The sequence below is a fragment of the Equus caballus genome, chromosome 4, assembly GCF_041296265.1.
Source record: "Equus caballus isolate H_3958 breed thoroughbred chromosome 4, TB-T2T, whole genome shotgun sequence".
NCBI classification, from domain to species: domain Eukaryota; kingdom Metazoa; phylum Chordata; class Mammalia; order Perissodactyla; family Equidae; genus Equus; species Equus caballus.
The window spans coordinates 15865705-16009883 of record NC_091687.1 but is presented as its reverse complement, the minus strand read 5'-3'; the positions used below and the strand labels follow the sequence as shown (position 1 = coordinate 16009883).

Sequence of the window (144179 nt, the reverse complement as noted above, 5' to 3'; positions counted from 1 at the left end):
GGGGCATGCTCTCAGCTGCACAGGCAGCCGCGTCCTCTCCTGAAGCTTGTCCAGCAGCGCAGCCCCATTCCCACGCCCCAGCCCTTGCACCGCAATGACGGCTCCCGCGGGCTCAGCAGACACTCCTCTCGCTCCCCAAGACCCAGGCCTGCCCGCCTTGCTCTGGTCCCATCGGAGGCACAGCTAGCAGAAATTCCAGGCAGGGGTGGCACACGGCCCCTCTTCTCCAGTTTAGGGGCTGCGAAGGTCCCCCTGCTTTTCTTTCCCTCGTGTCATTTGTATGGCATCAGAGACAGGGATCAAGAGCTGGGCTCACGTCCCCCTTGGACGTCGCTATGCTTCTTTCAGGCACGTCCCCCTGGCCCTGGTGTTTCCGATGCTGGAGGATTGGTGAGAAATTGGATGGCAAAGGTTGAGTTCTGGGTCATAACCAGCAGCCTGATGGGAATCTGGTCCCACAGGCTTGGCTCATATTTCACGAGGCCTGGAAGCTTGTTTGTGATTCAGTGAGCCACAGAAATTTGGACTTTGCTTTAAATTCTGCCTAACTGACTAAAATTTCTAAATGTGGAAAATTAGCGTGAAAATCTTCAGAGAGCAAAGTCGCCCTATAAGATCAGCAATTCTTTCAGTTTCTTTAGAAAAGAACCCCAAAATATCCCTGCTCCTCACGTTTTGTTGCATCGCCCCTTGTCAGCCTGCCTTCAGAGCCTTACACCAGCGGAAAAACAGACGAGGGAGATGCTGTCCGGCCATCCAGGCAGGTCCAGGCTGAGAGGCCAGGGGCACCCGGTTCTCAGATCCCTCTCCCGGGCCGGGGTCCATGGTCAGAACCTCTCCTCCCATCGCTGTGGGACTCAGCAGCCAGCTCTTTCACCTGGCCCCTCTTTCTTCATTTCCACACCAGGGTGCAGGGACGGGAACACGGGAACTCTAGGCATAGACTGAACAGGATTTGACATACAGTAGTTAATTCTCGCAACAACCCGAGAGCACGTTGGCATGCTCCTCGGTTGACTGACAAGGAAGCTGAGCGTCAGGAGGGTTTGGTGGCCTGTGAATGCCCCCCCTGGAGCTCAGCACACACTGCTGCCGTTGCCCACACACCAGCACCGCTCGCTGCTGGGGAAGTGTAATTGACAACAAAAGCTTCTCCCAACCCGGAGAACCTCTTCACAGAGGTAGTAAAGAAAACCGTTTTATTACTGAAGAAGTAATAAAACAGAATGCGACTCACATCCCAGGCAGCCTGCTAAGGGATCGCAGAGACAGAAAGAAACCTCACCTCTTAGACAGCCCAGCAGAACAGTCCATTGCACACACATTCTCATCATAAGTGATAACCAGTCCTCAGGGAGGAGACTTGACGGCGCCATTTGTCACACATGGTTCATCCTAGATTCGCCTGGTAGTTAGGGTGACCACCTGTGCTAGCTAACGGGTTTTATACAAAAGAAAAATAAACGTCTCCTCTCTTTGTGACAGCTTGGAGCCAGGCGCCAACAAGGCTAGGCTGCTGCCCTCCCTCAGACACTGGGTGACGGGGCGCTGTTCACGTTCCAAAGAGATGGCTCCAGGTCTTTGAGAAAGACACTCCTGGGTTGTAAAGCTGGCGAAAGGTTTATTTTGCTTTTAAACAGATTTCCATACATTTCCAAGGGGCAGAGAAAGAACTGGCAATTGCAAGTTTTCTCAAGTAGAGGCTCTAAAGGAAGGGAGAGGGCATCTCTCCCTTATTTTTATGGAGAAGATTAGGCGTCTTCATTAAATTAGTATTTGCCCTTGCAGTGCCCCCCAGACAGCATCCTCCAGGACTGAGATGACAGCTCTGAGCCCACAGCACGGCCCTGTTCCGGACTTTCTGGGCACCTATCAGGTGCTGCCCCTCTGCGCTTTGCTTCCAATGGTGCAAGCGAGTGGACGATGGGCACGGCAGTCTAGGTGTGCACTAGCTTTCGTGTAAGCATTGAGGATTTACCCATTTCCTTCTTTCTACCTCTTAAAAAAACCTGAACTGGCTTGAAAGAATCAAAGATGCTTTAATTTGTACATTATGAAATCCTAATGACCAATGCATCAGATGATTGTATACTCTTTGTATTTCTCTTTTAGAGAAAGGTGAAGGAGAAAGAATTTAAATAGAAAGACAAATAGGGAAAGGACAATTTTGTATATTCAAATCCTTTTCGCCTCTATCTGTGGAGCTATCATTTTTTCTTATAAAAATGTCATTGGGTGCTCTATGTATCATGGACACCATGTGTGGTAGTAATAAAATTATCATTTTAGCATCTATGTGCCAGATGCTTTATATCCATTTTCAGTGTTCATTCCTCTACAATTCTAAGAAAGTAGGATTATTCTTCCTCTCACACAGACAGATAAACTCGGCCTTGGAGGACTCCCAAGGCAGAGATTCTCACCCTGTCCTGCTGGACCTGAGCTCCTGGCTCTCACTCCTGCAGACGTTTTCAACAATCAGTTTTCGTCCCTTTGACTTTAAATGTTTATATGGCATCATAATTTAACATTTTTATGTTAGAGAAATCTAACTTTTCCTCTGTGATTTCTCCCATTGCTTCAAAGCTGAGGAAATTCATTGTCTTCCATGATAACATAATTTTATGTTTTCTGTTGGTTTATTAAATCTTGTTTTTTCCATGTAATTCTTTAATTGAGCTGAATTTAATTTTAGCACATGATAGAAGGTATGGATCGAATACGTTCCCTCTCAAGATTGCTATCCACTTGTTCCAGGAACATTCACTAACAAATCCTTCCACTCCCTTCCACGGAAACTCCACCCTACAAGTTTCAGACACTGGTGGGTTTTCATTCTTCCCGTTTGATGTGTGTGTCTACATTTGTGTAGATACCCTCTCTTGTAGATTTCAACTTGGCAGCACTGTCTTAAAGAACTCAAATTCCTCATCATTTTGGTTTTGTTTCGGAAGCTCTGATAATCTTGTACATATGTTTTTCCTTTATCTTTAGGGTTTTTTTCTCAAATGTTTCATTCACTCCCAAATCCTTTTAAGACGTTTAGAGAGTTGGATTTGCATTAAACCCACAGATTAATCAGAGAGAGGGACCACATTTTGCAATATTCTGCCTGCTCGTCCGTGACCACGTGGCTCAGCCCCTCCGCTCGGCTTTCTTTCCTCTGACACATTCCGGGAGGTCCCTGGAGCTCCTGCAGCTCTCATTAATCTCGCTCGCACACACACTGTGTGTTTTTTGTTTCTCTTCCCAAGTGAATGCCTGTTCTCATCACACTCTGACAGGTATTCCTGAGCAAGTGAAGGCTTTTTATTTAGCATATTCGCCAGGAAGCTATTCTTTTCACTAAACTCCTTTACAAAGTCTAATTGTCTTTGCAGAAACTATGGGGAATGCCTGCCCATCACCTGCTGCCACAAAGCATCCTCTGACAAGTGCCAGTGCTCCCAGGGCACAGACGGGAGTCCAGAGTGGCCCTGGCCGCCCTGACCGCGTCCGTGCCGGTCCAGGGGTGTGGCTGAGACCTGATGGCGTGCAGCTGGGGAAAGGAGCCCCCAAGTGGGGCTTCATAGCCTCAGTCCCCTCCCCTCCCCTTCAGCAGGCTCAACAAAGTCCCCACCATCTAGTCGGTGACACCAAGCCATCCCATCACGTCTGACAAGAGGTCAAGGATCTGAAGCGGGGCCTGCCTCATTGCTAAACCTCATGTTTATTCTAAAATAGCAAGGGGAAAAATTAAAAAGCTATGACCCACTTTCACTCCAGAGAATCCTAAATTAGGGTAGCCAGGCATCCTGCGTCTACAAGATACGTCCTGAATTTCATGGTTGTGCACTGCATCCTGTGGTGACTTTGTCATGACAGCCTAAATGTACCATATTCAGCCTTTTTCAATAAATTACAAAGCTTCAGCAGTTAGAGCTAATTCACCAAACAGTAGTTGAAGCCTGACTCATGTGGCCCCACAGCAGACAGCCAGACGTCCACAGGTGAGGGGCTCCTCAGGGCAAGACCGAGGCGATGCTGAGGATTGAAAGCAGTTGTTTTTCGTATTCCAGATAGTAAGACTGCGGTTCACCCAAAGTCCCACATCACGAGCAGGTCACCCCCACGAACTAGAGCTAACTTCAGACCAATCCACGTCTCTGACAGCCGCCAGCCAGCCCTGCCCTGCTGACTCCAGGCTTCTAAAGGAAGCAGGCCAGCGATGCCCAAGCTTCTGAGATGCAGCCGAGGACGAACGGCAGCCCTGACAGTCAACCCAGCCATGAGTGACAGCCAGCCCTGTCCCGGGACCAATTCTGAGCACTGGGGCTTCTCACGGCCACCAGCCACGAGCGCCAGGCCCCCAGGACCTCAGTCAGATCAGCTGGGCTTCAACAAGAGAGCCTGCGGCCTGGAAACACGGTTCACCTGGGGGGCACTGCTTTGCACCCAATATCGAGTTTGATTTATTTCTAACGCACAAGTCTGTAATCATGGAGTGGGTTCAGCCCCTGCTCATGGTCAATGCTGAGTCTGGTCTGTGGGGGGCAGGTGTGTCAGGCAGCTGTGAGAGCACCTGACTATTTTTTTGATTCTTGCCTCGGTTCCCATTATTTATGTTTTTGTGTGTGTATTTCAGCCCCAAATGCCAAAACGCAAGTGCAAATTTTGCAATGAGTTTTTTGAACAATGGACATTTGCCAAGCAGAAAAAAGTTCTCTTGAAGCTCTTCATTCAGGACACAGTTGTCCACTCAATATGGAAAATGCTGGAAAGTCAGACATAAACAGCATGGGCTGGCAGCTAAGCATAGAGAGGTATAATGGCCTCAACCCATCAAAGACAGGGATAAAATAAGGTGAGTTTTTTTTGCTTAACAGAAATTCACATGAAGAAGATCAAATGATTTCACTGGAAGTTGTGGTGGCTTCCACACTGTGTCACCATCCGCCTTTCAGCTCAAATGATGGCCTTAACGTGCTGCCGCCAGAAGTATGTTCTGAGTCCAACACTGAAGCAAATTCTCAGGTGCCAGCCAGTCCCTCCTGCCACAGCAAACACGTGACCACACCGTTAATATCACAGAGATTATCAGAGCTCCCGGCACCTCACCTTTTTGCAGCATAGCCTCAGGAGCACATAATCGCAATAAAGAAAAACCTCCCTTTGTTTGTGCAATATTTTTCTACTGAAAAAGGCTTGCTTACAGGGCGATTGTGAGTAAAAGCTTTTCCGGAGGAGCCTGAGTGACAACAGCCAATTTTTGCAGAGATTCTCCTGTTGAAGTAGGAGTCGATAACAACGCTCTCCTGGTTTTGGAGGAGATGATACAAATCCACATTTGGTGGATGTTTGCATAAAGGTGCAATGTTTATTCAAAGTTGAAGCAAGGCATGAAGGATTCCGTGGAAGGGGTTTCCCCATCCTGCCCGAATTCTGCCTACCACTGCTCAGACAGCCTCTGACGTTCTTCCTACTGACGTCAAAGTGACTGTCTCGAGGGGCTGGGCCCGTGGCCAAGTGGTTAAGGTCGCGCACTCAGCTGCAGGTGGCCCAGTGTTTCGTTGGTTCAAATCCTGGGCGCAGACACGGCACTGCTCGTCAAACCACGCTGAGGCAGCGTCCCACATGCCACAACTAGAAGGACCCACAACAAAGAATATACAACTATGTACCAGGAGGCTTTGGGGAGAAAAAGGAAAAAAATCTTAAAAAAAATTTAAAAAAAGAAAAAGTGACTGTCTCGAAATCAATCTCTAACCTCAGCATTTATACTGCTGGAACTGAGCAATTAAAGGACTTTTGTGATTTTCTTGGCAGCAAGTGTTCAGTTCCCTCACATTCAAATGGCTCTTCTCTTTGACAAATGCCATTGAGAGAATCCTCAGTTTATGTGAAGCACTGAAATCATCCTTTAATTCTGAAGAAAACCCCAAAATTTTTGTTGATTTTGTAAATAATTTATTGAGTGAAGTCTCCTGATTTCTTGTTCAGAGTTTTCAGTATCCTTTTAGCAACGGGTTTACACAAATTGACAGAGGAGCCAACAGTGCTCTTGAAGCAGTACTGTTGCTTGAAGGAACTCGTTAAATCTGAATAATTGAAGAAATATTTATCCCTTCAAGTGTCAAGGCTGTTCTTCAAAGGGACGACATTAATTATGAGCAGAAAAGGAAATTCCAACTCAAAATGGATCATCATGGGCACTTGCCGTGCCAATGTTTGAACTGGATTTCACCCCTTCAAGGATTCTTCTCTTTCACATGGATGTTACTAAATACCCCCACCCCCAACAGGGACAAGCAGAGCATCACTGTAGTGCCGAAGAGGAAGGAACAAAAGTGGACAGCGACGCTCTTTTGTGTGTGTGTCAGTGAACAACATTTTAAAGTCATTGAGCAAAAGATGCAATGGAATCCGGCCAAACGGAAAAGCAAGCCACACCAGAGAAGGCGGTGTATGCACCTCCAGAAACCCAATCCGACCGGCAGATCTCAGAGCCGACCACTCTTTGCCCGGGTGTGGTCAGTAGACCAGCTCATGATGCTAACGCTGAGCGTGTGTTATCAATGCCTGGTCAGCGGGCACAGGGATGAAGTAGGGGCCTGTGGCCGCTGTACAAGATGCATTCCAACAGAAATGAAAGATGGCTGTGACTACAAGGACTTTTATAGTCATAAAAACAAAGGACAGCTACGAAGAGCCAAGTCATCGGGGAAAAAGAATTAAAGTAACTGAGATGTGTATCATTTACTTCAGATAAGCAGTGAATAATTTTAGTATGAGTATGTCCCATGCAATATTCCTCTTTGATCTCAGTGAACACATGCATAGGACACTAGAAATAACTTAAATGGGCATCAGGATTTCCGTGTGCTACTCTGGCAGCATGGAAGGACAGGCTGCCTTGAGCAGCCTCAGTGGGTGTGAAATGGGCCTGAGAATCCTGCCTAGGGTCCTCCCAAAAGCTGCAGGAGCCGTCGTCCAGGCTGGGTGAGGACCCAAGGGCAGGCAGCGTGGCCGGAACAGAGGGTGGAATGCAAGTCTTCTGCTCTTTAAACTTCCAGAGAGAGCAGAGACTCCCCCACCTGCGCCCGTGGGTGCCCGTGGGGAACAGGGCAGAGTGGAGCACCATGGGCCTCAGAATCAGGCTGGACTGGGTTTCTCTTTCTTTCTCTTTAAATTTTAATTTTAAAATGAGCTCCACCCTGTAAACAAGCATTTGTGTATACAGCTCGGTATTGTTGGCTGCAGGCACAATGGGGTCCAGCAGGTCTGGGGAGCTCCCTTAGCTTGCTTAACTGAGACTCCATGTCCCTTGATGCGTAACCCCCATCCCCCTCCCCCAGCCCCTGGCGACCTCTGACCTGCTCTCTGTTTCAATGAGTTTGACTCTAAGCCCCTCACATGAGTAGATTCATGCAGTATTTTTCCTTTTCTTATTTCACTGAGCATGATGTCCTCCAAGTTCATCCACACTGGAGCACATGTCAGAATCTCCTTCCTTTTTAGGGCTGAATAATATTCCACTGTATGGATGGACCACACTTTCCAGTTCAGAGTATGTCCTTGGGCACTTACCTACCCTGCGTGAGCCGAGATTCCTGTCCCTACAGTGGCATCCTGACCCTAGTCAGAAGCTGGTGCTGCCACTTGACCCATACAAAGCTGTTACTAAGTGAAATCTTCATGGCCTATTACTTCCCAGATTTTACTCAAAAAGTGGTCATCTCTTTCCTGTTCTATTCGTGTGTTTTCCAGGAAGCCCTGCCTCACTGAAGTCCTCAGGATGTGTGCAAGGAGCATGAGAACCTTCCAGGTCTTTCCTCCCAGGTTAGCAATTACGTGTTAGAGGCCCTGGAGGCCCCTGGGTGCAGGTTGCCGTGTCTGCTCTCTCTTGAGCTCACCTCCCCAACACGGCATTTCCTGGAGGCAAGGATGGCCTTGATATAGAAAAAAACGGTAGCCCAAATCTGCTCCTAAGCATGACTGGTAATCATATGAATTTTACCAACGTCCTAAAACGTGAGCAGAAATTATTCTTAAAGTCTCTGATTTACAAAAAACTGATAAAAAATTTGACAGTCAGACAGCTTCCCAAGATTTATATGAGAGATTTTTCCTTCTCCAATCTTTTCCTTTAGAATATTTCAAAAGAGTTTGGGAAATCTTATATATATTATTTGTATATAAATTTTTTTCAAAACAGTTGAAAAATTGAATGGCTCAGCTACCTTTTCCTAACCCCTTCCTACTGTGAGGGTCAGTTGACAGTGTCCAGAAAACACGGAGAGGTAAACAGAAGTCATTCATGTGTTCCTGCCTGAAAGGTGATGTAATGGCTGGAGCCACAGTGTCCACCCTGTGGGTATGAGGAACAGGACAGAATAATTGCTGAGACAACTGCCCTGACTGCTGAGCTGCTGAGCCAAGCTCCAACTTCTTCTTCTATTTGAGCCATGAGAGCTGCTCTGCTGTAACTTACAGCTGAAAATAGTCCAGAGTCTAAACACCGATCACGGACATTGCAGGTACAGGAAATGACAGCGTGTGGCAAATGGCATGTTCCATGTGGAGGACATAGACCAGGGTGTGACGTAAGTGGCCAGAGGTGAAAACCCTAAAGAGCTCTGGCTAAGTTCTGCCGGGGACTGGGGTCCTGGAATATGCGCACCCCTTTTATTTTAAAAAGCATATTCAGTCTGAAAAGGAAACCGTTAACCTTATTTCAAAATATACCTGACAACATATTGTGTTCAATTTTCAAAATCTGAGACTGACATGACACTGCATTTAAAAATAAAGCCTGAATGAAAGCTGTATAACTGTGTCTGGAAAGGCGAACACGGAGAATGTGCTCCAGCCTATGATTTAGATCACAAATATTGTGATGTTTATAAATGCAGCCCGTGGGTCAACGTGTGTGTTTTCTCCTCTCAATTCACTGAATTTAATGGGCATATTTGGGCACATCGAGCAAAATAACAAACTTCCTAATTCTCTTTGTGACAGCCGTTCAGACTGTTAACAGGGAAAATTCTGTTTTACAACCTATAATTAGGGGAACCAGCTTGCACCAGGATTCGGGACTACGGTCTTCACAGAAAGAAAGAATACTCGTGAAACCTACACAGGCTGCAATGGATTCGGCGCCACCAGCAGAGCGGGTGCTTCAGGACCCCCAAGGTGGATGGGGGCAGGTGGCTGACCGCGCAGCTTTCTTACAAAATTGCTGAGCCGGTGGCATATAGGTGACAGGGTGAGCTGGTAGACTTCAACATCGATGTGTGTGGGTTTAACTGACAGAAATCCTGTTTTCCTTTGGATTTCCCGTCCATCTAACCTGTCACTTCCCAGGAAACGCTGGCGTGACTCTTGTGTGACAAACGAGGCTGTGTAATCCTGGTGGTCAGGATCCACCTGGATCCCATCGCTGTGGCTTGTCCCCTTGTGCTGGCCAGGTGGTAAATGCTGCAGGCCTCAGGGAACTCACAGTTCTCATGAGCCTGAGGGCAAGCTGCACCATTGAATTTGTGATGCAGAATTTGAATGAACTTACTTGTCTTTCCTTGTCCTCATGGGGCTGCTTTGAAATAGCTTATCAAGCTTGCAGATGCAGTTAGCTGGATGGCCTGGGAGGATGGGCACCAGCTCTGGGTCCAAAATGACTCCTTAACAGTCAGCAACAGGCGATCATACAGGATTGGAACAAATGCAAAGTCTTGAGATTTGCTCCAAAAACGTGCCTAACAGGACACATCCTAAACAAAGAGAAAGGGTGCCAGAGCGAGTGGGAGTCAGGGCTCCCACTGGCCAAAGCTGAGACAGTTAGAGCGTCAGAAGAAAAATGACGATAGTTGACTGAAACATGTTCAATCTGCAAAAATCCGTGAGCCACAATAATTCTCAAAGAGAGCAAAAAAGCTGCCTTCATTTGTCTGGAACCAGGACTTACGCCAACTCTTTCCTCTGAAAATCCACAGTTAGGCGGGAAGAACGAAGCCCTCATCCCACCTTTCCCATGGAATCTGTATTTGGGTCACTATTTAGCCCCAGCTGATGAGAAAAAATCCTTTTCAGAATAAGACCAGCCGATAACCAAAGGTGGTAGGATGAGAAAATCCCCTGTCACAGCCCCTGATGAGATCACAGACAAGGCTCATCCAGGGGTACTGAGGCAGAGGGCCGCACCAGATACCCTCGGGGCTCCAGAAGGGCACCCCACAAGATGTCAGCTCCCACACCCAGAGAGCAGCTCCAGCATCAACAACAGCCGGGCAGCCCGGGCCTCCCTGACGTGGCTTTTCTGCTTAGACTGCTCAGCCAGAACCACATCCAGGTTTTGGGACCTCACTTCCAGTTTATAAGACACAGGGAGCCAGTTAAACACGCAGGACAGTCAGCCGCCTGAGCGGGCGGACAGTCAGCCCCTGAGCAGATGCACGTCCCGCAGGACCACTGACCCGGCCTTTTCAGCAAGTCAATATAATGAGAAAGGGAGGCGGAGGAGGAGTCAAGTTAGCTTAAAAGCAATATAAGAAATAAAGAATCAAAAATTCTGCCCCTTGATTTGCACCAACCGTGTTTTAAAGATGTCTTGGAGACATTTGATTTTCGAATGGGTATTAGATAATATTAAAGAATGATTGCCAATTTTCTTATTGTGAAGAATGGGCTTGGGACTATATAGGAAAATGTCAATTTTTAGAACAGAAAATTAAAGTGATTAGAGTTAAATGCCACACTGTGTGTAATTTACTTTAAAATACTCAAGCTAAGCACCGTAGTTGTAGCAATACAGCAAAATGTTAACAACGAAATCTAGGCGATGGCTACATGGATATTCATTTTAATATTCACTCGACTTTCTGTATGCTTGAAAAATTCCATAATGAAAAGTGAAAAAAAAAGAGAGAGAGAAAGATACATGGCTTAACAGTAGCTCCTTAAGCAAAAGACGTGGGTGGCTCTGTGTTTGACAAGATGATAAGAGCTGGTGTGCCACCAGCCAGGCAGCAGTGACCCCAGGGCACATCCCTGGAAACAAGGTGTGCAGCCATGGGACCATTACCTCTGGGAGTGACTCTGCTGTGGAGGACAGGAAGGAGCATTTGGAGAAGGTGCTTGAAACCATGTCCTGCAGCAGACATGGCAAATAGATGTCCCGCAGTGGCTGCCACTCTGAGCATCTTCCCAGACCGTCCTGCAGGTCAGCAGGAAGTGCTCTGAGCAATGGCGGAAAGGTGACCCCTTTTGCCTTTCTGAAATCCTAGCCTTTACTGACCCTCACTCACATTCCACTGGGGGAGAAGTTAGGGAGGCAAGATTAGAATCTGTACGAAGTGAGTTTGGACGCAATGTGCAAAATACTATTAGTGACATGCAGTGGCCCAAGAGGAAGTGGACAGGTTGTCCTGCACATCAAGGGCCCAGCCCGGAGGACACAGACAGTCCTTCCAGTTCCTGGAGGACAGAGAATTCCAGCGCTGTCCATCCAGGCAGAACCTCTCTGTGGTGGGAAGGGGAGATGCCAGCCTGCTCCTGGAGAGGCAGAGAGCAAGACGTTCAGAGGTGTGTGTGCATGTGCACGTGCGTGTGTGTGCATCTATCTTCCTATTGCTTTTATGTTCTTAATTTCATTGATTCCTGCTCTTATCTTTTTTATCTCCTTCCCTCTATCTTGGGTTTATTCTGCTCTTCCTTATCTAGGTTCTTGAAGGTGTATCTTAGATTACTGATTTGAGACTTTCCTTCTCCTCTAATGCAAGTATGAAAAATTTCCCTGTAAGCACTCCTTTCACTGCCTCCAAGAAACTGGTCATTTTCATTTTCATTTGGTTCAACATATTCTGAAGTTTCTCTGGAGTCTTCTGTGATTCACAGATTATTTAGAAGTGTGTTCTTTATTCTCTGTATATTTGGGGATTTTTGACTTCTCTTCCTGCTGTTTACTTCTAGTTTAATTCCTGTGTTGTCTGAGAACATACTTTGTGTCATTTATATTATTCTAAATGGGTGAAGATGCATTTTATGGCCCAGAATGTGCTCTGTATTTGTGAACGTTCCACGTGAGCTTGAGAAGAGTGATGTTCTGCTGTCGGATGGAGAGATCTATCAGTTTCAATCAGATTAAGCTGATTTACAGCGTACCATGGGTCATCTGCCTCTGAACGGGTTTCCTGCTTGCTTGATCTATCAACTGACAGAGGGATGTCATCTCCACCTGCAAACGGGGATTGGACACTCCCCTTTCATCTCCATTAGTTTTTGCCTGATGTGTTTTGATGTCTTTTTAAGGTATTGTTAGATGCACCCACGCTTAGCATTGCTGGTTTCTCAGCGAATCCACGCTTTCTCATTGTGTTCCTCTTCGTCCCTGATAGTCTTTCGTGTTCTGAAGTCTGTATTGTCTGAAATTAATACAGCCGCTCCAGCTTTTGCTTTGCTTTCTGTCCTTTTGATTAGTCTTCTCATTAGTAGCATGTTCTTCCTTCTCTGTTTCTTTAGGAAGATTTTCTATCTGAATATTTATATTTAAGGGGGTTTATTGCAGACAACGTAGTTGGGTTTTGTGGTTTTTTTTGGTCCACTCTGCAAGTGTTTGTCTTTGAATCAGTGTACTTAGACCACAAATATTTAAAGTGATTGTTGACAGAGTTGGATCGATTTCTACTATCTTTGTAACTTTTGTATTCATTTCGTTTGCTCTTTGTTCCCCTTCTTTTGGTGCATTTTGTGGTTTTAAGTGAGCATTCTATATGACTGGATTTTTATATTTTCTTAGCATGTCATTTATACTTCATTTTTAAATGTTTTGCCCTAGAGATCTTACTGTAAGTTTTTAACTAATCTTAGTGCACCTTCAAAATACGACTCTACTGGGGCCGGCCCAGTGGCGTGCCAGTTAAGTTCACACATTCCACTTCTGTGGCCTGGGGTTCACCAGTTTGGATCCTGGGTTCGGATCCCGGGTGTGGACCTATGCACCAGTTGTCAAGCCATGCTGTGGCAGGCATCCCACATATAAAGTAGAGGAAGATGGGCACGGATGTTAGCTCAGGGCCAGTCTTCCTCAGCAAAAAGAGGAAGATTGGCAGCAGATGTTAGCTCAGAGCTAATCTTCCTCAAAAAAAAAAAAAATATATATATATATATATATTACTCTACTGCTCCTCAGGTACTGTGGGTACTGCCTATTCCCGATTTCCCTCTTGTCTCTTTTATCATTGTCATCATTCATCGCATTTAGTCACCCAGTACATTATTGTTATTGTTGGTTTAAAAAAACAACTATTTTTAGATCAACTAAGAATAAGAAAAATGAAATATTTTATTTGACCTTCAGCTATTCCTTCTCCAGCAATCTTCCTTTCTTTGTGCAGATCCGAGCTTCCGATCTATGCCATTTCTCTCCTACCTGAAGAACTTTTGACATTTCTTGTGTGGCATGTCTGGTAGCAAATGAGTTCCTTCAGTTTTGTCTTAGAAATTATTTATTTCCCATTTTTTTAAAGGATAATTTTTCTAGGCATAGAATTCTAGTGAAGGTTTTTTTAGATGTTTTTAGACACTTTAGAGCTGTCAGTCCACACTCTTCTTGCTTGCGTAGTCCCGATAGGACTTTTTTCAGGGTTCTCTAGAGAAACTGAACTGAAAGGATGGAGAGAGAGAGATTTTAGGGGATTTGGCTCACACGGTCGTGGGGCAACTCTGAAATCTGCAGAGCAGAAACTCAAGCAGGGTTTCTGTGTTTCAGTCTTGAAGCAGAGTTCCTTCTTCTTAGGAAACTCAATCTTTGCTTTAAGGCCTTCTCCTGACTGGACAAGGCCCACCCACATTATGAGGGGTTAGTCGCTTTAGAGTCTAAGTGATTTAAATATTAATCACATCTGAAAAATACCTTTGCAGAAACATTTAGACTAGTGTTTCACCAAAAGAATGGCCACCATAGGCTAGCCAAGTTGACCTAAAATTAGCTATCACAGCACCTCCCTTTGTCAACTTGGCAACCCTACACATCTTCTTAAATCCAAATAAAGATGATAACAGTTATACTTCAGCCTCACATGACACAACTATTTGTGAATAACCAAAACCACACCAACTCTGTAATGGTTAATTTTGTGTCAACTTGACTGGACCCCAGGGGACCCAGATATTTGGTAAAACGTTATTTTGGGGTGTTTCTGTGAGGTTGTTTCTGGATGAGATTAACATTTGAATCCACAGAGCGAGTAAAGCAGATGGTCCTGCCCAACGTGGGTGGGCCTCATGGAGTCTGCTGCAGCCGTGGGTCAGGCTGTGAATGTGGCAGTGTCCAGCGCCCAGGCAAGAAGACTCAGGGTCCCCAAGGCCTGGGGAGGCAGAGAGATTGTCTCAAGGACCCCACCCCTGCCCACCACCCTCCCCACATATCTCCAAGCCTCTTAGGGTGAGAAGCAGGATGGGCAGCCACTCTCAAGCGTTCAATCACGAATGAGGAGTTTTGCCTCTTTTCATTTTACTTGCGTAGAATCATATGCTCAATATTTTGTCAGTGATAGTCATCTGCTATGGCCTGTAACAGTAGTTTGTTCTTTTCCATTGCCCCTCAGTGTTCCACTGTGTGAATATACCATAATTTGTTTATGCATTCTACATTGCTGGACATCTGGGTGTTTCCATTTTGGATATTATGAATCAAATGGCACAGACAGGCTCACACAAGTCTCTTGATGAGATAAGCACTCATTTCTGTGGGGTTTATTCCATAAGCATCAGTTTAAGCCGGGTTTTGTCAACGGAAATTCCCTCCAAGAATGGAGCATCTGAGCTGATCCCTGGATCAAGTGAAGGAGGTGGGCTTTGACAGTCTCGTGGCAGAGCATCCAGAGGGAGCATCACCCGATCACACGCAAGGGAGTTTAGGCAGGGAAGATGGGGCAGCGTGGCTGGGACGGGGCGGGATGGCTGTGGTGGAGAGTCAGGGCACGGGCATGTCTTACAGAGTCCTGTCGGCCACAGTAAGGATTTTGGAATTCATTATATCTGCCATGGGAAGACTTCAGAGATTTTTCAGTAGAAAGAGAGATGATCTAACATTTTTTCTTGACAAATGCTTCATTTATGCTTTTTCTTTTTTTCTTGGATACATTGGGCATACAAATTGCATACTGTAAAATCTACCCTTCGTTAGGTGAATTTTGGCAAGCTTATACCAACACGTAGCCACATCGCCAAGATACAGAATATTTCCATCACCCCAAGAAGTTTTCCCTGTTGTAGTCAACCCCACCCCTCCACCCCCAGCCCTAGGAACTATTGATGTGGTTTCTCCCTTCATATTTTTGCCTTCTCTAGCATGTCATATAAATGGAATCACAGATTTCTGGTTTCCATCCCAGGATGTTGAGATCTGGAAAGAACATTTCTCCCACCCTTAGAAATCAGAAGAGCCAAACTAACTTCAAATCACAACATTTTCTATCCTTTTTTCCTAAGAGAAGAGCTATGGTCACAGAGAAATCAAGTAGCCCCAGACCTAGGGAGAGATAGTGCCTGCAGGAAGAGACGGGATGTGAACATGTGTCACCTGGGGCAGACACAGTGGAACTGTGGGACAATTACAGAGGGTGTAACATGTGCATAGTGAGAATATCAGAAACAGAGAAAAGAACAGAAAAAATATTTGAACTCATAATGGCTGAGAATTTTGCAAAATTAATGACAGACACCAAATTAGACCCAGAAGCTCAGAGAACAACAAACAGGATGTATATCAAAAAACCTACTGACTGAAATAGAAAAATAATTTTACGGATAAAAGCAGAGGGCAAGAAGTTAGAGCCAATATAGGCAGATTCCAGAATGATCAGTTGAGGAAATTAACTTCTCCCTTCTTAGCAGGGAAAGGCCAGTGAAAGTTTCTCAGCAAAAAAGTGACCTAAGTTTTTTAAGATTATGATCAGTTGTGTACTAGTAAAAGTTTAACAATCACCGCTCAGAAAAACAATAACAAAAAGAAATACACATAGAGTACCATTATATAGTACTTCCACTGTACAGATACGATAGATGTAAAAATGGGATTTTTCCCCAGGACCAAGACTTGCGGGGATGGACCCTCAGTGAAACCAGGGTATCACCCCCTTGCCCCACTTCTGTCTGCTGGGGTGAGAGAGGGATGTGGTAGGATTGTGAGACCAAAGCTGATGGCTGTTGACTGGGACATCCCACAGGAGGTCCTCTCTTCTGAGACAGGAAATCCCAAAGCTCTCAGAGGCCAACATCCCCTTGTTCCAGATGGGAATACCAAGGCTCACCCTGGGAAGGGTCTTCCCTAAGATTACACAGCAAGTCAGTCTAGAATCAAGACCGGAATTCACTCCTGAGCTCGACCATAATCTGATGCTCACTGGGGCCAATGCAGCAGGAATTTTCCATGACAAAGAAAAACCAGTTGCGCATGGCTGCGAGGAGCTGAAGTGATGAGCTGAATAAGCCAAGATGCCACACTTCCATCTAAGTTTTCTGGACATGTTCATTCACTCAACATTTACTGATCACCTTCTATCTCAAGCAAAGTCCCACCACTGAAGATCTTTCAGTCCTGAGGGTTTTAGAGGCCTTCAGGTTATAAAATTTCACAAGTCAGTGACATCTTCTCCGGTTTTCTCCAGCCTGCCGCCATTTTAGGAAAGACTGGGGAATTCTGTTTCAAAACACACCATAGCTGCCTTGATGATTAATCACCAACAAATATCCATGCCAAGCATTACATGTGGGAAATCCCATCCCCAAACCCCACAGGCATGGGTCCTCTGCAGTGAGTAAACCATGACAGCCAGCGTTGCTCTAGGGGCTGTGACATACTAGTTCTTCAGAGAAGGACTTGGGTAATCTGTGTCCCTCACATCATCCCTTTCAGAAGACTTCCTAAATATTTGCAGGCATTTAGGGTGCACATACCACACACCAAATCCCACTGGGCATTTATACAGGTGTTATGGGCTGGATTGTGTCTTCTCAAAATTCATATGTTACAGTCCTAACCCTCAGGATCTCGGAATGTGACTGTATTTGGAGACAGGGTCTTTAAAGAGGTGGCTAAGTTAAAATAAAGTAACCAGGGTGGGCCATAATCCAACATTCCTGGTGTCCTTATAAGAAGAGGATATTAGGACATAGATGCACACAGAGGGAAGACCGTGTGAGGACACAGGGAGAAGAGGCCGTCTATACTCCACGGAGAGAGGCCTCGGGAGAAACCAGCCCTGCTGACACCTTGGTCTCTGACTTCCAGCCTCCAGAACTGTGAGAAGGTAAATCTCTGTTGTTTAAGCTGCCCGGTCTGTGGCACTTAGTTATGGCAGCCCAAGCAGATTAATAGAGGCCACTTCACTCAATCCATCTGGTGACTCTGGGCGGGAGAGAGTGCAAACCCCACCCGACAGGACGTTGAGGCTCCAGAGGTGGCCTCTTGGGTCAGAAAGCCAGGCTGTCATGATGTGGTGACCTCTTAAATATTTTAGGCAGTTTAGCTTTCCGGGCATAATTCTATTTGCTTGTGGGGAACAATTGAAGGAGTTAGAATGGTTTTCAAAGCTCAACTTGGAACACAAATAGCTGATTTCTGTAATTAGCCCATGTGCAATGACACGGAATGCCATCAAGTGGCTTTTTCATGAACCAGATTGGCACCACCTGATCCTTATAAACACAAATAGATCAAGTTGTTAAGTAACAAGTGGTTACAGGGAACACGTGATACTCTCTCTGGGCCATTCAGTCTGCCCACGTTTAATATGGCTTCCATCCTGCTCTGGGGAATCAGAAAGAGGCAGAGTGAGGCTATCAAATGATGTGCTGAAGCAGTTTGGGTTGCTTTCAAGGGGCCATATGAACGACTTTGTGGTCCTATCTAGATGCAATTAAGGCAGTGAGTGGTAGGAACGCGTTTTTCACCGTGGGTTTACTCACCTTCAGAGGAATCCATTTTTCTTAAGTTACACTGTGAAAACCATTTGCAGCGAATATCATAACAGGGGTGAACAACCTTGTATATATAAACAGCTCATGCAAATTAAGGAAAGTAGGAAGACCCAAATATGTAAATTGTCAAGGACGTGAAGATCATGAAGAAGAGTCGAGAAGTGCAAATGATGGTGCACATGTGACAAAATTAGAGCGGTCCTGAGGCATGTGGAAGACTTGAGGCAGCCAAAGCACTGGACCAGTGCGAGTGGACAACGTCACAGGCAGGAGCACCCCGGAAGTCTGCCCAGAGACTGTGGGCCCAAGGTCGTGGGAATAATGGAGGCCAGGTGTTGGGGTAACACAGATACCCAGCACTGAGTCGAGGCCTGTGTGTGGAGCAGCTGCAGCTTGGGCCCCCAGGCATCTCCCAACCCCGTCGAGACAGGCACTTGTGCGAGCCAGTCGCCCACAGCAAACCAGAGGGTTCTTCCCTGAAAAAATCACGCTTTCTGGTGCAGTCCAAGATTTCCAGAGTGGCTCTGGCACCCAGAATCAGCCCCAGCCCTTCTGGAATGGGGCCCACGATGAGACCTGCGTGCTGCCCTGCCCACTGACACAGGGAGGTCAGGGAGGCGCCTCGGCACTCCAGGCCCGGGGCAGGGAACCCAGGAGGAAAGTCCATGGCAGGGAGGTGAAGAGGAGAGAAATCAACAGGAAAACTGACCCGAAGACTGGATTATTCCCCAACAGAAGAGCTCCTTTAAAAAGTCCTTGAGAGGGTGTTTTCAGTTATTCAAGGAGATACAACAAACATATAAAAATAGGATGTTATGACAAAGGATCACTCGGAGAACAAGGAAGACCTTTTAGAAATGAAATCAACTGTTTTAGTAAAACATGGAGCTGAAAGACGAAGCAGAAAATATGAGAGAAAAGGTTAAAGAGAGACAGAAGATCAGCCAGGACGGCCATATGTGACTAAAAGGGGGGGTCTGGTTGACCCCCGAACTGACAGGAAGTCTTCAGTCTCAAAGGCCACCAAGAGTTCACCACAGTGATTGCAGCAGACCTGCAGCTAGCCTTAATAGGCTGTGAGAACATCAAGGATAAAGAGAAGATTCTAGGAGCTTCCCTAGAGAAAAGCAGATCACCTGCCAAGAGCCAGAGCCCAGTGGGCATCAGAATGTTCACGAGCAATTCCAGACTCCGGGTGAGTTTCCACCTGGAGCTCCGTACCCAAACCATTAGTCACGCGTGAGGGCCCACGGCAGGGTTTCCAGACACGCTGAGCTTCAAAAGGCATGTGTTTCTGCGCCGTTTCTTGGAAAGATGCTTGAAACAGTGCTGCAGCCGTGGAGGAAAAGCCAGACTGCGCTAGTCTGCTCGGGCTGCTGTGACAAGTACCACAGACCCGGGGACGAAAACAGCAGACATTTGTTCCCTCGCAGCTCTGGAGGCCGGAAGTCCGAGACCAAGGTGTCCCAGAGCAGCTTCCTTCTGAGGCCTCTCCCCTGGGCGTGCCGACGGCCGTCTTCATGTTCACATGACGTTTTCCCTTTATGAACACCTCTGTCCCAATTTCCCTTTTATATGAGGACACAGTCCTACTGGATTACGGCCTGCCCCAATGACCGCATTTTACGTTCCTCACCTCTTCAAAGACCCCATCCCCAAATACAGTCACACTCTGAGGTCCTGGGGGTTGGGACTTGAACATAGGAATTTGGGGGGGACACAATTCAGCCTGTAACATGTACTAAAATACTATACTCTAGAAATAACGGAAGGTAGAAAGCAAATTGTGACATGGCCTCATTTGGCACAAGCAATAGCATGTAAGAAAAGAGAGTCCACTCGGCCACCACACACCCTCAACGTCTGCTTTAGAGCACTTGCCCACTGCATCTGTGAGCCACGGTCCCTTCGAATGGTCTGGAGTTTGGTTTCCTCTGGGCTCAGGTGGAAAGGGCAGGTTTTCGTTTCTCTCCTATGAACACCCGCCCTCGGCCCTCTCCACCAGCCCTGGCTAGAATTTTGTGGCTCTGGCTGTCAGCGGGTCCCCTCACTCGCCCACAGCCCACCGTTTCTGGTAATCACGTGGCTCTCCAGCTGGCAGGCGGTGCTGCCGAGCCCCCTGCCGCAGCCCCTGGGAGCTTGTCGCAGCCGTTCTTGCCCGGAGCATGACCAGAGGGAGGCCAAGCCCCACCCAGCACGGCTTCTGCCCGACCAGAGCCGTGCGACCCAGGGACTCAGCAGGCACGAGAAATCGCACTGTGTTCTTTTCTTGTCAACTGAAATACACGCATCTCGTGCTTAAGGCTTGTTCTGTCTTACTGTCCCTCTTCCAGTCTCTATTTTTTCTGTCACGGGAGCAGAGAGGATTTTAAAGTTGAACTTGCTTACCCATGTTGATCTACAGGTACTTGCTCATTGGTTTTTAAATTTCATAATCAGTTGGAAATAATGCACAGAGCATTCGACTCAGTTACAGAAAAGACTTCCATAAGTGACGATGTGGCTGAGTTAAAATCCAGAGATGGAGGGGAAGAGGGGGCCGACGAGGTGCCCACCCAAGTTAGTGATCAAGACCAGGTGACTAATACTAACTAAACTAGGCTACGGCTGTCAAACACGAGGAGGAGAAAAAGGATGCAGCAATGGGATACATTCTGAGAGATGTAAGTCCTAATCTTTTATATCAATGTCATGACTGTCAACAGTGATTGTCTACGTGTGATGAACTGGGGGAGAGAAGGCAAGGCATATTTTTAGAGGTGGGATGTGACCACAACACAAAAAGGATACAGTCAACAGGGTCTCCGGAGAGCTGGGGCCATTCCTCTTCACAAGAAAATTTTTCTGCAATTCATTTTTTCCTACCATGTCCATTCTTTACTAAGATTAAACACACAGACACACTCACACACTCACACATAAGTGTTAATGTTCAACATTGGTGATTGCGAAGAGATGAGTTCTCCCTGTGCCTATTTGGAGGAACAATTCAGCATATTCTTCATGGAAAGCAATGCAACGATATGTAAAAATAGCTTTAACATGATTATAAGCTTTGATCAATTATCCCACTTTGGGGGATCTATTTGAGGAAATATGAAGAGTATGGGAAAACGTTTTCATATGGGGAAGTTCTTACAAGTGTGAGTTATAGGAATAAAAAGCCAAAACAATTTGCATGTCCAGTGCAAGCACATTATGGCAGAGCCACTCTGTATCCCACACAATTGTTACATTTTAGTGTGAGTAATTTAATATGCGAAAGTTCTGCACTGTTATATTAAATTGTTAAGAGCAGGAAACATACAAAAATGGTAACTATGGTTATGTCTGAGTAGTGACATACTTTGACAACTTAAATTTTATTCCCGAGATTTTTTTCCTCTACTTTCTAATCTTATAATCAGCAATATATATGCATTTCATTTTTTAAAATGTAGACTCTGCCTTGTGGCTTATCAAACCTAGCCCAGAAATGTTCTGGAAGTGCCAAGAATTGCATTTGGTCCCTTGCAGCTAGGATGCTTCTCTTCACTCTTATATTCTGTTATTTCCACGTGTTTCCACTGCATGTGAGTTTGGACCTGTCCCCATCACCCTGACTCCTTATCTGTACACAAGTGTTCATTGTTGTCTTTAGGTTAAGACCAGCCATTTAATGGTCATTAAATAAGAAACTTGTAACACAATCGTTAATCTCTTGAGATCAGTAACCACATCTTACTTACCTACGCAGCTCCCACTATTCCTCACAAGTCATTTAGATACCAAGGAACCTCCATAAATTTTCATGTATTTTGACTTGATTTAAATATGTTTAGAATTTATTATCAACCAAGAAAAAGCTGATCAAGCACTCTCCGAGTTCTGCCTGGAGTGAGTTTCTGAGATGTTTATCACCTGCCAATCAAAAGCCTTGGCACCAGAAGGGAAATCACTCACTATGCTGCTTGCACGTGACCCATTTCAATCACAGGAACTGGGACCTGCCAAGACTGACTGTCGGGACAGCAAGCAAGAGGGAGCAGAAGTGGGACAAGGTGTGGTGAAGGGCTTTGGCGGTCCAGTCTGCTCTGTACCTGGTTACAGTTCTAGGATTTATGGGAGGAAATGCCACGTGGAGGGAAACAGGAAAGGAGCAGGGACACAGGCTGCCTGCTGGGAGGACAGGGATGAAGGTTGGGCGGAAGCGCCCCAGACTGTGGCCTAAGGAAGGATGCGCACAGCCCAAAGTCATCGACGACAGACGCTCAAGATGGCTTCCCTCATGCCTGGCACCCAGTCATTGTGGGTGCAGAGTAACAGGGGCCCTCAGTCCCTTCACTCCCAGTGACAGGGGATCCACATGGCCTCACCAAGAACTTGGGCCAGGTTCCTTGACTTCTACGGGTTTGGGCTCATCGCCCAAAAACGAAATTGTCTATGACGCGGGAGAGAACACCTGCCGTGCAGAGCTGCGGTGAAGGTGGATGGACTGCTCTGTGAAGAGTGCTCCCCGACAGTATGGCTCCTGGTCATCATGGCAGCAGCGACAGCAGCAGCTCTGGGCTGGGAGCCGTTCCCTCTGGTGCCTTGGCTGGAGGGATGATGGAGCCAGGGCACAGTGCTCTGACTGGAAGCTTTGAGGAGATGCTAAGGCCATGTCCCAGGGTGCCCTGGGGAGGGAGGACGTGAAGCTCGCTCGGGTATTCCTCCCACAGCTGGGTGGGTGGGGGAGGAATTTAATGAGGGACCACCTTAGGCTCTCCCTGCCTCAAGCAGCCATGTTTTCCTACCACAGCACGGCAAGACGATTCTAGAACACACAGATCTGTGAGGGCAGAGGATTTTGTTTGATTCACCAATATATGCCCATAGAAGGGGACGCTGCCTGGCACACTGTGAGCACTCAATAAATGTTTATTGAATGAATCAATAAATCAACCATTGGAATGAAACAATTGTCAGAAGCTTCCTTTTGGTAACATGTACATGAGCGTCATTTGCTTCTGGGCTCATTCGTTCACTGCTTCAGCTCAGGGCCCTGGAGGTGTGGGAGGAGGGACCCCTGCGTCCTGGAGCTCAGGGTCTCATGGAGGAGCAGGCACAGAAACACCCATGGAAGCAGGCATGGGGGCCCAGGGTCGGCTCACCAGGGCTCCTCGCTGTGTTCTGTTCTGCAATGCTGTTTTCCGAGATATTGATGGGAAAGTGGGAACCTTCTGGGCTTTAGATGTTGGCTCCTGGTTTGGGGCTATGAAGGATGCGAAGTGCTATCAAGATCCAGGTCGTGCTTGAGCTCTGCAGATGAAGTAACACCAGTATTAGCGGCATGAGGAATGGGATGCAAAACTGAACTAATCCCAGAGTTTGGGTTGAAATGTGGAAACATGCTGACTTGGGTCCCATCCCACGTGTAAAGAATGCGGAGTCTGCTCTTGGATGCTGGACAGGTCAGTGGGTGGGTGAAGCTGCTGCTGCAGCAAAGACACCCCCGACATTAGGCTTTGAGCAAGGGAAAGTTTATTCCTCACTCCTGCAAGAGGTGATCCAGGGCCACCCTGTCGACCTTCCACAAGGTCAACAGTGGCTCCCCAGGACCACCTGCCTTCCCACTGCAGCCTAGGGTCAGCAAACTGCAGCCCCTGGCCCACTTCTGCCCGCCACCTGTGTTTATACAGCCTGTAAACAAAGAGAGTTTTTACTTTTTTAAATAGTTTAAGAAAATCCAGAGAGAATACTGTTTTATGGCATGTGAAAATCAGATGCAATTTAAATTTCGGTGAACATGAAACAAGTTTCATTGGTACTCAGAGACACTCACACTTTCCTGCACAGTAGAGTGGTTGCGGCAGAGACCATATGGCCCACAAAGCCTAAAATACTCTCTGACCCTTTACAGCGAAGTTTGCTGACCCCTGCTCATGGGAAGGGGAGAGACAGGAGGGGTGCACAGTCAGTTCTTTCAGCAGCAAGACCTGAGAGTTGCACACGTCACTGCCTCCCTCATCTCACTGGCAGGAACTCAGTCCTAAGAACTGGTTGCAAGGGCAGCCGGGAAATGCTGTCTCCGTCTGGATGGCCGTCTACTTCACAGGCTGATCGGGGGACTCTGTCACTACAAGGAAGCAGGAACTGATGGGCCACACGTGATTAACCGTCTCTGCCTCACCCCTCTCTTGGGCTCTCCCTGGAGTCATGCATACAGCGCTCAATAAATGCATGTGTAATTGGACTGAGGAAAGATCTATGCAGGCCAGGTGTTGGGGTGCCAAAGTGAAGGGGGAGGACATTCGGAGGCCAGGTTCATACTGGGACCAAGCCAGGGGGTGACTAAGCTGGGGAGCAGGTCATGGAAACCAAAAGGAGTTTCTCCAATGTGATGAAGCCGTGCAGGTCGGTGTGGGAGGGAGGAGGAGGCCTGGAAGGGAGAGTCCTGGGGCAAGCTGGGCATAATTCTAGATTTGGGAAGGGATTAGCCACATCTGGCCTACATATTGGCTGCAAGGAGGTGAAGAGCATGTCCCGGGGCTTAAGGTCCTGGCCAGGAATGGACTTAATCCTCTCCTGGAATCCAAATGGGAGGAAGAAGATCCGACCAGGCTGGGGACAGTAGGCTCGGCAGCTTCAGGGCACGGCCTGGGAATTCTGCTCGGGCACCCAGGGCCCTGGGTTCACTCCCAGCCAGGGGCTCAGGCAGCAATGGTCCTGGGTGAACTGCCTCTCCTCCGGGAGCCCACCATCATCTCCTCTGTGAAATGCGGCTTCCCGTGATTCCGTGAGCTTCCACGCAAGGTGAGGATGGCTGGTAGTCTGAAGAGCAGCTCATTTGTAACAGGAGGGAAAACCTCTCTCTCTCTCACCAACACCCCCACCCCCAGCCTTCTCTGAGTTTGGACATTTGCCCTGGGAAGTGCCTGAGGTCGGGGGTGAGCGCCTGCCCCCCAACGCCACCCTGCGAGCTGAAGTTTTCCCGGGAGGAAGATCTGCGCTGTTCCACCTGAGGCTGGGGAAGGGGATGCTTTCCTCTTGGAGTGGAGAGAGGGCAACAGCAGGAGGAAGAAAAGGGAGGAAGGAGCTGGAGGCCTGGCCTGGAGGGCGAGGCCAGCAGGAGGCCAGACCTCTGGGCACCACAGAGTGTGGAGGAGGGCCTTTCCCCGCCCCAGCCAGCTCCCCCTGAAAGCTTGTTTTGTTTCCAGAGTCACGGCTTGTTTGAGTCAGTTCGTTGGTTAGGGAACTCAGAGACTTGGTGAGTTTTATGTCCAGGTCAATACGATGGGCACAGGGATGCCCAGGACAGGGGCCCGGGAGGAGGAGGCGGGGAAGGCCCAGCCCTGGCTTCCTCTGGAGCTGTCCTTTCCGTAGGAGCAAAATTCCAGATAAAAATAATGCAGTGATAGCTTTGAAGCCTGACATCGCTGGGCGCACAGGGAGCATTGTGGCCCTGCCCACACTCCCTGATGGCTTGGATGTGCAACAATAGGGCTCCTGTCACCAGCCCTCCTGGAAAGAGGTGACCTGGAGCCAGGGCTGGTCCTGCTGCTTCCCCACTCATCCTACTGAGTGCAACAGAGAGGTGGCCTGGGCCCTCAGAGGGCTGTGCTGGCTCCGTTAGAGGGCTGTGCAGATCCGGGCCTCCTCAGAGGGCTGTGCTGACCTGGACCCCCTCGGAGGGCCATACTGGCCTGGGCTCCCTCCTGAAGCCTCTTCAGGCTCCCTGTCTGCTCATGCTCAACAAACATTGAAGAACACCCCTTCATTTCCAAAATTTCACTCAGGTATATTTCATTTTTGATCACAGGCAAAATTAATAATCTCATCCACATCTCTTGAGCAGAACCTGAAAATACCAGGTTCCATTTGTTTGTTTCCATCTCCCCTCACCCATTGTCCAAGCCACTACCATCAGCAATAGGACCTCCCCTCATGTCACCTCAAATGAGCAATGTCCTGGTGCGGGTCAGAGCCAGCTGCCCCGTATATGACGCCATCATGAGGTCCATGAGTTCACGTATGTGAGGGGGTCCCCATTAGCATCCTCACATTCACCCTAGTCAGTCAGTTAGGAGCCTGGCACAGAGGCCTCAGGAGTAAATGAGGGATCCTCAAAATTAAGAAATAACCATTGTCCAGTCTAGACTAGGCTCCATACTGGGCAGCCACAAGGCCTTGGGTTAATTCTCATCTTTAGGGGAGCACTGGGGCCTCTCTGCAAAATGGGTGACTAGCGAATGTCTGGCTATCGCACAGGAGGCTATGAAAGTTGAGTGTCTGTTAACGCTGTGATTCAAGCACTAAGGTTGGATCTGTGTACCATTGAATTACTTCAAAACTCCTAGAGTAATGAAGACGATGTTTAGTGAGTCTGGATTTTCAAAATCTGATTTTAGTATTGTTATCTTTCTTTTCTGTTTCCTACAAGAATACAAGATAGAATATTTATTGCCAATAAAATTTATAGTAAAACCCTAGCTGTGTGCACAATATTGATTTTGTCTGATTCTGTGGCATATCGCAATGTTTACCATCACTTATATTTTATCAACTAAACAACTGAGGCAATTTTCTTCTCATTTCTGTGATGAGATTGTTATTATTCAGAATTACAACACAGAAACTGGGATGTTTATTTTGAATGAGATGCAATTTCTCCTTCCAGAATTTATTTAGAATGTTTCGTAATGCATTTTAAGTTCTAAATTGAAAAGTAATTTCTATGCCAGCAACTACCCTGCAGAGACACCCAAATTGGCTATTGGCATAAAAAGAAAAAATAGATATAACCACCAGTTAGAGAAATGTGAATGATAAAATTGTCATTCTTTTTCAGAAAGCAGCACATGTAAATTTTTTAAGAATAAAAGTAGCCATACTTATGTGACGAATTTTGAAATATATGGAAAAAGGATAAAGGAAAATAAGTTACTCTACTCCTACCAGCCAGAGAGAACCATTCTTAACATTTTGGTGTATTTCCTTCCAGTGTTTCTTGTATGAAATAAACCTATATTATTACTATCTGTGCGATATTGCCACATATGAATATATCATACTTTAGTAACTTCTCCCCAGAGTTGAAAATTTAGGTTGTTTTAAATATTTTGCTATTAAAAGGTGGCACACCTTTTTGTGGGTAGGCAAAGGTATCACACTGTGATTTTAATTTGCATTTCCCAGAGATCTAGTGAAATGGGCACATGTCATGTGGATATTGGCCATTTTGAGGTCCTTGTCTGTAAAGTGTCTGCTCAAATCTTTTGCTATGTTTTCTATTGTGTTGTTGTCTTCTTATTGAATAGTGGGAGTTCTTTGTATATTGTGGATACAAGTCCTTTGTCAGGTCCGGTCATGTCTCATTATTCATGGTGTTACATTCTACAAAGTCTCCTTGAACACTGAATTAGTGAATGCTGAACTATGGCTCCTGGGGAAATCTAGGGTTAGGTTCCTGCGAGCCTCTGGTCAAAACACGTTTATCAGCCAAAATGCTATTTGCATTATCTAGGTTCATTTGCCCACATCCTTGTAAAGCAGGCCAGTCTCATCACCTTTTAAAACCCTTTCCCTCTAGAACACATAGCGGGTATTTTAAACAATCTTCCACAGGCTCCTGAGCTGCAGAACCTGCCTGGTGCAAGTTTAGCCTGTTTCATGCCGTCCCCTTTTGAAACCCGCAAGCCAGCCGCTCTAGTGAGAAGGGTTTCATGTGTCCCTGACCCTGGGTAACATGACTGTACATGTCTTTGGCTTCTGTTCTCACAACCATGAGGTCACCACACTTTTTTTTTAATCACTCTCATGAACCCACAAATTTAGCTGCTTTTCTGCCTCTCCCACAGCTTCATCACACACTGCAGATGGTACGTTAGCGCTTTCCGATGGCCTCGCGTACAGGTCTGTGAATTTCCTCTCCCTTTTTCTGGATGTGACGCACTGTCTGTTGGTTCATTGATACTGAACTCAGCCACGGCACTGAGACTCAGGCCTGAACCGGCTCACCCAACAACACTCGTGTTTTCTCCCGAGGCACCTCCAGGCCTTCTTGCTCAGGAACACCAGAGGGCACTATGCTTGGGGGCCATTTTAAAAAGTGGAATCATCAACAAAAACCACGAAAATGCGAAAAACATGGTACTAACTAGACCACACAAAGGCCACTTGTTTACAGTATGAGCTGAAATAAGAGGGTAGAGGGTCGCCCTGGGCAACCTCAGCTGGGAGCTTGTCCGTTGGGTGGCTCACACTTGTCCTGCTCTTCACACGTCCACAAAGGACCAGGAGAGGGCCGTGAGTGTTGATTTGGGGTTACCACTAAATTTTAGTAAGTAGGCAAATTCACAAACTGGAATCTGCAAATCACGAGGGTCTAGTCTTTTGTATTGTATCTTCTCCACTCTAGGGGTTACATTTTTTACTATCTTAATGGTGGCTTTTACTAAGCATAAGTTCTTAATTTTAATATAGTTAAATTTATTAAGTTTGTTAATGGTCAGATTTTTCATTGCCTACTCCAAGGTCATGAAATTGTTCTTTATTTTCCTTTAAATTTTTATTGTTTACCCTTCACATTTAAATCTGCTCTGCATCTGGAATCAATTTTTGCATATGACATGAACTGGATATCCATGTGGATATCGTATTGATCCAGCGTAATTTGTTGAAAATAAGATCCTTTTCTCTTTATGACCCACTTTCATCATAGATCAAGTGATCCTATATGTACACACTGGTCTCTGTTTAGACTACTTATTTTTATTCTATTTATCCTTGTGTCAATACCAACTGCCTTAATTAATACAATTTTTAATAGTTCTTGATATGTTAGCTTAAGTCCTCCAGCTTTGTTCAGCTTCTTCCAGAGCGTCTTGGTTATTTTTGACCCCTTGAATTTCTATATCAAGTTTAGAATCAGCAGTTTTCCATAAAAAATAACTGCTGATGTTTTAACTGGGATTACATTGAATTGATAGACTCCTTGGGAGGGTACTGGCATTTAAAAAATACCATTGACCTCCAGGGGCTGGCCCAGTGGTGTAGTGGTTAAGTTGACACGTTCTGCTTCAGCGGCCCAGGGTTCACTGGTTTGGATCCCGGGTGTGGGCCTACACACTGCTTGCCATGCCATGCTGTGGCAGGCGTCCCATGTATAAAGTAGAGGAAGATAGGCATGGATGTTAGCTCAGGGCCAGTCTTCCTCAGGAAAAAGAGGAGGATTGGTGGCAGATGTTAGCTCAGGGCTAATCTATACCCATTGAACAGCAGCTCCCCTTTTTCCCCCTCCCCGACCTCTGGCAACCACCGTTCTACTCTCTGCTTCTATGAGTTTGACTATTTTAGATTCTGCATGTAAGTGAGATCATGCAGTATTTCTCTTTCTATGTCTGACATTTCACTTAGCATAATGTCCTCAAGGTTCGTTCATGCTGTAGCATGTGACAGAATTTCCTTCTTTCTTAAGGCTGATACGTATATTATACGTGTCATATTTTTTAATCCATTCCTCCATCAATGGATATTTATGTTGCTACCACTTCTTGGCTATTGTGAATAAAATCACAAAGGATGTGAGCGTGCAAATATCTCTTGCAGATCCTGCTTTCAATTCTTTTAATATATACCCCAAAGTGAAATTACTGTATCATATGGTAATTCTATCTTTAACTTTTTGAGGAATCTTCATACTGTTTTTCACAGCAGCTGCACCACTTCACATTCCTGCCAATAGTGCACCAAGGTTCCAATTTATCCACATCCTCACCAATACTTATTATTTTCTGTTTATTGTCTCATAATGTCCCTCCTAACAGATGTGAGGTGATATTTCGTTGTGGTTTTGATTTGCATTTCCCTGATGGTTAGTGACAGTAAGCATCTTTTCATGTCCTTATTGGCCATTTGTATATCTTCCTTAGAAAAACATGTATTTAAGTCCTTTGCCCATTTTTTTTTAAGATTTCATTATTTTTTTCCTTTTTCTCCCCAAAGCCCCCCAGTACATAGCTGTATATTCTTTGTTGTGGGTCCTTCTAGTTGTGCCATGTGGGACGCTGCCCCAGCGTGGTTTGATGAGCAGTGCCATGTCCGCGCCCAGGATTCGAACCAATGAAACACTGGGCCGCCTGCAGCGGAGCGCGCAAACTTAACCACTAGGCCACGGGGCCAGCTCCCGTTTGCCCATTTTTTAATCAGATCATTTAGGTTTTTGCTGTTGAGTTATAGGAGTTCCTTATGCATTTAGATATTAACCTCTCATCAGATTTGTGGTTTGCACATACTTTCTCCCATTCCATAGGCTGCCTTTTCACTCTGTTAACTGTTTCCTTTGCTGTGCTGAAGCCTTTTGGTTTGATGTAGTCCCATTTGCCTATTTGTGCTTTTGTTGCCTGTGCTTTGGTATCATATCCGAGAAATTCTTGCCAAATCCAATGTCATGAAGCTTCTCCCCTATGTTTTATTCTAGGAGTTTTATAGTTTCAGGTCTCACATTTAGATGTTCTCCATTTCTAGTCAATTTTTGTATATGCTGTTAGCTACGTGTCCAACTTCATTCTTCTGCATGTAGATTTTCAGTTTTCCCAGCACCATTTATGGGAGAGAGTGTCTTTTCCCTATTGCATAGCCTCAGCAGCCTTGTCAACGATCACTTGACCGTATATGTGAGAGTGTATTTCTGGGCTCTCTATTCCGTTCCACTGGTCTATGCGTGTCTCTTTATGCCGGTATCACATTGTTTCCATTGCTGTAGCAATCAGAAAGTGTGAGGCCTCCAGCCTTATTCTTCTTTCTCAAGATTATTTTGGCTATTCAAGGTCCATTGAGATTCAATATAAACTTCAAGATGTTTTATATTTCTCAAAAAATGCCATTGGAATTTTGATAAGAACCTAATGGAATCTTTAGATCTCTTTGGGTAGTCGGAATGTTTTAACAGTTAAGCCTTCCACTCTAAGAACACAGGATGTCTTTCCATTTGTTTGTGTCGTCTTTAACTTGTTTTAGCAATGTCTTGCAGTTTTCAGTGTGCAAGTTCCTCACCTCCTTGGGTAAGTTTATTTCCAAGAATTTTCTTGTTTTTGATGCTATTACAAATGGGATGGTTTTCTAAACTTTATTTTCAGTTTGTATATTGTTCGCATATAGTAATGCAACTGATTTTTTTGCATGTTAATTTTGTATCCTGCAACTTCGCTGAGTTTGTTGATTGGTTCTAGTAGGGTGTTTTTGTGTGGAATCTTTAGGATTTTCTAACATTTAAGATCATGCCATCCATGAGCAGAGATAATTTTACTTTTTTCTTTCCAATTTAGATATCTTTGATTTCTTTTTCTTGCCCACTCCTCTGGCTAAGACTTCCAGTGCTACGTTGAATAGACTTGGTGAGAGTAGGCACTCTTGCTCCTGATCTTAGAGGAAAGCTTTCAGTTTTTTACCATTCACTGTGATGTTTCCTGTGGGATTTTCATATGTGGCCTTAATTGTGTTGAAGTAATTTCCTTCTATTCCTAGTTTGTGAGGTGTTTTTATCATGAAAGAATGTTGAATTTTGTCGAATGCTTTGTCTGCATCAACTGAGATGATCATGTGACATTTATCCTTCATTCCGTGAATGTGGTGTATTATATTGATTGATTTTCATTTGAACCATCTTTCCATTCCAGGAATAAATCCCACCTGGTCATGGAATATAATCATTTTAATGTATTTTTCAATTGAGTTTGCTATCATTTTGTTGAGGATTTTTGCATCTATATTCATCCAGGATATTTGCCTGTAATTTTCTTTCTCTGTAGATCCCTGTCTAGCTTTGGTATCAGGGTAATGCTGGCCTTATAAAATGAGTTTAGGAATATTCTCTACTCTTCAACTTTTTGGAAGAATTTGAGAAAGATTGAGATTAATTTTTCTTTAAATGTTTGGTAGAATTTACCAGTGAAAGCTTCAATTCCTGGGCTTTTCTTTGTTCGGAGATTTTTTTTGATTACTAATTCAATCTCCTTGCTAGTTATAAATCTATTCATATTTTCTATTTCTTCTTGATTCATTCTTGATAGGTTGTATGTTTCTAGAAAGTTATTAACCCATTTCTTCTAAGTTATCCAATTTGTAGGGAGAGAATTGTTCATAGTTTTCTCTTATGATCCTTTTTGTTTCTGTGGTATCAGTTGTAATGTTTCCTCTTTCACTTCTGATTTTATTTGAGTCCTCTCTCCTTTTTCCCTCATCTAGCTAAAGTTTTGTCAATTTTGTTTATCTTTTAAAAAAACTGACTCTTAGTTTTGTTGATTTTCTTCTATTGTCTTTCCAGTCACTGTTATATTTATTTGCGCTATGATCTTTGTTATTTCCTTCCTTCTGCTAACTTTTGGCTTAGTTTGCTCTTCTTTTTCTGGTTCCTTGAGGTGTAAAATTAGGTTGTTTATTTAAGTTCTCTCCTTTTCCTTTACATAGACATTTATCACTATAAACTTCCCTCTTAGAACTGCTTTTTCTGCATCCTCTACAAAACTGCTTTTGTATATTGTGTCTCTATTTTCATTTTTCTCAAAATATTATTTGATTTCCCTTTTGATTTCTTCTTTGATCCATTGACTGTTTTGGAATGAGTTGTGAATTTTCTGGCTTTCCTTCTGTTAGTGATATCTAGTTTCATACCATTGTGGTCAGAATAGACACTTGATATGACTTCAGTCTTTCTAAATTTGTTAAGACTTGTTTTGTGACCTAACACATGATCTACCCTGGAGAATGTTCCTCGTGGACTTGACAAAAATGTGTACACTGCTGCCGTTGGATGGAATGTTCTGTATAGATCTGTTAGGTCCAGTTGGTCTAAAGTATAGTTTAAGCCCAATAGTTCCTTATTGATTTTCTGTCTGAATGATGAAGAAATTGTTGAAAGTGGGGTATTGAAGTCCCCCACTACTATATGTTGCTGTCCATTTTGGCCTTCAGATCTGCTATTTGCTTTACATATTTATGTTCTCTGACGTTAGGTGTATATATATTTACAACTGTTATATTTTCTTAATGGATTTATCCCTTTATCATTATATAATGACCTTTTTAGTCTCTTATTACAGTTTTTAATCTAAAGTCTATTTTGTCTGCTATAAGTATAGCTACTCCTACTCTCTTTTGGTTTCCACTTGCATGGAAAACCTTTCTCCATTTTTTCTCTTTGAGCCTATGTGTGCCCTTAAAGCTGAAGTGAATCTCTTGTAGGCAGCATATAGTTGGATCTTGTTTTTCAGTCCATTCAACCACTCTATGTCTTTTGATTGGAGAATTTAATCCATTTACATTTAAAGTAATTATTGGTACATAAAGACTTACTAATGCCATCTTGTTACTTATTTTCCATCTGTTTTATATTTCTTTTGTTTCTTTCTTCCTCTTTTGCTGTCTTCCTTTGTGATTTGATGATTTCCCATGGTCATATGCTTAGATTCCTTTCTCTTTATCTTTTGTGTATCTACTATAAGTTTTTGCTTTGTGGTTACCCTGAGGCTTACATAAAACGTCTCATGGTTATAATGGTCTATTTTAAGCTGATAATTCTCATTTTATACAAAACTCTACCCTTACTTCCTCTCCCCAACATTTTATGTTTTTGATGTCACAGTTTGCAGCTTTTTATATTGTGTGCCCATTAACAAATTATCATATCTACAGTTATTTTTAATGCTTTTGTTTTTTAACTTTTATACTAGATTTATGTCATTTACGTGTGACCACTACAGTGTATTGGCGTATTCTGAATTTGGCAACATACTTACCTTAAACAGTGAGTTTTATACTTTCATATGTTTTCATGTTACTAACTAGCATCCTTTCATATCATCTTGAAGAACTCCTTTCAGCATTTCTTGTAAGGCAGGTTTAGTCGTGATGAACTCCCTAAGCTTTTGTTTGTCTGGAAACGTCTTTATCTCTCCTTCATTCCTAAAGGATGGCTTTGCTGGGTAAAATATTTTGGGTTGGTAGTTTTTTTCTTTCAGCACTTTGAATGAATATAACATCCCATTCTCTCCTGCACTGCAAGGTTTCTTCTGAGAAATCTACTGATAGTCTTGTGGGGGTTCCCTTGTATGAGATGAGATTTTTCCTCCTGCTGCTTTCAAAATTCTCTCTTTGTCTTTCATTTCTGATGGTTTTATTATAATGTGTTTCAATTAAGTCCTCTTTGTGTTAAATCTGTATGGGGACCTATGAACTTCATTAACCTGGATGTCCACATCTCTCCTCAGATTTGGGGAGTTCTCAGCTATTATGTCTTTAAATAAGCTTTCTGTCCCCTTCTCTCTCTTCTCCTTCTTCTGGGACTCCATTATGGAAATATTGTTTCACTTAATGGTGCCCCATAATTCACACTGGCTTTCTTCACTCTTTTTCATTCTTTTTTCTTTTTTCTCTTCTGACTGGATACAGTCATGCATCACATAACAATGGGGATACATTCAGAGAAATGCATTCTTAGGCAATTTTGTTATTGTGTGAATATCATAGCGTGTACTACACAAACTTAGATAGTATAGCCTACAACAGACCTAGGCTATATGGTATAGCCTATTGCTCCTAGGCTACAAACCTATATGGCATGTTACTGTACTCAATATTGTAGGCAATTGTAACACAATGGTAAGTATTTGTGTATCTAAACATATCTAAACATAGAAAAGGTACAATAAAAATATGGTATAAAAGATAAAAAATGGTAAACCTGCATAGGGCACTTAGCAGGAATATAGCTTGCAGGACTGGAAGATTCTCTGGGTGAGTCAGTGAGTGAGTGGTGAGTGAATGTGAAAGCCTAGGACATTATTGTACACTGCTGTAGACTTTATGTAAACACTGTACACTTAGGCTGCACTAAATTAATAAAAAATCTTTTTCTTTCTTCAATCATAATCTTAACCTATTGTAACTTTTTTACTTTATAAACTAAATTTTTTTACTCTTTTGTAATAACATAGCTTAAAACACAAACACATTGTAGAGCTGCACAAAAACCTTTTCTTTCTTTGTATCCTTATTCTATAAACTTTTTTCTATTTTCAAATTTTTTTAGCTTTTGTGCTTGTTAAACTTTTTCATTAAAAACTAGTACACAAACACACACATTAACCTAGGCCTACATAGGGTCAGGATCATCAGTTTCACTGCCTTCCACATCTACATCTTGTCCCACTGGAAGATCTTCAGGGGCAATAACACACATGGAGCTGTCATCTTCTATGATAACCATGCTTCTTCTGGAATAGCTCCTGAAGGACCTACCTGAGGCTCTTCTTGAGGAAGCAATACTCTCTTCAGAAATATGTCTATGGTGGTTTGCTTGGTGTGTTTCTTTCTTTCATCATAGATTTGTTTGTGAGCACGTAATGCACCAGGAACATTCCTCTTTATTAATGAAAACATTTTGGTGTTGGGGATCCATATTTTAAAACTTTTTAATGAAGTCATTGACATCTGAAAAAGGTTCTACTAAGCCCTTCAATGTGAATTTTCTTGCAGGTTCTTCTTTTTCTTCTCCTGCAGTTTCTTTTGCTCTTGTCTCTTCTTCAGCTGTGAGTTCTTGTTCCAGCTTCAATAATTCCTCATTAGTCAATTCCTCAGGGGCCACCTCTAGGAGCTCCTCAATATTATCCTCATCCACACCCATGTTAAAGTTGTTTGCCATCTCAACCACAACCTTGTTGATTTTTGCAACCACTTCATCCTTGGCAAATCCTTTGATGTCATGAACACACCTCTTGAATGTCTTCTTCCAGATATCATTCATACAGTCCTTGGTGACATCACCCTAAGCCCAAGCAAGATTCTTGATGCAGTCACAGATGTTTTGATCCTTCCAGAATTGCATCAGTATCTTCTCAGTGTCTTCCTCAGTTGCAGCAATAGCCTGGGCAAAAATAGCCTTCCTCAAGTGGTAGGCCTTAAAAGCTGCTATAACTCCTTGATCCATTGGTCTGTCAGCTGAGGTCAGTATCAATGAATATTGCAGGGATCCTCAGTGGCCAAGGCTGTGGGTGTATGGAGTGGCAGCAAGGGCTGTTAGAGTCATTGGTGGCAAAGGCTGCTGGGGACTACCTGATCTCTTCCTCCCTCAGGGGATGTTGTAGCCATCGGTATCCTTCTTGGCATGGGATCCAGCTTGAGGGCACCCTAGTGGTGGTGGTGACACTGGTATCTGATGTCCAGGACCCCATGATGCAGCCACAGAGCCAGGGACTGGAGTGCAGTCACTCATGGAGCAACAGCGGTTCTGGGGTCCAGGACACTCACAAGGTTGGGGGGTAGTGGTCACAATCCCAGGTGATACAACAGTCACTGCTTTGGGGTAGGGGAACACAACAGCATCTCTCTTCCCAGGGAATCCACAGCAGCAATGGTTGTTGATTACCTCAGCAGCAAAGGCTGCCAGTGTCCTCTGCAGAGCAGATGGCTGGGGACCATGATGGCACCTGCTATGTGGCTGACAGTGGTCGCCCCCACCCTTATTCTTTGCTCCTAGCCCTCTCCAGACTCCTCAGCCTCAGTCTCCCCAGTGATCCTTTCTGTGCAGTTATTCTCCATTTTTTGTTCCACTTTTCTGTTGCTATAGATTCTTAATTGGACCCCTGAGCCCTCCTGAGGCTGTTTTTACTTATGGATAGCCGTCTAATTGTTTTTTGTAGGGGAAGAAGGTTGGTATTTCCTACTCCACTATCATGCCGACATTACTCCTCTTGTGTTGATTCTTGAAACATTTTTGGATAGCTGCTTTCAATAATTTTCAGTTTATTTTAAAAACTGATTCATCTCAGTGTTGCCATCAGTTGATTATCTTTTCTCTCTCAAGTTGTGATTTTCCTGGTTCTTGTTCTGGTGAGCGATTTTTTTTACTGTAACCTGGACATTCTGGATATTATGTTATGAGACTCTTGGTCCTATATAAATCCATTTTTGTAGGCAGTCATCCTGTTTAGGTTTAGTATGTAGGTTCTGACCTACTTGTGTGGGCTTCACTTTTCTGAGTGCTTGCCTTCCTATTCTGGACTCTTTCTCCCTCCTGGTTCTGTTTGAGCTTCTGCTGGCTCTCTCCTAATGCTGCCCACTGGGGTGGGAGGGTGCCTCCTTGTACCACCCATGTCCATAGTGTGGGTTGGATGCTGGACCTGTAGGATGGGCTGTTTCTGTTGGTCTGTTCTCTGGTCACCCAGCACCAGTGAGCTGATGACTCTATCTCTGCCAGTGGCACTGGGTGAGGGAAGCATCTACCTGGTCCCCCTTCTTTCCTAGGGAGAAGGTTCAGGGGCTGCTACTGCTGTAGGAAGACCCAGCCACAGCTGTCAGCTGGTGAGAGAAGGGGATGGGCTGCACCTTCCACCCCCAAGTTCTGCTGGAGCTGCTGCTGTGGGAAGATCTGGCCACCACAGTCACCAGGTATGAGTCTTCCCCTTACAGCCCCGCTGGGCTCCTCCTTTCCTGGTTTGTTTTTGTTTTCCTTTCAGCCTGAGAGAACAGGCTTTTCTCACTCCCCCTCCCTTTCTTCCCTCCACACCTGCTGACAGGTCTGGTTGCAGGTCTCTCCAGCACTCAGTCCGCAATATCTGTGAGATAAAAGTACAAACCAAGGAACTCACTGAAGGGTCATTCTTCAAGTCCTGGTGTCCCTAGCCAGTCCATCAAGCCCAGTATTCCAATTTTCTGAGCGCTTTTATGATTGTTGAATCGTTTCCTGGATACTCAGTTGTATTTAGAGAGGAGGAACAGGGGAAAATGAGTACGTGCCATCTTGTCCCAGAATCAGACCCGAGTTTTATTTTAAATCATACATAAACGTTGATTCAAAATTTCTATCAAAAGCTTTTTCACCATTTAATAAGACAATCCTATAATATATTTCTTTAATATATTAACTTGGTGAATTATAAGGATTGCTGTCAAGTGTCAAACCACCATGAGTTATGAAATAAACTCAATATTCTGTTTATACTCTGTTTGCCACCTCTCTCAGACTCATTCTCTGCACTTCCTCACCCCTTTCTGGGTCCCAAAAGGTGAACCTATCTGTTCTGCATTGCCCAGGCTCCTTGCCCTCTGAGATAGGGTCAATTATGTTGGGATAATGGAAGGAGTGGCCAGAACCTTAAAAAGTGTGAATGGAGAGGGAGGGCAGAGTATCTCCTTCTTCTGCCCACTTGCTGTGTGGAGACAGACACTGAAAAATAAATGTATTAAGTGAGAAAAGTGTACTGTATTAAGAAAGCAGTAAGGGCTTTGCAAAAAGTTAAAGCTCACAGAGTACAGGAATGGAGGGGGCAGATGGTGATTTCACAGAGAACTTCAGGCCAGGCCTTACTAAGAAGGTAACGTTTGAGAAAGGACTAGTGAGGGCTGGCCCAGTGGCGCAGCGGTTAAGTTGGCACATTCCACTTCTCAGCGGCCTGGGGTTTGCCACTTCGGATCCCGGGTGTGGACATGGCACCTCTTGGCAAAAGCCATGCTGTGGTAGGTGTTCCACATATAAAGTAGAGGAAGATGGGCATGGATGTTAGCTCAGGGCCAGTCTTCCTCAGCAAAAAGGGGAGGATTGGCAGTCGTTAGCTCAGGGCTAATCTTCCTCAAAAAGAAAAAGAAAGAAAGGACTAGTGAGAGGTAAGGAAGCAACCATTTTAAGGACTTTGGATTTTGCTATGAGTGAAACGGGGTGGCATGGAAGGGCTTCAAGCAGAAGAATAACATAATCTGGCATATTTTACAAAGACCTTACAGTAATAAAAATCCCCTGACAAATAGAAATGCATGAATACTTCCTTAATGTGATGGAATATATACTTCAGTCCTAAAGCTATCATCTTACTTGCAGAAATATTAGAGACGTTCCCACTGAGGTCAGTGTCAATGCGAGGGTAACCGATTTCCCTATACCTTTTGACATTGTTCTAGAGGTATTAGCCAATGCAATTGGACAAGAAAAAACAATTAGAGGCACAAGAATTAGAAATAAAGAAATAAAACTATGCCTACAAATGCTATATTAGTTTAACTGGAAAACCCTATATAATCAATGATAATAAAATAATTCAGCAAAGTAGCAGGATATAAAATGAAACTGAAAAAAAATAACCTAAACCTCATACCTCACACAAATTCATTTAAACAGGTTAACCCAAAACAGATCACAGACTTAAAATGCAAAATGTAAAACTATAAAACTTTTACAAGAAAACATAGGAGAAACCTAGTGACCTGTGGTAAGGTGAAAGTGAAGAGTTTTTATACATAACATCAAAAGCATTGGGGCCAGCCCGGTGGCACAGCAGTTAAGTTTGCACTTTCCACTGTGGTGGCCCATGGTTCGCCCACTCGGATCCTGGGTGTGGATGTGGCACAACTTGGCCCACCATGCTGTGGCAGGCGTCCCACGTATAAAGTAGAGGAAGATAGGCATGGATGTTAGCTCAGGGCCAGTCTTCCTCAGCAAAAATGAAGAGGACTGTCAATAGTTAGCTCAGGGCTAATCTTCCTCTAGTAAAAAAAAAAAAAGCATGATCCATCAAAGAAAAAAGAAATCAATAATCTGGACTTTGTCAAAATTAAAAACTTTTGCTCTGCAAAATACCCTGTTAGGAGGATAAAAAGACAAACTACAGATTTGGAGAAAATACTTGAAAACCAAATATCTGAAAAAGGACTTATGTCAAGAATACATACATTTCAAAATATAACAGTAAAACCCAGCCATCCCACTACTGGGTATCTATCCAAAGAACTTGAAATCAGCAATTCCAAAAGTCCCATGCACCCCTATGTTCACTGCAGCATTATTTACAATAGCCAAGACGTGGAAGCAACCTAAATGCCCATCAACTGATGATTGGATAAAGAAGATACGGTATATATATATACAATGGAACACTACTCAGCCGTAAAAAAAGACAAAATTCTCCCATTCACAACAACATGGATGGACCTTGAAGGTATTATGTTAAGTGAAATAAGCCGGATAGAGAAAGACAAACTCTGTATGACTCCACTCATAGGTGGAAGTTAAACATAGAGACAAAGAGAATTGATTAGTGGTTACCACGGGAAAGGGGGGTTGGGGGAAGGGCACAAAGGGTGAAGTGGTGCACCTACAACATGACTAACAATAATGTACAACTGAAATTTCACAAGTTTGTAAACTATCATAATCTTAATAAAAAGTTAAAAAAAATCTAACAGTGAAAAAATGGGCAAACATTTCACCAAAGAGGATATGCAGTTGGCAAAAATGCACATGAAAATGTGTTCAATATTGTTAGCCACTAGAGCAATGCATGCTAACACCATGATGAGCTATGACTATATACTTATTAGAAGGCCTAAAATAAAGAATAATAACAATACCAAATGCTGGTGAGGATTCAAAGAAACTGGACCCATCACACATCAATAGTGGGAATGTAAAAGGTATAGCCATTCTGGAAATTCATCAAACTGGTTTTTTTTTTTTCAGATTGTTTTAAAACTAGGCATACAATTACCATACAACCCAGCAATCACACTTCTGGGTATTTATCTGCTATGGTGTGAGTGTGTGTGTTCCCCCAAATTCATAGGTTGACATCCTAGCTCCCAATGTGATGGCATTAGGGTAGAGCCCTCATAATGGGATTAGTGTCTTTGTAAAGAGAGCTCCCTCACCCCGTCTACCATGTGAGGACACAATGAGAAGACAGTTGTCTACAAACCAGGAAACAGGCCCTCATGAGACATCAAATCTGCTGCCTCCCTGATCTTGGACTTCCGGCCTCCAGAACTGTGAGAAATACATTTCTGTTCTTTGTGAGTCACCCAGTCTGTGGTATTTTGTTATAGCAGCCTGAATGGACCAAGACGTTATCCCAAAGAGGTGGAAACAAGTCCACGCAAAAACCTGTGCAGAGATGTTCAGAACAGCTCTTTGTAATACCCAGAATTGGAAACAACCCAATATCTTTCAAAGGAGGAATAGTTCAACAAACTATGCTACATCTGCACCATGGAATATTCCTTTCCAGGGTAGTCAGTGAACTATTGATTCCTGCAGCAGCCTGGATGGATCTCAAGGGGATTACGCTGAGTGGAAAAGCCAATCTCAAAAAGTCACATACTGTATGATTGCATTTATGTAACAGTCTTAAAGGACAAATGCATAGAGGTTAGTGGTTTCCTAACCTCTAATGCGTAGAGGCATAAGGGGTGGGGAGTAGGGAGGTGAGCTTGACTACAAAGGGTAGCACAAGCGAGCTTTGTGGTGATGGACCAGTTCTGCATCTTGGTTGTGACGGTGGTTACACAAATCTACACATGACAAAACTGCATAAAGCTGTACATGCACACATACACATTCAATGAGTGCGTGTAAAACTGTGAAATCTGGCTAAGGTCTGTGGATAGTACCGTTAGCTGCCTGGTTTTGATGTTATGACTTACTTGGGTAAGATGTGACAATTGGGGAAACCAGGTAAAGGGTATATGGGGCCTATCACGAGGAAACATCAGACCAATCCTGCAAATAAGGAACTTTTATTGAAAAGATAGTAAGTGTTACAGCTCTTTTAGAATTTGTCTAGCAGGTTTTCCGGTCCTCACTGCAAGACCTCCCACGAAAAAAAAAAAAAAGAGAGAGAGAGAGATTATAGATGAGAGGGAGATGGAGACAGAGAGAGAGAGAGAGAAAATGCTCTAAAAATGTTAATGTCAGGAAAGTTAAAAAAAAAAGAAAAAGTTCAAAGAAATGTTCTAGGTTAAAGAAGACTAGAGAGACATGACAACTAAAGACAATGCTGATCCCAGACTGGAATTATGCTGGAGAGGAAATTCCACAAAGAACATTATTGAGGCTATTGATGAAATTGGCTGAGGGATAGTGTATTAAATTTACTGAAATTGACAACCGTACACTTGGCATTCTTCCGTAAAGCAGAGCCCCCCCTCCTCTCCCCTTTGTTTACCTAGTTATCTATTTTTCACCAGTATGGACTCACGACTCCTGCTTCCTGATGGCTTTTTACATATTTAAATTTTTCGGTCACTACCATCATTCTCCTTTTGATCATCAAATTGTCACAAATGTAGCTTATGAGAATTCCTTTTAGACTGGCTCTTGTGTCCCTTAATCTTTAATTAATTTTAATTTTTAATCTTTATTTTTTCCTTGCTTTCTTGCACAAAAACATCTTCCAGGCAAACTTGTCCCTTCCTGCCTTCCATTGGAGAAGGGGATTGGGGACCATTTTCTGGATGCCATTTTCTGGATTTTATATAGGGAGGTGACATTGCTGCAAGGCCATTTCAGCAGACAGAGCAGGAGAAGATCACTCTGTTAAAAGCACAAAATTATATTACTGATATTTCCTTCAGTTCTGATATAACAGGAAATAGTCCCAGATCCACAGTCTGTCTTTCGCTTGCTTAAATTACAAATTTGCTTAACAACTTCTCATTTAAAATAATTTTTTTTGAAGAAGAAGATTAGCGCTGAACTAACATCTGCCGCCAATCCTCCTCTTTTTGCTGAGGAAGACTGGCCCTGAGCTAACATCCATGCCCATTGTCCTCTACTTTATATGTTGGATGCCTGCCACAGCATGGCTTGACAAGCAGCTGTGCATAGGTCCACACCTGGGATCCAAACCGGTGAACTCCAGGCCGCCAAGGTGGAATGTTCGAACTTAACCACTGTGCCACCAGGCCAGCCCCTAAAAAAATTTTTTTAAAAACCTTCACTTAATATATGGCAAAAAATTAAAATTCTTACGTGTCCACATTCGTCATCTCAATATACCCTTGGGACCGATCATAAGGAAATTATTAGAAATGTAAGCAAATCTTTGTGCATTTCATGATTGCTTTCTTGTCACTTGTATGTATCACATAACCATATCATTTATATGCCAGCCCAAGAACCTTTAAGGATGAAGGGAAGGTGCTAAACTAATGCAATTCCATAATTTCTTGAAATATTTCTTTTTGAATGACAAATTTGTTTTAACATGGTGGATTTATAAGAGAGTTCTAGTCACAAAGTACTCTAAAAAAATAAAATTATGTAGATATTCCAGCTATATCTCTTTGTATCATGTTTTAGAGGTTACTTTACAGAATACAGTATACATCCATAACTTCTCACAATATACCTTGAATTAATGGTACCTCACTTCATGCATAACATAACCTTACAACAATATAATCCTACCTGAAACCCTCCTGTCCTTTCTGCTACTGTGGGCATATATTTTATTTTAAAATGTTATAATCCCTAAATTCATTATTATTAATTTTTCTTAAAATATTAAATTGAGTTTAAAAGCATCTTTTAAAAGACAGGAAAATAGTCTTGTATTTATCAACATATTTATCGTTTACAGCGATCTTCCTCCTGTTGATCTGACTTTCCATCTGGTATCTGTTCCCTTCAGCCTGAAATTCTTTTATCATTTCTTTTTTTTTCAAAAGATTAGCACCTGAGCTAACCACTGTTGCCAATCTTTTTTTTTTCTGCTTTATCTCCCCCAAACCCCCCAGTACATAGTTGTATATTTTAGCTATGGGTCCTTCTAGTTGTGGCATGTGGGATGCCACCTCAGCATGGCCTGATGAGCAGTGCCACGTCCGTGCCCAGGATCTGAACTGGCAAAACCCTGGGCTGCCGCAGGGGAGTGCACGAGCTTAGCCACTCGGCCACAGGGCCGGCCCCTCTTATATCATTTCTTGTAGTTCAGGGCTGCTGATGGAACATTTTCTCAGCTTTGGCATACTGAAAGTGACTTTATTTTGTTTTCATTTCCAAAAATCTCTGCATATAGAATTCTAGGCTGTCATTGTTTTTCTTTCTGCACTTTAAAGATGTTCCATTTCTTCTGGCCTCTATATTTCTGAGGAGAAGTGAGCTGTCTTTATTCCCCAGTACATAATGTGTCTTTTTTCTCTGGCTTTTTTAAGATTTTTTTATCTTTAGTCTTCAGGAGTTCACATTTGGTGTGCCTTGGTGTGGTTTTTTTGCGGGGGGTGGGAAGGGGAAGTAGTTATACTACTTGAGGTTTGTAGTGGTTCTTGAATTAGTGAGTTGATGAACTTGATCAAATTTGCAAAACTGTGTCATATACATGCATTTTTGTCGGATATATTATATCCCATTTCCTCCCTCTTCTACCTGGGACTCCATTTGTAAGCATGTTGGACCACTTAGCACTGTTCATCAAAGTTCATTGAGGTCGTTGAAGCCTGGCTCATTTTTGCAGTCTTCTTGATCTCCATGCTTTGGTTGGAATGGTTTCTATTGATTTTCTTCAAGATCATTGATCCTTTCTTCTGCTGCATCCAATCTTCTGTTAAGCCCGTTCAGTGAATTTTTGACTTGAGATACTGTATTTTTCAGTTCTAGGATTTCCATTGGGTTCTTTTCTAGTTTTCAAATCTCTCCTGAAATCCCCCTGTCTTCTCTCTTTATATCGTTTGTCCTGTGGACTTCGTAAGCGTGAGTATTGCAGGCATTTCAAATCTTTGATGCTGATCCCAGCATCTGCGTCCTTTCTCAGTCTACGTCAAATGACTAAGTTTGCTTGACTGTGGGTCACGTTTTCCTGATTCTTCACATAGCTAGTGAGTACATTCTTCTGTCAAGGTTTTTTAATTTAGTAAGAACATTGGTTGTATTCCACTGAAGTTAGTGTTCATACTGTCACCACAAAAAGATTTACTTTATCTTCAATATTAAGTTTTAACCTAAATTTACAATAACATGCACAATTATGTCAAATGTTTGGTTTTCTGTGAAATAAACTTTTTAAAGCTTTGTGTTGATTCCATGAATTGGATCAAAAATTAAAACAATTTGTATTAACTAATTTTCTATTTAGAGGGCATAATGACTCCAACAAAAACTGACATTATTTAACTGATTTTGAAGTTCTTTTTCTACAAGTAGAGGTCACATATTAAGAGATTTGGCTTCACTTTTCAAACTTGCAGAAAATCTAGATATAAAAGTGAAAAAGTTAATTTAGAATGACAGCTATTTGGTCTAAGAATTCATCTTTTCAAAGTGATGTCTAAATGTGGCTTCTGTCATTGTATGTCTTAATTTTTCACCTTTGAGCACCATGTTCTTAAAATAACTACCAACTTTTGAAGCTAAAGATAATGCTTTCTCAGCGTATTTTTTTCTTCTGGGGCCTGTGGCCTGGCGCTTTTGTGTGTCTCAGAGGCCATGCCCTGCTGCCCTGCCTTCAATTTATAAAATCCTGAGTTACTCAGAACTCTGTTCACTGCACATTCATTTCACACACCATGGACAAGCCCACGGCAGCCACTGGAGGTACAGAGGGCGTTCTACTGAGCTCATTCCAGCACATTTTAATGTGATTATTTATAATAAGGCAATTAAAAATGTAAAACCCAAGATAAATAATAAGCTACATGGGACTCCAGGACAATAGGATTGTCCTGGGAAAATTGCGACGTACAGTCGCTCTGTTCATACGTACGCTTTGTAGTTATTTTGGAGATATGGCTAGTGAGCTTTTGCTCATGCTTCACAGTTGCATCCTCTCCCATTTGTTGGTCTGCCTTTTCATCCTCTTTTAAGGTCCATGCCTTGAGCAACTGATGCTTTGAGTACCCCAAGTCGTGGATCTGGCCATTGTTTTCTGCGACACTAACTATATTGAGACAACAGCTTCTTGTGTCTTTCCAGGTGTGTGGGGGTAGTCCCGGTGTTAAGATGAGAGCAAAGTGGCCCGTTCTGTGACTTTCAAGGTGCACTGCCATTTCCTTGCATCTCTCTCTTCTGTCAAAACAGATTGCACCCGCGGAACTCAGTCGTTCCATAATTGATTATGTACACTACTGTTCATAATAGGCCACTGCAGCTTGTCACTGGGCATGAGTGCTCACAGGGGCGGGGTGGCCCATATGTGTGAATCATGCACCATGTGCGCATGTGCACTCGGAACAGAATGCATCCCCGTGGCGGCAGATGTCACCTTGCTCAGCGGGAACCTCCGTCTCCAAGAGGCTTTTACAAGTAGACATACATCTTTAATGGAGACGTTAATACTTCATGAGCTTGGAAACGTTGCTTGAGAGCAGAGTTTTAGTTGCTTTCCAGTACCCATTAAAATTCATGTGCAAATTATTTGGGGGAGTTTTTTAGTAACTACTCCATTAGTAACTAGTGAAACAGCTGTTCCCCACATATGGTGGGAAAGTGCTGCACAACCAGCCCGACCTGGTGTAAATCATATCACTCTGTCTAAGTTTTGCAGGGCGGTAGTTGATTATTACAAAGTTGGTAAAATTTGGAACAAACATGCTTCAGAAGGACAAATGTAACTAGTAAATGATTCTCTGGCTTTAGGAGAGCTCGGGCTGATGCTCACAGGAGCTGGTAAAGCCCCATTTTGACAGCTGAGTGTCATGATAAGAGGCTGCCATTGACACTTTCTTTAGGAGTTCACTTCCTCCTGACAGACTGCACAAATGCCAGCCCTGCCTAAATGTGCTTGTCAGAATAGAAATGTCAAAATCATCCATGCCTGTTACAGGGGCAATAATTCAAATTCAAGAAAACTAAACAAATATTACTGAGCATTTACTGTGACGGACCCAGTGCTGGGGCTGGGGACTCATGTGGGTCAGATATCTCCTGGCCCTGAAGAAGCTCACAGTCTTGTAGGATCCAAGGAAGCAAAGAAATTACAACACAGTGGTGTAGAGTGTGTGCGAGTAGAGCAGTGAGGCAGAGGTGGGGAAGGCATGAGCAGGAGAAGCTTCTAGAAAACGGGCGGGCTGCTCCACAAAAGGAAGAATGAAGAGAAGCCTGCAGGCGCACTCGGTGGGTGGGCATTCCAGAGAATGAGAACAATATTTGCAATCTCAGATATCTTAAGCCTGTTTGTGAATTAGGGAGGCCCTAGATGAATATGGGAAGGGAGAAGGACATAAACAGAGCATGATCTGATCAAGGAAATAGAAGATGCGAGAAACTCTAAAAGAATTTTTATCAGTTATTTTGAGGGTACATAAGTAAAACAGTTTGAAGACCATTGTTTTAATTACCCAAGTGATGTCTCTGTCAGTCTCAAGCTAGCGACATTTGTCAAAGTAATGGTCCCATGGGGGCTCCTGGGGTACTAGCGCCTGTGGGACCTGAGGTCCCAATCCCAAGTCCAGGCAGTATGGTTGAACACGCCTGCCCTTGTCCCAAGTCCTTCCCCAAGACCAGGCTCTGTCTTGAATTTTGTGAAAGCGTGGTCTGAATCTGGTTTGCCACCAATGGTGCGATAAGCATCAATTTTCCCATATCTCATAGGCTACAGGGCAGACACCAGGGATTTGCACACGTACACGTGTCTTGGTCTTGGTGTGATGAACATGGACACACACTCGCCTGTTGAGTGTAAGCTCAGATCTGGTTGGGAAGGGTTGCCATCCCAGCAAGCACAGCAAATTGCCTCGTCCTCTGTCACACTGTTATCACGTGTGGATCCAGAATTGGACCTGAGTCACTAGATGTGCATCTTCTGTGTGTCCTTTCTCCCACCAGAGGCTCTAACGTAATTGGGATCAACAACCCAATGGCCCCCACCCCTTCCATTCCCACTTTCATGTAAAGAAAGATTTGAGTAAAAAGTGTGTCACTGCACAGATGAAAATTTGAGGGGACTTATTTGTTACCTACATTTTATCGATGAGAGCAGAGACGATTTGTAGTTGATCTGTGTATAAGTCTTAAGTCTACTTATTGGAAAATTATAAACCAAAATGACATTGATACAATAATGCGCCACTCTATACGGTAAGGTTAACCAAATAAATTTAAATGAATTGCATTAATAGTCATGTAGCAATATTTTCAGTAGTTTAAATGTAAAAAATAAGAACATCACCAAGTGAAATTCATGACCAACTTAAAACCGCAGTTACCATAAATCATTCCTTCCTCGCCCGTTAGTCATTTCCGCCATGCGCGTGCACAGGAGCAGACCTGCGTCTACGCAGGAGAGTCACAGCAAGTGGTCACTAAGAGAAACGCAAGTTTGTAGAATTTCATGTAATTTTTCTATCAAAACCAAAGAAAGTCCCTGGAAGTAGGGATTAAAGAGGAGTTTGAACTCTGATTCAGGTGGAATGGTGGATTAAGGAGCCCAAATGACCTTCCTAACTGAATCAACTAATACGCTGGATAAAATATAACAATGAAAAATAAAAATTGCAAACAACATTACTTGTACATTGTGAGGGATGCTAAGTGATAAAGCATTCTAAAGTCCTTGAATTATTGGGGTGAAGCTACAGGTATCGACTAATGTTGCACTGTAACGTTAAGTACGCCTGTTAATGTATCTAGCATAAGCAGGAAAAGAAGGGGCAGAGCAAAGAACTTCCAAACAGGAGCTAAGAAAAAAAATGGAATCAGGAAAAGACAAAAGAAAATCAATGAGTCAGATGGCCGGAAAGAGTAGGCAAAAAAAATACCAAGTGTAATAATAAAATTACATACAAATATATGAGTAATCAGAATAAATGCAACTGGATAAGCTGTGCAGTTACAAGACAGAAATATCAGACTACATCTTCATAAAATCAGCCTAACAACTGTTGACTTTATGAAGAGACGCAAAAAAACTCAGGGACACAGAGGTGGTCCTTACGCTTGAGGATGCAAAAATGTGCACCAGACAAATGCTAAGCAGAAGAAAGCTGATAAGAGTTATTTAATTACCAGACAAATTAGTTTTTGATAAAAGGTTCAAGTTAGTAAAAAGATGTAACATCTCTAAGCTGTAAGTGCCTGTTAAAATAGCCTTAAATTGTAGAAGGCAAAAATGGTAACAAAACTGGGAACGTCTGACAAAGGCACCATCATAAAGAGGGATTTAAACACTTCCTTTGTTAATAGGTAGATCAAGCAGGCCAAAAAGTCAGTAGGAATGTTGGCGATTTGAACAACAAAATAAACAACTGGCTTTATGAATATTTATAGAACACTGCGCCCAACAATTAGACGATACACATTCTTGTTAAGCGTTTGCTAGCGTCAGTGGATTTCAAGTGGTAAACCCCATTCTCTCACCACACGCCCATTAAGTTCAATCAACGGCAAAAAGAAAATGAGAAAAACACCACACATTTGGAAATAAAACCTCACACACATCTGAAGACTTCATGGATAAACGTAGAAATCACAATGGAAATGAGAAAATACTTAGCACCAAAGGATGATGAGCAAGCCTCTTCTCCCAATTTGTGGGCTGCGGTTACCATATTACTGAAGTGGAGTTTATAGCCTCCGGCGCTGAGTGAGTAGAGGTGAAAGTGCACATAGCTCAAAACAGAGTCAATCTCATCCCAGTCTGTCTAGATCCCCGTGAAACTCCCACATTTGCTGCACCAGAAATTGTAGGTAAGAAGGCAGTGGAGGCCGGTGTCTCACAGCAAATGCGTAGTAGGTAAACGTGGTCTATGGAGCAATGATGGGCAAAATACTTACCAACTTGCATGGTACAATGTGGTAATACATAAACAGAAGTTCACTTATGTTTTTTAGATAAAACAATATTACAGTACTTAAGTGCTTACCAAGCAATGTAAATTGGAGTGTAAACTTTTTACTCACTCACTCTAATAATTTCTAATTTTTTAAAAATTTTGTGATAAAAATAGACACAAAATTTGCCGTCTTGACCATGTTCAAGTGCACAGCTACGTGGTATTAAGTACACTCATGTGCAACCGTTACCATCATCTACCTCCAGAACTCTTTCCAACGTTCCAAACCGGAACTCTGTTTAATCACCCATTAAGTAGCAACTGTCTTACCCCCTCCCCCAGCTCCTGGTACCCACCATTCAACTTTCTGTCTTTATGAATTTGACTGCTCTAGGCACCACATATGAGTGGAATCATGTAGTATTTGTCTTTTTGTGATGGACTTATTTCACTGAGCATTATGTCCTCAATGTCCATCCATGTTGTAGCATGTGTTATAATTTCCTTCCTTTTTTTTTTTTTTTTTTTGGTGAGGAAGATTGGCCATGAGCTAACATCTGTTGCCAATCTTCCCCTTTTTCTTGAGGAAGACTGTCACTAAACTAACATCGATCTTCCTCTATTTTATATGTGGGATGCCGCCATAGCATGGCCTGACGAGCAGTATGTAGGTCTGTGCCTGGGATATGAACCCATGAACCCCAGGCCACCAAAGCAGAGCATGAAAAGTTAATTACTACACCACTGGGCCAGCCCCAGAATTTCCTTCCTTTTTAAGGCTGAATAGTATTCCACTGTGTATATGGACCACATTTTGTTTATCCACTCATCCATCAGTGGACATTTGGGTTGCTCCTATCTTTTGGCTGTTGTGAATAACGCTGCTGTGAACACAGGTGTACAAATCTCTCTTTGAGTTCCTGCTTTCAGTACTTTGGGGTATAAACCCAGAAGCAGGATTGCTGGATCATAGGGCAGTTCTATTTTCAGCTTTTTGAGGACCCACCATACCATTTCCCACAGCTGCCACTCCACTTTCCATCCCGCCAACAGTGCACTGTTTCTTTGATAGGCGCCATCCTAATGGGTGTGAGGTGGTATCTCATTGTGGTTTCTAATTTTTTTAAGAAATTATTTGTTTGAGATTTTGTTCGATGTAGCTGTTATGAGCTAAATGAAGCTATGATTTGACACAGACACCTTTATCCAGCTTTCATCAATTTCCCCATTAACCTACCTGATAGTCATTTGGTGACTTATAGTCACAAACAGGAGAAAATTTCGCAAGATATCATGAAATTGTTCATGATGCTGAATCATTTCTCCATCTCTGTTGCAGGATAATGACCTTTAAAAATAGTCTCATCCCTATAAAACTGTCTGTGATTTTGCATGTTAATATTTCTTTTATCAGCTAAGTCTTGAATATCATTATCGAAACATATTTAATTCCCTTATTTTTGTTAGTTTTTATTAACTTTTAAACTCCTGGTTGTGGCAAACATCATTTAGACACGTCTTAGAATACGTTCAATTTAAATGCCTTGAATATTTATTGAATTTATCCTTTTTCTCATCAAGCAAAAAAATGCATTTTTCTGTAATTTATTAGATAATCATGTTATTATTTTGCATTTGACACTTTTTTGTTTCAGTTGTTCTTCTATATGTAATTAGTTGGTTTAAGCTGGTTGGGATACGCAGCAGCAGAAGTCCGTGGCTGAGGACAAGGCTTGCCTCTCACCCCGCCATGTCTCCTGTGACCTGGGTGCTGCTGGCTCAAGGTCTCACTCACCCTGGAACCAGTGGCCTGTCTTCCTGCACAGACACTGTTCTGCAGGGAAACCCAACACACAGCTGCTACCAGCACCAGCTTGGAGGGTGCAAGAAGCACAAGGTGCGTGAGAGAAGCAAGTTGCACGATAATAAGGCGGCATGAGTCCATTCACGGAAGGATAGAAGCAGACACAACTGCACAACACGCGGCCAAGGAATCAAATATGAGTGGTGAGCTACGCAGCACAGAGAGGAGGGACTAAGACACAAGCCAGGATGCTGGCGACTTCCGTGGGGAGAGGTGACACAACGGGGAGAGCCTGGAGAGGTGATGAGGGCACACGCACATCATGACATCAGAGAACTTGCGGGTCACCAGCATGAGCGGTCCACACTCGAATGTCCACTGCCCTCCCCATTTCAGAGTTAGCCCCAAAGGGGACTCATTTCATCACCCAACTTGGAATTCTGGGCTGCTCCTGATTACCTCCAACAAAAGGCAGGATTAATTAGGTTGTTTGGGATTCTCGTGACTCTCTCAGCCCGTGTCACCAGCCTAGGTAATTAAGGACCTGCCAGGAAAAACAAACAAAGAGAAATAAAAACATACCTCAAGCCGTGGAATGGCTTCACCCACGAGGTTGGATTACGATGTTTAATTTTTTGGAGCTGTTTCTGTTGCAATAGAAATAAATAATGAAATTAATGAGACACATGACTGTGGCCTTTGAAAGCAGCCCAGCCCCCAGTCCCACTCTGCAGTCAGCATCTCTGTGGGGTCTCCAGGGCACCAGCTCCCGGATCCGCCCTGGGACAACCCAGGGCCACGGGCAGAACACCCCAATGAGGCTGAGGCCTGTGGTTTGTCTCCGTGCTCCTGGGCTGTGCCCGCTGTCTGGGCAGTGGTCAGGGCCAGCAGCCTGCACCTGGTTTAGGAAGACCACCAGGGCTTAACTCACGTCTTCCTCTTCCTGGGTGGCCTGGCAGGACCCTAGGTTCCTATCTCTGCAAGGCAGCCGTGACGTCCTCCTCGCCTGGTGGTGAGGCCTGGATGAAGGACAGATGTGGAGCCCTAATGGGGTCTTCGTGGGCCTCCCATAGCCTGTGATGAGCCCCCATGACCCATGCCCCCAAATCCACACCCCAGCCAGCCACATGCACTTTGCCCTGTCCAAGGTCCTGGATGCGCCTCACACCCACACAATCTGCCTGGAACACATGTGCCCCGAGCCCACGCCTTGTTCCAGGGACCAGAGCGTGTGTCTGCCCTTCCGCATCAAACACTAACAGCCAACACCTGCTGCAGAGGGTCGGCAGTGTTTTGCATGTATTTTTTCTTCTGCTGGGAGATATGAAGGAAGGGACTTAGAGTGGGGTAAGCTGTACTCAGCCCCAGGGCGGGCTCCGGGACTCCCCTCGGCTGCTGCCCCTCCGCCTGGTCTCTGGGGACAGCACCCTCCTGGCCTTAACCAGCCTTCCTTCTGGCAACACTTGGACCACACTGACAGCGAGTGGCCCCTGTGCCAGGATGCAACAATGTGCACGGGGTCTGTGGAGCAGTGGGGGCAGCGGGCACAGGGGTGCACACTTGAGCATGAAGGAGTGTGGAGAGGAGGCTTCAGGGGGTGCACAAGGCTACAAGCCCCACGGGGTGTAGACGTGGGAAGCCCCAGGCACAAGAAGCAGGAGCTGTGGCCCTGAGATGGGAGGGCCTCACACACCCCACGGAGGAGCCTGTGTGCCTTCTGCATCCAGGAGTCTCCTGTAAAGGTCGTGACCTGGTCCATTTTGATGTGTCAGAATTTGTTTAAAATGGAATGTCAAACAAGTCAGCATGACAAGGTGTTAACAGTGTGGTTTATGAAATGACCCCTACCTCAGAGACCATAGGTACAGCCCTTCAGCAGAGGACCCCAGCACGAGGGCCACTGGGAAGTCTGGAGTGTGTGTGCACTTGTGTATAAGTGTGTTCATGTGTGCATGCATGTGTGTGCATTTACACGTGTGTCTCGTGTGTGTGTCGTGCATGTGCGTGTGCATGTGCCTGTGCACACGAGGACAGGGCATCTGCATGTTCCATCTGCAGCCACGTCAGCACCTCCTAACACACGCCCGACAAGCATTAGCTCACGACAGCTGCTCCCTGCTCCCACACCAGGGCTTAGTTCTCCTTTTTTGGTGGTTTCCATGACCAGAAATGAAAGGACACCTTCTTTCTCTGTGGGAAGTTCTCTTAGGAGAGAAAGGTAGAGGCTGAGCCAAGGTTATTTTGAACATCAGAGACACACGCTGAGACGCCCCCATGCTCTGTGCGTGCCGAGAAATGACGGGAGAGACGTGACCAAGGGGCTGCGGTGGGACGTCATCCATCCATCCCACAGACAAGCAAACCTTAACTACACACACTTTCCTAACTTTGTGAACTTCTCCCGAGTCTGAGAGAGAGGAGGTGACCCCAGGCCTTGTTTCTTCCTTGTCTCATGACATCACTACGCATGTCTGCTTGGGGCGTCAGAGGTGGCAGGACCGGCCACTGCACAGTGAGGGTGCAAGTGGCCCAGCCCCTCTCTCTGGGCCATGGCCCCAGTGTATTGTCATTCTCAGGTATGCCTGTCTCTGGCCCAGCTTTCCTGGTCCCCAAGCCCGGCTTCCTGGCGTGCCCCCTGACATGCCCCAGCAGGGACAGCCGACATGGCTCTCAGATAGCAGTCTAGCTCCCAGCCCTGGGTGCTGGCTCTGCCTGCTCCATATCCCCATCGGCCCCTCCTCGGCACCCACCATCAGGCTCCACTCATGGCCATGGCCTCCCTGCCACCAAGGTTACCAGGGGAGGTCTCAATCCCCTGCTACCACAGCGGGGTGGCAGAGCTGCCAGGACATTAGCAGCTGCAAGCTACACAACCCACTCCAACCGCCTGGAAGAAGGACAAGGACAGGCTCACAGCCTAGATGTCTTGGGCATGGGGCTCCCAGCGACACCATAAGGAGCCACTGTCACTGTCACTCTCACCACCGCAGGCCCTGGGTGGGCTCCTCCCAAGGCCAGCTGACAGCACAGCAGGGCTTTCTCGCTGCCCTTGTCCTGCAGGGGACACGTGTGCTATTCTTGCTGCTGTCCCTTAGGAACAAGAAAACGTCCTTACTTCTCCTCACACTCTTTGGCCCCGACCATGTCATGAGGTCGCTGCTGACCAATCACTGTTTCTGGGAGGTGGCGCACAGGCCTGACCATCTTAGGCCTGGGGATTCTTGAGGGGCCCCCATGGGGGTGGGGTGACCATGACAGACAGAGACCTGGGCTCACCCTGGAGCTGAGGCAGCTCCCCTGAGCTGCACGAGGAGGGCAGCGGGGAGGCCCGACCCGGGAGAAGGGAGACTGTGGCCACAGGGGTGGCTCCTAGCGGCCGTCATCTCACTTGGTTCTCCTGAAAACCCTGAGGGACGTATATGTGGGTTGTATCCCACTTTATATGCATGTTAATCATTTAAGGCAGACTTATTTTAGTATCCCCAGCGGGTCACAGCATCTGCTGTGCCTTTGTGTGAGGCCCTCCCACGCTGACTCTGTGCTGGGCCGTGTGTCTTAGTCAACTCAGGCCACTGTGACAAGATGCCATGGGCTGGGAGGCTCAGACAGCATTTATTCCTCACAATTCTGGAGGCTGGAAGTCTGAGATCGAGGTGTTGCAGGCCTGGTTCCTCCTGAGGCCTCTCTCTGTGGCATGTAGGCAGCCATCTTCCCCCGGTGTCCTCACGTGGTTATCCCTCTGTGCGTGTCTGTGTCCTGATCTGCTCATCTTATAAGGACACAGTCATGTCGGATCAGGGCCCACCCCAGTGACCTCATTTTACCTTAATTACCTCTTTAAAGATTCCATCTGCAAATACAGTCCCATCCCAAGGTGCTGGGGATTAGAACTCCAACATATGAATCTGGGGGACACAATTCGACCCACACCATTGCCATTAGCCTACCTGACCCTCACAAGCAGCCAGGGCACATGTAGGGCAGGCGTTATTTCCCCATTTTGTAGGTGAAGGAATGGGGGTTCAAGAAGTGGGGCTGCTTGTCCACGGGCACAGAGGCAGGAGGGCCAGCCAGGAGCTGTCGGCCCCTTCGTCTCCTTTCCAGAGTGTCACCAAATATCAGGACTGACAGGAACATGGACCAGTCGCCTCCGCCACAGCTAGCTGGACTCCGACCCGCCCCTGAGGGTCTGGCGGTCAGGGGCAGGGGGCGGAGAGGGGCTGGGAAAGGCGTGGTTGGAAGGTCCTGGGAGAGGGGAGGCTTTGCCCAGTGACCCCAGCTCTAAGCACCCTGGGCCTCGGCCTGGACGTTTCCAGAAGCACTTGCTCCCAAGAGGACTGTCCTCGCAGCCCTGTGCCCGTCGCACCTGCAGTCTTGTAGCACTTGACTCTCCTCTCGCCGATGTCCCTGCCCCTTCTCCGGCCACCCTCCTCTGTTTCCATTACAGACTTCCCTGCCTCATATGCGAAGATGGAGGTGCCGGAAGGAACCGCAGGCTCTTCTCTTTGGCAGCCGGGACGCAGGCGGCAGGAGGTATTTGCCTATGAGGCCAATATGGCACATCAGGAAGTTCTGTTGGTTCTGCCTCCCTCCTTCCTCCCCTCCAGGACTTCACTCCTTTATCGACAGATATTTACCAAGCTCCCACCGTGTGTCACTTGCACCCTCGTGGCGCTATCCTGAGAGCAAGGGAAATGGACAGCAGGCACGATGCCTAAGTCAGTCAGAGTGCACCAGACATCGCAAGTGCTGAGGAGCGAGAGCAAGGGGGCAGAGGAGGCTTGGAGTGTGAGAGTGAGGCGGCCTCCGGGCTTGGATGCAATTTCAGAAGGGAGCCAGTGACACGGAGAAAGTGGTATTCAAGAAAAGACTTGAAGGGGTCAGACGCCCATCATTCCTTCTGAGATCCCTGTGGCAAATTCCCACAGGCCCCCAAACCTGCAGCTGTGCTCAGAGAGGGTGGGTCACCAGCTTAGGGCCACGTGACCAGTATGGCTGTGTGGCAGATGAAGCAGAGTCACTGAGCAAGAAGTAGGAACCGAAGAAGGATAGGTAATTCTGGAGCTCTCTTCCTCTCTCTCATTGCCACGTGTCTGACATGCTAATGACGATTCAGCAAAGATCTGTATTGTCCATTGTCACTTTCAAAGTGATCCCACACGCCATCTCATTAGGTCTGGACTTTTGAAATAAACCCAAACTATGCCCATTTCAGGGACAAACTACAGATGACTCGTTCAATATCGCAACTCTCCTAAGCACTTTCCAAAAAATAGAAGGTGAGCCACAAACAATTCAAATTTCCTGGGACCTACACTTAACAAACACAAATAAAAAATATTTAATAATATATTCAAACTCAATAGATTTAAAATATTATCATTTCAACGTGTAACCAATATAAAATTATTGATGAGATACTTTACATTCTGCGTCATACTAAGGCTTTGAAACCCAGTGCGTATTTTACACAGACAGCACGTGGCGGTGCACCAGCCACGTGTCCAATGGTCACTGGTGACCTTGGCCACGGCCACTGCATTAGGGAGAGCAGAATGGAGGATGATTCCCCGCTGCGTCAGGCTCGTTGGCTGGCACCGCCCTCGTCCAGCACAAGTTCTAGAGGTGAGGACAAGCCCAAACAAGGGCAGATCCGCTGGGACCCCCCACATGTGATAAGGGGAATGCTGAGACACTGCAGAGGCCACTGAGATGTGAGGGAAAGACGATAGTTTGGACAACAGGACACCTGAATTTGTGTCCTGGTTTTGTCACTCACTGACTGAGCAGCCATTTGTTTTCTGAATCTCATTTTCCTGCTTTGGAAATTGACATAAGCATCCCTTCCTCTCCCACCTCCCAGGGCTGTTGTGAAGATTAGGTGAGGTCATGGGCATTCTGGTGACAGGGAAGCATCCCGATAGGGAAAGGCCAAATGGCACATTTCACTGTTCATCTCGTTGCAGCGAACTCATGTCCACACACGTGTATTCGTCCACACGCACCTGCACACATATGCACACATACGTGCTCTCACTCACGCACATGTGCACTCAACTGCACACACATGTACTTGCCCATGTACACGTGCTGCTGACCACACCCCCGCACACACGTGCTCACATTACCAGGCCCACACACACACACGGCAGAATATGACTGAGCATTTAAAGTGGTTACTTGGAATGAGAATCAACACAGAAATATGTTAAAATGTTAAGTGAAAAGTGCAGAGTCCCAAGTTGTATCAAAAGTATGATCAAATTTATGCAAACATATATGTTATGGGTAAGTTGTGTCCCCTAAAAAGATATGCTGAAGTCCTAATCCCTGGGCCTGTGAATGTGCCTTATTTGGGTGCATGTAATAGGGTCTTTGCAGATGTGACCAAGTTAAGATGAAGTCATGCTGGGTTATGGTGGGCCGTAGCCAATGACTGATGTCCTTATGAGGAGAGACAGAGTTGGAGACACACAGAGGCATGAACACACAGACAGAAGGCCGTGTGATGACAGAGGTAGAGATTTGGAGCAATGCACCTACAAGCCAAGGAGTGCCAAGAGTGCTGGTAACTGCTGGAAGCTGGAGGAGGCAGGAAGGCTCCTCCCCAGAGCCTCCAGAGGGAGCATGGCCCTGCTCACACCTTGACTTCGGACTTCCTGCCTCCAGAACAGGAGATAAATTTCTGTTGTGTTAAACCACCTGGTTTGTGGTAAATTCTTACAGCAGCCACAGGAAACAGACAACAAACAAGGAGAAAATAGTCTGGAAAAGAATTTTCAGATAAGAAATAAGACAAGAGAGTTTAACTAGGCGACATCTCATGTTCTTTCCATTTCTGCACTTCTATAACCATAACGATCTGAAACACCAATAGACCGCTCCTTCCACTACTTAAACGTTTTCCAAAATCAGCCAAATCACACTGCCGGGCATTCTCTGAGGGCTTCTCCCTGCCAAGAGAGGTGCCGTGAAGCCCATCAGATGTGCAAGCCATGGTCTGAGTTTCCAAGCAACTTAGCAAAGATCTTTACAAATAAAAACATGGACCTTCGTGTATTTAATCAGTCCCATTTGGGAAGGCGCAGGAGGTAACTGAGTGTGGAGGAAAAACACAGAGAATCTCAGAGGGGTTACCCGACCCGGCCCACACGGCCTGGGAGGAGGCAAACACCAGCCTCTGCTGGTCCTCCGGATGCCCCTTCCTTAGCCATGAGCCCCAGGACCCTCCAGGGCTCACATGGTTCAGTGAGCGGTCTACCCACATTCACAAGCATCTCCCTGTTTTCTGACCCTCTGGACAATTTTACCAAGTGAAGATGACACCAAGGGAGATGAGAAGCCATAAGACAGGGTGGCCAAGTATAAACCCGAGCCGTGGATACTAAATCAGAAGCAAACTGAGAAATTTGAGGCTTAAAAATTTTGTGTGGCAAGTTGAAGGCCCAGTCTTTGAGGCTCAGACCTCGTGCGAATCCATTTGTGACGCTGGAGCAGTGTGCTGGTCTTTCTACGGGGTTGCTCTGTGTGGACCATGCTGTTCCTCATCTTACCTGACATGAGGCAGCAGCCCATCCTGTAGGCTTGTACCGAGCGATGCGTGGTGATGATCCTTTCAGAAGGTCTTACCCAAGAAATGGCTTTGCTTTTTCATTGTCTTTTCAACTTATTTCTGCCTCTTCCCTGCATGGTTTCTTTTGTTCCAGAAACAGTCTCTACACAGACTAGAAAGGTGCAAACGCAGCCATTGAGTTCAAGTTCCAGGCTGTGTTCAGATCCTCTGAGCTTCTGTTATTTCATTGTGAAGAGTGACAGGGAAAATGGTGCCTATTTTGATAAATTGTAAGAATTGCGGGAGGAGATGCACGCAGACCAGAATGCCCACACATGTTTGTCTAGGTACCCCTGTCCTAGTCTTCCTGTCTTAGCATTTTTAAACAGGAGATGGCTACCCTCATCTCCTCTCACACCAGACAAAAATGACGATGGGAGCCAATCAGGAGTAAAGAGTAAACGAAATAGGAACGGGGAGGCCATGGTTGGCGACGGGGCCTAGGAAGCCCCTCTGGCTGCAGGAAGAAGGGCCGGGAGATGGAGACGTTAAGCCATGTCGGTGTGCTGAGGGCAGAGGCCAGGTGGGAAGGGAGGCCGCCGGGGCAGGGTGGCACAGCCTGCTGGCTGCGTGCACCAGTCTGCATCGCAGTGAGCTGGGAAGGATGGGAGGTTTGGAGAAGAGGATGGAGGACGCCAAGCCGAAGCACCAGCCATCTGGAGCGGCAGCTATTCTGGGCCCCAAGCTGCAGAACGGAGCAGGGTGTCCCCACAGCCATGGAAGAGAAGGTGCTGGAGGGGAAGGAGCAGAGAGGGTGTCAGGCGGAGGCTTCCCAGAGCTGGGAAACAGATGGATGCTGCAGGAAGGCAACCAGCATTTGTTCGCTCCTGTGATGTGTCCTGATGCAACACCAACCAAGCTCGCAGAGCCAAGTGGAACCCACTGCCGCTGAGCCCAGAGTCTCAGCATCCCCACAGAGAAAGAGCAGAGTGCAGCCTCTTCCTGCATGTCCCCAGTGGGAGGGGTGCCCACTCCACCTTCCACCCTCCGAGGAGGATGGAATTTTATTCTTTACTGAGAAGCTCGCAATGCTGCTCTGTCTTTCACTCTGTAGGAGTCACACCACATCCCCCTCGCCCCTCAAAGACACAGGTCCAGCCCAGGTCTGCATTTCTCCAACAACTGGGCTCCGGGTGCTCCTGCTGCCTGAGCTGTTGACCTGCTGGGCGCCAAGGGCTGACCCTCAGCCTCACGATGAGCAGTGAGGGGCAGGGTGGGGCAGCCCCTGACTCTCGACTCCCTGCGGGGCTGCAGCAACACTCCAACACTCCACTCCCAGACCCTGCCCTTGTGTATTTTGGGGTTTGGACCCAAGAGCAGAGCCCGATGGCATCTTTCCTGTCCCATCTCACTGTCTGCCTTCCAATCGCCACAAAACATAAAAGCAAGTAAAATGGAGTCAATACCTTCTTCCATAGAACGGCAGATTCAAAAACGCTTTTTTTTTAATGCTTAAAATAAATGAGAAAAGCAAGAGCAAGCTGAGCACGCATCACGAACAATGTGAGAGGTTTGAATTTCATTTCGATTAAAAGTAAAATACAGAGAAGTGTTGCTGTCCGTGATGAAATATCATAGGTTCTCACTACAGATCATCTTCAGAGCCTCAGAGGGGTCCTGCAGACACCCTATCTAACAGGACACCTGGGTCCCGGGGCTGTGCTCTGGATGAGAAAACTCCCGGAAAGAGACCCATTCTTCCTAAACCAACGCAGAAGTTTAATGCAATTTCATCCCAATGGCATTTATTGATCTAAACAATAGACTCTAAAATTTACATGAAAAAATAAATAATGAGATTGCTAAGAAACTTTTTAAAATGAAAAGTGATGAGGGAGCTTCTCTTTTAAGATAACTTTAAATGATTAGGAGAAGAGGAGAAAAGTTATTTTAAAAAAGAAAAAAGCACGCACAACTTCTCAATGATCTCCAGAAGCGCCTCCTCCTCAGAGGCCCCGCAAAGAGGCAGGCGTGCGGGCCAGCCGCTGGCTGGGGGGACCGTCCCCATCAAGGGAAGGGTCCTCTGGCCCCTGACGAGGACTTTCTCTGAGTGGCACAGATGCTGGAGGTCCAAAAGTGCCTGATAAACACAACACAGCTGCTCTTTCCTGATTTGATGCAAATGGACTCACCTAGCCCCACCCTCGTGACTGGGCTCGTTTTGGGGTGGGAAGTTCTGGCCTATGGGCAGAATGGGGAGGCAGCGGCCTAACTCCAGGGACTGAGCCATATTCCCACTTCAGTTCCAAGGCGGGGTGGGGGATGTTAAGGCTGTGCATGCTGCAGCGTCCAACGTGGCACTGGTCACTCGGCCATTGTCACGGGCACACAAGTGCCTTTACACACACACTCTGAGGAGCGTCAGATGTCTGGGCCCAGGCCTTGCGGGATTGTGCTGGAGGAGAGTGTGGGTAGGGGTGGAGCTGGGTTCAGACAGACCTGAGTCTGGCCCTGCCTCCACTATGGGCTTCCTCCACTACAGGACGGAGACAACGGCAGCACCTGCCTCAGGCTGAGGGAATTAAATGACGTTGTCTCAACTCAGTGGGAAGCACAGGGAAGGCCCGGATGGGGCACATGGCGGTCTCAATAAGGAAAGAGCAGGCCGTGACCCATCACCAGCACCTTTTACTAAGCACACATGATCATTATATGGGCCAGTTTTATTTATTGAAACAAAGAACATCCACATCCACTGAGAACACTTCTAAGCCCAAAGAAGGCTAAGGTCACCAGGCAGCCAGGTCACCTGAGCACCACAGAGAGAGAGAATGCAACACCAAACTATTTCACCTTTCACAGAGCGTGGGAGCAAAGGGTGGCTGCCAAAGAACAGGCAAGAAGAAAACCACTGAAATTTCCCACATGAGTCCTGAAGGCTGAGTGTGGAAAAGAGGGTCAGAGTCCCTGGAGGCCCACACATATGGGCGTCCACATCCACTTGCCACCCAATTCCAGGGGCCCCACTGGGTGCTCCTGAGAAAGGCGGAGGGCAGGACAGCACACCAGGAGCCCCTTCTGTGACAGAGGTTAGCAGAAGTAACCTGGGCTTACAGGTGGAACAAAAACCTGGGGAGACCTGTCTATGCTCCAGGCCCTGCAGGAGTGAAGGTGGTGGTGGCCAACTGCCAGTGGGGGACGGGCACAAAATCTGGCCATGCCCTGGACCCTGACCTGATGCCAGAAAAAGTTTGGTTGTCAAAGGGGAAGGAAGGCAACCCACCTGCATCCCTGCACCTGCAGTGACACCTGGCAAAAGCATCTTCCCAAAGGCCTGCCAGCACCCTGCCCTGGTACAAGGCAGCATCTGGACACGCTGGGAGGAGACAGGAGCCTGCCTGCTCTCCAGACTCCACCTGCAGAGAGGACAACACTGTTTGCCATGAGGAAAGCTAGAAGAACCCCCCAGAGCCTCAGGATTCCAGAAACCCTCCCATTGCCCCCCTAACCAGCCAGGACTGAGTAAAACTGGGAGCAGTACCACTGTGAGAGGGGAAATCACAGAGCAAGAACCCTTCCCTAGTGCAGGCATGCGGACTGCTGCAGCTGGGGTGGAGCAGGAACCAGAAGACCCTCAGACCCTCCAGGCTGCATGGGGAGCCTGGTGTGCACTAGGAATCTGAAGCCTGTGGTTTGCTGAAAACAACTTAAGAAACAAGAAAATCAAATCTAGCTCAACTACAGGCTAGATTGATTTAACCCCCATACTTGCAGCATGACAGAGAGGTGTGCTGACATCCAAGCACAAAGAGTATTTATCTCAGTCTCTGCTGTTCTTTTATGTACAATAAAAATTTACAAGACACATAAAATAAAAGACTCATTGTAAAGATACAAAACAGTCAAAAAACCCAGACCTAGAGATGGGTCTGATGCTGGAAATATCAGACAGGGACTTTAAAATAACTATGATTCATATGCCAAAGCAGATCTTGGAAAAGGCGAACAGCACACATCAACAGGTAAGGAATTTCATCAGAGAGACAGAAACTATAAAAAGAACAAAAAAGAAATGCTAGAAATAAAACATAAAACAACAGAATACTGAAGATAAAGAATTCCTTCAAGAGCCTTATCACTAGCAAACTGGACATGGCGTAGGAGAGAATCAGTGAACTTGAGGACAGGTAGGTAGAAATTATCCAAACTGAAACACAATGAGAAAACAAGAGGGAACAAAACAGACTATGCAGATCAGTGGGACACAATCAACTGATCTAACTTAACATTCGATTTACTGGACTCAGGGAAGTAGAAGGGAGAGAGAATGGGGCAGTAGAAATGTTTACAAGATAATGACTGAGTATTTTCCAGTCTTAATAAAGGATAATAAACCACAGATCAGAAAACCCTTAACCAGATAAACACACATAAGCACATCATAGTAAAAATCATACAAAACCACCATAAAGAGAAAATCTTGACGGCATTTAGAGATAAAAGACACATCACATCCAGAGGAGCGATGGTAAGAATTGTAGCAGACTTTTCGTCAGAAACAATTGGTGCCAAATGACGAGGAAATGACATGTTTAAAATGCTAACCCCCAAATCTACCTGCCTACAATTCTGTATGCAGTGAAAATAGCATTCCAAAGTGAAGGTTAAAAAAGACAGTTTCAGAAAGACAAAAAACTGGAAAAATTAATCTCCAGCAAAACTGCGTTACTAAAAATGCTAAAAGAAGTCCTATAGTTTTAGGTGAAATGCAATAATAGTCCTGGTTCTATAGGACAGAGTAAAGAAACCCGAGGAGAATTAATAGGCCATAAATATAATGGATCTTCACAATATTTATAACATACGTATATACACACACATATATATATATCCTTAAAACTTTGACTATTTAAAAGAAAAATAACATATTATCCTAAGTTTTATAGTAAATGTGGAATGAAAATACATGGAAATCAGTAAACAAAGGCAAGGTAGTAAATAGAAATATATTGTCTTAAAGTCCCTAAGTTGTTCATGCTCTAACAGAAAATTTTTGGAACATACTGAGATGGGGAAAAGACATGTATTGTAATATCTAAAGCAACCACCAAAAAGTAACATGGAAAAGAAAAGGCATAACTAAAACATCATTAGAGAGAATAAGATGGAATACTATAAATATGTGATTCATCCCCCCCACTCCAGTTAAAAAAAGGTGACCGTATCCTGTTAAAAGAACGAACCCCACTGGGCACATGAATTTCACGTCCTCAGAGGCTGAAACGTCCAGTCCAGTCTGGCTATAGTTTAACTTAAAGGAGAGTTGCGGCACCATATTGCTTTGGTCCAGAAGCCGTGGGTCCTGAAAAGGCTGGTCCAGGTTTGTGGTCTTTAGAGCGGGGTCTTTATGGACCTAAAGAGCAAACCACGTTTTCCTCGGTGTGGGAGTCCGTTTCAGTTGTGAGCCAGCTCAGCCTTGCATGTTATATGCCAAGCGGTTAATTCCTGGTTTAGCTCTGCTTTTTGAATGACCAGAACCTCCTGAAGAATTTCTAGTGGTTACCACGTGGTCTGGGGGACAGCAAATCACCTCCCTTCCTCTATTCCTCCCTCTCCCCTTCCTCCCCTCTCCCTCCTCCCCCTCCTCTCCCCTCCTCCCTCCCTCCCCCACCCCTTTTGTCCTGGTAATCCTCGCACTGGGCTGTGATCTGTTCAGAGTGCCCCCTCACACACTCGTACCCCACTCCATTACCTCCCACCATCCTACCTTGTCAGGCCATCGTCTCTGATGGGGACCAAGGCTGCAGTTGTCTGTCTCCCTGTATCTGGATGTGCTGTCTTGTAATCCACCTTCCACGTGGTCCTAAATGATCTTCTGAAACATGTGGATTGCATCCTTTCTTATTTCGTCTCCTCAGTTACTCCCTCTGCTCTTGGAACGAGGCAGGCGTGTGGATGCTCCATGGTCTAACAGGGGACCTGACAAGCCAGGCGCCTTCCCAGGCAGGCAGGCCCTACATCTGTGAGATGGCCAGAGGACTCTGACGATGGAGCATGCAGCCCCACCAAAGGGCATGGCTACTGCCCAGCTCCAGCTCTGAGGACAGCTTGGCAAGGAAGGCACCCCCTTTGTCCTCCTACTGCCTCCTTCCCTCCACTTCCTGACCCCATGTCCTCTGCTGAGGCAGACCCCAGAAGGAGCAGCAGGACAGGGGGTCAGGGCTCTGAAGTGGGGCTCGGAGCACCCAGGGCAGCCCGGGCTGGCAGGGTAGGGGGCACCAAATTTGAGCTAAGCGGGCATTCTGAAACCAGAGTGGTGGCTGTGGGGCCTGGGGTCCCCGTCTGTGACATTTGGGCCAGATCCTCATCACCTTCCAGCCAGTGAAGGGGACACAACATCCCCCACCACCGAGGCCTCCAGGCCAGCTCAGAGACAGTCCAGCAAGATGGCAGCTCGACCCTCTCCCAGCCTCCCTGAGCGTCGTCTTCCTGACCCCCTTGCACCTCCCTACAGGGCATGCGCGCTGAGCCAGCTTCAGGCAACTCCTTGAGGTTCCTGCCGTAGCCGCTGTCACAGGTGCAGAGGCAGGCCCAGGTCACCCAGGCAGGAGGGAGCCAGGTGAGACCCCCCCTGCAGCCTGGGTGAGCTGGGTGCACATGGGGCGGCAGGCTCTGCAGGGGTGAAGTGAGGAGGAGACCCAGAGATCTGAGCATCAGCACCTCCTCCGCTAGTGTTTTCTGGTGCAGACGACCTTCTGTCTCTCGTCACACACTTGTCTACGTTTGACTCTGACGAGGCTGTGTACCAAACAAATCTACCACGATGACTGCGTTTAAAGCGTAAACTGGTTCTAATTCAAATATGCACGTTTCTCAAGCCATGAGTCATCATTTTAGTAACACTTAGTAGCTGCAAATAGCCATGAGCGTGCACATGTGTGTGAAGTGGGGGCCCTTAACGGCCATATGGCCTTAGTTTAAAATCAAGCTGCCTTATTTACATTTTCTAGTCTTTCTTAGTGAAAAAAGCTCAGTTGAACCACTTCAGGAATATCAGTGACATCTGTGCACAGAGCAGTGCCCCCTTCTTTGGATCCGGGAGCGGGGCCCTGGGTGCACAGTCCCTGGGCGCCAGGATGAAGCAGTGGCTCTCCCAGCCCGGGCTCTCCTGACCCGCAGCTCTGTGAAAGGTGATCCAGGGATGTCAGCACAGTTCAGGACCTCTGAGCCCATCGATGACGGCCATCTCCCTCCACCACCGAGGAAACCGAGGCCTGGAGCAGGGAGTGACCACAGCCTCGAGGAGCTGGCGCGTGGCACGTGGTGGAGCTGGGATGTCCCTCCCGCAATGCCGTCCTATAGCCACCAGCCCTGAGAGTTTCCTCGGGGCGGGGGGGGGCGCTCTCAGGGTTGCAGGACGCCCCACCCTGGCCCAGGCTGAGGACCGGGGGTTTTTCGTCAGAAATGTGGGGTTCACAGGGCAGAAGGAAGCATCAGGACCCACCGGGAGCGTCTACAAGGCCAAGTCTTTCCTGGGGTTCAAGGGATGGGAGGCTTGTCGGCTGCAGGGAAAGTGGAATGAGGAGAGATGGCTCGGCTGGTGGTGGGGGGGACCATCTCAGTCACACCCAGGCTGGGTGGGCATGCGGGTCCCTGGGGCTGTTAGGCGAGGGCTGTGGTGATGGCCTCACTTTTGGTCATGTTGCTTTTAGTTATTAATTACCTGCTATCTGAAGCAGCTCGTGCATGTAGCGTCGTGCCCAGCTCAGTTCCAGGCAGGTCCTGCCTGGTGTGGCTGGTGAGTAGAAGGGAATGGAGGGACAATGGGCACCTCCTGCCCTCAGGGAGGATCAAGTTGGCCAGACCCAGCCCACCGCCCTTACCTCAAGGACCTATGGGGTCACATCTTCTGGTCCTGACTCTTCACCCGGTGTCCCCTCTGTTCACATTGGCCCGTCCGGGTCCAGCTCCAAGGCTCCTCTCCTCCTCACTCCCACCCCCATCCCCCAACCCCCAAACTCTCCCCCAACACACTTAAAACAAAAGCCCCCCACATCCTCTGAGCCCAGTGTGGCACTGCTGCCCCCAGCGGCGTTGGGTGCCACTACATTCCCCTTGTGTGCACACATTCCCCATTAGCCCCCCACTGGCTGGATGTCTGCCAGCCCCTCCTGGTCCCGGAGCCAGCAGCACCTGGCACAGAGCCATCCCCTCCTGCCCAGATGCTGCGCGTCAGAGAGGTGGCGGTGGTAAGTGATGCAGCTGAGGTCTGCCCAGGGCCCAGCCACCAATCCTAGGGACCCTAGGATTTTGCTGTTGGAAAAATGGATTAAAAGGCCATGCAGCAGAAGTGCAGGGGCTTCCTCTGTTGCTTGGTTTTTAAATGAAGACGGAAACCGATTTCTGGGATCCAGGAGAACCCAAGAGACTGCTCAGGGCATTCTCGAAGCCAGGAAGTAATTGAAACACTTTTCAATTAGGCCAGAATGTCCGGTCTGGAAATAGTCTGTACTTTTAAAAGTAAAACATACTCACTGCAGACCCCAACTGTGGAGATGGCTTCTCAGCAGACCCGCTCTGTGTGGGGTGATGGCGCTTCATGCAGCTGCGGCATGACTGGCCAGACCCTCTCATAGCTCTGGCCTTCAGGCTCTCTCCGCCCACCTGGAAGGCTCTGCAGCTGTGGGGGTGGGCGTGGGAGATCCCTCACAGCATCTTTCAAAACGACAACAGTCATGGCGATAACAGAGCTGCTGGTCACAAACATCGCCGTGGCCAGACATAGCCTGACATGGCCTGTGGGCCCCACCCCCTCTCCACAGAGGCCCCAGGGAGTTCACACTGCTGTCTCTGGCCTTCAGGCCCCTTGAGGAGCCCGCCCCACCCGCTTCTTCTCTCCTCCTCCCCTAAGAGGTGGGAGAGGAAGCTGGAAGCCCAACTCCGTGAGCCTCAGTTGGCCCATCTGCAAAATGGAAATTATGGTGCCTGTCCTGCCCCCAAGGAGCAGCCTGGCCTCAGGTGTGGCCCAGGATGGAGGAGCTGTGCTCTAGGAGAATTTCAGCCAGGGGGAGGAGGCAGGACTGGCCCCAGGGCAGCACAGCAGGGCCGAGGTCTCTGGGGCTCCCGCATTGGCCTGTGCTCGGCAGGTCCAGGGTGTCTTTTCAGTGTCAGAACGGAGACTTTCAAGCAGCCCCCTCCCTCGGTCCCAAAAGAGTGACAAATGGGTGCTGTCCTCTTCCATCACTAGCCTGTGAACTCAGGATGACAGCCAAGAACTTGTTGGCCTGTGCCCTACTTTCACACCCTGGAGACAAAGTCACCTACCCTCACCTTCATCATGACTGTGGGTCTTGAGGGGTGGGCTTTCCACAAGACCCCAAGAACGTGGGCCTCTGCAGCCAGCTTCAGTGACTCTGGCTGGCTCCTGGCTCCATGCAGCCCTGTGGGGGCTGCAGGCGCCCCACGGCGGATGACCAGCTTCAGGAGCCTTAGGCACGGTCAGACGCTCAGGGTTCCAAGATAATTTGCCAAAAAGCACTTGTTCCCACTGAAATGAAAGTGATCTGAAGAAATAACCCAAATAAAAAGTTAATACATTGACTGACCCAGCCCGTCCATAGCCACTTTGGGGACGTGACTGGCCTTACCCCAAGGCCTTGGTCAGAAACTGGACCTCAGAGCTAAACATGTCCTCCTGTCTCTGCTCCCTGTCCCTTTCCTCCCAGCCACCTGTGGATCCGACGGAAGGTGAGGCGCTGCTGTGGGCCCCAACACTTGTGCTGACTCCTGCATGCCAACACATCCAAACCCCTGAGGAATTCGAGGACATCCCCAGTGCCACCCCAAGGTTGGCCCAGGCTGACCTCCTCCACACTCCAGGCAAAAGGTGGACTTCTTGGTTAGCCAGGCGTGACAACCAGGCCTTTATGGGTGTGGCTCCTTGTCCCTGCCAGTCCTTCCACCCACAGTCCACAGTGGGCTAGCTGTCCTTCCAGGGCCAGCTCAGACCCCTCAGCCCTGCTGACTCCACCTTCAACCTCACGTCCTTGATTCAGCTCCCTCTATGTGCCAAGTGCGTGATAAGCATGAGGACATGGACCTTCGGGGCTTGTTTTGATTATTCTTGTTCATGCTTTTTCTCCCCTACTAGATCAGGGGCCCCTCAGGGTGGGGACCTGGTACAGGGCCATGGGCACAGTAGGAAGCAAACCACTGTAGAGGGACAGTTGCAAAACACATTGTTCTTAAGGGCAAAGTGTGGCTACAATGCACAGCTGCTTCCTGTCATGTGGCATGAGGATAGACACGCTTCCTTGCAGGAAAAACAGTAGGCTTTCTAAATCGAGTCTGTGAACAGACCCAAAATGAGTTAGGTTGGGCTTGATTCTAAGAGCAGCCTTGCAGAATGAGTTATTCTCTCTCCTTTGGGGAGACATAGCCAAAAAAGATGGGTTCAAAAGCAGGAGAGTTTTAGATTAGACATCAGGAAGAACTTTTTATGGAAAACAGACAACACTCTTCCTGGGATGACAGAAAAGGCTAGAGGCAGGAGGAGCCAGGAGCCCATTCCCTAAATGGCGTCCTCTGGCTGTGACTGGCTGTGGGACTCGATTCTGGAGGTAGAAGCAGCAGCAAGGAGACTCAGCTGGTGCCTGGCACACACCTGGCCCGTGGCACCCAGGGACTAGAGCATCGGCATACTTTCTCTGTAAAAGGGCATAAATGAATAAGGTGACCAGGTTCCAGTGAAACTTCACAGACACTAAAGCTTGAATTTCACATAACTTTCACACGTCACGACACAGCAGTCTTTTAATTTTTTTGAACCTGTTAAAAATATAAAAACCGTTCTTGCCCGCGGAGCTCACAAAGGTGTGAGTGGATTTGGCCCATGAGGCCATAGTTCACAGACCCCCGTTCTGAGCTGATGCCTCTCATTTCTTTTTAAATTCGCCGCCTCTTCACCCTGCATCATAGGCTGCTCAGAGCAGCCTCTTGCCCTCAGAGTTTCCCAGGAGATAAGCAGAATCTTAGGTCAAGTTTCCCCAAGAATTCTCCCTCCGTGGTCCATCTCCCTCCTGGAGAGTGATCGCTGGTCTCCCCCTCCTACAGGCACCCCGGCTCCTCTGAGTGGTCATCCTGAAGCCTCCTCAAGTGGCTTGGGCAACCCCACCAGTCACATGAGAGTTGTCTGCCTCCTTTTCCCCACGCTCCCAGCACAGCAGGAAGAAAAGCAGACCCAGGAGCTGCGCGGGAAGTGGCCAGAGGAAACCACGCCTCCTTCCCCCAAGCAGGTGCCAAGACAGGGCTCAGGGCAGAGTGGGGGAGGGGAACCTGGGGCTGGATGCCAAGTTGGAGTTCCGATGTAGAATAGATGGGACTTTCAGCATCAGAGAGTGAGTCTTTTCACCAATGGAGATTCTTCGAGCCGTCGGGTCTTCCTGAGACGTGTTGTGGCAACTGCAGAGACGTGAGGACAATGTTTGGAGAAAAACAGAGCAATCTAAGGTCCGAACTGATCAATACATTAGCTACAAAAAGATTACTTTCTTTTAACAACTTTATTAAAGTATAATTTACAAACCATAAAATTCACCTGTTTTACGCATAGACTTCAATGATTTTTAGTAAATTTACAGAGCTTTACAACCACGACCACAATTTAAGTTTAGAACATTTCCATCAACCGCAAAAGCTCTAACTGCAGTCAATTCCTGATTCCAACTCAGCCCCAGGCAGCCGCTAATGCACTTTATGTCTCTACAGAGTTCCCTGTTATGGACATTTCATATGGATGGAGTCATAAAATATGTGGTCTCTTACTTCTGGCTACTTTCACTTAACACAGTGTTTCGAGGTTCGTCCCTATGGTAGCCTGTGTCAGTACTCCATTCCTTTTAATAGCTCAACAGAAGTCCATTGTACGGATATACCACACTTTGTTTATCCATTCTCTAATTGATGGACATTTCAGTGATTTCCACCTTTTGGCTCTTATGACCAATGTAGGTGTGACCTTTGATGGTTTTTTTTTTTTTTTATCTTGGGGAGCTATTTAGGGCTGGAATTGCTGGGTCATATGCTAAATTTATATTTAGCATTTTGAGGAACTGCCAAACTGTTTTCCAAAGTGGCCCCACCATTTGACATTCCCAGCAGGAAGGTGTGAGGGTTCCAATTTCTCCACATCCTTGTCAACACTTGTCATTATCTGTCTTTTTTATTTTAGCCATGTTAGTGATGGTGAAATTGGGTCTCATGGTTTAAATTTGCATTTCCCTAATGAGTAATGATGTTCAGCTTCTTTCTGTGTGCTTATTGGCCATTTATACATCTTCTTTGGTGAAATGTCTTTCAAATTTATGCCCAGTTTTTAATTGGGTTATTTATCTTATTTTTACTGAGTAGTAAGAGTCCTTTTAATATTCTGGATAGAAGTCCTTTATAAGATATGTAACTTACAAATACTTTCCTTCAGTCTTTTAATTTTAATTTACTTGTCTTTTAATTTACTAAATGGTGTCTTTTCCAATACAAACGTTTTAATCTTGATGAAGTCCAATTGATAAATTTTTTTTATGACTCGTGCCTGTATTTTGTTGCAAAAGTTTTATGGGCTTAGTTCTTACATGTAAGTCTATGATCTATTTCGAGTTAATTTTTGCGTATGGTGTAAAGTAAGAGTTTAAATTTATCTCTCTGAATGAAGATATTCAACTGCTTCAGTATCATTTGTTGAAAATTCCTTTCTCCATTGAATTGCCTTGGCACTTTTGTTGAAAATTAACCATAAATATAAAGGTTTACCATTTTATTATGTTCCACTGATAATCTGAACCACTTTCTTCTGTTCCATTGGTTTATATGTCTATACTTATATCAGTGTCATGGTCTTTAATTACTTAGATTTATAGTGGGTTTTGAAATAAGGAAGTATAAGTCCTCCAACTTTGTTCTTTTTCAAGACTGTTTGGGTATTCTAGGTATAGTCCTGCAGCACATCACAACATTTTGGTCAATGACAGACCACATATACCATGGTGGTCCCATAAGATTCATACCATATAACCTAGGTGTGTAGTAGGCTATCCCATCTGGGTTTATGTAAGTACACTTTACGAAGTTCGCACAATGAGAAAATTGCCTAACGACATGTTTCTCATAACACATCCCCGTCGTTAAGCAACACATAACTGAATGTGCTTGTTCATTTTTGCAAGAAAGCCTGATGGGATTTTTATAGAGTTTGTGTTGAATCTACAGGTCAATTTGGGAAGAATTGCCATCTTAATAGTATTGTGTCTTCTAATTCAGAAACATAGAGCATCTCCTCATTTATTTTGATCTTCCTTGATTTCTCTCAGCAATGTTTATAGTTTTCAGTGTGTTTTATACTTTCTTTTTAAATGTTATTCCTAAGTATTTATTGTGAATGGAATTGTTTTCTTAATTTCAGTTAAGATTGTTTATTCCTAGTATATAGAAATACAATTGAATTTTGTATATTGATTTTATATCCCGTAACCTTGCTGAATTTGCTTTTTAGTTCATGTAGGGGTTTGCATGTGTGTGTGTGTACGTGAGTGTGGATTACTTAGAATTTACACATCTAGGATCATGTCATCTGTGAATAAAGACAGTTTTACCTCTTCCTTTGAAATTTAATGTTTTTTATTCCTTTTTCTTGCCTTAATGCACTAGAACTTCCAGTGTTGAATAGAAGTGGTATGATTGGCTGTCGTAGCCTTTTCCTGACCTTAGGGAGACAATATTCAGTCCTTCACCTTTAAGTGTGATGTTAGCTATGGGTTTTCCATAAATGTCCTTTACCAAATTGAGGAATTTCTTTCCATTCCTAGTTTCCATTCCGTTCTTTCTGTTCCAGAGTCTGTATTATAAATGGATGTTGCATTTTGTCAAGTGCTTTTTCTGTGTCTATATCATGGGGATTTTTTCCTTTATTTTATTAATACTCTACATTTATTGTCAGCTGTTAAACCAACCTTGAATTCCTGGAACACATCCTGCTTCATCACGTGTATAATCCTTTTTTCTGTGTCTCTGGATTTGGTTTTCTACTATCCTGTTGAGGATTTTGTATCTATATACCTGAGGGGTATTGGTCTGAGTTTTCTTTCCTTGTGATATCTCTGTCTGGTTTTGGTACCAGAGTAATACTGGCCTCATAAAATGAATTGGGAACTATTCTTTCCTCTTCTATTTCTTGGAAGAGTTTGTAAAGAATTCATATTACTTATCCTCTAAATGTTTGGTAGAATTCAATGATGAAGCCATCTTGGCCAAGACTTTTCCTTGTAGAAAGATTTTTAATTATTAATTGAATGCCTTTACTTGCTGTACTACATTCCCCAGAATGCCCTGTATGGTACCCTTCTGTCTATCTAGGGTGGACTACAAGGGACAGTCCCTTGTGAAAGCTGGAGGACATAAGGAGGAAGCAGCCACTTGGTAGCATACACACCCCTTCCCTCAGTCAAACGTTATTCTAGGTGCTGCTGTGAAGAGATTTTGCAGATGTAATTAAAGTCCCAAATCAACTGACATTTAGTCGATCAAAAGGTAGATTAATATGCCTGGATCTGATTTAAGCAGGAGGATGCCCTTTAAAGCAGGGTCTAGGTCACCCCTGAGTTAAGAAACTCCAAGCAGTAGAGTGGAAGGAAAATCGTAGAATCTTTCTCTGTTTTGGGACCTCCACACTCGCTTTGTTGTTGCTCTTCTGCTGATTTACCTTACTGGTGTGAAGCGGCAGTGGGTCCTGCAATTGCTTCCCAATTATTTTACGGCCTAGACATGGTCTTTCCTGGAGAAGAGTCCACGTGTGCTTGAGAAGAAAGTGTGTTTTGCTATTGTTAGGTGAAGTGTTAGGTGAAGATATCAGGTAGGTCAAGTTGGTTGATAGTATTTTACAAATCTTCTGTATCCTTGTCTGTTTTTTGTCTAGTTGTTCTATCCATTATTGAGAGTGGGTATTGAAGTCCCTAAGTAGTGTTATTGAATTGTTTGTTCCCTCCCTTGATTTCTGCTGGTTTTTACTTATTATATTTTGGGATTCTGTTGTTAAGTGCAAATGTGTTTATAATTATATGTCTTCCTGATGAATTTTCCTTTTTTGATTATAAAATGATGCTTTGTTTCTATTAATATTTTTAATCTTAAGACCTACTTTTTCTGATATTACTACAGCCACTCACACTGTCTTATTGTTACTGTTTGCATGGTATATCTTTTTTCCATACTTTTACTTTTAACCTGTTTGTGTCTTTGACTGTAAGTACGTCTCTTGTAGACAGCATAGAATTGGATCTTATTTACCTAGTATGACAATTTCTGCCTGCTGCCTGGAGTGTTTATCCACATTTAATATTATTATTGATATGCTTGGATTTACATATCGCATTTTTTTATTTGTTTCTATATATCCCATGTCTTTTTTATTTCTCTGTTTCTCCTTCACTGCCTTCTTTGTACTAAAGTGTGCATTTTAATTCCTTCATTGACTTTTTTACATAATGTTTGAGTTCTTTTCTTAATGGTTGCTGTACAGATTTCGATATGCGTCTTGATTTATCACAATTTACCTCAAATTAATAGTGGCTTAATTCCAGTAAAATATAGAAACTTTGCCCCAATATTGCTTCATTCTCTTCCTCCTCTTTATGCTATTATTATCTATATTATGCCTACCTATGTTGTAACTGAACAATAGTGTTATTACTACTTTATATAAGCTTATAGTTTTTTAGATTTTTAAGGAAGAAAAAGAAAATATATTTTAGAATCTCTTAGATTCACTTATATATTTACCATTTCCACTACTCTTAATTTCTTCCTGTGGATCCGTATTACCTTCTAGTTTCATTTTCTTATTCCAATTTACCTCCATCACTTGTTCTCTTTTGTGCTATTATTGTCACATATTTACACATTTATATAAGGCCAATAGCAGAACTTTATAATTGTTGTATTATGCAATTGTATTTTAAATCAGTTAAAATAGTAATAAAATAAGATATATATTTTTTTACTGACTTTTGTAATTACATTTATTCGTACACATTTTTTTATTGCAGTAACAGTGGATTATAACATTATATGACTTTCAGATGTACATCATAATATATTTCAAATTCTGTGTAGATTACATCATGTTCATTACCCAAAGACTAATTACAATCTGTCACCACACATGTGAGCTTAATCACTCCTTTTGCCCTCCTCCCTCCCCCGTTCTCCGCTGGCAACCACCAATCTAATCTCTGTCTCTATGTTTGTTTGTTGTAGCTTTTATCTTCTATTTATGAGTGAGATCATATGGTATTTGACTTTCTCCCTCTGACTTACTTCACTTAGCATAATACCCTCAAGGTCCATCCATGTTGTCACAAATGGCTAGATTTCATCATTTCTTATGGCTGAGTAGTACTCCATTGTGTATATATACCACATCTTCTTTATCCATTCGTCCCTTGACGGGCACCTAGGTTGCTTCCAAGTCTTAGCTATTGTGAATAATGCTGCGATGAACATAGGGGTGCATGTATCTTTATGCCTTTGTGTTTTCAAGTTCTTTGGATAAGTACTCAGCAGTGGGATAACTGGATCATATGGTAGTTCTATTCTTAATTTTCTGAGGAAACTCCATACTGTTGTCCTTAGTGGCTGCACCAGTTTACACTCCCACCAGCAGGCTACGCATTGTTTTTCATGTGAATGGAGCTACTGCATGATTTTGCTTCCTTTTAGCCAGAACTTCTTTTAGTATTTCTTCAAGGCGTGTATGCTAGCAAGGACTTTTCTCAGCCTTTGTTTACCTGAGGATATTCTTATTTATTCCTTATTGTGAAGGATGGTTTTGCAGCATATAGAATTCTTGACCGACAGGGTTTTTTTCATTCAGTACTTCAAATATGTCATCTCACCACTTTCTCTTCTCCATTGTTTCTGATGAGAAGTCAGCTGTTTATCTCATTGTGGTTCCCTTTCTAGGATAATTTTTCTCTTACTGCTTTCAAGACTTTCTTTTTGTCTTTGTCTTTCAACAGTTTCACTGTGATGTTTCTATGTTGCACCACTTTGTGTTTATCCTACTTAGGGTTTATTGGTCATTTAAGATGTGTAAATTAATTATCTTCATTATTTGGGAAAATTTCTACCATTATGTCAATATTTTTTTGCCCTTTCTGTCTCATTTCTCCTTCAGGACTCCCGTTATGCATATGTTGGTGGGCATGAAGTTGTCCCACAGATCTCTGAGTTTCTGTTCATTTTTCCTTGTGTTTTTCTTTCTGTTCTACAAATTGGATAATCTCTATTTATCTATCTTCAGCTTCACTGAGTCTTTCTCCTGCTAGTTCAAACCTGCTGTTAAATCTCTCTAGTGAATTTTTCACTTCAGTTATTGTATTTTTCAACTCCAGAATTTCTATTTGGTTCTTTTTACATTATTCCTAATTCTTTACTGTTGTTTTATATTTAGTAAGTCATTGTCATCGTACTTTCCTATACTTCTTTAATCTTGCTTTCTGTCAGTTTTTTTTAAACATATTTATAATAGCTGCTTTGATGTCTTTGTCTGCTAAGTCCAACACCTGAGAACCCACAAAGACAGTTTCTATTAATTTTTCCCTTGTATGTGAGTCTCACTTACCTTTTCCCTCCCCCAGATTTGCCATCTTTTGTTGAAAACTGGACATTTTAGATAATATAGTGTAGCAACTCTAGATTCTGATTTTTCCCTGGGGTTGTTGGGTTTTAGTTTTTGGTTTGTTTGTTTAATTACTTGCCTAGACTATTTATGTGGTATCTGTTTCCTATTTATGTGAAGTAGTGTGCAACTGCTGATGTCTCTTTCCAGCTTTGTTTGTTTATTATTGTTTTAATTTTTAAGGCTGGCTCCTTATTAGTCACCTGTGGGTCAACATAGCTTTGTGGTCGTCAGTGATTGGTCAGAGGTTGTACTTAAACAGCTTTAGCCAGTAAAGCATCTACCCTCTGCTGATGGTTCTGTGTGTGACTTGCGGAATACATTCAACATCCAGTGAACAGGTCTGCCCTGGTTTTCAGTCTCTGTATTCACAAAGCCTCACATTCAGCCAAGGGAGAGTGTGCTCAGGAGCCCATCCTGAGCCCACTCCTCGGGACCCACCACAGCTCCCTCTTCCTGCTCCACACCTAACAATCCTGTGAGATGACCACTCTTCTGGATCTGACTGGAGACTGGTGAATGCCCCCCAACAAAGGACACAGTCACCTCCTCAGTTCCTTCACCTGAAGTATGTACAGACTTTTCCAGTTTCCCCCCAGAACAAATGCAACTTTTTCCTCAGCTTTAGGAGAGTTTAATTGAGAGGAAGTTGTGTGAATTACAATTCTAAGTGTGTTGAAGTTCTAGTTGTGAGCAGCAAAAACTGTCTGAGTGATTCAGACAGAAAAGGAATTTATCAAAATGGTAGTTGGTAGACTGGAAAATAAACAAGAGCAAAGGGGGAGCAGGAGCTCGGACCACAGGCAGAGGGCACTCAGGAAGCCCCAGCATGTGCTAATCTGTGGGCAGCACAAAAGGCACCAAGCTACTGGCACCCTTGTCTGGGTCCCTGACAGTTGCTGCCATTCCATTTCTCCATTTCATCCATGACTGCCCAGGATGCATCTTTCCCAGCTCTTGGCTCCAGTTTCAAACCATCTGACTGGCTAGGATTAGGTTGAGTACAAACTCAACAGCTGCCACAGGCCTGGCTTTGGGGCTAAGGGAGTAGGCAGCCTTAGGGCCCTGAGGCCAAACCTGAACTCAGTGTTCTTTGCCAGGACAGGATATATCTCACCCTTCCTGTGTCCCTGGATGCTTAGCACAGAGCCTGGCCCACAGCCTGTGCTCAGTGTTCATTTATTGAAATGAATTATGAGAAATTCATCCTCTGAAATAACGAGTCCACACACCAACAGATGCTCTACCTTTCAAAAAGGAAACTAGATTCTTTTGCCATTGTCTCATCCTAGGATGTGTGTCCATCTCAGTCTTGGCTTCTGCATCTCAGTTACTGCCTCTGAGGCCCACTCTCTCCATCGTCAACCCTTCATAGTTTTACATTGTTCAACCACAAATTCAAGGAGAAGCATTTCTCTGAGTCAGGGACCCTTCCTGTCCCTGTAATGATCAGCACTGAAGAAGAGGGACCCTGCCTTCTGTACTAAGTGCGGCAGCAGGGCTGAGCCCTTGGGGGACTCTGAGAGGGCTGAGGGGAAGGGGCTAGTCCACAGCCACCCAGAGAGTTGTACCAGAGCAGACATTCAAACTCCTGAAGAAGGAAGGGTGCCTTCCATTATCCAGCCCTTCTTTATTTGAGGCTTCAGAGTTTCTGTTGGTCAAGCTAGGCTACTGCACTGGCCAACATAGGGGAATCGCTCCTGCGATTCTTCTGTCCAATACTGGCCATGCCATCATGAGGCCCTCAGCCCACCCACCTCTCTCCCACAAGACAGAGTCCTCCCTGACTCCCCGGGGAAAGTCTTGGGAGTGAACAAGGAAATACACATCTAGACGAAGGGGTTTGCAGAAAGTCAGTGAACAGGAAGCTGTCTGCATTGCTCAAAAGCAGCTACAGGAATGCTCTGTTCTCTTCCCGCTGAAAATGGCCTTCAGATGAACACGTCCAAGGGGACCCGTGACTGCTGCTCTTCAGCAACTCAAACAATGCCTTAGAATTCCACTATTAAAACAGAACCCTTCTATTGTCTCAGGAGCAAGACTTGAGGATTGCCGTGGGCAGGCAATCTTCCTTGGCACTTCGTGGCTGCATATTACTCTCATGCTCTCAGTCCCACATAAATCTGGTCAGGGCTTTGCCTTCTTCTGCAGTTCCTTCTGAGGTTGGAGAGCCTACCATGAACCAAGTGACAAGCATACATCATTGCTCATCCCTAAGTCACCTGGAAAGGCAGGGCTGTCATCTCTATTTGATGCCTACAGAGACCAGAGTCAGGGGCATGACAGAGCAGGACCATGGACCTCTGATTCTTTCACAGCATTAGGTTTTCCTGGACAAAACAGACAATGCCAATTCATTACCTCACAGTATTTCTTTTTAATTCATTACTCTTTCATTTATATGTTCAAGAACCTAGACAGAGCACCAAGCCTTATTCTGGAAGCAGGGAGGTAAATAAGACACCAAAATGGTCCCCATGGAGCTCAGGATAGAGAGGCAGCAGTCCCACCAACAACCAGCTCACCACATGACGGTGCCTGGGGAGGGATGAGGCATGACTCTGCCGGGAGCACTGCCCTCTACTGAAGAGCAAAACTTCACCAGGAGCAAGGTGAGTGAAACAGCAACCCCCGGCTGCAAGAACAGCAGAGGCCAAGGCCAGGAGGACTTCAGGAACAAGAAATGGCAAGTTCCCATGTGGTCAGCATATATAGGGCTCAGTATCAGGGAGGGGAGGCGGGGTCAGCCAGCTCACCCAACCACCCTAGAACAAACCCTGGCACTGAACTTGGCTTCTGGCCTGCTCCTAGAAGCATACTTCCATGTCAGTCTTTGAGTTACTGAGGTTAGCACAAATGTTCCTGGAAACACCTTCCATGCAGAAGGCGGACACGGCTTGATCCAAGAAGATTTTCTCCCCTGCCTTGTGGGACCTCAGAACAGGCTGGTCCTTGCTCTGAAACTGAAGCTGAAGCGGGAAAAAACCAAGCGCTACATTCAAAGAGAGCAAACCATGCGCAGCAGGGTACTTATTTTCATTAAGATAACTCCTTATCATTCTAAACAGCTGTGATAGATACCATCTCCGCTTTAACAGATGTGATTCAAAGCATTAGCAGTGTGTTGTAGGGTGGAGGAAAACGTGTCTGGCGTCTGGAGACAAGACTAAAGCTTATGTCCCACCCTAACAATCTACATTAGTAGACTAGAAAACATAATTCTCATTTCCCAGACTCTGACCTCCCAGTGTCTGGTAGTGAGCTGCTGCATTTTATTGCATGTACAGCCATGCACCGCATAACAATGTTTCAGTCAGCAACAGACCACATATACAACAGTGTCTCCCTAAGATTAGTACCAAAGAGCCTAGGTGTGTAGCAGGCTATACCATCTAGGTTTGTGTAAGTGCACTCTATGATGTTCACACAATGACTAAATCATCTAATGACACTTTTCTGAGAACGTATCCCAGCCGTTAAGCAGTGTGTGACTGTATTTTAAAACTCACTCAGGTGTGGAGTAAATTATGGTCAGAGCTGGGAGAAAGACTCGTGGGTAACTCAGTTTGAAGGGCTCCTCACGTTCCATGGGACATAATGAGAAAATAACAAAGCAGCTACAAGGTGATGAATCGTTTTGAGTCTCGATCCCGCTCCAAGAACGGCTGCAGTGTAGAAGCACAGTGGCCATCGCCTGGGGCACCACCGTCACCGTGTTGACACCAATGCCGCCTGATCCACCATTATCGCCCTCTGCACCATCCTTACTCATGTCTCAGACTCTTCTTGACCCACTGACCTCTGAAATGGAGTGTCCCCAGGGCTGTCTCCACACGTCCCATTTTCCTTCTATATCCACCTTGAGATGCCCTTGTGGAGTCTAGCGGCTTCAAATACCAACAGTTAGATGGCCCACTCCACACTCGCCGCTCACCGGAGTATTCTCAGCTTCAGACTCAACACCCTTTGCTCCGTGTCCACTTCAAAGTCTAAGACGCACTGCAAATGTGATCGTTCACCAACCCGTGGATTTCGGCCCTCCACACACTGCTCCCCTCCAGCCATTCTCATCTTAAGAAATAGCGACTCAACATCGACCTCTATACCTGGCAGCAGAGACACCAGTTTTGTTTACGTCCAGTGTGCAGCGTGCCGACAAACCTCATTGGCTTTACCTCTGAAACGTGCCTAGAATTGCCCGCGCCTTGCACTCTGCTGCTCCCGCCAAACCGCTCCGCGCCTTCTCAGCCCCTCCTTCTACTACTCTTCCTTCTTGTTTCTATACACTAGCTGGCGTCATTCTTCTAAATGTATGTGAGATCATGTCATTCCTCTGCCCAAAATTCCCCAATGGCTCCCAACTCACGAGAGGCCAGTCCAAGTCTGCACAACGGCCCAGCATGGTCCCCGCCCACCTCCCCTCTCCGCCCTCACGTTGCTCTGCGCCTTCCCTCACTGGACGTGCCAAGCCCCCGGGTCCCCTCATCCCTCCCCCAACATGCCAGACGGGCTTCTCCCACAGAGCCTGATTTTCTGTCTGCTCTGGAAGGCCGGAACCTCACTTCTCATTCTCCGTCAATCTCATTCTCCCTCGCTTCTCTCACCTGTGTTCAACGTCGCTCTATCAGAGAAGACAAAGATATAAGAGCATGTCTCCTGCCATGCTGTCATCTCATCCTGCTTTATTTTTCTTCACAGCATGTTTAGCACCTGACACTGCGCAGTGTTCTTTAGTCTGTTTGGTGTCTCCCCCATCAGAAAGTAAAACCTGCAGAGCAGGGGTTTGCCACCTCCTTATCCGGGGCAGTACCTGCCGCCCAGCCACATGTTTACTGAGTGGATGAATGAATGAATGAACAAATGTGAAAATATCTCCCGTGTTCAAGAAGTTGGAACGTTAGTGTTGGAAACTGTCTTCCTAGTGGAGCATCTAAGATAGGAGGGGAGACGCCTGGGCCAGCACCCGCGGACGCACCCCGGACGTGAAGAGAAGCCCCAGTTCCCATCCTGGGGTCTGGGAGTCCCTGTGAAATGTGGCCAATGGGCATGTTCTCACCACATGTGTCCCCACTTCCAGGGAGAGTTTATGCCAGTGCTTGCTTTCAGGAAGTCATCCACACAAAGAGTCAGTGGGGGAGGGGAAGGAACTAGCAAAGTCCAGCTGATTAAAACAGGAACGAAAAACAACATTTTCGATAATAGACTTGAAAAGTACCAAAGGAGGCTGCTACAGACCAGCCCCATGAGAGCTTGAAACAAGGTGAGTAAGATCAGCTTCCAAACCAAAGTGTAAAATCAATCCACAGTGTCTCAGAGATATGTCAAGTCATCTTCAAAAGACATGGCATTGTGCAATCAGCTTTATCCAAAAGGCATATGGCACTTGCTATGTGCCTGGCAAATTTCTAAGCACATTGTCATCCCAATAACAACCATGTGACCCATTTTGAAGATGAAGACACTGAGACTCAGGGAAGGGAAGTAAATTGCTCAGTCACATGGTTGATAAGTGGCAGGATTGGTGCACAGCACAGGTGGTCAGGCCTGGAGTCCATGTCTGAACCACCAGCCCTGGTGACTCCTGGTCACAACCATATTGTCTTGTCTGAAAGGAAAGGATGTATGGCGTATGTCGGTGGCTGGGATGGAGTGTTCAGGTGGCCATGGGAGCTCAGTGCAGGAGAAGTCACAGAGGGGGCACAGGCAGGGGAAGACCTCTGCTTATCTGACCCCATTGGCAAAGGCTTCTGCCTATGAGGGGGCAGCACCCTGGCCTGGCCCCATTAAGTGGATGTAGGTTGTCTCACCTGGCCTGGTGCCTCATGTGGGCCTGCCCTCTGAGAAGGAGGCACTGGGTCATGTAGGCGGGAATATTCTGGTCTGCACAAATTACACACATTAACAAATTGCTTTGTATTTCAGTCCTATCTGTCAGTAGAGGTTGTCAGCTTCCCTGCACCAGGTCAGCGGTGGGTGTGGACAAGACCAAGCCCTTGGCACTGCGAAGACCATTGACCGAGGTGGACTTGCCACAGTGATCGCCAGCCTCTGAGGTCTTGATCGCGAGCTGTTGGTTCTCCTCCTGCTTCCGAATCTTGCGCTCTAACCACTCTAACATCCCACTGCCTGTGGGATCCAGAGGAGGAGGTGGAGAAGTGGGACCTCTCTCCGAGTCAGGGCTCAAGTCTCCGATCCCACTATGGCTGGATCATCACCCCAGTTTCCAACATTTCCTTTGGAATTGGGGTCTTAGTTGCTGACAGATTGACCTAGATGACTCCTTTCTCAAACATATCCATAAATTTATATGGGAGAGAGACTCCTCCTGGAAGGAAAGGGACTCGAATTCTGCTGTTACCCCAACCTCCTCCTTGAATTCAAGATAAAAAAGCACCACGCAGAGGGAAGACTCAGCAGCCCCTACCAGAGCTTCACTGCAGGTCTGGCAATTACGCGAGGCTGGGGAATTGGAAGGACTCCCAGGACCATGTGGCATGCTCACGAAAACTTGGCTAAAGGGTAAGGATTCCATGGGAGGAAGGAAGTGCAGGCAACATAGAAAGCTCTGAAACTTCCCAATGCAGACTCCACGGTCCTTTCTCAGTTGCAGAAGACATGTTTCACCTTCAGAACAGGAACCGCAGAAATGCATACAAGGTGTGTTGGTCTCTGGGTTGAGGAACAGTTGGCCTGGAGTAGGGTGTGGCTGCAGGCGCAGGGCCATGCCTTGGGCAACAGAGCCGTTTGTCTAACGAGATGGAACCTTAGAATAAAGAGCCATAATACCTGCCAGCTGGGGGTTTTTACTGTGAGCCGCCGTGACTGAACTTGAGAGAGAGAATGGCGCTCCTTGTAGAAGAACGAGCTATCCTCCCAGCTTTGCCTGTACCTCAACTCTTGAATCTGCTCCCTTCTCCCTGCACGCACTGTCCCATCCTCTTCCAAGCCTTCATCATCTGTCACCTGGATCACCGCAATCGCCTCCATCTGGAGTTCCCGCTCCACGTCCATCACCTGTGGTAGAGATGCTGACCTGGCACAGCACCTTCATTCCAACTCTCTCCACGCCTGCCGTCCCCTACTGCAGAGGATGGGGAGCAAACACTAAATTTCTCATGTCCTTGCCCATGTTTCCTATGCAAATTATTTCCACCAGTTAGATGCATTCATGCAAGATACTGAAAGCAAAAGCCGGAGAGGGGCCCTCTCACTTCTGTTTCAGACATTTTTGTTGGCACAAGTGGGAGATTTTTCTAGAGCCACAGTCCAGTGGCCATTCACCAGCTTTGTAGGCATTTGGAGGCAGTGGGTAGAGTGGTGACAGCAGTGGGTTCCTAATAGTGGATCATAGCTCCGGTGTATTTTTTAGGGGATGGAATGCGGAATATGATGAAAGAGTCTAACTAGATCACAAATGTAAGAAACAGCCTCACTCAGGGGAGTGGGGTACAGGTGCTGACCTAAGTAACTCTGGAAATGAGCGGAGTCTGTAAGCGAAAAGCAAAAAGAACTGCATGTAACTAAGCAATGAAATTAGTTGGTAAAGCTGTTTCTCATGGGAGTGTGGAGTAACAAGTCTGAAATCACTACACATACACACTGGAAATGAGCAATTAAGCAAATAGATGGAGGATGGTGAGGGGCAGGTTTCTCATTGTTGGAGTTAGACATTCCAGATAAGCTGGGGGAGGAGGTTAGCACAAGCCATGTGGTGATGGAGACGTAATTATGTACTCACATTTATCCTAATATAGATACAAATGGATGTGTGTGTGTGTGCACACAGATTAGTATACACACGTGTTTCCTGGCTCCATCTACTGAGAAGACCTAGAAGCAATGATATCCCTGTAGCAACAAACACACTCAACACTCAGATCTTGGTCTCTAATTCCATTCTTCAGTAAAAGGAACCAGGGCTTCTTAAAGAAATGGCTGATTCTAAGACTGGGGCAGAAAATATATGAGCTGATCCTGGGGTGTCTTGTATTGCAAAAAAGAAGAAAACACTCAAAAAACACAGAATGATGGCAGCATGCAAAGTGACATAGAGCCAATTGAAGGAGCTCCCAGTAGCCAAAATGGGAACAATTTGAGCGAGAAAATGTGCAATGTAGAATTGGATCACAACCCAAAGTACCATGTAAATATCCAGGAGTCCTTACTGATGTAAATGATTGGACAGGTGAGTTTCAAGGTGTTTATGTGGATGCTCCCCCTCAAGGCAGTGAAGCATCTCCCACCCCTGAGGGTGTGATGCACATGGTGACTTCTTCTGAAGAGCAGAGTGTGGGATCAGGTGAGGGGAGAGTAACCCGGCAAACACCACCCCAGCTGGGTGATGTGGTCAATGTTATCAGTGATGAGTCCTGGTGATACCAGGCACCCTTGGGATAGCAAATGATGACTATGACACTTTCACTGTGGTCCTCATCAGACAAATCCCAGTTGCAGGACATTCTACAAAACACCTGCCTATGCCCCTCAAAACAGTCAAGGCCATCAAAGACAGAAAATCTGAGAAACTGTCAGCCCACAGGAGCCTGAGGAGACGTGAGGACTGAATGTCATGTGCTGTGGTGAATGCTAGCCTGGGACAGAAAAAAGGGCACTAGGGAAAGCCTAAGGATTAAAATAAACTAGGACTTGAGCTGATAATGATGCATCGATGTTGGTCTACTGGTTGTGCAAAGGCACTGTGGTAACATCAACAATGCAGGAGGCTGATCATAGGGTACCGGTGAACTCTTCATAATCTTCTTCCAACTTCTCTGTGAATCTAAAAGTGTTACGATATCAAAGCTTATTAAAAAAAATACTTACACTCGGCATACAACCCACCAATCCTTCATCTAGGTATTTATCTTAGAGAAATGAAAACCGATGTTCTCATTTTTGTTTTAATTTGTGTTTCTTTAACAATCAGTGTTGTTGAGAATTGTCCCTATGCCTAGTTGCCATCCATATGGCATATCATATGGATGGTATTATCCGTATCATCATCCATATCACCATCTTCTTTGGTGAAGTATCTGCTCAAAATTTTTTTGCCCATTTTTAATTGGGTTGTTTCTTTCCTATTATTGTTTCTGTTTCTATTATTGAGTTTTGAGAGTTCCTTTTATATTCTGGATACAAGTTCTTTGTCAGATATACCCTTTGGAAATATTTTCTCCCAGTCTGTGGCTGGTTTTTTCGTTCTCATAACAATATCTTTCAGAGATCAGAAGTTTTAAATTTGGACAAAGTCCAATTTCTTAGCTCGTCGTTTCACAGACCCTGCATCTAAGAACCTTCGCCTGACTAACGCCACAGCCTTCTGTTCTGGGCTAGTCTCTGTGACTGAGTCTCCTCATTATGGCCACATTTTCTGGCTTCTTTTCATGCCTGGTGATCTTGGATCGGATGCCAGCATTGTGTGTCTTACCCTGTTGGGTAACATTTATTCTTATAAATATTCTTGGGCTTCGTTTTGGCACACGGTTACATTAATTGGAAACAATTTAATATCTTCTGAAGCTACTTTTAAGATTTATTTGGTGGGACCAGATTTGTGTTTAGTCTCAAGCTAAATACAGCTTCAGCTATCTTTGTAATGATTTATTTATTTAAAAATCTAAAGCCAATAAGACCAATAATTACATTTATTAAATGTTGATGGTAGATATAGGACTATTTATTGTATTATTCTCTATACTTTCCTGTATGTTGGAAATATTTCATAAAAAGGAAGGGAAAGAGGAGAGAAAAATGTACAGAGGAAGAACAAGAAGGAGGGAATCCAAGAGGCGAGGTCTTTCAAGCTGCAAATTCCAGAGAAAGCCTGAGAAACAGAGGCGTGGACGGTGAGGGGGGCTGACACCTATTTCTCATTGATTCCTCACAGCAGTCGAGGGGGAGGGCGTTATGTTTTCCACTTGTGCGTGCAAACACACATGGGTGGCCTCGCTCTTCCCCTCCTCTGGGTCAGGGAGCGAGCTCTGTTTCTCCAGGAGCATGCTGCCTGGGGGCAGAAGCTTCTAGAGTCCAGAGAGGGTCCTGCCCCCACCTCAGGCTGCAACCCATGTCTCACTGGCTTTGCCACACCAAGTTCCTGAAGGACTGAGAGAAGCCTCAAGCAGCTTTGGTATCAAAGGCCCAGTGACAGAAGCAAGACTGGCTTGAGGGGGAAGGGAGGAGATATGGGGGTTCAGCCTCCATGCCTCTTCCAGCCCCTCACTCCTCACAGACCCCAGGAGGAAGCGTTTCAGACATTCCAGTTCCTCCTTGGTCCCTCCCTCTATCCTTTCTCCGCATGTTCTGCCCTCCCTGACTTTGCACTTCCCCATTTTGCTGGGCAGGGCGCATCCCCTGTAGCAAAGATCACCTTTAGTTTCCCTCCCCTTGAGGCTTCTAAATTTTGCAGCCTGCTGTCCCCAGCACCCCTGGCCCCAGCAAGCCAGTGACCATTGAAAGATTCTCCCCTGAACCCAGCTTGGCTGCTGCCCAGCTAAGAGGAGGGTTCTCCCTTGTCTTGGGGGACAGGGTGGAGGGTCTGGGAGATGGCAGGTAGGTGGAGGCGGACGCAGGTGCTCTCTATTCTGGGCTATTGCTTGCTGTATTCTAAGATCTCTAAAAGCAGTATTTCCACCCTGATAGCAGCAGTTTGCTTCAAAGACCCTCATGCGATCTACATGCATCTCAAACCCTGCCTCCTTCTCCCATTGAATCAACCTCTTGCCCACACCAGGCTGATGGTGCAGCCACCCTTCCTCACACAGGCGACACCACAAAGCTTCCCTGATGTTTCCCTGATGGGGTGGGGTGCTACCCCCCACTTTCCCCTCTGGCGAGAGTGGACAGGTTCAAGGAGGAAGATGAAGCTCAGCTCAGGGCAAGGACGTGCAGGGGTCACAATGCAGACAATGGCGGGTTCAGGCCCAGAGCCCACGGGCTGGTCCCAGATCAGAGCCCTGAGCCCAGCGGAGCTGGGTGGGTGGGTGTCGGTGACCCGCTCAAAAGCATGGCTCCTTTCCTCATTAGCTGGGAAAAAGGGCAAAGAACTGGGAAGGGGCCCAGCAGAGAGCAGGACGTGGCATCCAGGTGCCCTCAGAGGGGCCACCCAGAAGGAGCAGGGCAATGCCCCAGAGAACCCAGGAGAAGCCAGGGCACAGTGGCTGACAACAGGGCGACCACAGACTGGATGGGCCCTACTCCCTTCTCCACCCCTCGTCCTGGTTTTTCACCCCTCCACCCCTCGCCAGGAGACAGAAGGTTTATTCTCTGGGGAAACAGAGCCAGAAGAACTCATGTCTGGGGCCCTGGGCACAAGAGGCAGGACAGCAGGAAGAGGGCAGAGGACAAGAGAGGAACAGCACCAAAGGCCAGCCGAGCATTGTCTGCAAACCCCCAGAAGGGGCAGAGGTTCACCCCCCTTGCCTGCTCCCCAAACTCCAGCAAGGCAGGGGCATCCTTGGAAGAGAGCCTTTTGGAGAAGTGACATTCTCAAAGATAAGGATTCCCGATGGTGACAGGAAGAAAAGCCTGCAGGGGCCAATCCCCAGCAAGTATGTGAACCCAGCATTCCCATCAGCATGAGAGCACCCCACTCTTACTTGGGAAGACAGCCTCCACAGGGAAGATGAGCAGGTGACACAGAAACCTAGGGGGAGATGCTGTGTGAGGGACAGGAGAACTCGGAGGACAGCTTACTAACGTTATTATTCAAAGAAAGGATGGGAAGGGCACCGCACACAGCGGTAAGCAGACCAGAGTATCGTGGCAAGAAGCATAAAGCTCTAAGATGCTACCTCCCCTTCGCTTTGGTGTTCCAACTGCTGGGAACTCATTCTAAGAAAATTATACCAAACTATAAAAAAACCCACACTTCACAGTTAATAATCATCAGCACTAGGAATCAACTGAAGTGGCAACAATCAAAGAATGGTGAAGCAAATCACAGCCCACCCATGTGACGAGTCGTTACAAACCAAAGTGAAAACTTAACCAAGTAGTAATTAACAAAGACACTTGTGATGCAATCACAGGAAATTGCATATGTGTTATCTGAATACACATAAGATGTGCACACACCCAGGGATAAAAGCTGGAAGAAGCAAGAGAAACTAACACACGGCAAGATTGTACATGGCTTTTGTTAAATGAGGTACTTGTCACATTACTGATTATTCAGTAAAGTAACCTTTTGAAATCTGAAATAACCTACCTGACTTTTTTTTTTAGTAGTTTAGCAACAGGGTCCCTTGATGGAAGTGGTTGCAACCTCCCATTGATTCCGGTTGGACAGGAGCACACATGTCCCCAAGCTGTCTAGACCAGGCTGCTCGTGGTGGAGGCCCTCAGCTAACAGAGCTCCAGCAGATGGTTTTCCACACTGTGTTATATTTATTAACATTTAGCCCAGACTTAATTGACAACACTAAATGTTGGTTCTTTAAACATTCGGTTTCATTATTTGCAATGGCAATTTCAGTAAACAGTACCTATTCCAAGGCTCTGTACTGTGAAATTAAATTTGTTGGTTAATTAATTGGAAGAATGTAGCAACTTCATTCTGCTGAGAGATTGTGGTATTGAAATTAGTGATCTGTAAAATTACTCACAGGATAGCAAAGTCAAAACAATAGGATAAATACACTTACTAACTTTTAGAAACCAGCAAACACTGAGTTGCTTCCAACAATGCTATTAGAGAATTAACACACTGCCATATTCATTAGAGGATGTTCTTGTTTTAATAACACATTCCTCGCTCACTTATTGATTTGGGCTCACCATAGCTCCCGCATTGTCTGCCTGGACAATTTATCTTATTAATGTTGCTTTAGACAGAATGCAGAGTTGGAGAACACCCTAATGACAGTCCAAAGGAGAAGCACTTACTCACAGAGCTGCCTTCCTGCTGAAGTTAGTGACCTTCCATCAGGATTTTCTATTAGTTCCTTATACATTGTTACATGAAATACTCTAGAACAAAGACATTCTTAAATGGTTGACTTCGAAAGATAATCACCACCGTATGTTTGACCTCCATTAGTGGGCCCAAAACATTACCAATTATAATAATGAGATGCTATTTTTTTCACTTATTAAATTGGCAAGGATTAAAAGCATGGATAATCCCAGTGTTAACACAGTGGGTGAGAATACATCTGACACACTCTTTGAGGAGTAGAAACTGATACAATGTTTATGAAAGCAATTTGGTATCAAATCTGTATCACTTAAGTAGCAAAAGCCTTTGTATGCACCTTGGATATTCCGTGTCTGTATGTAATGTATCCTTCAGGTGCAATCGTGGATGTGTTTAAAAGTGTACATGAAAGGATTTTAATCCCAGGGCTATTTATGATAACGAAATATTCCAAATGACGAATTTTCCATTGATTCTGGCCAACAATATGGTGTTCATTAAATAAACTATACAGTGTTCATTCAATAGAATGATAATCAGAAATTGGAAATAATGTAGCAGGAGACAATATAAGGATATAGAAATACGTGCATCCTGTAGCATCAAGTTATAAAACCTCCCAGTGTATTGTGCACCGTGGGAAATGAGCTCCTCACCTGAAAGTCGTGTGTGGGTATTGAATATGACTTAGAGGTGTACAAGGGTTCCTTGCAGATGTGAGCTTCCAGGGACTTTAATTTCTTCTTTTTGTTTGTCTATATTTCTTTATTGAGTACGTATTGATGTTGTAATTACTAAAAAAGACCACAAAATTGTTTAAGACACAATAATTACCTCCTCCTTAATGGGGTGTGGAAATGGCTTTGGCAAGAGCAGGAGCGCATCCCACCTTGAGGGGCCCAGTGTGCGGCCAGGTGCAGGGCTAACCCAGGCAAGACGCGGAATTGTCAATGAGTGAGTGAGGCCAAGTTTCCTTCCCAGAAGGCTGTAACTGACTATACTAAATCTTTGTTGTTGTGTCATGCTTGGAAGCCCAGAGAAAAGGAATCAGAAGAAGGAGGGTGTAGTCATTTTGCACAGGACCCGGAACTGCTGGCAGTGGCTGCTGTTGTCCCCTGGGCAGGCAGAAATGTCCCAGTGTATCACAATACTGTCCAGACTTTTGGGAAACATCACTTAGAAATGACCTCTGTGAGAGCAGGTGAACTTGTCTCTTCTTCTGGTCTCAGTACTTGTTCTGGATTCTTTTACCTGCTAGTCAGAGAAGTGCAGGTGTGAGAGGAGGCAGAGGAGAGGCTCAGAAAAATAAAGTTTATTATGCTCTGAGGCACAGCACACCACACAGGGCCACGGGGGAGCACCCAGCGGCCAGGAGGCAGAAGACAAGTGGGAGGGAAGAGCTGAGGCCACAGTTTTTATTGGGGTTTCCATGGAAAAGGCAGGGCAGAGTGAACAGCTTGGCTAGTTAGAATAATTCTGGAGGGGTCTAAGCTATAGGGATGGTCCCTCAATGCCTGGCACCTGCCTGGGGTGACTAAGGCAGAGGGATATTGCCTCCTGGGGACATGGACCACAGAGGGGAGGTCTTTCCCTGGGTTGGTTTGCATATCACAAGCGTGCTCCAGCTGGGCCCTTTGCCATCTCTAAGGACTGGCTGGCCCAGGAGGGGCAGTCTCTCCCCAGCCAGAAAGGGTTTAAGATGCCAGAACATCATAACATACAGAAAATTTTAAAATTTAAACATGGGGGGCCAGCCCCGTGGCCGAGTGGTTAGGTTCTCACACTCTCCTTCTGCTGCCCAGGGTTTTGCCGGTTCGAGTCCTGGGCACGGACATGGCACCACTCGTCAGGCCATGCTGAGGCATCATCCCACATGCCACAACTAGAGGGACCCACAGCTAAAAATACATGACTATGTACCGGGGCCTTTGGGGAGGAAAAAAATAAAATCTTTTTAAAAAAATTTAAATTTAAATATTTTAAATAAATTTAAAATTTATTTAAATTTATTTAAAATAAAATTTTATTTAAAATAAATTTAATATTTAAAAAATATTTAATATTTAAACATGGTATTTGAAAATATGCTGCTAAGATCCATGTTGAACAGTGTACTGCCTACATTTTCTTCTAGAAGTTTCATGGTTTCAGGTCTTACATCTAAGTCTTTAATCTATTTTAAGTTAATTTTTGTGTATGGTGTAAGATAATGGTCTACTTTCATTCTTTTGCATGTGGCTGTCCAGTTTTCCCAACACCATTTATTGAAGAGACTTTCCTTTCCCCATTCTATGTTCTTGGCTCCGTTGTCGAAAATTAGCCATCCATATATGTGTGGGTTTATTTCTGGGTTCTCAGTTCTGTTCCATTGATCTGTATGTCTGTTTTTCTGTCAGTACCACGCTGTTTTGATTACTATTTCTCTGTAGTGCATCAAACTAAAATGCTTCTGCACAGCAAAGGAAACTGTTAACAAAACGAAAAGACAACCTAACAATTGGGAGAAGATATTTGCAAACCATGTATCTGACAAGGGGTTAATATCCAAAATACGTAAAGAACTCATATATCTCAACAACAAAGAAACAAAGAACCCAATTTAAAAATGGGCAAAAGATCTGAACAGAAATTTTTCCAAAGAAGATATACAGATGGCCAACAGGCACATAAAAAGATGTTCAACGTGACTAATTATTAGAGAAATGCAAATCAAAACTACAGTGAGATATTTCCATACACCTGTCAGAATATCCATAATTAACAAGACAAGAAACAACAAATCTTGGCGAGCATCTGAAGTAAAGGGAGCTCTCATACACTGCTGGTGGGATTGCAAACTGGTGTAGCCACTATGGAAAACAGTATGGAGATTCCTCAAAAAATTACGAATAGAACTACCATACTATCCAGGTACTCCACTGCTGGGTATTTATCCAAAGAACATGAAAATGCAAAGGCATAAAGATACATGCACCCCTATGTTCATTGCAGCATTATTCACAATAGCCAAGACACAGAAGCAACCTAAGTGCCCATCAATGGATGAATGGATAAAGAAGATGTGGTATATATACACAATGGGAGACTACTCAGCCGTGAAAAAGAATGAAATCTTGCCATTTGCGACAACATGGATGGGACTTGAGGGTCTTATGGTAAGTGAAATAAGTCAGACAGAGAAAGTCAAATACTGTATGATCTCACTCATAAGTAGAAGATAAAAACAAAAACAAACAAACATACAGAGACAGAGATTAGATTGGTGGTTCCCAGAGGGGAAGCGGGGAGGGAGGAGGATGAAGGAGGTGACAGGGCACATGTGTATGGTGATGGATGGCAATTAGTTCTTGGATGGTGAACACGGTGTAGTCTACACAGAAATTGAAATATAATGATGTATACCTGAAATGTATATAATGTTATAAATCAATGTTACCTCAATAAAAAATAAATAAATAATTAAAACATAATACTAAAATGTAAACAATACAGCACTAGAAAAAATGTCAAATACAATAGAAGGTCTTAAACATGACATTTTTCCAATATGTGTGAGAAGGCCCATGGGACTAGCACAGGAAGCACTCACGTGTCCTCAGTGTTGACCTCAAATCTCCTTAGATGGATTCTACACATCAGAGTTACTTCCCAGGCTGCTGCGACTTTGACTTTGGTCACCCAAAACAAAATTAAATGCAGGCTTTTAAATTAAAAGGTGAACACAAAAACACTCATTCGAAAAGATACATGTGCCCCTATGTTCATTGCAGCGTTATTCACAATAGCCAAGACACAGAAGCAACCTAGGTGCCCATCAATGGATGAAGGGATGGAGAAGATGTGGTATATATATCCAATGGAACACTACTCAGCCTTAAGAAAGATAAATCTCGCTATTTGCAACAACATGGGTGGACCTCGAGGGTATTATGCTAAGTAAAATAAGACAGACAGAGAAAGCCAAACACCGTGATTTCACTCACATGTGGAAGATAAAAACAACAACAACAAATAAACCATAGATACGACACTGAATTGCTGGCTACCAGAGGGGAAGGGTCAGAGAGTAAAAGGGGTAAAGGGCACACGTGTGTGGTGACAAATGGTGACTAGACTTTTGGTGGTGAACACAATTCAGTCTACACAGAAGTCAAAATATAATGATGTACACCTGAGATTTATATATTGCTATAAACCAGTGTGACACAATTCAGAAAAAAGAGGAAGAGGAAGAGAAACCGGGGTGTGCATGCACAGAGGGACAGCCCTGTGGAGAGGCACCAAAGGGTGGCCATCTGCAAGCCGAGGAGAGAGGCCTCGAGAGACCAACCCTGCCGACGCCTTCGCTGTGGACTTCCAGCCTCCAGAACTGTGAGAGAATAAATTTCTGTGGCTTAAATAAATAAACAGCAAAGGTGAAACACTTGGGAACTGTTTAAGGAGCACTGCCTCGTTCTGGAGGATGTGGGCAGACAGTGTGGCTGTGGCACGGTGGAGGAGTATTTCTCCCCTCCCAGAGTTTGTAGGAATAGAGGTTGTGGGAATGCTCCCTATGAACTGGATGCCGGCCTCACACCAGAGAAAACTGGAGTGGGGCTGCTGTAGACCCTGCCATGAGGGGCAGCCCAGGGCGGGTGGGTGACAAGACCCCATGAGGATGACCCTCTGCGTGCAGGAGCCAAGAAGGGAAGGACCCTGTGGCGGCAGAGGCAGCACTCCCTCTGCTGAGGGCAGCAGGTTGCTCAGCCTGGAAACGGCTCTCCTACCCGCTCCTCCTCTCCGTCATCTCCACCCACCGCAGAGGGGTCAGACCACCACAGGCTGGGGAGAGGAGGCAGAAGCCCAAAGAGAGAGGACAGAAGCTCAGGCTGGGAGGGCAAGGAGGAGGCGAATCAGGACCAGGCATTTTCATCAAGAGTTTGACCCCATGGGTGGCCGACACAGTCTCCAGGAGGACCGGCCCTGCCCAGCAGAGCAGGAAAGAGAGACAGGGTGCACCCTGTGAGCGCTGTGCGGGCCGTGGCCAGCCCTGCATCAGGGCGTACGGGGTGTCTCTCGGCATCCGGCGCAGAGCAGGGTGGGAGCCACTGGACAAGGGCACAGAAAAGGTCAGAGCTTCAGCTCAGTCATTCTTTTTCACTCGAAGAAAATTAAAATAGTGCTTGTAGACTGAAGCAACTCCCCAAAATGCCTCATTTTAAACTTCTGAGCACTGATGGGACCGTGGATTTACACAAGAGACAAGCAGGGCAGAGCTGCTGGCAGCCGCCGGCAGATGGCCCACAGCGCCCTCACCGGCCCTCTTGTGTCCCCACCTCCTGCGGGGCTCATCCCCGAGGTTTGCTGGCCCGAGGTCTGGGCTTGATGCTCATCTCCACACTCCTGTCCCTCCAGGCCCAGCGGGAGCTCGTGGGTGGGTCACCGTGGGTGGGGCTCCTGCCTGCCCCCCTTGTCCCAGTTACAGGAGAACATTTCCCTGCAGCCCTGGACAGGTCCCCTGGGGTCCTTCAACTATTCGGGGGCTACACCACAGACCCTCTGCCCGGGAACCCCTGAGGGCCAAATGTGACTTCTCCGTGCCCAGATGGACCAGAACACAAATGAGATGTTACAACTAGAAGGCGCCCAGAGGTTGTGTATCCACAGTGCCCAGGGTAGAGACAGGAGGCAGAGCGGGCACCAGCTCCTGACCGTGAGGGCAGTTGACAGGAGAGCTGGGACGGGAGAGAGAGCCCCCGGGAGCAGGCGGTGGGTGGAAGGGTGACTGTGTCTCCCCCTCCACCTGGAGGGCAGGTCCCCATGCTGGAGGCCGCAGGGGACAGGGTTCAAAGCAGGGCCTTGCCCAGGCAGATCCAGGGCCTCGGGGGGCCGCACTGGTCTCCCTGTGGAGATGGGAGGGAGGGCGCTTCCGTGGGTCCAAGGGGATGTCAGTGAGATTTGCTGGGAGCCAGGGTGAGTTTTGACAACATCCGAGAGTCTTATAGCAGGGAACCAACCAGAACGCTTGGCTCCACCACTCACACCCCTTCTCCAAACCCGGGCCCCAGCAGAAATCCACCCGCATATCAACACAGCAGAACAGGAGGAGAGGATAGGCAGCACTCCAGGTAGAAGCCTCGCTGGGAAAGATAGAGGGGGCACAGGGCCACTTCACTCAGGACACAAACCAGCTGAGAAAAAGCAAACAAGGACAAACAAGTGATGGCGGGAAACACTAGCTTTATACTCTCTTCCTCTGTCGCTCTCTCTCCTCTCCCCCCACCTACCCCTTTCTCACCCTCTCTCCTTTCCTCCTTCTCCCCCTCTCTCTCTCCAATCTCCTCACTTCTCCCTGTCCCCCTCCCCGTCCCTGCTCTGGCCCTCATCTTCAGGATGCTCTCTCCAGCTGCTGACAAAAACAGCTCCTGGCAGTCTCTGGCTTCCTTGGTCCTCAGCTCCAGCCACCTCTGAAAGAGAGAGGAGCACTTTCTTCCAGTACCTTCCGCAGTATCCTGGGGTCGGCTGTGATAGGCCTGGTTTGGGTCATGTGGCATCTCTGAGCCAAATACTGTGGTCGAGGAACGTAGCACTGGCCAAGCCAAAGTCCAGTCCCCAGGCCTGAGATAGGCAAATGGACCATGTACTGCGAATAGGGGAGGGACAGTCCCCCCAAAAGGGGACGGACAGGCAAAAATAAAAGTGATGGGGGCACAGCGTCTGCTGTCTCCCTCCGGAATCAGATGAAGGAGCATGAGATGCAGATGGGGAGAGCTCACAAATGCACATCAGCTTTTATGCTTTAATGACACAGAAAGAATCAACCGTGACCTTCTCAGGAGCCCAGATCTAGCCAGTTGGACAGTAACTCCTCTCTCATGGGGTGGGCAATGGGATGGACCAAGAATGGGAAGGGCAGATGGGCCAGTGTGCAGATGAGAGGGCTCTTCCCCAACCAGATTCTTCTTCCAGGCCCTGGGGCTTCCAGGGACAGTGAGCGAGGCATTAGGTGCCCCAAACATGCCCACGGCCCAGCAAAGCCACCTCCTGTCATCCCAGACAGCCCTCTCCACCTTTGCCACAAGCCAAATGGTCCTCTACACAAGGGGGCTGCCTACAGCAGACTCACTTCAGCTTCAAGGAAACACATAGGCTAACGTGAAGGGATAGAAACCAAAACAGAGCAGGAATAGCTAAACTTCCATCACACACAATAGACTTTTAGCCAAAAATGGTAAAAGAGGCAAAGAAGGTCATTATATCATGATAAAGAGATCAATTCATCAAGGGAATTTAATAATCATAAATATATACACACCCAACGTCAGAGCACCTAAATAAACTGAGCACAGACTAACAGACCTAAGGGAGACACAAAAAACACAATAACAGCAGGACTCAATACCTACTTTCAACAATGGATGGAAGATCCAGACAGAAAGTCAATAAGGAAACGTGGGACTGGAACCATGCTCTAGAATAAATGGACTTAGATGTATACAGAACAGTCCATCCAACAGCAACAGAATGCACATTCTTCTCAAGCACAAATGGAACATTCTCCAGGACAGATCATATGTTAGGTCACAAGACATGTCTTAACAAATTTAAGAAGATTGAAATCATACCAAGTATCTTTTCCAACTGCATGTTATGAAACTAGGAATAAATAAAAGGAGGAAAACTAGAAAATTCACAGGTAGGTGGAAATTAAGCAACACACTCCTGAACAACCAGTGGGTCAAAGATGTGTGTGTGTGTATGTGCACACACATCCTATAGGTGTGTACATCATATATATAAATGGAGAGAGAGCGAGAGAGATTTATTTTAAGGAACTGGCTCACACTATTGTGGGAGCTGGCAAGTCTGAAATCTGTGGGGCAGGTGGCAGGCTGGAGACCCAGTGAAGTGTTGATGCTGCGGTCTCAAGTCTGAAGGCCATCTGGAGGCAGAATTCCCTCTTGCTTGAGGGATCGCAGTCTTTTCTCTTAAGGCCTCCAACTGGTTGGATGAGGCCTACCCACTTTAGGGAGGGTAACCTGCGTTACTCAGAGTCCACTGATTTAAATGTTAATCTCATCTAAATAAAACCTTCACAATGATGTCAAGACCGGTGTTTGACCAGATATCCGGGCACCGCGGCCTAGCCAAGTTGCCACATAAAATTACTCATCACACCTTCCTTCAGGAGAGAAAGAATAGGATCTGAGTGGATGCAGCCGTACTGCGGGTGCCTGTGAGCAAAAGCAGGTGCCAGCTGCAACAGGTACAGAGGGAGGCCCAGGAAGCCCTGGCCTGTGTGATTGGCAGGACACAAGTGCCAAGGCCAGCTCAGCCGCCGACACCGCAGGGTGATAACTATCTGCCACTCAAACATTTTCCCCTGACGGAAGAGCTATTCGTCTTCTCAGACTAATTAGAAGCACTGCCATCAGGAAGAGTCCCATGCCAGACTTTGAAAATAGAATCACTTTCCCAAGGAAGCGCTGGGCAGAAAGCTCCCCCGTGGCCGCAGGAGCAGCTGCTTCCACTCAGAGGGCCAGGCTCTGTCACAAGGCAGGGGGACAGCGGGCAGGATCCTGCTCGCCGCGGGAGCAAGGCTTGGCAGCTGATACACTCATCCCCAGGCATTTGTGGTCTAGGTTTGCTTTATCTGCATAAACATGGGGCTTAGCTGGTCACATCAAGTGAATTGGCAGCTAAGGCGGCCCCTCCAGGCCACTCGACCCCACAGACAAATGAGAGAAGGCGCAGGTGGTACCAGCCTCACCTCTATCATGCTGAAGACCTCGGAGAAAACAAGCTGAGCCCCGATTTCTCTGTGAGAGCTTGATGAGACGCCCCAAAACCTGAAAGTCGTGGTTGATAAATCTGTTTGATGTATTGGCTCCGTTTCAATGAAGTCGTCCTGGTCTGTCCCATCCCTGTTTTTATATGACAAACACTTGGCTTTTTGTGGGGCTTGAGGAAGCACAGACCATTCATTCATTCATTCATTCATTCATCCAGCTTTATTGAGACATAACTGACATATAACACTGTGTAAGTTTTAGGTACACAACCTGATGGTGTGATACACGTATATATTGCGAAATGGTCACCACAACAAGGTTAGTTAACACATCCATCACCTCGCATAGTTAAAAAATTTTTTTGTGGTGAGAACTTTTAAGATCTACTCTCTTAGCAATTTACAAGTATACAATACATCTTGTTAACTCTGGTCACCATGCTACACGTTAGATACCCAGAGCTTATTCATCTTATTCGTCTCGAACCCTTTGACCAACATCTCCCCATTTCCACCACCTCCAGGCCCCAGGCAACCACCAATCTACTCTCTTTCTATGAATTCAATGATTTTTGATTCCACATATAAATGAGATCATGCAGTATTTGTCTTTCTCTGTCTGACTTATTTCGCCATACAGGCTTCCCACATCCTGCCTACCTACTCAGCCAGCGCCACATGTCACAGACTTTATTAAAGCCCACTCGCTTTCAGGCACAAATTCTGCACCTGCTTCTTTCACTGAGACCAACATATGGCCTTAACGCTATGCATGTCTGTACCGCTCAGTTCTCATGCAAGCCCAGATGGAGGTCATTGTGAATCCAGGCCACTCTTGATGTGTCGTCTGTCCCTCCCCATCTGAATGATGGAAGTGACTTCCCAAAAGCCCACAGGGAGGGTCAGAGGCCGTGAGGGACAGAAGGAAAGCGCCCTCCTCACTTCTATTCACTTTCTCTCAGGTGTGACATACAGGAAAACTAAATAAAGGATACTTCTCTAATTCTATTTGTTGTTTGGAAAGCCAAGCTTCATTCTTGACTTAAACACGCCCCCCTGAAATTTCAAGATGCGACTTAGTCTTACTGTGGTCTGAATACATGTACATGCCCCTGTGTGCATGAACCTGGATGTGTACACATGTGTACCCAAAAGTGTGCCAGTGATGCACTGTTGTGGCTTCAGCCCTCTTTGTATATGCACCACCCTCAATGCTGAAGGAAAGGGAGGCCACCGACAGGCAGATGCACACAGGATATGGGATTCACGTACAGGCTTCTGGACTCGCAGACACCATAGTTATGGGACGCACCTGCCCTTACTGCCCACCCTTCCCAGTGCTGGAGTGAGTGCCTCCAGACACACCTGCCCCCTAATAATCCTCTCTGGGGTGGGAAGAGAGAGGTGGCCCAGAGAGAAGCAGAGACTTGGATGCTCCTGGGAGCCCCTGCAAGGGTCTCAGCCACGTGCCGTCAGGTCTGGCCCCGGGAACAGATAGAGGCCTCAGGCAGCTCTGGGATAAGAAGATCAGGACCTGGGCTTCAGAAAATGGACAGGTAACAGATTCCTCCCACAGAGACACACAGACCCCAAGGCAGAACAGGGAGCAGGAGTGCAAACATGGCCACAGGGCACATCTGCTCAGACAGAGCAGCACACAAGACTGTCTCTGGACTCCGAGTCCACACAGGAGAAGTGAGGTTTTCCTGAGCCCTCCCAAGTGCCAGGGAGCTGGCTGAGGGAGGCAGAGCACTGAGCAGTCTGAAGGTGGTGACCACACATGCCAGAGCAAGAGCCACACCAGCCCTGAACTGGGGTCAGGCATGAGGAGTGGCCAGGTGCCGGGTCAGGGGTCAGGTGCCCCCGACCACACTCTGGATGAAATGGTATGTGCATGCCCCAGACTGAGATGCAGACCCAAGGAGGAACAGCAGGATGGTGGAAGATAAACTCTGGGGCTGACGAGAAGTAAATCTCTGCTGTCAGCCACGAGAGGCAGGGATGGGGGTTCAGTTGAGAAACAGAAAAACAGACTTACGGTCAACATGAAGAGCTAAGTGGATGCAGGAAATCTTTCTGCTTATCTCAAACACATAGAAATGATAGATGAAACACAAGCATACAGCATTACAGGAATTTAGCAGGTAAAACTATATAAGAAAGACAAAGACATCTTTTAACATCATACTTTACGTTGCTTATTTGTGCTAAACACTCAAGAGGCCAGTGAAGGAACAGAGTTAGAAAGTAAACTTCCAAACCAATGGTGAGGGGGTGGGAGATAAATGAAATGAATGTGATCAGTGTGGGCATCAAGAAGGAAGAATAAAGAAATAAACAGAAAGTGTGGCAAATACTACAAAAAAGTAAACTGAGTCCAAACGGTAGCAATCATGACTGGGCAAACACATTGAACCCACCTACTAAAAGGCAGAGACTGTCAAATGGAATTATGCAAATAAAATTCAATGTTTTGCAACTTATGAAAGGCTAATATAATTAAAAACAACCCTGAAAAAGCCAAAACAAACACCAAGAAAAAATCTAAGGCAGGTACTACCAGAACAAAGCTGTCGTGGTATTTTATGTCAGACATGGGTGTGGTGCAAGCCATGGATGGGACTTGGATTAACTTCCCGCCAGGAAGAACAAGGACAGTTACGAACCACCTGCTGTCAGCACTGCACTGTGACCCCCACGTCACTCCAGCTTCCTGTGGGAGCAATGCTAGGCCAAGGTGCCCTAGGGAAGGAGGCCATAGCAGAGGGTGGCAGCTGGCTGGGGCGAGGAAGGAGGGGAGAAAAGGCAGTTGGCAGCTGAGGGAGTTTCAGAAAGAAAGGCTGGATGCAGAAAAAGAACCCCAAACCTCCCAGTGGGCCCCTTGAGTTTTTGCCTGGTACTAGGCTAGGCCCATAATGAGCAAAACTCCACAAAGCTGGGGAAAGAACAGCCCGGTGGTTTTCAGCAGTGTGATTATGATGCGTCTGGGCACATATCGGGGGAGGGGTGGGTATCTTATTTGGGGCTTGTTTGGATTCTTGAATCTGTAGGTTTGTGTCTTTCACCAAATGTGAGACATTATTGGCCATTACGTCATCAAATATTTTTCAGCCTCACATTCCTTCTTCTTCAGGGACCCTTATGACACGAATGATAGACCTTTAATGTTGTTCCACAGGTCCCTGAGACTCTGTTTACATTCATTTTCCCATCTATTTTCAATCAATAGATTCAAGCTATTTCAATCCAGACACTTTTTCAGATTGGACAATTTCAACCGACATTCAACATCACCGATTATTTCCTCCTTCGTCTCCTTTTTGCTATTGAGTTGATCCAGTGAGGTTTTCTTATTTCCATTATTGTAGTTTTTAGTTATAAAATTTCCATGTGGTGACAATTTTATTTTTCCAGTGGTTTCAAGAATGTTTGCAATTGTTTCTTGAAATATTTGTATAACAGCTGCATTAAAGTCTTTGTCAGATGCAGTAGGTGTTAATAAGGGCCCTCCAAAGATGTCCATGTCCTAGGTGCAGAACCTGTGAATACGTTACCTTACAAGGCAAAGAAGTCTCTGCCGATGTGATCAAGAATCTTGAAATGAAGAGATTTTCTTGGCTTATTTGGATAAACAATGTAATCACAAGGGCCTTTATAAGACAGAAGCAGGAGTGTCAGAGTGAGAGAAGAAGATGTGATGACGGAAGCAGAGGTTGGAGTGATGTGGGGCCACAAGCCAAAGTATGCAAGCAGCCCACAGAAGCTGGAAAAGTCAAGGCAGCAGATTTGCCCTGAGCCTCCAGAATGAATGCAACCCTGCCAACACCTTGATTTTAGCCCACTGAGGCTGATTTTGGACTTTGACCCTCCTACCACCACCAAGAATTGTAAGATAATATACTTTTATTGTTTTAATCCACTAGGTTTGTGGTAATTTGTTACAGCAGCAAGAAGAAACCAATACATCAGGCAATTCCTGTATCTCTACCACCTCAGCATTGGCTTGTGTTGATCAATTTTTCCACATAGTTGAGATTGTCTTGGTTCTTTGTATGTGAATCAAACTGTATGATTTTGAATGTTAAGCTATGTAACTCTAGGTCTTATTTAAATTCTATGGAGAATGTTCATCTTTTGTTTTAGCAAGCAGTCTATTTAGGTTCAGGTGACAAGTTCCAGCCCTGCTGTTGGCTATGGTCCTGAGCACAGTTCAGTTTTCACAGCCTCTGTGGTTCTATTTGGATCTGTCCCACATGTGCATCACGCAGGGGCCAGTCTGAGACATGGGCACGGTCTGTCAGTGCAGTTATCAAACTCTTAGGTTTGCTGACTAGGACTAGGTCCACACACACACCCTCTTAGAATCATATCATTACCATTTTGAGAAGAAGAATCTCCTCACTCAAATTAAAAATATTACCACAATGCTTATTTTTTCTGTGGGGTAGACTTAGGAATATTGCTGTAGGAAAAGGGCAAATAGGACGTCACCTTTCCAATGAGAGATTGTGCCCCATTCAATGAGTGGAGAATGACAGGGACGTAAATCAGTACATAATGCAGACAAGTGTGATGAGAATATGACGATATGGTAGTGTTTTGGTGAAAGATCTGGAGTGCCATTATTACAATCAAAGGTGTATTATTATTTTTCGTGTGTGAGGAAGATTCTGGCTGAGTTAATATCTGTGCCAATCTTCCTCTATTTTATGTGGGATGCTGCCACAGCATGGCTTGATGAGCAGTGCAAGGTCCACACCAAGGATCCGAACATGTGAACCCCAGGCCACTGAAGTGGAGCAAACAAACTTAACCACTAAGCCACCCAAAGGTGTATTATTTTTTTCCCTAGATATTTTTTTCTTTTTGATGCAATTGTAAATGGGATTATCTTAATTTCTCTTTCTGCTAGTTCATTATTAATGTACAGAAATACAACAGATTTCTGTATATTGATTTTGTATCCTTCAACTTTACTGAATTCATTTATTAGTTCTAGCAGTTTTTTGGTAGAGTTTTTAGGGTTTTCAATATGTGATATCATGTTATCTGCAAATAGAGACGGTTTTACTTCTTTCTTTCCAATTTGGATGCCTTCTATTTCTTTTTCTTGCCTAATTGCTCTGGCTAGGACTTCCATTACTATGTTGGATGGGAGTGGTGAGAGAGGGTGTCCTAGTTTTGTCCTGACCTGATAGAAAAAGCTTTCATCTTTTCACCATTGATTATACTATTAGCTGTTAGCTTGAAACATATGGCTTTTATTATGTTGAGGTATGTTTCCTCTCTACTCACTTTCTTGACAGTTTTTATCATGAATGGATGTTGAATTTTGTCAATTGCTTTTTCTGCATCTGTTGAGATGATCACACAGTTTTTATCCTTCATTTTGTTAATGTGGTGTCATCACATTGACTGATTTGCAGGTGTTGAATCATCCATGGGTCTATGGAATAAACCCCACTTGATCACAGTGTATGTGTTTTAATGTATTGTAAAGATGTCTTTTTTTGAATGTGTGATAGTTGTAAGCATGTTTAACTTGCCAGTATCTTTGTGTGGAGGAGGCAGATACTCTATCATTAGCTTTTTAAAAAGTGTTGGATTGGGGCCGGCCCCGTGGCCGAGTGGTTAAGTTCGCACGCTCCACTGCAGCAGTCCAGGGTTTTGCCGGTTCGGATCCCGGGCGCAGGCATGGCACCGTTCATCAGGCCATACTGAGGTGGCGTCCCACATGCCACAACTAGAAAGGCCCACAACTAAAAATATACAACTATGTACCAGGGGGCTTTGGGGAGAAAAAGGAAAAAAAAATTTTTTTAAATCTTTAAAAAAAATAAAATAAAAGATATTTGATATATGCAAGTGCAGAGACCTTTGCCTCTAAGGGTCCCAACTAGGGTACCCCTCTGCATGCATTTCCACATCTCTAACCTGGGATCAAAGCAGCATCCAACTCAGGGTTGCTGTGAGGATGAGATGAGTTCATTCAGGCGGAGAGCCTAGAACAGGGGAAGCACACCATTACTGGGTAAGCATTATCTTACAGATCTCAAAACACACGGAGAAAATTCCAGTCAACCTATTTACATTTTTGAAGATGTCATTTCATGAAACCAGAGTGGCTACATAAGCTGTTCCTAAAGATGCTCTTCTTGAATGCGGTGGAGACAAAATGAAGAAAACCCTGACAGGTGATCTTCCACAAGGCATCAGCCAAGCCAAGGCTCCTGAGGAAAATCCTCTCACTCTGAGGCTGAAGGAGAAGAACACTCAGAGAGGAATCGAGGATATGAAAGGACAGAAAATCCAGAGAAGACAAAAGCAGATGATAAACGAGAAAAAACAAGGAATAGAGAAGGTTAAAAAAAAAAAAAAAGATAGTGTAACAGCTCTTTTTTCCACGAATTAGAGACACTCAGGGCGCTTTCAGGAAACCGTACTAGAGGGAGAAATAACTGGGAAAAAGACAACAGCTGTGTTTTGAGAGATTGCTGATGTCATCTTTTCAGTGCAACGTGACACCTACTTCTCTTCAAAGTGCTAAGCTTTTGTTTTGAGTTTTGACTTTCTAGTCAAGAAGCAAAATAATATTGCCATCATGCTTGGCATTTAAATTAGAAATCAAATGTGCATAAAATTAATATTTTAGGGAACCGATTTGCTCTTCTGCTCTTTTTCATCTTTTATATTCATATTTATTTTTAAAACTCATTCACAAAACAAACAAAAGTCTTTTAGTTTTAAACATCCTCAAAGCTTATCAAATAGGATGGAGTAAATCTAGAATTGCTTAATAACTTAAAAGAAATTGAAAGAATTAAAAATCAACTGGCTAAATCACTTCGTGTGTTTTCTAATTTCGAACACAAAATATTTAAAGAGATGGTACCCAAAGTTATTAAGTAATATAATATTAATACTCCCTAGAGAGGTCAGGACAAATACATTTTTATCCGGATGTTAAATTGTACCAAAATGCCCCGGCTGAGTTTTTAACTGAGAGAACATTTCCTCACAAACATGATCCAAATCGGAGACTATAAATAATCACAAAGAAAGCTCTTATTAATTTAGGTCCCTTTTAAACCCTTTTAAATTGCTACTGCCTTAAATTCCCACTAACAAAAATAATCCTAAGGGACGCATCATTTTCATTTCTAAACAAGACTACAAAAATTCCTCCATAATCAGGAAATCACTCAGTCTTTTGGAGTTTGCAAAAAGCAATTTGATTTCAATTTATCAAGTAAAAATAGTAAGCTAAAAGAGCAAGTCTATAACAGGATTTTGGTTTCATAATCAAATATGTATATTTCTTTCTATTAAGTGAAACATAGAATGTTAACATTGAATAACAAGCATGAATGATTTGATTAATTTAATCATCGTTGTATTTCGTATTTTTGGAGACATTTATTACTAAGGGAAATATTTTTAATATAATCTTTTGCTCTAAAATAGTGTTAGATTTACAAAAGTTTGTGAAGATGATATAGAAAGTACTCATACAACTTACACCCAGTTTCCACTACTATATTACGTTATTGTATAGTCACGTGCTCCATAACAATGTTTCAGTCAACGTGGGACCACATATACAATGGTGGACTCATAATACTAGTGTCATAGAGCCCAGCTGTGTCGTGGACTATACCATCTAGGTTTGTGTAAGTACACTCTGACGTTCACACAATGACAAAATTATGTAACAACGCATTTCTCAGAACACGTCCTGTCATTAAGCAATGAGTGACTGTACTATATATTATTTTATATAAAATACGCATTATATTCCAAATCTTAGTATGGTTCAGCTAGTGAATCAATATCAACACATTATTATTAACTAAATTCCACACTTTATTTGGGGTTCCCTGGTTCTTATTCACTGTCCTTTCTCTGTCCCGGGTCTCACACAGGACACCACATGACATTCAGTTGTCACATGTCCTGAGACACCTCTTGTCTTTAAGTCTCACAGACTTTTCCCTGTTTTGGATAACTTTTACAGTTTTGAGAAGTATTGGTGGGGTATTTTGTACAATTTCCCTAAATTGGGGTTGGTCAGGTGTTTTTCCATGATTACACTGGGGCTATGGGTTTTGGGAGGCAGACCACAGAGCAGAGCGCCCTTCGCATCCCCCCACATCAAGGGCGCGTACCACCACATGGCTTATTACTCACGATGCTCACCTTCGTTCCCTGCTCGGATCGTGTCTGTCAGGATCCTCCACTGGAAAACCCCTCTTTTTCCCCTTTCATGCTGTGCTCTCTGGAAGGAAGTCACTGTGCACAGGCCACATTTAAGGGATGGGGAGTTATGTTCCATCTCCTGGAGGGCGGAGAGTATCCACATGAATTATTTGAATTCTTCTGCACAAGAGATTTGTCTGTTCTCCTTATCTATTTATTTATTTATTTATTCAGTTATTTATTTATATCAGACTTGTGGATTTATTTTATTCTTTGGGTTGTAATCCAATACTACTTTATTAATTTTGTTGCTATTACGGCCCCAACTTTGGCCATGAGGAGCTCCTTCATGTGGCTCCCATGTCCCTGTGGCATCATCACGTGTTCTCAGACGCTTCCTATTCTGGCACTGCCAGGTCCTCCAGGCTCCCTGTGTACATTCCCTGCCCAGGCATGGAGTCAGCCAATCCTCCAAGGAGCCCTGGTTCCTTTCATCGGAGAATGGAACTAGAAACCAAGATCGGAGCACAGGTTGTTCTCATTGCTACTGAGGTGTCCTTGCTTGTAGGCCCTCTCAGGACACAAAGCAATGAAATATATGTGTGTGTGCTAACCTGTATGTGTACACGCATACCTATCATCATTTCTATATGTGCCATCTGTATCCGCATTAGCTAAACACGCATTCACGCTAATGTCTCAGACTGTCATCTGATACCACGTGGTTTGTCACAGCCTTACTTCCCTGCTTGTCTGTAAGCTGCGTCCCCAACAGTAAGAAATCCGCTCCACCATCCACTATCGTTCACTTGACTGTTCAGTGACAGCAGACACTTAGTTGTTTCCGAGTCATTTCCCTGTAGCATCTTGAGGAACAACTTTACCAACCAGAGAACAGTGCTGTGGACAGGTCCTTCTGCCTTTAGTCCTACTGTCTCTCTTCATTTCCAAAGTTATCTATGTCAGCACCTTACGCCCCTACCACTTTAGTGAGGTTATTTCATACATTCGTGAAAGCTATCTTTCTCAGTTTGGATACCATCTGGGATCATCCCAACTCCTATATGATTTATTAAGGTGCATCCCTTAAGCTCCACCCTTTGTGCTGTACAGTTCTATGCTAACAAGTGCCCAGTGTCGTGTATCCACCATTAACGTACACAGAATAATTTCACTGCCCTACAAATCCCTGTGATTCACCCATCGACCTCCCAGCTCATGAAAATCCAGTTGCTGCTCACACCGATCTGTTCAACACCTCTGCACTTCTGCCTCATCCAGAATGTCATGTATTGAATCACACAACACATAGCCTTTTAAGACTGGCTTCTTTGCTCAATATCCATCTAAGATTCCTGCAGGTCTTTGCATGGCTCAGTAGCTCATTCCTTTTATCACTGAACGATATTCCACCATACAAATTACCAGTTCGTTTGTCCATTCACCTGTTGAAGGACATCTTGATTGCTTCCAGTTTGGGGCAATTATGAATAAGGCTGCTAGAGATATTTGCGTGCAGCTTTTTGTGTGAATATAATTTTTCAAATCAGTTGAAAAATCCTCAGAAGCGTGATTGCTTGATCATATGATGACTATGTTTAGCATTCCCAGAAACTGCCCTACTGTCTTTCAAAGTGGCTGCACGATTTTGCATCTCCACTAGCCACGAATGAGAGTCCCTATTGTTCTGCATCCACACCAGAAACTGCTATAGTCCTTTTATTTTAATTTTGGTCATTCTAATAAGTTTCTGTCACATCTCATTGTTGTGGCGTTTCTCTAAGGATAAATGATGTTGAGAATCGTTATATGCTTATTTACTGTCTGTATATCATTTTTAGAGAAGTGTCTGTTCAGAACTTTTGTCTATTTTTTAATCGAATTGCTTGTTTTTGATTATTGAGTTTTAAGAGTTCTTTGTATATTCTGGAAATAAGTCCTTTATCAGGAAAGTGATTTGCAAATATTTTCTCGCATTCTGTGGCTTGTTCTTTCATTCTCTTAACAGAGCAAACATTTTCAATTTCTTTTTTTTGAGGAAGATTAGCCCTGAGCTAACATCTGCCACCAATCCTCCTCTTTTTTTTGGCTGACGAAGACTGGCCCTGAGCTAACATCCATGCCCATCTTCCTCTATTTTATATGTGGGATGCCCGCCACAGTATGGCTCGGTAAGCAGTGTGCAAGTCCACACCCAGGATCCAAACCAGCAAACCTCAGGCCGCCAAAGCAAATCATGTGAACTTAACCACTGCACCACCAAGCCAGCCCCATGTTTTCAATTTTTAAGGAAGCCCAATTATTAATTTTTTCTTCTGTGCATTGTGGTAATGGTATCGTATCTATAAAATCATTGCCAAACCTAAAGTCATGCAGATTTTCTTACATTTTCTTCTAGAAATGTCATGATTTTCTACTTTACATTTATATCTTTGATCCACTTTGCGTTCATTTTTGTGTGAGGTGTGAGGTCTGTGTCCGGGCTCTTTCTTTGCTTTTGTTTTTGTTTTTGGCGTGTGGATGTTCGGTTGTTCCAGGACCATTTGTTGAAAAGTTTGTCCCTTCTCCATTGAATTGCCTTTGCTCCTTTGTCAACGATCAGTTCCCTACATTCGTGTCAGATTGTTTCTGAGCTCTCTATTCTCTTCCGTTGATCAATGTGTCGATTTTTCACCAATATCACACTGTTTGATTATTGTTGCTTTATACTTTCTCACTCTTAATACTGGCAATTTGTGTCTTCTCTCTTTGTTCTGGGTTGGCTTGGCTAGAGATTTGTCAATTTTACTGATATTTTCAAATCACTGGTTTTTGGTTTTGTTGATTTCATCTATTGTTTACCTGTTTTCCATTTTGCTGATTTCTGGTCTAATTGTTATGATTTTCTTTCTCCTGCTTGCTTTACCTCTAAAGTGCTCCTCTCACTCTGGTTTCCTAAGGTGGACATTTAGGGTGCTGATTTTAGATCCTTCTTCTTTCCTAGTGTCTGCATTTTCTTGCTGCAGACTCCCTTCCACCAACTGCTTTAGCCGCATCTCACAAATTTCAGTGTTAAATTTTCCAGAAATCTCTCCCAAAAAGTAGAAACAGAAACGTTTCCCAACTCATTTATGAGGCCAGCACTACCCTAACACCCAATACCAAAACCAATAAGCTATTACAATAAATCTATTTTAATTTCTCTTGAGACCTCTTCTTTGATTCATGGGTTTTAAAAGTATGTTGTTTAATTAGCAAATATTTGGAAATTTTTCAGCCATTTTTCTGTTATTTATTTCTAGATTAATTTCATTCTGGGCTGAAAACATACTTTCTATTTTATCTATTCTCTTGAGTCTGTTAAGGCACGTTTTATGGCCCAGAATGGGATCCGCTTCAGTGGATGCTCCATGTGAGCATGAGATAAATAAGTATTCTGCTGTTGTTGGGTGGAGTGCTCTATAGCTGTCAACTACATCCAGTTGATTGATGGTGCTGTTGAGTTCCCAAGGTTCTTACAGATTCTCTATCAATTACTGACAGAGGAATGTCTATCTGTTACTGACAGAGGAATGTTGAGGTCTTGCCTATAATAGTGGATTCATCTATTTCTTCTTTTAGCCCTATCACCTTTGTCTGACGTACTTTGGTGTTCTGTTGTTAGTTGCATAAACATTGACGATCAGTATGCCTCCTTGGAGAATTGTCCGTTTCTTATAGTGTAACGTCACTCTTTATCCGTAGTGATATCCCTTGTTCTGTAGTCTGCTTTGTCTGAAATTAACATAGGTAACCCAGCTCTCTTTGGGTTACTTTTAGCATGGTGTAGCTATCTGAGTCCTAATATTTAAAGTGGGTTTCTTGGAGAAAGTATACACTTATGTCTTATATTTTTATCCGATCTGAAAAAAATTTGTCTTTTAACTCGTATATTGATACCATTCATATATCAAGTTTTTACTTTTGATAAATCTACATTTATCCACCACTTGATTATCACCACAGAGCCGTTATAATAGCTAAGATTAAAAAGACTGACCATAGCAAGTGTTGACAAGGATATGGAGGAACTAGAACTCTCAGACATTACTGGAGATGATGTAAATGGTACAACCACTTTGGGAAACAATTTTTCAGTTTATTAAGAAATTAAACATAAACCTAACATATGATCTAACCATCCCACTTCTGGTATTTACCCAAAAGAAAAGAAAGCAAATGCCCACTTAGAGTCATTTAAAAATACTTGCAAGCATTATTTGCAATAGCCAGAAACTAGAAACAACACAAATGTCCACCAAGAAGTGAATAGATAAATAAATAGATAAACACATTGTGCTGTATCAGGTCAAAGGTATGATAATCAACAATAAAAAAGAGTGAATTTTTCATAAACAGAATAACCTGGATTAAATCCCAAAATAATTATAATGAGTAAATGAAGTCAAACAAAAACAGAATATGAATACTGTATGATTTTATTTATATACAACTCTAGAAAATGCAGACTAATCTATAATGACAGAAGGTAGATTAATAATTTCCTGGTAATGGCAGGAGGGAGGTATTACATAGGGGCATGAGAACACTTCTGGGATGATGGATATGTTCACTGTACTGGTTATTGTGAAGGTTTCATGGTGCACATGTATGTCAAAACTTAAACTGTACATTTTAAATATGTGCAATTTGCTGAATGTCAATTATCAGGGCCAGGACCAGGATGTGACAAGAGAGATACTCATGGTACAAAATTTTAGGAGGCCCGCAGACCCTGACAATGAGTAACCCCTCAATTTTAAATTTGTTCCCTAAGAACCTCTCCTGCCTCACCTTAGTCATGGCTCTGTTGGTTATACCTTAACATCGCTGTTAAGAAAATCTATACAAAAACTGGAAGCAACCCAAAGGACCATCAACAGACTAATGGGTAAACAGAATGTGTGATATTCATATAATGGAATACTACTCAGTCATAAAAAGGAATGAACTACTACAACATGCAGCAACATGGATAAATCTCAAAAGCATTAGGCTTAGTGAAAGAAGCCAGACAGAAAAGACTCCATAGTGTGTTTCTATTTATGCAAAATTCTAGACAAATGTTAAGTGATCTGTAGTGATAAAATGCAGATCAGTGGTTGCCTGGGGCCAGAAGCTAATGGAAAGATGGCCTATATCTTGACTATGGTGCGGTATTTGGGGTATCTACATCTGTCAAAATTCATCCAATTAAATACCTACTGTGGATAATTTATTTTATATAAATTACACTACAATAAAGTTGACAAGCAAATCAAATGGTATAATTCACAAATTTAATAAAATAAAGGAGAAATATCATATGATCCTCTGAGGAAATACTTTCCCAAAAAACCCAAAATATTTTATAGATTTAACACCTGAATACAGCATCAATATGTAAAAATCAATTATCTTTCTATGTATCAGCAAAAACAAATAGAAAAAGAAGTTTACAAAAGCAAAACCATATGCTGTTGCATCAAATCACAAAAAAATCACCACAAATAAATTTAATGAAATATGTACAACACCCCTACACTAACAACTGAAAGATATGGCTGACAGAAGTCAACGAGGACTAAATTGGGATATATTTTGAAAAAGAAACAGATTTTTGGAAGACTTCTACCACTAGACTTCAAGACTTGCTATAAAGTTCCAGTAATCAAGAGCTTGTGGTATTGACACATGCACAACTAGACCAAAGACACAGAAAAGTGTCCAGAAGTAGAGTCATGCACAACTGGTCACACGATTTTCAACAAAGGCATTAAAGGACTTTAATGGGGAAAAGACAATCTTTGCAATAAATGATGTGCCGTTGTCTGGATATCCATATGAAAAGAGAAACCTTGACCCCTACCTCACGCCATACAAATATTAACTTCAGGTGTATCATAGACCCAAACACAAAAGCTAAAATTATGAAGCTTCTAGAAGAATACACAAGAATATCTTCAGGACCTCCAAGTAGGCAAAGGTTTCTTATATGGGACTCAAAACTCTCTAACTGTAAAAGAAAAGTGATACATTGGACTTCGTCAAAATTAAAAACTTCTTCTCATCCAAAGATATCATGAAGAAAGTGGAAAGGTTCTGGCCACACATCCCTTCTCCTTTCAAACAAGACAATACGGTCATGACCGGGAGTCACCAGGGCTGGTGGTTCAGGCACGGACTCCAGGCCTGACCACCTGTGCTGTGCAGCAGCCCTGCCACTTATCAGCCAGGTGATTTAGCAGTATACCTCTCTTCCCTGTATCTCAGTGTCTTTGTCTACAAAATGGGTCACACAGTTGTCATCAGAACAACAATGCTTAGAAGCATGCCAGGCACATAACAAGTGCCATATACATTTTGGATAAAGCTGACTGCACAATGCCATGTCTTTTGAAAATGACTTTGCATATCTCTGAGACACTGTGGATTGATTTTACACTTTGGTTTGGAAGCTGACCTTACTCACCTTGTTTCAAACTCTCGTGGGGCTGGCCTGTGGCAGCCTCCTTTGATACTTTTCAAGTCTATTATTGAAAATATTGGTTTTTGTTCCTGTTTCAAGTTTTTAACTCTTTCCTCCAATCAGCTTAATGTTGCTGGTTCCTTCTCCTCCCCCACAGACTCATTCTGTGGATGACTTCCTGAAAGCAAGCCGTGGCAGAGACCCTCCCTGGAAGTGGGGACACACGTGGTGAGAACATGCCCATTGGCCACATTTCACAGGGACTCCCAGACCCCAGGACAGGAGCTGGGGCTTCTCTTCATGTCCGGGGTGCATCCACGGGTGCTGGCCCAGGCATCTCACGTTCTATCTTAGATGCTTCACAAGGAAAACAGTTTCCAACACTAACGTTCCAACTCCTTGAACACGGGAGATATTTTCACATTTGTTCATTCATTCATTCATCCACTCAATAAAGCATATAAATCCTAGGAGTAAAAATTCTATCATTACCCTACAGATATTTGAGTGTCCGCTGTGTGCATGAGGCTAGCCCAGTGCAGCAAGAGCCATGAGGACAGGACACGGGTAGTCCCTCCTCTTGGGGGATTATGGACATTAAACACATGCACACTCAAACACACACACAATGTCATGAGACAAAAGGATGCCACGAAAGAACATTGAGGGAGTGGTTTAGGACTGGATGGCAGGACAGGCTGGTCTGCAGAAATGTAATTTAAGCTGAGACCTAAAGGTCAACAAGAAGCCAGAGCCAGAAAACATTTCATCCATTCCTTCATTTACTTATTCACAACCCCAAGGTCACACTGGGCCTTCTGGAATCTGGTTGTTGATACTCTTTAATCTGAGATTCTAAGCCACTGTATTTCCAAATAAACCATGAATCTGTTGAGAATCTCGGAGAAACAGTAGAGCTGGGATAAAAGAGAACGGTGAATTTTCAAAAACCATAAAGTAAAGTAAGATACTGTGATGCTGTGATTTATAATAAGAAATATATATATTTGGTCTTCCTCCTTGTTTCTGGCACAGAGCTCCTAAAATCCTTGGAATTTCCTGTAATGAGAGAGATCAAGGCATCTTTTGTTCTGTTAATGACTTTTGGACATTACCTGGGGATGGGGGTTCGTTGCCAGCGAAACCGACGATCCATTGTGTTTAAGTAATGCAGCCTCTGTACAAACCCAAGAGGACAGGTCAGAGAGCTTCTAGGTTGGTGAACACATGGAGATTTGGGGAGAACGGCACATGGAGACGGCGTGGAAACCCCGCACCCATTCCTTATACCTTGCCCTATGTATCTCCACCATCTGGCCGTTCCTGAGTTATATCCTTTTATAATAAATCGGTAATCTATAAGTAAATGTTTCTTTGAGTTCTGTGAGCTGCTCTAGCAAATTAATCCAACACAAGGAGAAAGTCATGGCGAAACCAGCAAACAACCATTGATGATTAAGTATCTAGACGCTAAAGGTTTTTTTCCTTTTTGCAATTACTGATTATAGCTTTTAGCTGTTTGACCCACCCATTGTTAACTGTGCTGCTGAGGCAATATGCTATCTGACTCCCACTAGGTTCTTATAGATGACATCTCCCTGGAGCCTGGATCACCACGGTAATTGGTGTGTGAGCTGTTTTTCAGAAATTAGAACCCCTTGTCCACTTCAGGCCGGTTGAGATCACCAACTCATTAACCAGGCCCGCGCAGATGTCCAATAGGGGTCCTTTTGATGTCAAGAGGCTAAAAACTCCACCTCAGATCATGCTCCACCATTTTGTGAACATGGGTCCTATGAAGAGGCATGAAGTCTGATTACACTTGTGCAGATTATCAATTACCTCACCTCTCCTCACCTCCAATCACCTCTCTCCACATTTCAGACCACCTTCCCCCCATGCCATAAATATCCCTGAGTCCCTATTTTCAAGGAAGTGAATTTGAGGCTCATGCTCTCGCTTCCTCACGTGGCTGCCTTATGAGTAAACTCTCTCTGCTGCAATCTTACCATCTCGGTGTTCAGCTTTCTGGGTGGCAAGCAAAAACGAACCTGGTTCGGTAACAATGGGAACCTCCCATGTGTAACAGGTTGGTGAGAAGCACAGATGACAACCTGGGCTTGCAATAGACATCTGAAGGGGGTGGGGGCAGTCTTGTGGGACTGAGCCCTTAACCTGTGGGATCTGATGCTTTCTCTGGGTAGACAGGGTCGAAATTGAGTTGAATTGTAGGATGCCCAGCTGGTGTCACGGAAAATTCCTGGGTGGTGTGACAGAAAGCTCTCCCCACATATAAAATGGAATTGGTAGAATCCTTTTTCAGTTGGTGAGCAGAAGTGGGATAGGTACCAGAATTACTATTAGATACCTTCTGCAAACTACAAACCCTAGGACTCTGTGCTGCTTCCAGACAAGGCTGTAGGTTCAGGGGTACAAGCCAGGACCCAGGGGCATCCAGACAGGGAAGCAGTGGTGTCTCCCCACCCACAGGATCCCTAAGACCGGGTCTGAAACAATGCTGCCTTTTCCATAAGGTTGGTCTGAGAAGTAGGTCCAGGATATAAGGTCTAAGAAATGAATGTACCTGGGCACAGGCAAGGCATTTGACAAGATCTGTCATGGCATCTCTTTGGCCGCAATGAAGAAATGTAAGCAGATGACAGTATAAGGTGAGCTATAAGAACAGGGTGTATCCCTAAATAATTGAAGGAGAGCAAGACCCTATAAAGAATTTCATCTCACTTGCTAAATCATGGAGTGCAGTATTGAGGACGAGAAGTAAATAAAGGAAAGGACTTACTCTTACAGCCATCAGAAGACAGATCATTAAACACAGTTTCAACAATGTTCCAAATGAATGATCACAGTTGTTTCTCTCATCAGCTTGTTCAATCTCATGTAATTAATTCTCGCTCCATGGGATCTTGGGTTAGCATTCTGTTTTCATTAATTCCTCTGCTTCTGGCCTAAAGAGAATCCTAGACATCTTTCTTGACATAGTTTTTTTTTTAATTGTAGTAAATATATGTAACATAAAATTTATCATTTTAACCATTTTTTATTTTAATTGCAGTAAGTACACTTAACATGAGAGTTACCCTCTTAACAGATATTCAAGTGCACAGGACAGTATTGTTATCCACAGGCACAGTGTTGGACAGCAGATCTGTAGACTTACTCATCTTCCGTAACTGACGCTTCATCTCCATTGGTTCGCAACCCCTCCTTTCTCCTCTCACAGCCCCTGGCAACCACCATTCCATTCCTTGCTTCTATGAGTTTGACTATTTTAGATGCATCATATAAATGGAAACAGGCAGTTTTGTCCTTTTCTGACTGGTTTATTTCACTTAGGATAATGTCCTCAAGGTTCATCCGTGTTGTCATCTATGGCAGGATTTCCTTCTTTTTTAAGCCTGAACAGTATTCCCTTGTATGTACAGACCACACTTTCTTTATCCATTCACCCACTCATGGACATTTAGGTTGTTTCTACATCTTGGCTATTATGAACAGTGCTGCAATGAACATGGGAGCACTAACATCTCTTCAACTTCCTTATTTCAGTTCTTTTGGATATACACCCAGGAGTGGGATTGTTGGATCATGTGGCAGCTCTATTTTTAATTTTTTGAGGCACCTCCATACTGTTTTCCACAGTGGCTGCACTATTCCCTTCAACAGTGCACAAGAGTTTTCTTTCCTCCACATCCTTGCCAACACTTGTTATTTCTCATCTTTTTTTTTTTAATCCAGGCTCTTATCCTGGCTCTGCCACTGACCTCTGCGTGACCCTGGACAAATTAGTCACTTTTCTTTTTCTTTTTTTTTTTTAAGGTATGTTTTTTAGTGAGGAAGATTGGCCCTGAGCTAACATCTGTGCCAATTTTCCTCTTTTTTTTTCTCCCCAAAGCCCCAGTACATAGTTGTATTTCCTAGTTGTAAGTCACTCATGCTAGCTCTTCCATGTGGGATGCTGCCACAGTATTGCCTGGTGAGCAGTGTGTAGGTCCGTGTCCAGGATTCAAACTGGTGAACCCCAAGCCACTGAAGCAGAGTGCACGAACTTAACTACTTGGCCATGGGGCCAGCCCCTTCATCTTTTTGATAATAGCCATTCTAACACGTATGAAGTTGTACCTCATTGTGGTTCTGATTTGCATTTCCCTGATGATTAGTGATATTGAGCATCTTTCCATGCACCTGTTGTCCATTCGTATGACTTCTTTGGAGAAGTGTCTATTCAAGTCCCGTGCCTAGGTTGAGTTATTAGGTTTTTTGGTGTTGAGTTGCTTAGACACTGGTACAGTCTGAAAGTTCTCTAAGCAAAGGGAGCGTAAACTCCAAAGTCTGTACTGATTTCCTGGAATCTGAGGCATTCATAGTACCTAGCGCTGTCCTTTCTGTACTAGATTCTGAAATCAACCTTCTTTGTTGAAGATCTAATTTCTCAGCTTGTAACTTAGAACAGAGCTTTCAGACAATCACGAGAGGGAAGCAGAAACTAGCTGTTGATAACAAGGCTGTGGTTATTTTGTTACAGTAACCAACAGTACAAAAATGGAGGGAAATCAAGTGCTGTATTCTAAGACAATACAGAATTACTCCATATGGACTTAATCTGTGTAACTCCAGTATTTCTTCTGCAGTTAAGAACATACTATAGAAAGTGAGGGCATTGAGATGTCTGCAGAGCCTTCCTGTAAAGTGTACACTCTCTAAAACACAGTTACATTGACGACGTTTTACCTGCAACCTAAGGAAGGCTGAGCTTCTCCTTTGATTTGACACATCTTCCCATGCGGTTTTTATGAGAGTGTTGAACTAATTAAGAAATATGGAACACACCCCCCCAAAAAAAATCTCATTATTTAAGTGAAGAATTCCTTCCTATATTCTGTTTTTAATAAAGGACATAAACTCACCCTGAGCACAGAAAGCTACCTGGTAGAATAAGGAATCTGCCGTGTGGGAAGATTACAGAAAGTAAAGAATTTTTTACTCCCTTAGGTTAAAAGCAAACTAAATTCTCTAAGCCAGTCATTTTAACAGAAAGAAAATCTAATTTCTAGTTTTTCAATAACATAATTATCTGGCAGTAAATGATTTATAATTTCATTATTCAAAGATCATTTTATAGATAGACAAGGAGGAAGGCTAGATTGAACCACGTAATGAAAGCTGGAGGCATCAACATGAAATCGTGTAGAAACTCACATTCAGATATACCTAGAGATGAATGGACATAGACATATATGGACAAATATACACGTTTATAGAGATGTGTGTATGCATGGGTTGTATGCACACATGTTTCCTGGCTGTCCTCCAAGAGAGCCTAGAAGCAACAACACACCAAGAGCAGTGAGCACACTCGGTGGCCTGATCTTGGTTTCTAACCCCCTTAAAAGGAACCAGGGCTTCTTGGAGAAGCGAGTGACTCCAGGGATGGGCAGGGAATATACAGGATGAGAACGGAGCATCTCATACAGCTGGAAAGTAAGGGAATGCCAAAAATCCACAAATAAACAATAAACAATAGGAATATGTCAAAGGGGCACAGGAGCCAACTGAAAGAGCTCCCAAAATCCAGAGCTGGGGTATTTTGAGCACGAACTTAATAAAATAATATTAAATTATAACCCAAAGGGGGCCAGCCCCTTGGCCGAGTGGTTGAGTTCACACACTCTGCTTTGGCAACCCAGGGTTGCACCAGTTCCGATCCTGGGCACAGACATGGCACCACTCATCAAGCCATGCTGAGGCGGCATCCCACATGCCACAACTAGGACCCACAACTATGTACTGGGGGGTGTGGGGGACTGGAATTGGCCACCCCAAGATATGTCTCTTTGGCATGATGATTATTTGAGGCTGGTTTCTTTGCAGACAGGAAAGCAACTGAAAAGTAGAACTTGCTTATCCTTTTGTTAAGAGACATTTACATTATAAAGGGAAACTCCATCTGTAAAGATATCTCCCTCTCTACCAGGAAGAAGGGGAGATGCCCTTATCTCTAGAAACTATTAATCAATGGGGAAGGCAAGGACTTAAATCCGCGTTTGTTTACTGTGCTTGTCTGGTAACCTCCTGTAACTGACTCCCCCACCCCCAACATCCTCCTTTGTCTTTAGCTGGATATGATATTTATTTAAGTGGTGGTTTCAGCCATGTATACATTGACAAATAGAAATGGCAAGCAATAGGATACATCGGAGTACGTGAGGAAGCCATTTGGTATAAACATAATTCGGCCTGACTTTGCTTTTTTCCAAAAGGGCCTGAATGGCCATTGATCATGCATTGTATATCTGCTTTAAACATTTACTATGGCAAGAGCAAAGGCCCTTGAGATAAAGGTGCAACTTCCTCCCCCTCCCAACCTTGGTGTCTCCTTAAGGATTAAGCATCTTTCCTTAGGCTAGGAACTGATTGCTGCGCTCACCTGTGACCACCCAGCTCCAGACTTTCCTCCTGCTATGCCCTCCAAGACAGCAGACCCACTACCTGCTGTGTCCATCAAGTGCTGTGCCGACAGGGCAATCTTATGACTATTGTGGGAGGGACATTTCAATCATATGTGAAACATCCTGTTTGGGGGTATATAGCCACTCTGTGCACCTCACTTCTTTGGTGCCCTTTCTTCCTTTGGGAAGAAAGGCCCCAGACCATGGTCCTCATAAAGTTTTGTTTAATTTTCTCTTGCTATTCTGTCTCATGTGACTTTAATTCGTTCTCTGGCCAGACGAACTCAGAAAAGGTAGAGAAAATGTCTTCCTCCCCTACAGGAGCTTTGGGGAGAAAAAGGAAAAATAAAATCTTAAAAAAAAAAATTATAACCCAAAGTATAAAATAAATGTCCATAAATCCATAATGATTTAAATAAATGAATAAATAAAGAGAGAGAATGGACAAATCTCCTGTACAAAAAAACTCCCAAATAATGCATGTAGATACTCCACCCTCAAGGAAGCAGAGCACAGCCCCCACTCTTTAAGTGTTCACCCAGCACAGTGCCTTCTTTAGGAAGAGCACAGTGTGGGAAGAGGAAATGAAAGATAACCTGAGGCTGTGGCCACTGGCAAACACCACCCCAGCCAGGTGCTCAAGTCAATGTCATTGGCGAGGAGTCATGGTGCCAGGAGGCACCCTTGATGCCAAATGATGATGATGGCACTTTTCCTCTGTGGTCTTCTTCCCCCGAATCCATAACCCCTGTCTAACCATGGGAAAAACATCAGACAAACCCTTCAAATGTCCCAACTGAAGGACATTCCGCAAAACACCTTGACCATAGCCCTCAACACTGCCAAGGTCATCAACAACATGGAAGGTCTGAGATACTGCCTCAGCCCAGAGAAGACTGAGGAGACCAGACGAGTGCATGTCGTGTGCTGCCCTGGATGTGAGCCTGGGACGGAGAAAGGGTGTCATGTAAAAACTAAGAAAGCCCGAATAAAGTATGGACTTTAGTTAATAACAGTGGATCAAAAGTGGTCCATTAGTTGATACAAACTTGACATCGTAATGTAAAATGTTAACAATAGGGACCTCTTTGTACTATTTCCACAACCTGAATCTAAAATTAAAAGTTTATTTTAAAAATCGTCTTATGAACAGCCCCTTAATACTGAATGAACTTTGCCAAAATTTTAGCACATTTCGTTGCTTCTTTCAGACACTTTATTTGCAGGCGTTTGAAGACGCAGCTCCCCTCTGGCCACACTCAGGTTTTGTTTTTCACTACACTCCTCCCTCTTCTGGAACAGCTTGGCCCCACAGCCTGTAACGTACATCTCCAACAGTCCAGGAAAGAAGGAGAAACCACCATCTGGGAAAAGGGAATCATTCCTGTACTGATGTTGAACTCTACTCAAGCAGCGTGTGTGTGTGTCAGGGCCTGTTCTCTGCACCTCACGTGTTAAAATTCATTTAACACCTAATAGCAACCCTATAAGACAGATATCAGCACCTTCGCTGTTGAGCAAATTGAGGAACAGTTTCTCTAATGAGGGACAATCTTGAATGACAAGACGGATGACGATGAAATGAGATAATGCGTGTAGAGCGCTTAGCGCAGTCCCTGAGGTGTCTTATGTGCTAAACAAATGTCGACACTTACTTAGCTTTTATTTTAGAAATTCTGGTTTTATTATAAGCACACTGAGTTCCTGCGAATGTTTTTATGGATTTGAAGAAGCCACTCATGTTTTGTCCCTTATTTCCTTAAATGAAATTGTTATGGAGATAGTTTGTAGATTCAAACGCAGTTGTAAAAAGTAATACAGACAGATCCCACGTACCTCGTACCCAGTTCCTCCCAGTGGAATTACCTTGCAAAATTACCATAAAATGCCACCTCCAGGATACTGACATTGATACAATCCACCAGTCTTATTCAGAATCCTCCAGTTGGACTTGTACTCCTGTGCATGTGTGTATGTACTTAGTTCTGTATTTTGTGCACATGTGGGTTCATGTGGTGACCACAACATTTGAGATACAGAACCTCCATCACCACGAGGATTCCCACTGTTGCCCTTTCATAGCTGCACACACCTTCCTCTCAGCACCACCACCCCATCCCTAACCACTGGCAACCAATAATCTGTTCTCCATTTCTGAGATTTTGTCATTTTGAGAGTGTTGTATAAACGGAATCATACAGTATGTAACCTTTCGACTGAGCACAATTCTTTGGAATTTCAACTGGTTGTGTGTATCAATAATTTGTTTATTTTTATGGCTGAGTAAGGTTCCAAAGTATGGACGTACCCACTTTGTTTAAACATTCACCCACTGAAGGACATCTGGGCTATCTCCAGGTTTTGGCTATTATAAATAAAACCGCTTTGAATATTCATATACAGGTTTTTGAGTAAACATCATTCTGTTTCTCTGGGATAAATGCCCAGAAGTGCAATTACTGGGTCATATGGTAGTTGCATGTTTAGCTTTTAAAGAAACTGCCAAACTGTTTTCTAGAGTCGCTGCACCATTTTACATTCTCACCAGCCATGTACAAGAGATCAAGTTTCTCCTCGCCAGCATTTCGTCCTGCCATGATTTTTTATCTTAAACTTTCTGAGAGGCGTGTAGTGGTGTCTCTTTGTGGCTTTAATTTGCATTTCCCTGATGGCCAGTGATGTTGAGCATCGTCTCCCGTGCTTATTTGCCATCTGCACATCCTCTTCAGTAAACTATCTATTCATATCCTTTGCTCATTTTGTAATTGAATCATTTGCTTCTTTACTGTTAAATTTGGAGAGTTTATCTATTCTAGATACTAGTTCTTTTCTGAACATGTGGTTTGCACATATTTTCTCCCAGCCTGTAGTTTGTCTTTTTCATCCTCTTCACATGATCTTTCACCGAGCAGAAGTTCTTCATTCTGACAAAGTCCAATTTATCCATTTTCCTTTTTTATGGATCATGCTTTTGGTGTCAAGTCTAAGAACTCTTTGCCTGGCCCTATATTGGAATATTTTCATTTTGTCTAAAACTTGTTGTTTTACATTTTACATTTAAGTCCATGACCCATTTAGAGTTAATTTTTTTATATATTGTGAAGTTTAGGTCAAGCTTCATTTTGTGTACGTGCCTATGGATGTCCAATGGCTCTGACATCATTTGTTGCAAACACTACCCTCCTCTATTGAATTGCTCTTGCACTTTTGTTAAAAATCAGTTGGGATCATTTCTGTGGGTCTATTTATGGGTTCTCTATTTTTTTCATTGAATAGCGTGTCTATCATCCCCCGATACCACACTCTCTTGATTACTGTAGCTGCATACTTGAGGCTTGCTAAGGCTTAGTGTATGCTACGGTCTGTACTGCTAGATGTACTCTCAGAGTCTCTCAGCTGGGGAGGGAGCCTCGGCTCTGCAGTGACTAAGGGGCTTCCTGGGCTGGTGCCAGCCAGCTGCTCAGTGTTTCTCAGCAGGGAGGGAGTCTTGGGTCCAGAAGGAAGGAGAAGACTTCCCCATTGGCCACTTATCGCTGAGTGAGGTTCCCTATCAGTCCCTCTTGCAGGTGTCCCTCTCACCTGCTTTGATGGGAAAGACTTCCTTTCAATCTGGGGGAGAAATGTGCCTCTGTGCTGCCTTCTGTTACCAGGTTGAGGGTCTGGGTCACCTTCCTCTATTGGGTGGTGGATGGAAGACCCCCACTGCTGAATTATTCTTCAGTTCTCAGGCCCCAAACTGGTCCACCTCCCTTCTTCTACCTTTCCAAGTTCTCTTCTGGCTGCCTCTCACTTTATTTCCAGGGCAAGGAGAAGCAGGAGGCCCAGGCCATCTTGCCTGGGCTGGAGGTCTCGCTCTTATTATTTTTATGTAGCATAACTTTTATTCAAACTCAGGTCTTTTAAACTATTTCTCCCTCTGCATCTTTTGTACTATAGTGAATTTTAAAGACAAACGTTAAAGCAAATGAATAGCATGATAACTCAGATTGTTAAGGAATTCCAACACCATCAGCCCCTGGTGTTATTTCAGAGGTTCCAAACAGTGATACATAAGCAAGTTCCATTCCTCACAACATACCAGTTGTCCATGTGGGCTGGTCTACATTGTTATGAAATTCAAAAAACTCTGAAAATCTGTCTTCTTTCAAGAAAAGATGGAAGCCTATAAAAGCTGTGATTTGAAACCCTTGACAAATGTTCATTATGTAAATCTATTGTCACATCAAGTGTAGAAATTTAAAAAAAAAGATCTCAAGTAAATCCCACATAGACTAGAATTGTAACCATGACTCCAGTGCTCCGGGCTCCCCCAGAGAACACTATAATTGGTTTTCTCATCGTCCTACACCTCCACAACCAAATGTTTGATTTTCATGGTGTTTTTAGCAGAGGCGATTCTTTATGCATGGGGTGAAAGGTTTATGGAGCTGAGTTGTACCACATTATTAAGGCTCTAATGGTATGTGAACACGTCATCAAAACCTCAGTCCACAGGTCCCGGCTTCCAGACACATTCCCCAGAAAGGCCAGTGGCATATTCTGCACCTCACTCTCCTTGCAGTGTCCTGGAACAGAGTTTCTGGTGAATTCCCCAACTGCCTTCATATCCAGATACTTCAGTTTAGTGGGATTTGAAGACATGGATAAAATATTGAGCTGAGGACTAGAAGGGTAGGAAGCAGTGGCATGCAGTTCATTCACTTATTCATTCTTTCACTCATTCAACAAACATTGAGTAGCTATTCTGAGGCATACAGAATGTTGGGGGCTCTCAAGGAGTGTTAGAGTCCATAGAAAGATCTATATTGAACAAGTACTACTTAAAGGTAATTAAATGATGGAAAACACCAGAAAGGAGAACTGCCCAGTGCAAGGGAAGCATATGAGGAAGCATCCCCAATTTGTCTGGGGGGTTAGAGAAGCCCCACCTGGGGAGGTGAAAGTGGGAACAAAAGTCAGGATCTGAGAGTGAGAGTCTGCCCAAAACACTTGTGGATGTCCCTGCTCTAGGTCAGAGGCCCATCCCACACAACCTTCTCAGAGTCAGTCTTCTCAAAGTCCTCCCATGACCATCCAGACCAGCCTTCCTAAAACTAGTCTTCCCCTGACTATCCAGACCAGCCTTTCTAAAATCCATCATTACAAAAGCATAAACCCACAGATTAAAGAGGCTCAGTGAACTCCAATCACAAGAATCATGATGAAAACTACATCACCATGTCATATCATATTGCCCAAAAGCACTGACAAAGAGAAAATCTTAAAAGCAGCAGAGAAATAAGATAAATAGAAAGGAATGAAGATAAAGGTGGGAGTTGATTCTCATGCAAGCCTGAAGACATGACGAAACATCTCTAAAGTTTGAAGAAAAATAGCTGTCAACCTAGAATTCTCTACCCAAAGAGAATATCTTTCAGAAATGAAGCTAAATGTGACATCAGCCTCATGACAGAGTGAGCTGTTCCCTTTGTCTCACCCCTCTAAGTTACAACTAAATGGACATCAATTAACCAACAGAGGATCCCCTACACAACACAACAGGACACTTGAGAGATCCACACAGCCATATATCTGAAGATGGGGGGACTGGATCCCTGGGAAGCAGTGGAACTAGGTGGGTGGACCCCTCTCCCTCCCTGGTAGCAGTGATCCAGGTCACTGATCCTCACACAGCAACCAGCATGACTATGAGTGGAGGCCAGGGCAGCCCAGCCCACAAGCAAATGATTTTGGAGTGGTAGTGCAGCCTACAGAAGCACCCACCTACCAAAACAGCTCTGCTCTCACAAACGCCCCCCACCAAGTAGCAGCAGTTCAGCCTGCATGAAGGCACCCCACTCACCTAGTGCAACAGCTTGGCTGCAACACTCCTCCCTGCAACCAAGCACAGTGGCACTGCCCATATGAGTAGAACTCACCAAGCAACCGTGGCCAGTCCACATGAATGCAGAGCAACCCAACCTGCACAACTACCAGCAGACAGGGCAGGAACAGAAAACACAGCTGCTGGCCACCCCCCAGCAGTAGCAAGAGGAATCTGTGACGTGATACTGCCACAAATGCACCAGCAGAGGATCAATTCATCAAACTCTATGAAAAATTACAGTGACACTGCAGAACAGAAGGAAAATGATAAGTCTCTAGAAACCAAACCTGAAATCACAGAAGATTGCAATCTAAATGACAGAGAATTCAAAATGAGTCATAAGGAAACACAGCAAATTACAAAACAACGCATAAGGACACTTCAATGAGCTCAGGAATAAAATTAATGAACAGAAGGAACATTTCACCAAAGAGATTGAAGCCCTTAAAAAAAGCTATACAGAAATTCTGGATATGAACACAATTAGTAAGATAAAAAAATAAGGTAGAAACTGTCAAAAATAGAGCAGATCTTATGGAGGAGAGAATTAGTGACTTAGAAGATAGAAATCTAGAAATGTTTCAGGCAAAGGAGGAGAGAGAACTAAGATTTTTAAAAAATGAAGAAATTCATAGAGAAATATCTGACTCAATTAGGAAAAGTAATACAAGGATTATAAGTATCCCAGAGGGGGAAGAAGGGGAGAAAGGAGCAGAGAGCTTGTTCAAAGAAATGATAGCTGAGAACCTGCCAAACCTGGAGAAAGAACTGGACTTACAAGTACATGAAGCCAACAGAAGTCCTAAATACATCAATGCAAAAAGACCTCCAAAGTATATAACAGTAAAACTGGCCAAAGTCAGTGACAAAGAAAAATATTAAGGGCAGCAAGTCTGAAGAATATAACCTAAAAAAGGAACCCCTATCAGGTTTTCAGCAGATTTCACAGAAGAAACTTTACAGGCTAGGAGGGAATGGAAAGATATATTCAAAATACTGAAAGATAAAAACTTTTATCCAAGAATAGTCTATCTAGTGAAATTACCCTTTAGATATGATGGAGAAATAAAAGCGTTCCCAGATAATCAAAAGCTGAGGGAGTTCATCGCCGCTAGACCTGCCCTACAAGTCTAGTGAAGGGAGCCCTCCTCTCTGAAACAGAATGGCAAAGGCTTACAAAGCTTTCAGCAAGGAGATAAATAGACAGAAAAAATCAGAAATCTGCAGCTCCTATCAAAAGAAGTCAGTAAATACTCAATTATAACATAAAAGATAAATGGAGAGAAAGCATCAAAAATAACAGTAAACACTTCAATTTAGTCACAAACTCACAACACAAAGAAGAATAATTTGTGACGACAAAAACACAGAAGGGGAAGAGGAGAGGGATGGAAGCTACTCAGGCTAATGGAGATAAAAGGCAATCAGAAAATGGACTATCTTATCTATGAGTCTTTTATATGAACCTCATGGTCATCACAATAGAAAAAAATCACAGCAGAGCCACAAATCATAAATAATGAGAAAACCATCACAGAAAACTACCAAACTGAAATGGCAGTCAGAAATACAAGGGGGAAAAAACAGTGGAAATAGAGAACAACTGAAAAACAAGAGACAAAATGGCAGTGTTGAGCCCTCATATAGCAATAATCACCCTCAATGTAAATGGATTGAATTCTCCAATCAAAAGACGGAGTGTCTGGATGGATTTTGAAACAATACCCAACAATACTCTGCCTTCAAGGAAACACATCTCAGCGCTAAAGACAAACATAGGCTCAGAGAGAAGGAATGGAAGATGATACTCCAGGCAAAAGGCTAGCAAAAGAAAGCAGGTGTAGCCATACTTATAGCAGACAAAACAGACGTGTATTTTGAGGCTGGAAACAGCAGTGACACAGCTTCGTTCCGATTGTGTTTTTCTGTCCCCATGGGTTTATTGTTGTCAAAACAGGGTCTTGGCCACATCAATTTCCTTGTGGGTGGAAAGGGAGAAAAGAGTCTGAAAGAGTTGTGTCCACTCTGAAGGCCTTGGCCTGGAGGTGTCCCTCATGACTTCTGCTCACATTCCATTGGAAAGGAATTCGTCACATGGTCACTCTTACCTGCAAAGAAGGCCAGGAAACACAGTTCATCCATGCACCCGGAGGAAGGGAGGACAGGTGCTGTTGGTGGACACACAACAGTCACTGCCACAGGTTGCCAGGAATCTAGGTAAACACAGCAGCAAGGTAATCATTAATTTCCAGAAATGAAAACTTACACAAGACTGGAAATGAAATTATAGTATTCCATGTCCCAGAGCTGCAAACAATATTTACCCATTAGAAAATGTAATGCCTAGCTATTGATGTAAATTCTGGGACAAAACCACATCCGCATTATGGGGACGGAGGTGGTGTGAGCTTGTGCATGGGGAGGCATGCAAGAGACATAAACCTCACCTTCCAGAGTAAGAACAGCAGGTGATATCCAAACCTGGAAAACCAGGAAATTGTGATCTAAATTTGTTCTTTAGAAAGAAGAAGATAAAGGAAAGATGAGTGCCTCAAATTGCTGAGAGTGGTGGCCAATGGGGAATAAGAATTTGGAATGGATAGGGCTAAAGCGGCTAACTGTGGTTTTAGTTAAAAGTCTAGAGTATTTGTCCTCTTAAATTATGTACATACCACTTTGATGAAATACAAAGTGTAATTTAAAGGATTTAATTAATGAAGCAGAAATGAGAAGGAAAAGGATTGAGAGCAGGGCCTCCAGCTGTCAGTTTGGGTCAAGGGCCCAGCCAGACTAATCAGCTGTGATCAGACAGAGAGGCCAAGAAGGGATATGGCGGCTTTCATGGAACCACAAGGTCAGAGAAGCAGGAAGTGTGGTGCTCCCGGAGAGGACCAGGCTAGCCTCAAAAGTAAGGGGGAGTGTTCAGGCAGACAAAGCCACAGGCGCTCACCATTGACCTGTCTTTGTATTGATTTCTACTGGGTACAAATCAGCTCAGAAACACTTGGTTGAGCATTGCTTTGCCCAGTTCTAGTTCAGTTTCCCAGGTGAACTGATGCAACGATGTTCCCTGATAATCACAATACAAGCCATCAGAAAGGTTTCACTCTGTGCCGTTCCGCTCATGTTTGCAGGTATTGTCTTATTTAACCTGCAAGCAATCCTACCAGGTGAGCACTCTCATTAACTCCACTTTACAACGAAGAAGCTGAGAGCTGGCCGACTTTCCCAGGCCGTCCCCCAATGAGGAAGCTGGAAAGCAGACCCCAGGCTGGGCCTTTAGCCCCCCTCCATACCAATGAGAATACACATCTTCAATGGAGTATTCCCAAGTGCAAGGCTCTGTGACAGGCACTCCAGGGGTGTTCTGTGACTACATTCTCACAAAACTCTATGAAAAGGGTATTGCTATCATTTGCATTTTTCCTGTGAGACTTGGAGAGAATGCTTGTCAGCCTCAATAGGTTATAAAAGAGGCATTTGCAGATGACCTTCAGTAGCGAGGGTGACTTAGGCCATTTGGGGATCTCGTCTACCCCAAGCATGGTTCTTCTGGACCCCAACTTCCAATCCCAGATATGTCTCTGGCTCTGTACTCTGGGCATTGAGTCATCAGACTCACCCTTCTCCCCTCTCTGCACCAAGGTTTCTGAGGAGAAGGGTGAGAATTCACCACCTACTGGTCAGATTGTACTTTAAGGCACCCCAGAGGTGACGTCTCTCATTTAGTGCTCTCTTTTCGTTTCTTTTACCTCCTTCCTTTCTCATTGTCTTCCTGGGATGCCCTAACCTGGGTTTCCACGAGGCCCAGTCCCATCTTCTTCAGTCCTTTGCTCAAAAGCGGGCTCCCCTAAAAGAGCAGTCTTCCCAACAGACACCCCACCCCTCCCCTGTGTATTTTCTGTACAACTTTTCACCAGCGAGCACACTACACATTATCTTGTTACTGTGTTTACTGTCCATCTCCCCCACTGCCCCGGGAAGTAATCCCACAGGGAAGGATGCGTGTCTGTTCTGTTCACTGACTTATCTTTAGCACCTAACAGAATCCCCCACACATCCTAAGCACTCAATAAATAGTTGTCACAGTGATGAATAGAGGAAAGAACGAATAGATCTCTCCCAACTTCTTCTTCTCAAGTTGTCCTTCCTGAGAGTTAAATTTCCTAAGTTTTCATATTCCTGAAAGTATCTTTATTTTTCTGTCAAATATAAATGACAATTCATTGGATATAAGATTAAAGGTTCAAAGTGCATTCCCATCAACGTCTTGAACAACCTGCTCTTCTAGCTTTATTGTTGAGAAGAATTATGTAAATCTTATCTTGTTCTTTGAAAGGTGACAGATTGTTTCTCACTGGAAGCTTCTAGAACCTTCTCCTTGTCTCCCATGGACCCCTGTTTCAATGAGATGTGTCTGGGTGTGGGATGTTTTCTTATTTATCTTCCTTAACACTTTATGATTCTTCGAGGATGAGGTTTTGTATCTTTCCACAATCTTAGTGCATTATTATCAGTGATTATTTATTCAAGTTCTGTTCTCCCTTTAGTCTTTCTCACCTGGATAGATGTGGGAGCTTTATAGTTGCATCTATCACTTCCCTGAAATTCCTGCAGTGAGTTTGGGGTGTTTAGTTTAAACCCAGCCCATTCCTTCTCTCACACCCAGTTTTAATACCACAGAGCTCCTCCCTTCCCCAAGCACAGCACCTGTGGGCAGCCACTTCCTCCTCAGCCACCTGACCCACGCACAAGCTGCCCAACCCATGTGTACCCACCCCACACCCCGCCATTATACTACACTGCAATCCTCAAGAGGTCCGGGGTCAGTGTTAGGGTCTAACTAAGTAAACAACGAGCTGCAATGCTATGCACAATGACCCTTAGATGCAAATGTGCCCTGGACAGGTGAGGGGAATGACCCAGGAGCATATGTTCCCTGAATATGTGAGAAGAGTGGCCCTAGGAGTAAACGTGCCCTGGACAGGTGAGGGGAATGATCCCTGGACGTCTGAGGGGAATGACCTAGGAGCATGTGTGCCCTGGCCATGTGAAGGGAATGACCCCAGGAGTATATTTCCCTCACTTGTGAGGGAAATGATCCCTGGATGTGTGAGGGAAATGACCCCAGGAGCACATGTGTCCTGGATGTGCGAGGGGAATGACCCCAGAAGTAAACATGCCCTGGATGTGTGATGGGAATGACCCTAGGAGCACATATACCCTGGACATATGATGGGAATGACCCCTAGACGTCTGAGGGGAAAGACCCAGGAGTGTGTGTGCCCTGGCCAAGTGAGGGGAATGACCCCAGGAGCATATTGCCCTGAACATGTGAGGGGAATGACCCCTGGAGGTGTGAGGGGAATGACCCCAGGAACAAATGTGCCCTGGACATGTGAGGCGGATGACCCCAGAAGCATATTGTCCTGGATGTGTGAGGAAATGACACCAGGAGAAAATGTGCTCTGGATATGTGAAGGACACATGTCACGAAGGACAAAGAAATTCCTTTGTTTGGTGAGCCTGAGAGCCTTGCCTGTCCTTTCCAGGAGAGATTCCTGAGGAGAATGTTTGATCAGCCCCATTCCAGATGAGTAACAGAGACAGCAAGGGAGGGACCAGGCACTGTGTTCTGTCAGTGATGGTGACAGCACTGGACCTGTGATCCTGGAGAAAAGGACCTCGGGGAGGATATGACAGACAGCAGTGGATGACTCTGGAAGGCATGTATGGCTATACTCTTCCTCTTGAATTCTGTGGAGAAGTCTGAGAGTTAAAAACTCCAAAGGGACACAGTCAGGGGGGCTCCCATGCTTTTGTGAGTTTTAACTCCAGGAGCTCAACCAAGTTCTCACAGTAAATATCACGGAAAAATCCCTTTGTACTTCCAGCCGGGAGAGAGGAAAAGAAACCATTTTGAAATATGTCAGAGCACTCTGCTCTTCTTAACAAAGTCTGCTCTCGGGAGAAACTAGTTAACCAGAGCCCAACCTGCTGGGGTTTTATCAGAGCCTAACTGACCTGGCCTGAACTAACTCCAGGCCACTCTAGCAATCCTGCTCCACCTAAGGGGGAGAAAAAGACGGAAACACTTGTGAAGTTCACAGCCCAGAGGTGCAGGCACGCTGAAGGACTGAGACCTAATCATTGGACTATGGAATGCTTCCCCTCCCCCACACCTCACCGCCACATCACTAAAGGCCTGTTTACCCAGCACGTCATGTCCAGCTATCAAGAAAAAATGGCAAGGCATACTAAAAGGGAAACCCCACAATTTGAAGAGACAGAAGCAAGCATCAGAACCAGATATGACAGGGATATTGAAATTATCAGACAGAGAATTTAAAACTATTAATGTGCTAAGGGCCCTAGTGGACAAAGTAGACAGCCTGCAAGAACAAATGTGCAATATAAGCAGAAAGATGGAAATCCTAAGAAAGAATCAACAAGAAATGCTAGAGATCAAAAACACTGCAACAAAAGTGAAGAACGTCATTGAAGAGTTTATTCGTAGACTGGATATGGCTGAGGACAGAGTCTCTGAGCTTGAGGATATACCAATAAAATCCTCAAACACTGAAAAGCAAAGAGAACAAGGACTGAAAGAAACAGAACAGAATATCCAAGGACTGTGGGACAACTACAAAAGGTGTAACGTATGTAATGAGAAAGTCAGAAGCAGAAAAAACAGAGAAAGGATCAGAAGAAATATGTGAAACGATAATGGCTTAGAATTTCCCCAAATTAATATCTGAGTCCAAACCTCAAATACAGGAAGCTCAAACAATACCAAACACGATAAACGCAAAAAAGAAAAAACCCTCCACTTCTGCATATCATTTTCAAATTAGAGAAAAATCAAAGATGAAGAAAAAATCCTGAAAGAAGACAGAGGGGGAAAAAAACACCTTACCTATGGAGAAGCAAAGATAAGAATTACATCCATTTTCTCCTCAGAAATTATTTAAGCAAGAAGATAGTGGAGTGAAATATTTTAAAAAGCTGAGAGAAAAAAACTACCAACCTAGATTCTGACATCTGTGAAATTATCCTTCAAAACTGAAAAAGAAATAAACACTTCCTCAGACAAACAGAAATTGATGGAATTTGTTGCCAGTAGACCTGCTTTGTTTAAAAATAAAAAAACGCTTAAAATAAAAAACGTTCTTTAGATAGGAGGAAGATGATATACATCAGAAACTCAGCTCTACATAAAGCAAGAGCACTGAAGTAGAAATAAGTGAAGGTAAAATTTTTAAAAACTTATTTTTCTTATTCTTTTTTTTTTTTTGGTGAGGAAGATTGGTCCTGAGCTAACATTTATTGCCAATCTTACTCTATTTCATTGAGGAAGATTGTCCCTGAGCTAATATCTGTGCCAGTCTTCCTCTATTTTTTGTATGTGGGATGCCACCTCAGCGTGGCTTGATGAGTGGTTTGTGGGTCCGTGCCAGGGATCCAAACCCACAAGCCCCAGGCCACCAAAGCGGAGCATGCAAACTTAACCACTATGTCACTGCACAGCCCCTATTTTTCTTATTCTTAATTGATCTAACAGATAACAGTTTGTTCAAAATAATAATAGCAACAATGTATTTGATTATGTATGCTTTTGTATATTTATCATGTATATTGATATGCTTATATATAGGAAGGACAGCAATGATACAAGAGATGGAAGAAAGGAATTACAATTATATGATTTTTATAAGGTACTCACACTATCCATGAAGCAGCATAGTGTTCTTTGAAAGTGGACTTGGAGTCATTGTAAATTTATATTGCAAACTCTAGGGCAACCACTAAAAAAAGAAGTATAACTGGCATGCTAAGAAAGGAGAGAAAATGGAATCATATAAAATCTCAGTTAAAACCACAAAAGGTATTAAAAGAGTGCAAGACAAAAATAGGAACAAAGAACAAGGGCAACAGGTAGAAAACAGTAACGAATATGGTAGATAGTGATCCAATTACATCAATAATCACTTTAAACATCAATTGTCTAAATGCACCAATTAAAAGACAGAGATTGTCAGAGTGGATCAAAAAACAAGAGCAACTATAAGTTGTCTACAAGAATTCACTTTAAATATAAAGACACATATGGATTAAAAGTAAATGGATAGAGAAAAATATACCAAGCTAACACTAATCAAAAGAAAGTGGAAGTAGCTATATTAATTTTAGGCAGAGCAGACTTCAAAACAAAGAAAGTTATCAGGGACGAAGAGAGGCATTACATAATGATAAAGGGATCAGTTCTCCAAGAAGACATAGCAATCCTGAACATGCATGCACCTAACAACAAAGCATCAAAATACATGAGGCAAAACTTGCAGAACTGCAAGGAGAAATAGATGAATCCATTACTATCCTTGGAGACTTCCACATCTCTCTATCAGAAATGGACAAATCCAGCAGGCAGAATATCGGTAAGGACACAGTTGAACTCAACAACACTGTCAAGCAACTGGATATCATTGACATCTACAGACCACTTCAACCAATGACAGTAGAACACATGTTTTTCTCAAGCTCACATGGAATACTTACCAAGATAGACCATGACCATGTTCTGGGCCAAAAAACACACCTTAACAAATTTAAATGTTATAATTAAATTAAATGATATAAATCATACAATGTCTGCTCTCAGACTGCAATGAAATTAAAATAGAAATCAATAACGAAAACATAACTGGAAGATCCCAAAACACATGGAAATTAAACAATACACTTGTAAGTAAAACATGGATCAAAGAAGAAATCTCAAGAGAAATTTTAAAATATTTTGAACTAAATGAAAATGAAATGACAACTTATGAAAATTTGTGGGACGCAGTGAAAGCAGTGTTTAGAGGGAAATTTGTAGCATTGAATGCATATATTAGAAAAGACAAAAAGGCCAAAAATCAATCATCTAAGCTTCCACCTTAGGAATCTAGAAAAAGAAGAGAAAATTAAATTCCAAAGTAATCAGAAGAAAAGATATAATAAAAAATTAGGGCAGAAATCAATGAAAAAACAGGAAATCAATAGATAAAATCAATGAAACCAAAAGACGCTTCTTTGAAAAGATAAAGTCATAAGCCTCTAGCTAGCCTAACTGAGGAACAAAGAGACAGGACACAAATTACTAATATCAGAAGTGAAAGAGGGGACATCACTACAGATCCCATGGACATTAAAAGGACAATAAAAAATACTATGAACAACTCTATGCCTACAAATTTGATAACCTAGATGAAATGTACCAATTCCTTCAAACATACAATCTACCAAAACTCTGAGTCAGCCTATATTAAAGAAATTGAATCAATAATTAATAAGTGATAATGTTCCAAAACAAAAACCACCAGGCTCAGATGGGCTCACTGGTAAATTCTACCATACATTTAAGGAAGAAATTATACCAATTCTCTACAATCTCTTTCAGAAGATAGAAGCAGAGGGAATATTGCCTAACTCATTTTATAAACCCAGCATCACTTGTCAAGCTAATACCAAAACCAGATGAAGATATTACAAGAAAAGAAAATTGCAGACCAATATCTCTCAAAAACATAGGTGCAAAAATCCTGAAGAAAATATTAGCAAAGCAAATCCAACAATGTATAAAAAGAATTATATACCACAAACAAGTGGAATTTATCCCAGGTATACAAGGCTGTTTCAACACTCAAAAATCAATTAATGTAATCCATCACTTCAAAAGGCTAAGGAAAAAAGTCATATCGATAGACGCATAAAAAGCATTCGACAAAATCCAACAGCTATTCGTGATAAAACCTCTCAGTAAACTAAGAATAGAATATCAAGTTCCTCAACTTGATAAAGAATACCTACAAAAAACCTACAGCTAAAATCATATTTAGTGGTAAGAAACTAGAAATCTTCCCACTAAGATCAGGAACAAGACAAGGATGCCCCCTCTCACCACTCCTTTTCCACATCATACTGGAAGTCCCAGCTAATTCAGTAGGACAAGAAAAGGAAATAAAACATATACTGATTGGGAAGGAAGAAACAAGACTGTCTTTGTTCATAGATGACATGATCATCTATGTAAAAAATCCAAAAGAATTGGCAAAAATATTCCTGGAACTAATAAGCAGTTATAACAAGGTTGCAATATACAAGGTTAATATACAAAAGTCAACCGCTCTCCTATATAACAGCAATGAGCAAGTGGAATTTGAAATTAGAAACACAATACCACTTAGATTAGCACCCAAAAAAATCAAACACTTAGAATAAATCTAACAAAATATGTACAAGATCTATATGAGGAAAACTACAAAACTGTGATGAATGAAAGCAAAGAAGAAGTAAATAAATGGAGGTCTATCCCATGTTCATGAACAGGAAGACTCAAAATTGTCAAGTCCCAACTTGATCTATAGATTCAATGTAATCCAAATCAAAATCCACTTATAATCCCACACAGCAAGTTATTTTGTGGACAAAACCAAAATGATTCTAAAGTCTACATGGCAAAGCAAAATACCCAGCATAGCCAACACAGTATTGAAGGAGACGCACAACGTTGGAGGACTGACAATACCCGACTTCAAGACTTCCTATGAAGCCACTGTAATCAAGACAGTGTGGTTTTGGGGAAATAACAGACAAATAGATCAATGGAACAAATGAGAGAGCCCAGAAATAGACCCACATAAATACAGTCAACTGATCTTTGACGAAAGAGCAAACTCGATTCAATGGACAAAAGTCTTCAACAAAAGGTGCTGGAACAGGTGGACATCCACACGCCAAAAAAAAAAAAAAATGAATCTATACACAGACTTTACACCCTTCTCAGAAATTAACTCAAAATGTGTCACAGATCTAAACATAAAACACGAAACTATAAAACTTCTAGAAGATAATATAGAAGAAAATCTAGATGACCTTGGGTTTGGCGATGACTTTTTTAGATGCTACACCATGATCCATAAAAGAAAGAATTAATAAGCTAGACTTAATTAAAATGAAAAATTTCTGCTCTGGAAAAGACATTGTCAACAGAATAAAAAGACAAGCCACAGACTTCAAGAAAATATTTGCAAAAGACATATCTGTTAAAGAACTGTTATTCAACAATAAGAAAACTAACAACCTGATTTCAAAATCAGCCAAAGACCTTAACAGACACCTCACCAAAGAAGACATACAGATGGCAAATAAGCATATGAAAAGATGCTCCACAAGATATCATCAGGGAAATGCAAATTAAAACAGCAATGAGATACCATTACACACCTATTTGAATGCCAAAATCCAGAACACTGACAGCACCGAATGCTGGTGAGGATGTGGAGCAACAGGAACTCTCATTTACTGCTGGTGGAAACACTAAATGGTACAGCCACTTTGGAAGGCAATTTGATGATTTTTTACAACACTAAATATGCTCTGACCATACAATCCAGCAATCACACTCCTTGGTATTTACCCAAAGGAGTTTAAAACACGTTCACACAAAAATCTGCACACAGATGTTTACCGCAGCTTTATTCATAATTGCCAAAACTTGGAAGCTACCAAGATCTCCTTTAGTAAATGAATGGATAAATAAACTGTGGTCCACCCAGACAATGAAATATTGCTCAACACTAAAAAGAAATGAGCTATCAAGCCATGAGGAGACATGGAGGAAACTTAGATGCATATCACTAAGTGAAAGAAGCCAGTCCGGAAAGTCTACCTACTGCATGGTTCCACCTCTATGACATTCTGGAAAAGGCAGAGCTATGGAGACAGTAAAAGATCAGTGATCACCAGAGGATTTTTAGGGCAGTGAAAATATTCTGTAGGATGCTGTAATAGTGGATACATGCCATTATACATTTGTCCAAACCCATAGAATATACAACACCAAGAGTGAACTCCAGTGTGAACTATGGACTTTGGGCGACAATGATGTGTCTATATAGGCTCATTGATACAACAAATGTATCACTGTGCTGGGGGATTTTGGTAATGGGGGAGGCTACACTTGTTCAGGGGTGGTGAGTATATGGGATATCTCTGCATATTCCTCCAATTTCACTGCCAATCTAAAACTGCTCTAAAAACATGTCTTTAAAAAAAAAAAGCAATGCACTATTGATATATGCAACAACCTGGATGGAACTCAAGGGTATTATGCTTAGTGGGAAAAAAAGTCAATGGCAAAAGATTACATGTTATATTATTCCATGCAAATCACTAGGGAGATTGAAATTTTAAAAGAATGAGATGTCACCTCATATTAATCAAACTAGAAAAAGCTGTAACATCAGTTGAGGGACAATGCAAGGAAAATGGTGCCCTCACATTTTGCTGGTGGGAATGTAAAAAATACAGCCTTTTTGGAAAGCACTATGGCAACATATTCTAAATGGTTTAAATGCACACACATTTTAACATATACCCCAGGAATCTACCCCAAAGAAGTAATGGCACCAATAGATAAAAGCACATATATGTATGCAACATTTAATGCAACTTCTTTCTTCTTCTTTTTTTTTTTTTTTTTTGGTAAGGAAGATTGGCCTGAGCTAACATCCATTGCCAATCTTCTCTTTTTTTTTTTTTTTTTTTTTGCTTGAGGAAGATTGGCCCTGAGCTAACATCTGTGCCAGTCTTTCTCTATTTTACGTGGGGTGCTGCCACAGCAAGGCTTGATGAGCAGTGCCAGGTCTGTGCTCAGGATCCAGCCTGGCGAACCCTGGGCTGCTGAAGCAGAGCACGCAAACTTAACCACTATGCCACTGGGCCAGCCCCTGCAACTTCTTTCTTAATGGGAAGACACTGGAAACAAAGTGAACACAGTACAGTGGGGGTGGCTGGATAAAATAAGGAAGCACGTTCCCACCAGGGACTGTTGCTCAGCCGTTAAAGAGAATGGGTCAGCTGTGCCAGCTTCGTTTAAAGGTTTCCACTCGGTGAGGCTGAACGGGGAGGATACTGTAAAGTAACATATAAGAAAGTAGAAAAATAGATAAGGACACCAGCGATGTTCTTGACATGAGTTACCCTGGGAGGAAAAAGAGGGGAGGAGAGGTGATGAAGGTGAGCCAACCCCTACTCCCAGATACAGGTCCTCCCTGAGGGCCTGGACCCCTCCCGGTACCTGCCCATCCAAGGGGCAAAGAGTCCAGTTCATGCCGGCCCACCTCTTCCACTACTGAAATGTGCAAGTCAGCACTTCCAAGATAATAATCATCAGGAACCTCTCCCCAATGTCTTCAGATGTGGTTAGCACATCGTTTTGAAAGAAATGCATTTAAAAGTTTCTACTACCACTGTTAATAATTTGACGTCTTGCCTTCCTGGGCATTTGCATTTTAAAAAGGGGCACTGCCCTTGGCCTAAAGAGCCACATCAGGTTGGGTCTGATCACTGTCCCAAAGGGAGTGAGGAGTTCCAGGCCCCTGGGCACAGTGGTGGCAGAGCCAGAACCCAAATCCAGCACAGCAGTGAATCGGGCTCAGGAACATAGACACATTCACAGGCCACAAAGGCCCAGAGCCACGCAGGCCCACATTTTCCCACCCTGGGCTCTGCCCCAGGCCTCCCAGGAAAGAGTTAGACCCTCCCCAGGTTTCTGAGGACATGCTCATTATTGAGGGGCCCTGGGTTAAAAGTCAGGAGGGGCAGGTCCCTTGCCTGGCCTTGCCCCTAACTCTCTGAAAGTGCACTGTTTGCTCTGGCCTCACCCTTCTCATCCGTAAAGGATGTGAGGAGAGGGGCCTTGGGCCCACACGTCCCTGAGGCCCCTCCAGCTCTGGTCCCTATAAGCAGTTTCACCAAGACCCTCGGGGGAGAGGGGTGCTCAGATGTGTTTGGGGAAACACACTTAAGGGGATCTGGAAGAGAAAACCAGTTTCCCTTAACAAGTAAGTCCCTCTTTTTTTACAAACAGTTAAAGAAAGCAGCCTGTTTGTCACTGAGGAAAGACTGCACTTCAAGGTTTGAAGAGCAGCGGGCGGAGGGCTTGCATCCTGGGCCAATGGGTGAGAAAAGAGCTCAGTGCCCATAGGGCGGTGCACCTCCGCCAGAGGGCAGCAGAGGCCATGCCTCAACGCAGGGCCTGGCACCCCAGGCTGCATCTGGGATGCTCCCTTCAGGATGCTGGGTCTGGGGTGCAGGGGGTGGGCAGGGGTGGGGGGATGCTGGATCCAGGTGTCTCCAAGATGCTCAGTCCGGGATGCTGCATCCAGGATGCTGGTCTGGAATGATTGCAGCAAAGCTGCAACCTCTGCAGGGCCTCACTCCCAGTCCCCTCTGATTGCATGAGTGTGCACGTTCCCAGCAGTGTCCCTCTGCCCTCCACACCCTGCACAGTTACAAACAGTGCCTGGAAGGCAGAGGGGACTGTGCCTCACCTGAATGAATGAATGAATGAACACACAAAGGAGTGGGGTGGAGATCAGGGCACAGTTTGGGGTAAAGTGGTTTGTGTGACAGGAGTTCAGGTTGCGGACTTTCTTCTGCTCAACTCGGAACAATGCTTGCAACTCAGAGGGCACTTACTTAAGGCTACTTTACGTCACTGAGTTCGTTCTAGTGTGTCTTCTGTACACTAAATGCCACGGCCCATGCCCTCACCTCTGTCACAGCCCAGTCCTGTGACCTTGTGGGCAGCCACAGTGCTTGTAGCAGACTCACAAGACACTGTTCTTAAAACGTTGGTTGTAAGATGTACATGCGAAATGAGCCCCACTCCACTGGGACAAGAGAGCACTGGTCTTGGAAAGATTCTCAGTCTCACCCCTCCTGACAGCAAACCGATGGCAGCGGTCAGTCTGTCCACCTGCCCCAGGTTCCCATGGGTAGCAGTCAGATCTGGAGGCCCAGTCATATCCACCAACAACTGCCAGAGTCAGGACAAAGGGGCTGTGTCAGCGTGTGTCTATCGGAGACCTGGTATCTGGCTGATGACCTTATGTCAAAACGTTGATGTTCTTAGTCTATTTTCAGCTGGAAATTTCCAGAAAAAGGATGTTCGCATATGAACCCCTTTGTCCTGACTCTGGCAGTTGTTGGTGGCCCCCTGGCTTTCTGGTGAGATGGGATGTCCCTGGCTCATCCCACGTCTGTCCTTTTCCAGCACAGGATCAGCCGTGTCTCCCTGGAGTCATCGTTCCCTGTACTGGGAAGTGGTTTTGAGAGACCACGGTCTGAGACACGGGGCACAGAGGCTGCCAAGGGATCCAGATTCAATTTCTAGGCCTTCATGGTGAACAGAGTGAGGAAATATGTGTATTTTTAAAGTCTGTTCTGTCTTCTTTTATGAGATGGGCAGTCAGTCAGGTGCGACCACAAGAGGAGACACGAGAGAAGCTCAAGAAAGCAAAAGTTATTACTCTCCCAGGTCCTAGAAACTGGAGGCACAGCATGTCACACAGGGCCACAGTGGAGCACCGGGGGGTCAGGAGACAGAAGCAGGGGTGAAGGGAAAGCCGAGGCTACGGCCCTGATTGGGGTTTCCATGGAAAAGGCAGGGCAGGGTGGACTGCATAGCTGGCCTACAAAGTTCTGCACTGTCTTCCATTTGTCTGACCTCCTGCCCCTGGTCCAGTGGTTGGTTCTGTGCCTGGATATCTGTGAGTCCCTCCAAGCTGGGCTGTGCCTCACTCGTCTCTGCACCTCTCAGCACTAATACATCGTGAGCGCTAAACATCTACTAAAGAAATGGGAAATGTCCTTCAGAAAAGACAGAGCTGTCTGATGCTGACGCAGGATACCGTGGAGGTAGAAAGCTCACTGTGCGTGGTGATGCCCAACTGAGCCTGAGGTTGACAAGGCTGCAAAGTGGCAGAATCAAGAGCAGACGAGGCCAGGTTGGGTAATCTTTGGTAATCTTGAATCCTTAAGTAAAAGTCTAGATTGTTGTGAATACTTTAATCAATTATAACATAAGTATAAAAATAGGCAACGACACCATGACCTTTGCAGAGTCACGAGCTGAGACCCACTAAGAGCGAACAGCAGTTGCACAGAACATTTCACAAGTTATCAACCAATATATAAGTGGCCCAATGCTTTGAGAAATCCCAGGTTTAGCAGCTTTAAGCAGGTTTCTTTACTGCAAGGTGTACTGGAAAATTCTCAGAGCCCACCCCTCACACCTTGCCCCACTCTCTGGGGCTCTGAGAAGGGGCTGGCAGCAAGTCCAAGCCCAACAGAGGGAGCAACTCTGCACAGTCCATGTGTTAGCCCCTCCCTATGGAGGAGGAAAGCAGATCAAAGAAGACAGGATTCCTCCCTGAGGCTGCTCATAGGCTACTTGAAGTTGGAAATACCGAAGACATTCGTCCTGGTGACTAATGTGCGTGACCAAGAGGCTAGAGCTACTCCCACCGCTGCTCAGGCCAGGAGCGAGAGGGCACCTCATCTAGGGGCTCAGCCGGAGCGGGCACTCCACACTTTAGCCAGCAGGGTCTTAGAGTGGAGCAAAGGGGCCAGCCCTGAGGACAGAGGGCTCGGCAGTCCCTCAGCCACAGGCTGCCCAAGAGAGGACAGGAGAGGGCGGGAGAGATCATTCACTCCAGGGATGTCAGGAAGCATCCGCTCTTCCAGGCAAGGGGTGTAAAACGGTGAACAAGCCCCTCCTCACAAAGCTAATGTTTCAGGAGCTTCTGGCGAACCTTGAAGACCACCCCACCCCACCCCACCCGGGTACTATTGGGTTTTATTAACTATTTTTTATTGGTTTATTGGTTTTATTAGCCATATTTTATTTATTATTGGAAAGTAACATGTAGGGGGCTCTAACCAGCATACGGCTTGCTAGATTTCCATGGTGTGCATACACAGTGTGTCCAGGACCCGCCCAAGAAGCCCCTCAGCCGCTGGAGCCCCTTCCGGGCGCTGCCCCACCTCAGAGGAGGCCGGCCCCCAGACGGACCTCTGATACCACCGACTAGTCTGCTGCTTTGGGGACCAGTGTAAGGGAATCATACCATTTGTGTTCTTTGTGGTTTGTTTTTCACTTAACACAATGCTCAAGGACCATCTTTAAGGTTAAATGAAAGAGAAACTTTAAATAAATAGCACACCTGGATAGTTTTGATACTTCAGACAAGAGGAAAGGATTTACGAAGAAAATGTCTGTCTCCTACCCCCTTCCTCAGAGGTTAACACTGTTGCCAGTTTATTAGGCAAATCTGAAGCATAAACAGACTTCTGATTATTTTTTTCTTACAGAAATACCGTCACCTGCTCTCCCAGAAGAGAACTCTTTGTGGGATCACCTCTTGACTATTTCCCGCGTTAGCCTCCTTCTCTTTGTCCCTATCGCCACCACTCATCAGTGCACCCAGTTACTTTGTAGAAGTCACTCATCTTGGTTTTGTCTGGCGTTTCCTCATGATTCGATTACGCTTATCACTTGGAGCAGAAAGACCTGGAGTGACGCTGTGTCCTTCACCGTGCTTCCTACCAGGAGGCACCGTGTGTCGGCATGTCCCCTGGCAAGGACACAGATCCTGATCACTCCATCAAGGAGGGGTCTGCAGGTTTGTCTACTGCAAAATCACCAAAGTCAGTGTGTGATTTGTTAAGCAATCTGTGGGGGCTTCTTTGGGACAATATGTGTCTTGTTTGTCATCAAACGTTCACTCCAAGGGTGACGTTGGCCAGCATCGGTCCTTACTCTGGTCTTACGGTGGATTCAGTATGTGTTCACATTGTCGTAACTGCCCCAGGCCTCTGCCGCCTGGGGGACTGTGCAGTGCTTCTCACGTCAGTGGCTCCCGCAGTGCCACCTGGCTTCTTCAGAAGGCCACCCTGCAGCTGCGGAGGGTGAGCTCCAGAGGAATGAGAGGACGGTGAGGCCAAGTCGAGGTGTCGGGTCACCAGTCCTGGCTCCAGAGGACCCTCAGGTGGCTTCGAGGCCTGTGCCCCCTCATCACAGGGATATCGTCCCTGGTCTTGTCTTCCTTCGAGGGCCTCGTCTGTTCTCTCTTCCTCTGGGCTGGGAACCTAGAGCTTTGGCTTTGAAACCAAATCTGGATTCTTGACGCCAGAACCCCTCTTTCCTTGGTAAGTCACAGCCTAGCACCAATGCAGGGTGCGGATTGTTCCTGAATGCTGATGCGACACCGTCTGGCTCCTCAACCTTCATTCTTCGCTTCAGGTGGTCTTGTCCATAGTCTTGACTGAATTCTAAGGCCTTGCCTTTTCTGGAATGGATGACTGGTTCTTCAAATCCAAAACCAAACGTGGATTCTAGACTCTTCACTATTGCGACCTGAAGCACGTCTCCACTGAGTCATCTAACCCGGTGAGTGCACCTCTAAGGGTTTTCACTGTGAGCCTAGCATGACTGCCTCTGTCATTTCTAGTACAATCTTCTTTGGAGGGTCACCCTGTGGAATTTTGGAAGACAGTCCTAACATCCAAGGATGTGACCAGGTGCAGAATAATGCTTTTAAATGCGTAAATCAAATCCTTACAATCTTAGAGGCAACAGAGTTGGGATATTGTCATATGTGCGCTTCTTTATTAATGCATTAAATAAAGCAAGATCCAGCAGAGTGAGCCACAAGCACCGTAATTTTAATGAAATTTAATGATGAAAATAAACCGTATTCAAGCTATTCGCTGCAATGGTAATGGGATACGGAACTATTTGTGATTTCTCTGGGTGACAAAGTCACAAGTGCTGCTAATGGGACTGGAGCCACCACTAGTCAGATGTTAAGGGCAATAGTCACATCTTTTCTGCCACCTGTTGGTCTGAAGCCAACTGAAAACACCCAAAGTCAGAGTGACAGAAAATGTGTGTGTGCATGCGTGGATGCATGTGTGCATGTACGATACATATATGTGTCCGCTTTACCACTGATGAGGACCCTTGGGAACTCGGGAGCTTGGCCTGAAACTGTGGCTGGACTCTGCACCCCTGACACCCCTCCCATCACGCTCTCCACGGCAGCTTCAAGTACGTGGAGCAGACACATTTACCCTGAGGGACCCTCAGG

General features: G+C 44.6%; 1 non-coding gene across 1 annotated transcript; it reads left to right on the top strand.

Annotated features, from left to right (window-relative positions):
• Positions 1-41488: 41488 nt before the first annotated feature.
• Positions 41489-41550, top strand: LOC111773344 (U7 small nuclear RNA). Its single transcript, XR_002807726.1, has one exon. It is a non-coding gene; the product is annotated as a U7 small nuclear RNA (small nuclear RNA).
• The last annotated feature ends 102629 nt before the right edge of the window (positions 41551-144179 follow it).